This window comes from Anabrus simplex, chromosome 5, assembly GCF_040414725.1.
Source record: "Anabrus simplex isolate iqAnaSimp1 chromosome 5, ASM4041472v1, whole genome shotgun sequence".
Lineage (NCBI taxonomy): Eukaryota > Metazoa > Arthropoda > Insecta > Orthoptera > Tettigoniidae > Anabrus > Anabrus simplex.
This window is the reverse complement of record NC_090269.1, coordinates 372,749,606-372,868,155: the sequence shown is the minus strand read 5'-3', so window position 1 is coordinate 372,868,155 and position 118,550 is coordinate 372,749,606. Positions and strand designations below refer to the sequence as shown.

Below are 118,550 nucleotides of genomic sequence, written 5' to 3'. Positions count from 1 at the left end.
TTTAATTCAAGAAAAGTGTCATAAGTGCTACCATTGTGTTAACTTCTTGCCATTTTTTTTGTGTAGGCTGATGATGACATGGACAGATGTCAAAACCGGTCCCTTAATAAATTAAATATGTTGCTACATTGATTCGTGCAACAGTGTTATTGTATTGAAAAGGTGGAACATTTTTCCTTTTTTAACATTGATACATCAGAATAGGTATATAGTACGCCCAGTATTAACACATTTTGCTTCTCTGAGGGGCATTCCTTGCTCCAAACCATGCTTCTGACACTTTTCAGGAATACTCCTGCTCATCTTCCACGCTCGATTATTTCCTTATCATTTCTTCCACTTTCCTCTATGATACTTCCCAGGTAATGTTCCCCTCCAAGCATTAAGGCAAGACATGAATATAGATAAAATGAAGCATGCATCAAGAAGAAGAAGAATAGGAAAGATTTTAAGAATTATAGGGGAGTCACATTGATATGTCACTGTGCAAATTTGTTTGAGAAGATTCTGAAGAACAGAATCAAAAAGAAGGTGGAAGAAAAGTTAGAAGAAGAACAGTATGGTTTCAGATCAGGAAGGTCCACAGTAGACCTTGTATTTGCAGTAAGACAACTACAAGAGCATCATTATGAGTGGGGTAAAAAAAGATCTACTGATGGCCTTCTTGGACTTCGAGAAAGCATATGATCGTGTGTGCAGGAACAAGGTATGAGAAGCCTTACAGAAGCAGACAATAGAAGGAGAGGGAACAGACTGGTTTAAACAAAAAAGTGGATTAAGACAAGGAAGTAATGACACCTTTATTTTTCATTGCAGTAATGGATGAGCCAATGACAAAAGTGGCAAGGAAAATTGGGGAAGAAAAATTGAAAGTGATGATGTTTGTAGATGACTTGTTAGTCTGGGGAGAAAAGAAACAGTTAGATGCATAGAAAGATGAAGTGGAACAATATGAAATGAAATTTTTTGCCAAAAAGTGTGAGATAATGATCACAACTAGAAAGAAGGAGAGACCTATGAAAGGGTTAACTTTGATTTTGAATGATGTGGTAAGAATGATACTAGTTTCAACAAATATATTATGTAACTAAGGTTACAACAAACGGTACTGAATAGATGGAAACCTTTAGCTTTTGTTTTAGACTCGTGGAAATACTGCAGTCCAAAATAAAAAAAAATAAAAAAGTTGTCACTTCTATGTTGATCTCTGATAAATGAAAATAAATGAGACACAGATTGTTCTGTATACAACATTGTTTTACATTCCACATTTTTAAAAATATAAATATTACTGAGTAAGGCTGATTTCCACAAGGTACCATTTATTATTTGCTATTTTTAAGCTTTATTTTCCTATAAATGTTGCTTTGTATAAAATCATTGTTTAGTAACATTATATATACAGTAAAACCTCATTTATCCAGACTAACTGGGGCCAAAGGCAATCCAGAAAATCGAAAATCTGAATAATCTGGGTTATGCAGGTAATAAGCAAAACAAAAATCTTCAATATCTTTTCTTTGCTTCTTCCAGTAGGACAATTTTGAAGTGCCAACTCCCAATTTACCAGCTATTTTCTTCAATGTTTCTCCTTTATCAATTCGATTAATAGCATCCAACTTTTTATCCATTGAAACCACAACCTTCTTTCACTTTGATATAATTTTAATCTTTTACACCGAGCTCAATAGCTGCAATACCAACATAAATGGTCCGTTATTGGACATTATAAATTTTCCAGCTAACTCATTCTTGGTTGCCAGCGTTTCGCCCTCGTGTGCTAGGGTGGGCTCATCAGTTGGTACCTTGCACACCTACCAATACGCTGGCTAGTGCATACCGTGGAGGCCACTGCGTAGGCTAACTGGAGCCACCGGCAGTGCCAATGCACCAAGAGACTGTCTCATCACTAAAAATTGATGCCTGCTTGGCCATCAGATGATATAGATGTTGATTCCCATAGGTAATCTGAAATATTTGTCCTGAATGAGTAAATTTATAATACCAACATAAATGGTCCGTTATTGGACATTATAAATTTTCCAGCTAACTCATTCTTGGTTGCCAGCGTTTCGCCCTCGTGTGCTAGGGTGGGCTCATCAGTTGGTACCTAGCACACCTACCAATACGCTGGCTCCTGCTAGGTACCAACTGATGAGCCCACCCTAGCACACGAGGGCGAAACGCTGGCAACCAAGAATGAGTTAGCTGGAAAATTTATAATATCCAATAACGGACCATTTATGTTGGTATTCTAAATTTACTCATTCAGGACAAAGATTTCAGATTACCTATGGGAATCAACATCTATATCACTCGATAGCTGCAGTCGCTTAAGTGCGGCCAGTATCCAGTATTCGGGAGATAGTAGGTTCGAACCCCACTGTCGGCAGCCCTGAAGATGGTTTTCCGTGGTTTCCCATTTTCACACCAGGCAAATGCTGGGGCTGTACCTTAATTACGGCCACGGCCGATTCCTTCCCACTCCCAGCCCTTCCCTGTCCCATCGTCGCCATAAGACCTATCTGTGTCGGTGCGACGTAAAGCAACTAGCAAAAAAAAAAAAAATCTTTTACAGTACACTGAATTACACTCCCAAACACTTTGATAAAAAACAATACGGTTGAAACACACATGATAAACTTAATGACCCATTTGAAAATTGTAGGAAAACTGAGGAGATAGAGGGAGATGTAGTGACACGTAGGGATCAAGGTCAATGCTCTCCCCGGCGCTATTTATAACTGGTGAGGCATACCGCGTCAGCACCGTGTGACACCCTACTAAATCTTTCTTAAACTCAACATGTAGCATTTTACAGTAGGCCTACATATTACAATACCATAATTAATTGTACAATTTACGCAGGAACCGCACATTGAATACAACTAAAAAGCGAATATTTGACATATAGTTATGTTCTTGTTATCATAGTTAAATTTATTATCTAATGTGACAATAAATTTTAAAAAGATATCTACAAATCTGATCCAGATAATCCGGAGATCCGGATAAACGAAGGTGGGACAAATGAGGTTTTACTGTAAGTGTACGTCATAAAAATGATCACAAAATTTTCATGAAATTATGCCATATTCTTAACCATAAAATATTTTATATATTTTCCACAAAATGTTAGAAAAGATACCAAACATACCCAACCCTGTTCACAACTCTTCACACTTCTGCCCTGGGGATGCTATTGTATGCACATTCTAAATAGAGGAATGTCATCAACATTCCTGCTCCACAATCCCATGGCTTTTCCATCAGCAATCTCACAGTGAAGATGGGGATTTAGCATTGATCTTGCACATAAAAGCCACACTGTACTTCTTCTAATAACTGTTCTCCAACTGATGTCGGTTTATAAATTCTCCGAAACCCCAAGGGACAACAGCCCGAAAGGGCCTTGTTCTACCACACGACCACTGCTCAGCTTCAAGACCTGCAGATTACGAGGTGTCATGTGGTCAACACGACGAATCCTCTTGGTCATTATTCTTGGCTTTCTAGGCCGGGGCCACCATTTCATCATCACACAACTTCTCTAAAATCTGGCCATTTCTTTTTTGACTATCTGTGTATGTCTTACATTCGCCAGACACCATGATAGAATGTTTGTTTCCCTGTTCCTTACAGCACATTTGATGTACTAGGTACATGTTTCATTATCATATGTGGTCGCAATGAACTGCTACGATGAGTATAGAAAGAACACAGGTGACACCTATACTCGGGAAATTCACGGTCTGGTTTATGGGTCAACAGGTGTTTTTCCAAAGAGGCCTTCTGGGTTAACTTCTTTTGACATATTTCACACTTAAATTTATAATTTCCTGTATGTGTTACATTGTGTCTCATGAGGGACTGTGCGTTACAAAAGCCTTTGCCACATATATCACAATTAAATAGGTAGTTACCTGTGTGACCCAGAAGATGGCTCTTTAAAGTTTTTCTGCTTGCAACTACAACACCACAAACATCACATTTAAATGGCTTAATCCCTGTGTGTGTTCTTTCATGAGTGGTAAGATGGTTCTTATCGGAAAATCTTTCCAGACAAATGTCACATTTATATTTCTTCTCCTCGGCTGAATTAGACTTGAAGTCCTTCTCAGACCTGAAAACAAATTCAAAGAACAGTGTTATAAAAGGGAACAAAGAGTGCATATCACTGATAATTTTAAAATTATTATGTTTGCAGAAGGGAAACTGTTAGTAGTAAATTTAGTAGTTTGTTTAATTCTACAAATTACTGGTATTAATACCTAAACCTGAGATGTTTTTAAATCTTCATGTTTTCAATAAGCAGTTTTATGACAGGGTCTTTCATCTGTGTCTAACAATGCACACAGAGTATCACTGTATTTTAAAAGAAAGAAAAATGTCTCATGCCACCATATTTACAAATAATAATATTAAATGAATGTTAACACTGAATACTTTTTATTAAACATTTCTTCATCTCATATTAAGGGCTTCTTTAGTATGTTAACAATTTTTGAATAAATATTAATGGTATACCATAATTCAATAATAACACAAAAACATATACAATGACAAAGTTGAATCTTCTTTCTTCTTCCTGTTCTACAGCTTTTCCTACATCATGGTGGGGCCAAGGGTGCAAACTGTGCTACACATTTGGATTTGGCCTTGTTTTACAGCCGGAGATCCTTTCCGATGCCACTCCCATATGGAGGAATGTATTTATTGTTGTGTGTTCCTGCACTGGTTAGTAGTGTGATGTGGATATGAAGAGGACCATGTTGGGACAAAAACGAACACCTAGCCCCAAGTCAAGGAAAATAACCAGATGTAATTAAAATCCCCGGTCCGACCAGGAGTCATATCCCCGTGGGTGGGGACAGTAGAATAACACCCACGGTATCCCCTGCCTGTCGTAAGTGGCAACTAATAGGGACTTCCGGGGCTCAGAACTTTGGAGCATGGGTTGGCAACCACGGGGCCTTTAGCTGAGTCCTTCCACTTGTGCCAGGATCTTCACTTTCATATACCCTATTCAACTTCCCTTGGTAAACTCTTGATCTTTTCTGACCCAACAGTATTAGGTACCGCGGCCTAGGGAGTCTTTAATTTTCACGCCCTTTGTGGCCGTTGTCTTTCTTTGGCAAATATCTTCAGTTTTTGAAGTTTCCGATCCATTCCATTTTCTTTCTTTAATTAGTGTTATGTACCGGAAAGTTGCACTTCCTCTTAAAACAATAATCATCACCACCAGGAGTAATATCAGAACCCCTTTGACCGAAGAACTCAATGCTTACAATTTAGCCAAGGCACTAGATTCAATCATCTATGTAAATAAAATTACAATTTTATCTGTACACTTCAAACTTTTGCATCATACTTAGGTTTTATTTCAGATTAAGCACACGAAAGTTGAAAGTGTGTTCAATATCACTTTTTATCTGCCAGTCTCTCTGTTTTTGTGTGTGAACATAACAGGAAAATGGATAGACAGAATTTCTTGAAACTAGGCAGGGATATCCGGAGAGTGCACTACGTTAAATACCGTGAAATCTACCTAAACTCTTTCCAACTAGAGAATAAAGTAAGTGTAAACAAAACCACGTGACTTCGACTGCTTCACACTCCTTTCCTTCTTTGTCCACCCAGGAAATAGTCTATTTCCAAATTTAAAAATACGAGTTGTTTCTGAAAGTTTGAAGTTTAAAGTATGAAGTATTGAATGCAAAAGTGTTTACTGATTGAAAATTATATTATTGTTCTAAGCTTCTGGTCAATAACGTAAATATCCGATACCTGCTTGTGGAAATCCTGATTTATCTTGTATTGGTAGCTGTCAGCCGCAAAGAAAGTCACGTCAGTTCATTGAAATCATGCGTCAAATGGCTGGTGTTGTAAAACATAAGCGAGGAAAACGTCCAAAATGTGGAGAGAAGACTAGGGTCTTAAACGTATTTAGTAAGTTTATGGAAACATATCCTGACAGTTCAACTGACAATATTGTGAAATTAACATCCGCGTTCACTGGTGTGTCTGTTTCGAGTGTGTACAGTGTGCGGAAATAATTTTCTACTACTGGCTGTGTTACCACACCGGGTAATACGAGGCCACATGTTATAAGTGTTATGGACGTGGAGTGCGATGAATTTGTTTGTTCTGCCATCCAGAGGAAAGTGCACATTTTTGTTTTAAACAATGAACCCTCTATGATCAGCAAAGTGTTATCGGCTGTAAATTCTGATTCTGAACTCCCACACGCTACTGAAAGAAATAGGTTTAATGTTCATCAGTAGAAATCGAAAAAGCGTCTTAGTGGACAGAGATGATATTATATTGTGGTGTAGGCGTTATCTCTGCAAAATAAGACAATTTAGACAACAGGGGCGAAAATTATACTATTTGGACAAGACGTGGATTAATGTAAGAGAGGTAACTTACAGGGTCCACCTTTTCAATACAAATAAATGTTATAATGGTTAAGTTACAACATGTTTACTTGGGACTAGTTTCAACGCTACTTGGCGTCATCTTCAGCCAAAATGCAAGAAATAAGTACAGGTACATATATATCCAAACATACACACTGCGCAAAATATTAAACATTATGCTTAAATAAGAGTAAAATGGGGAATAAAATAGTGAATAGACTTTCAATCACAAGTTCAGAACTTGACAGTCATTATCGGAACAACCCATGGAGGGTGAATTAAAATAGGAATCTGATCGTACAAACACGAGTTAGGAACTCAACAAACATAATTTTTAAAATATATATAACACATTAAAACTTTGCTTAAGTCTGAGATGAACTTGGTGGTCAAAGTTTCGAATTTTTAGTCACTTTTTTCATTAAATGCATTCCAGCAGAAAAGCATGGTATCTCATCCGCAAACTCAATCCAACTTCCACACCATCAAGAAATTACTCCTCAATGAATGTGGAAACCATAGCTAAGCACCTCGTCTCAACATTGTGGATTTCAGGGGTTAAGAAATTCACCAAGCAATTCACTAAGGCAGAGAAAACAAGACACCCAGCTAAATGACCAGTATGCAAGTCCATTTTCTCCAGAAGAGGCGCAAAAAAGGTTTGGACACACTCAGAAATGGTAAAGCTCCAGGACTTGATGGCATATACCCTGAACTTATAAAGAACTGTGTTCCAGCTACCAAACATTGGCTTGCTTCTTTCTTCAGTGATGCTCTGCAATCAGGCCGCCTGCCTGCTCTATTCAAAACAGCTAAAATTATTGCTATCTTGAAACCAGCCAAGGATCCCAAATCAACTCAAAGCTATAGACCCACATCTATATTAAGTGTTACATACAAGCTTTTAGAAAGACTGATCCTCAACAGAATATCTCCTGCAATTGAACACCTTATTCCTCTTGAGCAAGCTGGTTTCCGGCATGGTCGAGACTGCGGTGATCAGGTTCTCGCTTTGACTTCCTTCCTTGAAGCAGGATTCAAGAGGAAAATGAAAAATCTATCTGTGTTTCTGGATCTCACAGCAGCTTATGACACCGTTTGGAAAGAAGGCCTTCTCCTGAAACTCATCAGGACTATACCATGTCTTAAAATTTTCACCCTGATAAAAAATATGCTCAGTAACAGATTTTTCCAAATGCATACAGAACATGTCCATAGCAGATTCCATAAACTTAACAATGGCTTGCCACAGAGATCAGTCTTGTCTCCCATTCTCTTCAACTTATACATCCATGATCTCCCAGAAACCATATCTTGTAAGTTCATCTATGCAGATGATATCAACCTCACCATACAAACAACAGACTTCAATGAGGCAGAAGACATTCTATCCCAAGACCTTGACAAGATGGGTGATTATTTCAACTTGCTGGGCAGACTAGCTGGTACTTCATGGGGCGCAGATGCATGCACACTATGAACAACTGCTCTAGCAATAGTATACTCACCAGCTGAGTATTGCTCCTCTGTATGGCTCAATAGCTCCCACACTAGTCTTGTTGATGTCCAACTGCACCACATAATGAGAATTACATCTGGTACATTCCGCTCTACTCCTATTCAATGCTTACCATTACTAAGCAACATTCAGCCTCCTCACATCAGACGGCAAAGCACCCTTGTTAGACTGTGGACCAGGATAGCGAATTTTATGAAGTTGTTATTGGAGCAGATGGATGAATTAATGGGAAGATTAGAAAATCAGTGATCAAAGAAAAGAAATAAAAGAGGATTTGAGTACTCAAGGGCAGGAATTAAGTGATAAGATTGAAAGTCAACAGAAGGAGTTGCAGAGTATGGGTAAAATGCTCACTGAGAAAATGGAAGAGAAATGTATTATTGGTGAAAGTTGTTTAATGGAAGAGGAGTCTTTGAGGAAGGTACAGGATGTTAGTGTAAGTGAGGAGGTTAATGTGAAGTCAGTGAGGTGTCAAAAGTGATGATTCTGAGATTAATGAAACTTATGTTAAGACAGTTGAGAGCAACAGTGTAAATGACGTGAATGATGTGCAAGTGGGAGGTGATATGAAAGTTGTGGAAGATGAAGTAATTGTGGGGGAATTTAGTACAGTGAAACCTCGATTCTCCGTTTTTCGAGGGACCATGAAAATAAAACATACAGTACGGGAAAACGGAAAATCCGGGAATGAATGAAAACCATCAACAATTTGGCTAAACATCACAAAAATGAAATATGTATAATTATAATCTTACAAAACTCCTAAACCAAACCAAACCAAACTACAGCCCCAGTGGGACTTTGCCTGCCAAGCGACCGCTGCTCAGCCCGAAGGACTCCAGATTACGAGGTGCGCATGGTCAGTGCGACGAATCCTCTCGGCCGATATTCCTGGCTCTGTAGATCGGGGCCGCCATCTCACCATTAGATAGCTCCACAATTAAAGGTAATCACGTAGGCTGAGTGGATCTGGAACCAGACTTATATCCAGGTAAAATTGTCTGACCTGGTCGCAATCGAACCCGGGCCTCTGGATGTGAGGCGGACATGTTAGACCACGAAACCGCATTAATTACCGGTACGCGAGTTCAAAATCTCGATACTTTATATTCAGTTTTATAGGGGAATCTTCGTCAGTTTCCCGTGAAAACTTCTTTCAGTTCAGCGACTTTGATTAGGCTAGCCAAACTCTTCGAAAAATCTAATAACGCCAAGCCCAACGACAATCGACCACACGTAGTTTTTAATTCTCTCATCTAATAAAATAAAGCACATTAGATACGAAAGCACCCAAAATGAATGCGAAATCAGTTCATTTCTTAATCTTTCATTGTAATTTGGTCTCCGGTATACTGTTCGTAGTCAGTTTCTGGAAATCTCGTACCGCGCAAATTAGGCCTACGTCGACTTTTAGAGGTTATGTTAAACTCGAAAACATGGTTTCGAATGTAAGTATCGATTCTTAAAAGTTCTCGAATGCATTATATTCAATTCTGCGCGTCACAAATCCAATCAAATTGAAAAGATAACAGAAATATCAAAACTTCAGAAATTACGGTTATTCGTGACCTTGAGGTCATCTGGAAAGCGCGCTCGCTGCACATGTCGGTGCGAGTTTGAAATTATACCAACCATTTAAAATGTAACGTGCGCAGATAAAACGACTGCGGTTTTTGGTATTTTAACACGAAAACGTAAAATTCCCAGTCTTACATTACCTGTAGGACCTAAACAGTAATAGGCAATTCCAAGACCTCCCATGGCTTTCTTTTTTTTAAATTACTGGTCTCGCTAACATAATCATGAACGATAATATCAAAAATACTGAATTTGTGTTAAGAAGCAGTTTCGATTCCTGCCTGAAAGCCCAGTTACTCTGCAGTGCCCTGAGCAAAGGGCCAAAAACCTCTTCGGCAGTACGATCGAAAAAAGTAAAAAATATAAACATCTAACCCTGGACATAATATGGACGTTTTATAAGTGCGAACATTTGACGAAACTCGTTCCGTCTTCAGGCAGAGCTGTCGAAATGCGCCGTGTCTCCTTGCAATTGTTGTCGCCATTTTCTGCTTTATGATTTTCCGAGATTTTCTAAACAATACCACCCCACCGCCGATCGCTTTTCCAGTACCGGTACAGTACTTGCTTTAATTATCGCAGTGACGGGGCGTTAACGCCAAGATCCATAAATATGCCATAGCCGTCCTTTTGTGAGATACAGTTTATTAAAAAACGATTGATCGAGGATTTAGCGTTGATGGGACTGGAATTTCTGGACGGTTGATCCAGGAAATCGATTCTTCGAGGAACGGATAATGCGGGACTTTTACAACGTGATTTAATTACGATGCTCGCGGGACCACGTAATTTGAACGCATATTCCGGGAAAACGTATTTTCCGGGAACGGATAATCGAGGTTCCACTGTAATGGTAGAGATCTCAAAGTGAATCATTGTAGTAATTTCCATAAGAGGGCATGTGGGAGTGAGGGGGCATGTGAGAAGAGTGGCATGAAGGAGACTGAGGTGATTAAAGCTGGTATGTTGAATAAAGATGAGTGGTCTTAAACTGTCACTGTTGTGTGTAAAGGGGATCATAGGTCACATTGTGGTATAATGGAATTTGCAGGAAGGGTGGTAAATATTATGGGGATTCAGGATTTGCAAATCTTGTAAGGAGAAAATGTGTGTGTGTGTGTTTGTTGGAGGGGGAGGTTAACCATAGGAAGATTAAGCAGCAGGGGAGGTATCTTGAGGATAACCTTGAATTAGGGGAGGCAGTGTCATTCAAGGTGCCTTACAGCAATTTTAGCATGAGGTTAAGTGTTGGGACATGGGCAGTTGATGAAAGCCAGTTATCTAAATCACCATTACAGATACTAATCCAAGAATCTCAAGCATCAGTCAATACTGAGATGTCAAATCAAGGTAGTGAAGAATCAAAGGCAACGTGTGTAGATGATGCTGGAGATACAAACTGCATCAAACCTGACTCAGAAGAAAAGAGTGTAGAAACTGGATAAGTTGATAAGTAGTGTATTATTGAAAAGGAGGATACAGAGAAGTTATTGGGTCTAATAGATGAAAAGAAAAGGAGTAGAACTGATTTTGAATGTGGTAATTTGAAGAAGAATGAATAGGAAGGGATGATAAATATCACCGAGACAGAGGTGAAAGCAAATGATATAATAGGCATGACGACAAAGATAAATCAGATGGAGAGTGTAAAAGAATTGAAGGTAAAGGAAAAGAAAGTGAACAAGACATTAAGGAGGACATAATAAGAACAGATACAAAGATTGAAAAAGAGAAAATGAAATTGGAAGAAAGAGATGAAATCAGAGAGAGGTTTGAATTTGTACTTCAAAATAAGACAAGTAGTGGGTTATAGGGAATGAAAGAATTGTATAGTAATTATTACCAAAATATTTGACAAGCCTGAGCAATATATTTTCTATAATTGCATGATATTTTGATTTGTGAAAATTAAACTATAATATTTAATCTACAAAAATCAAAGGGGAGGAATGTAATGGTGCAGGAATCCACTGAGGTTTGATTTATGATGATATGGCTCTGGTTGTAAAAGAAAAGATTTTTGTTGTTGTTGGTATATTTGTTTATAAATTATTATAATTGTGTGATTTTATACTGCAGCTGTTACTGCTTCAATGCAGTTGTTTAAAAGAAAGTGAATATTATGTTATATACCGGTAATAGTTCTTTGCAATAACAATGTTAACCCTCTCAGTGCCACGCATATTTGTTAGATACTAGCCAAGAGTGCCATCCACTTTTTGTTCGACTTGCAACTCTCTGGAAAAAATTCATTACTCCCTCCACTTATACCCATTTTCAATTAAATTTGTTTCTATTATATAAAAGGAATGTCATTTTGAATTGTTGTTGTTTGAGTCATCAGTCCATAGACTGGTTTGATGCAGCTCTCCATGCCACTCTATCCTGCGCTAACCTTTTCATTTCTACGTAACTATTGCATCCTACATCTGCTCTAATCTGCTTGTCATATTCATACCTTGGTCTGTCCCTACCGTTCTTACCACCTACACTTCCTTCAAAAACCAACTGAACAAGTCCTGGGTGTCTTAAGATGTGTCCTATCATTCTATCTCTTCTTTTCGTCAAATTTAGCCAAATCGATCTCCTCTCACCAATTCGATTCAGTATCTCTTCATTAGTGATTCGATCTATCCATCTCACCTTCAGCATTCTTCTGTAACACCACATTTCAAAAGCTTCTATTCTCTTTCTTTCTGAGCTAGTTATCGTCCATGTTTCACTTCCATACAATGCCACGCTCCACACGAAAGTCTTCAAAAACATCTTTCTAATTCCGATATCAATGTTTGAAGTGAGCAAATTTCTTTTCTTAAGAAAGCTCTTCCTTGCTTGTGCTAGTCTGCATTTTATGTCCTCCTTACTTCTGCCATCGTTAGTTATTTTACTACCCAAGTAACAATATTCATCTACTTCCTTTAAGACTTCATTTCCTAATCTAATATTTCCTACATCACTTGCCTTCGTTCGACTGCACTCCATTACTTTTGTTTTGGACTTATTTATTTTCATCTTGTACTCTTTACCCAAGAATTCATCCATACCATTCAGCAACTTCTCGAGATCTTCTGCAGTCTCAGATAAAATAACAATATCATCGGCAAATCTCAAGGTTTTGATTTCCTCTCCTTGGACTGTGATTCCATTTCCAAATCTCTCTTTGATTTCCTTTACTGCCTGTTCTATGTAAACATTGAAAAGGAGAGCGGACAAACTGCAGCCTTGCCTCACTCTTTTCTGGATTGCTGCTTCTTTTTCAAAGCCCTCGATTCTTATCACTGCAGACTGATTTTTATACAGATTTTTATACAGATTTTGAATTAATGACACCTTATATCAAAAAACCTCGCTGGTGTACTTCCTGCACTGGGCCGGCCTCTGGTTCGATAATCAGGCAGAACAACACCCTCCAAAATTTGCTCCACAACATCAACCCTGAAACTGGAAAAGCTGGGCCTCCTTTTTCCAAGATTCAGCATGTGATGAACAACGCTAGCATTTTGCATTGCCATGTCAAGCACATAGAAGTATATTTTCTTATACCCTTTGGCATATCGTCTCATTAGGGGGTATGATGCAAGCCGTTGGTCATGTGAATCAACACCACCCATTCCAGAATTGTCGTCCACAACCATATTTGGTTTCAGAACAAGTTTGCCCCTTTTGTTTTTAGTTTCCACAAAATCTGGTCTTTGATGCACTGTTGATAGAAGATGTACATTCTTTTTATCCACCCATTTTGTGGCAAGGATGCCATTTGTTGAGGCAAAAGTCAGTTCTCCTTTCTTGAGATTCATTGCTGCAAAATGGGGTGGCATGAATTTCCGGTTTGGATGTACAGTTCCAATGGCATTGGTATTTTTCATTATCAGTTCCCTGAAAAGAGTAGGTGAGCTATACCAATTGTCCATATAAATAGTCCTGCATGATCCTAGCAATTCGTCACACAATTCAAGAACAATTGCCTCACTACACAGTAGTCGTCTGGCATCACCTGTTCCATCTACATGCTGAGGTTCTTTACCAACATATATACGAAACTTCCAGCAATAGCTAGTGTCAGAGCAGCAGACTTTATACACTTTGGTACATTGTCTGTTTGTGTCCACTTCCAGTCTTCTAGGTTATGCACACGTTCACCTGCGTCCCCGTCTTCATTTTCTCCAATACAGTAATGTCATCTAATTCTTCGGAACTACTAATGCTAACGTCACTGGAAGGTAATTCAGTATCACTTTCATCGGAAAAACCATCACTGACGTCGCTTTCCTCCAAAAAACGTAATATTCGAGCTTCATCTGACTCGGCCATGACGTTGACTTTACCTTCACTAAAGCTTTACGCGGCAATTTACTCGATCGTATTTAGACTCTTTGGCGGCGAAATACGTAGCTGAAGGGCAAAGATAGCTGAAATACGATTACCAACATCTCATAGACATGTTGGGATTGCAAAGAAATATCGATATGAATCCATGGAAACCTCAACAAAAGCAATAAGGAGAGTGGACGGAAATTTCCATCATTGCATTTATGGGAACCCGCGGACAATGACGGAATTACCGTCATTGCAAGGCAATGGGTTAACACGTTTGGTGGTGACGCGGCCTCAGGCACAGGCACCTCTGACAGTGAACTAGCAGGTAAACGTTTTGAACATGAAATCAAATTTTGGATTTGCTATACTGTCTTCAATTGCAGATGTTCTGCAGAGTGAGAAATTTTCTCTTGGAGATCTACCAGGACACTGCTTCCTATGTTTCATGGGTTATTTACACCTGCATAACACTTGGACAGGTGAATAAGTTTAAGTATCTTGGAAGTATTGTGACTGAAGGCCTTCACTTTATAACAGACATAAAAGCTTGAATTCCCTTAGCCAAGGAAAGCTTCAACAAGAAGAAAAAGCTGTTTTGTGGCCCGTTAGAAAAAGATCTGAGGAAGAGGCTTGCAAGGTGTTACATATGGAGTATGGGAAGATAAAATATCAAATGAGGAGGTTCTGAAGAGAGTGGGGGAAGTGAGGAGCATGCTGACCGTAATCCAAAATAGGAAGAAAAATTGGATAGGGCATAATCGAAGACACGACACTTTACTACAAGTAGCAATTGAAGAGATGATAAAAGGAAAACGAGGAAGAGGAAGGAGACAATATCAGTTATTAGACAGCATTAGGAAAAGAAAGGAAGATTATGCAGAAGTGAAGAAAAGGGCACAAGATCGAGAGATATGGAGGTCACAGCCATGATTGGACCTGCTGCATGGCAGAACAACCTATGATGATGATGAACACTTGGAAGAAGGAAGCTAACATGAGTGGCCTCAAGGAGGAACACACCAGAGTAAAAATTAACTAGGCTATGCTTGGCCATCCACCTATTTGACAAATTTCATTGAAAAACCTACTGCGCTTAAGTACGCTATGGATGGGAAGTGCTAAGCGCAATGGGGAGGGGTGGATGGCTTTTCCGGCGTTTGCTCTATTAACCAGCGTTTCGTCTTAGGTCTGACACTAGACTCTTCAGAGTGGGATGTGTCAGACCCTACCCACTGACGCTGGGGTGTATGCAGGTGAACTTATCAGAAGCTTATTTATTGAAAATAAGCTTCTGATAAGTTCACCTGCATACACCCCAGCGTCAGTGGGTAGGGTCTGACACATCCCACTCTGAAGAGTCTAGTGTCAGACCTAAGACGAAACGCTGGTTAATAGAGCAAACGCCGGAAAAGCCATCCATCTAATTTTTGATCTGATTTTTGATATGCTCTATTGGTGGAAAAGAATCTAATTCCCTCTATGGGAACTTAGAATTTCCATGGGGAGGGGATCAAAAACCACCTAACAGACATGAAATTTAAACCGAGGAAAATTAGGACAGTGGTTCAAAGTAATACAGAGATTGGACAAGGCTGTAATCCTTCACCTTTGATGTTCATAGTTTACATCAAACTTGCACAGGAACCTCCTGACAGTAGATCTGCAGGTAAACTTTTGTACATAAAATCAAATTATGGATTCCTACCGGGTGGCATAACTTGAGGGTTTGTTATACAGTAAAACCTCGACGCATCGTTCCCGGAACTGACGTTTTCTTGTTACAAGCCGGACCTAACCAAGCAAGACCTATAGTTTTTTCACTAGCCCGGTCTTGTAACTTGTTCCTAAATTGACAGGCTCACATAGCCCACTGTGACATCGTCCGAGACATGCCGTGCTGTATTTCTAACATCTCTGACATAGTCCGAGCCGCACCATGTTGGATCTCTAATCTAAACCCTATCATCCACAAAGGGTCTCCAGAATCTTTACCAAAATGCAGGATATCACCATAATATCCTTGTATATCATAATTTTGTAATAAAAGAACTGACCTTAAAGGTTTCAGTTATTACGAGATGTAAAGAAAAGTGAAACGAAACAGCGTAAAAGTCACACCTTTTATTTTCATCGCGTATATCATGGTTGGAATATTTTGATGCCGTTACGTATATTATGAGCATGTCCGGCTCCATGGCTAAATTGTTAGCACATACTGGCCTTTGGTCCAAGAGGTCCCAATCGGGCCGGGGATTTTCACTTTCCTTGGTTAATTCCGGCGGTTCGGGGGCTCTGTGTGTGTGTGTGTGAGAGAGAGAGAGAGAGAGAGAGAGAGAGAGAGAGAGAGAGAGAGTGTGTGTGTGTGCCATCTTCAACATTAGAATTTATCATAGGTAGGGCTGCATTTTTATGGACGAGCTGGTCGCCTATCATGCATCACTCAGTATTATTATTAGATTTACATAAAGAAAACTGTTCAAATACAGTACCTGTATTTTATTATTTCACTTTCCCATATTTTTTATGGTTCCCACATTTATTGTTTTCCGCCATCCTTCGTCATTTTCCCCCTCTCCCTTGAAAAACGATGCATCAAGGTTTTACTATACTGTTTTCAATTGCAGATGTTCTGCAAGGAAGAAATTTTCTCGTGGAGAACTACCAGGAGACTGCCTCCTTTCTTTCATGGGTTATTACACCTGCATAACACTTGGAAGAATTACTTCGGATTTGTGTTCTCCCAGGATGGTATTATAATAAGTGAGATTGAAACAAGGTGCAGCAAGGCTAATGTAGTGAGTTCGCAGTTGCAATCAACAGTATTCATCTCCCGGTCAAAACTATATTATTGTGCTTCTCTAAATATTACCATATGGTGCGGCTTTAATGTTCCTTGCATTGTGCCGCACCAATGACATCTTCAGTAGCCCAAGAGGAAATATTCCTTGACTCAAGCTGCACCAGTGAGAGCCCTGCAGTATCCAATGAAAACCTGAGAATGCTGGATGACAGTTTCTTGTTAATTCTGCTTGGAGCTGCAAAATTATTCATAGCCCAATTAAAGGTTATCAAGTTGTATCATTACATATTAATTTCACAGGTTCAATATTAGTGACTTGGGTAGTAAGAACTCACAACTGACTACGTGCAACACAATTGATCAAACCATAAAATAAATATGAAGCAAACAGCAAACTTGAAACAAAAAAATAATCTCACTCACTTCTGGGCAGCCCTTTGAGGTGCCAGTTAATAACCTACATGAAGCACAATAATACACTGGTCAGTTTTCAGGGCAACTTTGCTGTATGAGAGCAGAGACTGGGTGAACTCAAGATATATTATTTGTAAGTTAGAAGTAACAGACATGAAGGTAACAAGAACAATCGCTGGTACAAACAGGTGGGAACAACACCAGGAGGGTACTCAGAGTGAGGAGGTAAAGGCTAAGTTAGCAATAAACTCGATGGATGAAGCAGTACACATACACCGGCTTTGAGGGTGGCATCATGTAAGGTGAATGGAGGAGGATAGGGTATCTAGGAGAATAGTGGACTTGGTCATGGAGAGCAAGAAACATAGAGGGGACCAAGACAACAATGGTCAGACTCAGTTTCTAATGGTTCAAAGATAAAAGATAAAGGAATAAACTAATTCATACAGTTAGTTACAAACTGAGGATTGTGGAGGCATTGGTAACTCACCGAATCTTGCAGACTGAACGCTGAAAGGCATAACAGTCTTTAATGAAGGTATATGTAAGTAAAAAGAAAAATATTTTATTATTAAGGAAAAATGGATTCAATCACATTAAAAGTAATGCAAGTAACAGAACACTTGAAATTTAGAAGCACTTGATTAAAGTACTCTCACAAATAAAGTGAATGACCAGATTAACAGTATTCTCAACATTGGCTAGTATGAGTCTGAATGTTTCCTGCAGGCCAATGTTCCATCTTAGGCCAGAGAGATCGGTGCACTCTAAGAGAATGTGGGCCATCATGAATTCAGCACCACATTACACAATGGTATTCTACACTCTTGAAGTTGACCTATGCTCAGCCTCTCTCCATGAAGGTTAGAAAAAATTGCCACATGCCAGTTGTCTTATTAATTGTTCTCAGCTTGCTGGAAATTTGAACAGCTAGCCACTCGGACTCCCAGGAAGCTACGAAGCTGTGATGTAGCTAGAAGAAATATCCCTAGTAAGTACATTCATACGTGTAAAAATACGGCTTCCTTCGCAGATGGGTCTGTCAGTTTGTCGCCCACAATCCCCTTATAGCTTGAAGGCACATGAAGGCGATTCTGGAAACAACCTCACAGAATTTAGCTGGAAGGTAATGAATTTGCTGAACCAGGTGTTGCAGAAAACATGAGTCAATGGACAGTAGAAAATCCAAGAAGGGGGTACACATGAGAAAGTGGCCTTGTTCGTACTTCAGGCAGCTGAAACTATTTCAAAGATTCTGCTGCTGGGGCCTAACATCTAAGGTCATCGGCCCATTTTGAAGGTACATTCTTCTGCAATAACACATAAATAAAAACACAATTATTCCTAATAAATCCCTAATCTTACACGGTTTTCTTAAACCATGTCAAAGTCACATAAAAGAAAAAATAAACAAAGGATTAATGTTTGTAAAATTGTATCATTTCACTTATTAACACTATGGATTGAATTTATAGTAAGTTATATTTTACACCATTATTACATGGAATCATATTTTCTTCGTGTGACAAGATTTTGAAGCACCGATCCATACACAGCGCATCACTGCACTGCTCACATTGACAACGTGTCTCCCTTAGAGAAGCTTTCGCACTCAATTTCTTACCTCTCATGCTGCAAACGTGGGATATCCTAGCAGTATACTTCAAGTTGTAGAAGGAATGTCTTGTAAAAAAATGCCGTTCTGTTAGCCTTCCTACAGTTCCAGTTGATGTAACTGTTAGGAACAGCATCTTCAATAAGCTGTGTTGCAATCTGGGTGGTGGTAGTAATCTTCTTCCTGTGCACTGAACTGTACAGCCAAAATGCACTAGACATAGCAAGAAACATCAAACAAATTTGGGGAACATGTAACAAGGACCGGCAAGAAAGTAATCAAACCACTAACTTGTTACCATTGATGCTTTCACGGCCCGCACTTATAGACATGATACAGGCTTTTTGGGCTTATGCTGTGTCAAGAAAATAAGGTGAAATTCTTTACGTTTCGCAGACAATTTTGCTCTGCATGCTTGTGTCAGTGTCATATTTTCATAATGTGAGCACACCTGTTATGTGACCCCTCTGAGACTGATTCTGATGGTGTCATCACCTTCTGCTTCGAATGCTAGTGCTGTACTGTCTATGGTGAGCCATCTGGTGACGGATGAACGTACCGCTTACACTTCTATTAGTAATCTCTAAATTCAAACTTTCATTCTTGGAGAAGTCTTCCTCGTGAACAGTTGAGATTTTATTCTGAAGATGCAGAGCAAAGTTCTCTGTGAAACATAAAGAATTTTGCCTTATTTTCTTGACACGGCATAAACCCAAAAAGCCTATATCATGTCTATAAGTACGGGCCGTGAAAGCATCAAAGGTAACATTAAAAACCTCTATGGGGAAGATACTTTTAAGAAGGCTTCAAAATTCGACAAATTAAGGGGAAAGAAATCTATTCTACTTTTTTCTTTATGCTTTCTGCTGAGATACCGGGACCATAATATCATTCCCAACTGTGTGAAGCTGAAGCAAACATTAAATACTTCTAAGGCCAGGAGAATATATCAGCACGCTAGCAAGGCTCTTGTGATCGAGAGGGAGCATTACACTCATAAGGAACTGGACTTAGTCTCCCGAGAGTTGTTTCACTTACACCTGCTGTTAAGCAACACACTCTCGCTGGAATTGTGATTGTCTTTCAATCGCATTACTGCTACACAGGCTGAACGTAAATTCAACCAGGTGTCATTCAGACAGAAATCTAAGTTCCTTCGGTTGGCTCAGAAACAGGCAGTCTCTCATACGAACCCGGATGCTGGCAAAACTGTCATCAATCTTTCCCAGAAATCCTTGGACGAGAACCAAACAGCAGTTCCAGCTAGGAGTCTTAATTTCAATGTCGCTCCCTCTAAAATTCCCCCTGAGAAATTAATTACTTCCATTGAGGCAGCCATCCACAGACTACCTATGGATGAGGCTGAGGAGTTAAGACAGAAATATGCGAGACTCATAAGGTCCACTACTGTACCCGCACCCAATTTAACAAGAGGCGAGAGGAGAGCTCTGAAGGAACTTAGAGACGATTCTGAACTGGTCATTCTCTCAGCTGATAAGGGTAATGTGATGGTGGTTATGGACACTGGCGAATATAAGAATAAGATCTTGGCTATATTGTCAGAGCCTGTTTACAGACTGAGCTGACATGACCCTACCACTCGTGTGTCAAAGTCCACTGTAAAGCTCTTAAGGCTATCCTCAAATCCAAAAGAGGAGGCTAAACATCTGACCCCAGGGGACATAGTGCCACCTAGATATATGGACTTCCAAAGATCCATAAAGACAACATTCCCCTCAGACCTATTGTTAGTGCAATAGGTTCTCTACGTATGCTTTGGTACCTAGCACACCTACCAAGACGCTGGCTAGTGCATACTCTGGAGGCCACTGCGTAGGCTACTTGGAGCCACCGGCAGTGTAAATGCACTATGAGAGACTTTATGTCTCTTTACCAAAAATTGATGCCTGCTTGGCCATCAGATGATACAGATGTTGATTCCCATAGGGAATCTGAAATATTTGTCCCAAATGAGTAAATTTATAATACCAATATAAATGGTCCGTTATTGGACATTATAAATTTTAGGTACCAACTGATGAGCCCAACCTAGCACACGTGGGCGAAACACTGGCAACCAGGAATGAGTTAGCTGGAAAATTTATAATGTCCAATAACGGACCATTTATATTGGTATTATAAATTTACTCATTCGGGACAAATATTTCAGATTGGGAATTAACATTTATATCATCTGATGGCCAAGCAGGCATCAATTTTTGGTAAAGAGACAAAGTCTCTCATAGTGCATTTACACTGCCAGTGGCTCCAAGTAGCCTACGCAGTGGCCTCCACGGTATGCACTAGCCAGCGTCTTGGTAGGTGTGCTAGGTCCCAACTGATGAACCCAACCTAACACACGAGGGCGAAACGCTGGCAACCAGGAATGAGTTAGCTGGAAAATTTATAATGTCCAATAACGGACCATTTATATTGGTATTAGTTTATTGTGAGACGATCATCCTATCGTGTTGCATGATGACGTCACGGAATACCCTCCATACTTACCAGACTCGAGTTCTTGTGACTTCGACCTGTTTCCAAAGTTGAAGCAACCTCTCTGAGGCCGCCGATTTCCAGATGTGGCATCTGTACTCCATGCAGTACGGTACTACGTCACCGTCATCAACAGAGAACGCCTCGCCAACGGTCCCAATGGCTTCCCTATATTTGAATAGTGACGACTATTGCCGATTTCGTGTTGGGAGTCAGGAACCCATTTCTGCCAGGACTGTAAAGAGGTAACGGCACCGCATAGGCTTCACCAGCCAACGACCAACTCGTGTCCCTTTGCTGACACCTTGACACAGAGCTCAACAACGTGCATGGGCCCGCTAGCATTGGCAATGGACCATGGAAAGTGGCGGCGTGTGGTATGGTCCGATGAATCCCGGTTCCAGTTGTATTGAGCTGATGGGTGGGTGAGAGTGTGGCATATGCCCCATGAAGCTATGGATCCTGTGTGTCAACAAGGTTGTGTCCAGGTGGGAGGTGGCTCAGTTCTGGTCTGGGTGGCGCTCTCACGGTCATAATTAGACCCCAATGTCCAGCTGCAGGGAACGCTGACAGGTGCATGTTATGTGGACATTCCTTCAGACAATCTACATCCCTTTCTGGCCCTAGAGTACCCTCATGGAGATGCCATATTTCAACAGGACAATGTTCCTTGTCACCGCTCTGTGGTGGCACGCAGCCGGTTGGAAGAGCACTCCAGTGAAGTTACGACCATGGATTGGCTCTCCAGATCCCCCAATCTTAATCCAATCAAGCATTTATGGGATGCTGTCAATGCTGGTGTATGCTCCATGACCCCTGCACCAACAACACAAGACCTATTGTGGGTAGCAATGCAAGATGCGTGGGTCCAGATCCCTCCACAACGATTCCAACACCTTGTAGAGTCTGTGTCTCGCCGTACTGCTGCCGTTTTGAGGGGTCACGATGGAGCAACTCATTATTAACATCACATTCAGTGTCTTCCCATGACTTTTGGCTACTCAATGTATGTATATACTGACACATCGAGTGAACTATCTAGTAATCAGGCGAGCATGAATTTGTAGAGAGAATAAATGGGGACAATGAAGGACAGGGAAGAGAACACTACAATCCCAAGAATGTTATCAAGGACACTAATTATCAATAAAGCAATACTGTATCTGGTTGCCAGCAATTAGAGAGCTGTTTAGGTAGTTTTCTTCCCCTGCTATTATATTCCTATGTACAAACCACAAGATTTCTACCAACTAAAAATTACAGTGCCAACTCTTCTTTATCTTGAAGAATCAAGTATTCCTTAGGGCCTGTACTATGACTGTCAGGTAAACAGCCAGATACGTAGGCTGCAGTTTTGCAAACTAGAAGTTAAATATTTTCTTGCGTATTACCAACAGTTTTTTACGACGGTATTGTAATGCGGAAGATGTAGTGACATTTTTATTGGGAAGGTAATAAGGTTACTGAAAATACAGTGAAATTTAGCACGGTGGTATACGTGTTCCCTGGTGAATTCGTTTGTTTAGCTCTATTCCTTTTGAAATTGTATTACTAGAATCCAATATCAGACTCTTATTAAGCTATAATGTGGAAGTTCAGGTCAAAAACAGAATTAGGACAAATATTCACATACGAAGAAATGTTAAAATTAATTAACTGTATAACGAAACTGAAACTGTTATAGAAAATAAAGAGACTGAAAATGTAACCTGAACGCGAAAGTTAAGATTCAGGTCATGTATAAATTTTTGTCTAGTACTATTTACGAGGATGCGCGTTACGGCGAAAATAAAGTTTATATTCGTAATTAATGCCACTGATGCAGCATAGGATCATTAATTTTATTAATTCAATTTATTGTTGCTCGTTGAATAAGTAGTTAGTTTCTTTCTTTTCAATACAATGTGAGAATAGTAATTGGCAAGCATTTATCCCACTTTAGCGTAAATACTTTAGTAGCAAGTTGTTTTGAAGTAAAAGCTCCTTAACATCCTCATTTGAGGACGAATCGCCATGAACAACGTCGTAAACCTTTACTCCATATGTGCGTCTGTGCATCGTGGATGGATTTGGAATAGAACCCACGCTTTTGACACGCATTTTAATGATTAGGAAATGTGCACTATCACCTCTAATACCCTACCAAATAACATTTAGAAGGTAAAAAAATGTTCGACTCATGGGACTCGAACCCACGAAAAATTGCATAGCAGCAAAAGATGATACCCTAACGACCACGGCTACCCATGAAGCTTGCTGATAAGTGCTTGTGTGCAACTGGTATAGTCAGTAGCAACAACTTGCTAGCTCGGGAAATCTTTAAAGAATTCTGTGATAGCTGGACAGGAAGCATGACATACTTTATAAATATATACATGGATTACATTGTAACAACTTAATTTCGTACAGCATCATGCAGATGTAGATTCATCTTGATTCTTTACAGTAGTGTCCCCGATAGGAGCGAAGTCCCAGATAAGAGCGTTAACTGCCTCTACAACTTCGGCATAGCTAACCTCAAGAATATTCTCCCAGATTGCACATAAATGGAAGTCGTAGTATGCGTTTCCATCCAAACTTCCAGATAAATGTGCAAACTGCAACATAAATTTAAACCGCACTTTTATCTGGCTGTCGTAGTACAGGCCCTTAGAGATTTTGTGAACTGGATTCTAGTTATGATGTACTCTGCTACTCAAAATCAAATCCCATGGTGCTACAGGCCTGTTAAGCCTTGGCCTACTAAATGACTGCTATTCAGCCAAAGCCAAATATTATTAGGTTCTACACTAAATCAATCAATCAATCAATCAATACTGATCTGCATTTAGGGTTGTTGTCCAGATGACAGATTCCCTATCAGATCTTCACTTAGTCTGTTCTTAAATGATTTTAAAGTAGTTGGAAATGTATCAAACATCTCCCTTGAGAAATTACTCCAATCCCTAAACCTCTGCCTATAAATAAAAATTTGCTCCACTTTGTCCTCTTGAATTTCAATTCATTTTATGATCTTTCCTACTTTTAAAAACTCCCCTGAAGCTTTTTCTCATCTACTAACATCATTCCAAGTCATCTCTCCACTGAAAGCTTGAAACATTTTGAAATATTCCAATCCTGGCATTGTATCTGCTAATAATTAAAAACAACTTTCTCAGTTACTTGTCATAACCAAACTCAAAATCAAATCCCATGGCACTACAGACCTGATAAGCCTTGGCCTACTAAATGACTGATACTCAGCCAAAGGCCTCAGATTACAAGGTAAAGTGTGGCCAGCACAATGAATCCTCTCTGATATTACTCTTAGCTTCCTAGAACAGGGCCACCTTCTTGCCATAAGATAGCTCTTTCATTGTTCCCATGTAGATTGAGTGGACCTTGAACGAGCCCTCAAATCTACGTTAACATCCCCAACCTATCCTGGAACTGAAATCGGAGCCTCCCGGTAAAAAGCAGGATCGCTACCCCTAAAATATCAGGGCCGACACTGCCTTATCCAGTGCCTCATGGAACCTGCCAATCTCATTTCACTAGCAACTTCTCATGGCAACTGCACGAGACAATTCAAGCTCTACATAGTAATAACATATACAGTAGAAGTCCGATATAGCGAGTACGGCATATAACGAGAACTCCGTTCTAGCGACGACTTATTTCTGTCCCTTCAAAATTCCTATATTAAACTGTGTATCGTCCTTCGGTTACAGCGAGAACCCTATCACTAGCGCATCCGTTATTACGAGTGATTAAGCGCGCGCGATTTTTTCCGTTACCGATATTTATGCACCCCAGCGTTGATACTGCATGTGATTGATTACCTTCGGCATCGTTTTCTTGCTATGTGCACTAGCAATTTCTCTTGTCGACATTCGAAGGCGATGTCGGAGTCGATTAGTAATACCCGTCGACAGCTGTTCCGTAAAGAAAATTCGAAATGAAGGAGAACATAATTATTTTCGTAATAAATGCGTAAATAACGTGTCCGATAACGGTTGTTAACTCGTTAAAAATTAAGGCCGACCAAACGACCGCTTAATTTTCAGGCGAAATACTGCAATTAAGAATGGGATACACCTCGAGATATGGCAGAGTGTTTAATTGATTTCAGAGGTTAGTTTATATTTTGTCGCGTCTGGTTAAATTACGGAAAGGCTATTATGAAAATTTATAGCGAGAAAGATATACTTTCTCTATTGGCGCTTGATTTTCATCATACGTATAGTACGGTTAAGTTAGGATACGTGCCGCTATTTGAATAAGAAAACTGAAACGTTTGCAACAAAATGCGATTGATCATCTTCGGTACAGTACAGTTTTCTCACTTTGTGCATTTGCGAGCTCTCTCGTTGACATTCAAAGACGATGTTGGAGTTGATTAGTAATACCTAGAGCCCGGATTTCCATGCAAATGCATGTTTTTCAATAACCTAGCTACACTTCTCAAACTTTGCAAATATTCGTTTTACGACTTAACAATTCCAAATAACCGTCATTTTTCCGTGCATGTTTGCATGTTTTGGCCATTTTAGGAGAAAATTCATGCATAATGTGCGCCCTGGTGGCGGTGTGATAAGCGTCATGCAATTATGATGAATTATTGAGGAATATATATTTCATTTTCAGAATAAGAATATCTTACTGTACATACAGTAAGAGCAGGCCAGGCCGAGATGGTATGGTGAAACATGCACAGACTATTGTCTCTACTGAGATTAACAAACACAATGAACGGCAGAATTAGAATTCTCAGAAATTGTGACGAAGGGGGAAAGAGAAAGGCACGAGTTGTTGACAAGGTGCGGAAAGTTTTCATAGCCTCGGGCAGAATAGGTAGTGGCAACAGCGCAAAGAGCCGGGTGCAAATTTCTGAGAAATGATGGCAGGGTATCTCCATGTACTAGCGGGAGTTGAACGCGGGGTTGGCACTGGAAGAAAAAAATATGAGCCTTCCCGGTCCCGTGGTTTAGGTGGACCAATAGTAAAATTCATCGACCAGTCGCAGGTACGCCAACTTCGTATTGTAAAAAGCACAAGCGAGGCTAACTCCGCGAATTAAATTGATAGTAGGAAGTGAGTTATCAATTCAGAATAAGGTGGAATTTAGGAGCCTTACTATATTATAAAACTTATAAAAAGTTAATAATTGCGGGAGATTGCATGGTGTAATTCTGAGAATTCATGGACGCTATTCATTGATTGGCTGGAGGCAAAGGATGCCACAATAGAGCGCGAAATCCTGAGCCGGGATACGGCAGCTAAATTCGCAAATATATCACTTACCAGCGAACGGTAATAGTTGAAAATTGGTACAGAGCCTTTGAGAACATAATTACATCACTGAATCCCATATTTAAGCCACTGGCAAAGGCGCAAATAGTCATATGAGGATATCGGGACTGCGCGTCCTAAGGTGACCTCCGCTGAACTCGGAAGGGAGGGGATACAAGTATAAATATGAGATCGTGGACAAGGACTAACAACTACTTCTGACAAAGTGCTCGGGCTGATACCACGCCTGGGGTGCGTGACAACTTCTGGTATTTTGTTCGAGCCGTGATTACGCCAGGGGTGCGTGTGTGTACTTACTCGTGGAGTAGAGTTCGAAGTATTATATTGTTACATAGTACAGTGATTCATGACATGATGTAGCTCATATTACAGTCTTGAGCAGTATACTAGTATGAAGTGTTTCAAATAGACAGGACTCAGTAAAGCATAACTTACGGAGTGTGAGATTCTACCAACAGATTAGGAAGTGCGTTACGTGAGAACGGTCACGAGTGTTTATGTCACCTAGTAAACAGTCGATTCTAAACTGATACCTGGTCAGCTACACGAACGTGAGACGGGAAATTCAAGTGCGCGCACGGGCCGTTGTAAAGGGGATCCCGAGGTATCCCATGTTCCTAGTGTCCGGGAAAGGAATGAAGAATGTATATCTACATTAAGTGGGCTAGATACAAGGCCGAGAGTGTAGAATTTAGGGTGGAAATTATTCCAGAGTGCAACAGTTATTTTATTTGTTTTTATTCAAAATGTGTAAATCTGAAAAGTGCACTGGATTACTTCTTCAAGCTGGTATGAAAACCAGTAGGATGCAGGGCTAAGACTGGACGGGGCCTGTGCTTCTCGTCCGGTTTTAGCAGACTACAAGGGCAGAGATGAGTAACCTTTTAAAATATTTGTAGATTGCTATCGTTAGGGGGAGGAAATCATATTAATTTATCATGTAACTTAATTGTGAAACGAGCCGTTTCCGGCTCGTATAAATTCAAAGATAGATAGACAAAGGGACAAATTAATATGTACATAATTAGATCAAGCACTCATCATAATTTTGATTATTAAATAGAGTAGAGTAGTGTTGATTTGTTCATTCAAGTGCTTGAGTTGTTTGATATGATATGGAGCACGTTTCACGTAATGTCAATATTCATTTAGAAGTGCTTCCAAAGTGTTTTTCTGTTTTCGGAACTTTTATAGATATTAAGGCCTGTTGTTAAGATAATCCAGAGGTAGGGTTGCTAAGTGATTTAAATTATTGTGGGACGGAATGCAGTCCATTGATTTGTTTGTAAATATCGCGAAGTTCGCCAGTGAACAAAATAATAATAATAATAATCTGTACAAGTGTTGAAGTATTACATTAATATTGGGTAATGTATATAGGCGTGTTTAATAATAATCTTTGAGAATAAAGGCATGGGCCTAGTTGGATAGAATGACTGCAAATTAAAGTAATTTAAACGTGGAGATCACATGTGCCGTGAATATTTAATTTGGGCATTGAATCCGATTTTAACACTAATTGTTGATTTAACGTTTTTGGACTCCATAATAATCATAAATAATTTTGGTAGAAACGAGATAGGCATTTTGATAATATGGTCATGCTATGTTTGAGGCCCAGAGTGATTTGAGCCAAAAGTTGAGATTTGGAGTTTTGTGGGACAGAAATCCGGCCCGAAATAAAAGTGAATTGTACTGATGTTGATGAAGAAATAGATGGATCTTAAGGCCTACATAGAAGTTGTATTTCTATACCGGTGTATTGAGTGGCAGAATAGAGTCCACACACCGAGGGTTAATTAATGAAAATGTTTTGAAGAGTTCCGATGGATAAATGGACTTCAAAATTGAAAAGGAAGGAATAATTTAACACTTGCAGAGATTGGAGGTATTTGCCCAACTGCGAGGTGTTATGGGATTTGAGAATTGTCTTAGGAGCATATGGTCTCCATGAATTAACGACAGTACGAAAATAAGGTTGCGGGTTCGAACACTATTATGTCCCGACCAATGTGAATTCGGATCTTGGTGATTTCTGTTTGGGAGAGAACGTATGTGACTAAATTATAAAGATGGGGAATAAAAATAAAGATTCTTGAAAGCATAAGAATATTAATAATAATAATATTCCAAGTAAATCATGTCTGGATTGATTAGTGCCAAAATAAATCGGAATTGTAAAAGGGGTTATGCGTTAAACATATTAAGAGTGGACTACTATGTAACAAGTGAAATTAATTGTTTTTAAATTAATAATAATAATAATAATAATAATAATAATAATAATAATAATAATAATAATAATAAAAAATACAAGAAGAAGAAGAAGAAGAAGAAGAAGAAGAAGAAGAAGAAGAAGAAGAAGAAGAAGAAGAAGAAGAAGAAGAAGAAGAAGAAGAAGAAGAAGAAGAAGAAGAATTTACTTGTTTTTAATATTTTGGACATAATAATGATGTTGGGAGTTGAAATGAAAAATTTGAGATTTTTAACTAATAATAATAATGAGAATATTTGAAGAAGGAGAAGAAGAATAAAAAAGGAAGCTACTTTTTTTTTATGAGAATAATAAGAGCGAGAAGTTGAAGTATTATAGCGAGGATGATTACGGGTTACGATAATCATGATTTCCACTATCTATATATATAAAATAAGAGTTTTGTCTGTACATTGCTCAGAATTTGAAAAGAATGGTATTTCTGTATCGGTTATGTCCACAGTAACAAGAAAATGCATTTTTTACTTTTCCGTAATTTCTGTCTGTCTGTCTGTCTGTCTGTCTGTATGTATGTACACGCATCACGAGAAAACGGCTGAAGAGAATTTAATTAAAATCGGAATGTAAAGTCGGGTGATGAACCGCTACAATCTAGGCTATAAATTATTTTAATCGCGCTGAGTGAAATGGTAGTTTAGGGGAAGACCTGAAATTTAATTCTCAAATATTTATGTTATTAGTGGTCGTGTCTTGATGAAAACCGCCAGACAAAGATGGAAAATAAGTCGCTACAATATAGGCTATACATGCTGAGAAAAATGGTAGTTTTGGGGAAGGCCTAAAATTTAATTGTCAAATATTTATTTTATTAGTGGTCGTTATAATCTAAACTATCAATAATGTTATTCGCACTGAGTGAAATGGTAGTTTAGGGGAAGGCGTGAAATGTAATCTATATATACAATAAGTGTTTTGCCTGTCCAATGCTCAGAATTTGAAATTAATGATATTTCTGTATCGGTCATGTCGACAGTAACAAGGAAATGCATTTTTTAATTTTCCGTAATTTCTGTCTGTCTGTCTGTCTGTCTGTCTGTCTGTCTGTACTCGCATCAATAGAAAATGGCTGAAGAGAATTTAATGAAAATCGGTATGTGATGTCGGGTGATGAACCACTGCAATCTAGGCTACAAATTATTTTCTTCACGTTGAGTGAAATGGTAATTTAGAGGAAGGCCTGAAATGTAATTCTCAAATAAGTTATTTATATTATTTGTGGTCATATCGATAAATACTACATAACTAACATAACTTTAGTTATGTCGTAAGTTAGTAGTAGTTACGTAAGAAGTTATTAAATTTCCGATCACTTATGTCTTATACATTGTTACCGTACCGCATATAATCAGAATTTGGATTTTTGTTACTAAGTCCATATCAGCGCCGAGTCACGAGAAAATGGGTAAACAGAATTTAGTGAAAATCGGTATGTAAAGTCTGAGAATAAGGAACTACAGTCTACGATATCAATATAATTTTGTAAGACACCCTAATATCACAGAGTCAAAAGAAAACTAATGTGAAGGCCTGCAATATAGAAAGCTCATAAACTTTATCAACAATAACATTACATTGACCATTGTTTGTTGTGATGTGCTTTTTGTCTTCTGTTTTCTCTCATCCCCGATAGATAGGATTACTGCTGCGTACCGAGTTTTTCTTAATTTGCTTGACGTCGCACCGACACAGGTAGGTCTTATGGCGACGATGGGATAGGAAATGAATAGTGGTGTGAAGGAAGCGGTCTTGGCTTTAAGGTGCAGCCTGGTGTGACTGGTGTGAAAATGGGAAACCACGGAATACCATCTTCATGGTTGCCGGCAGTGGGGTTCGAATCCACTATCTCCCGGATGCAAGCTCACAGCTGCGTGCCCCTAACCACACGGGCAACTCGCCTGGTCGTACCGACTGTAACAGCCTGCCTGTATATTGGCAGGAAGTAGCTGGGGAGTAAGACAACTTTCTTCTTTAGCATGCCATTCCTCTGGTTCATACATTTTCTGATATATCTGGTACATAACACACTGGTTCATCATAGTATTCGAGCTATTCAATCCCTACTCTGAGGCACCGATTGGAATGAGTAGTGTGCATATTTAACGGAATAATGACAGAGGAGTGTTCACGGCAGTCTGCGACCTGGTTATTCCAGCTAAGGAAAGATCTTCATTGGGGTAATCACATAAATATGATTATAAATGAAGGGTACAGATCTCTGCACATGGTTATGAGGGTATTTAGGGGTTGTAGTAAGGATGTAAAGGAGAGAGCATATACAGTAAGTCTCTGGTACGACCCCAACTAGAGTATGGTTCCAGTGTATGGGACCCTCACCAGGATTACCTGATTCAAGAACTGGAAAAAATTCAAAGAAAAGCAGCTCGATTTGTTCTGGGTGATTTCCGACAAAAGAGTAGCGTTACAAAAATGTTGCAAAGTTTGGGTTGGGAAGAATTGAGAAAAAGAAGAAGAGCTGCTCGACTAAGTGGTATGTGATGTAGATGTTGATTCCCATAGGGAACCTAAAATATTTGTCCTGAATGAGTAAATTTATAATACCAATATAATGGTCCGTTATTGGACATTATAAATTATCCAGCTAACTCATTCTTGGTTGCCTGCGTTTCGCCCTCGTGTGCTAAGTCAGGCTCGTCAGTTGGGACTCAGCACACCACCCAAGACGCAAGGCTAGTGCATACCGTGGAGGCCACTGCATAGGCTATTTGAAGCCACCAGCAGTGCCAATGCACTATGAGAGCTATGTCTCAATTTCCAAAAATAGATGCCTGCCTGGCCATCAAATGATGTAGATGTTGATTCCCATAGGGAACCTAAAATTATAAATTTACTCATTCAGGACAAATATTTTAGGTTCCCTATGGGAATCAACATCTACATCATTTGATGGCCAGGCAGGCATCTATTTTTGGAAATTGAGACATAGCTCTCATAGTGCATTGGCACTGCTGGTGGCTTCAAATAGCCTATGCAGTGGCCTCCACGGTATGCACTAGCCTTGCGTCTTGGGTGGTGTGCTGAGTCCCAACTGACGAGCCTGACTTAGCACACGAGGGCGAAACGCAGGCAACCAAGAATGAGTTAGCTGGATAATTTATAATGTCCAATAACGGACCATTATATTGGTATTATAAGTGGTATGTTCCGAGCTGTCAGCAGAGAGGTGGCGTGGAATGACATTAGTAGACGAATAAGTTTGAATGGCGTCTGTAAAAGTAGGAAAGATCACAATATGAAGATAAAGTTGGAATTCAAGAGGACAAACTGGGGCAAATATTCATTTATAGGAAGGGGAGTTAGGGATTGGAATAACTTACCAAGGGAGACGTTCAATAAATTTCCAATTTCTTTGAAATCATTTAGGAAAAGGCTAGGAAAGCAACAGATAGGGAATCTCCCACCTGGGCGACTGCCCTAAATGCAGATCAGTATTGATTGATTGATTGACTGATTGATTGATTGATTGTATTTCAATCGCTACATTCCTACTGACGTTTTTGTAATGACCTATGTTGAATTCGGTTAGGAAAACAACCAAGTCAGTCTTTCTGAGAATCCCGTAGCGAAGCACGGGTACATCAGCTAGTTAATAATAATGTTGATAATAATAATAATAATAATAATAATAATAATAATAATAATTATTATTATTATTATTATTATTATAATTATTATTATTATTATTATAATTATTATTATTATTATTATTATTATTATTATTATTATTATTATTATTATTTTATTATTTTTATTTTATTTTATTATTTCGGATGCTGATGATGAATGATACTAGGGAAGTCGGCTGGCGAATTAACGTAATAATGTCAAGTTGTTGAGAATAATAAGTTAAGTTAGGAGTTGTAAAATGAAGGTGAATCCCTACATCTGGACCATTAGGTTAGAGTCGCTTTGTCATTTCCTTCAACTAACGATTAGCATATCTTGGTTAGGAACCCGGGGAGAGTTTGTAGTTTCCCGGGTTGGTCTCATCTCAATCAAAGTGGAGGCGATAACATAGTTCATGTGATCGCGCCCACTTAGCCAACAGGTAATTGATCCACGACTAAATATGGTCACGGTGTTAAAGAAGGTAAATCTGATACCTTCAGATATCAACGGTTCCACCACTCAAATGGAAGGGTGGTCAAAAGTGATAAATATTATGTAATCATTTTTCAGGAATAATTTGCCAAATTACTGGCAAATCAAGGGTCAACAGATTTTGATTGTGTGTAAAAATTATTTTGTTTACTTAAATAAAATGCTCCTTTAGCATTTGCAAGGAAACAGTTCCAGGTTCTTGTTCTTGTAGAATAGTAAACCCTTGGTGACCATTTAAATATCCGTCCCCATTCCTAGGACGGAGCCTTCATAAGTTCCCTTTGATCTGAATATATATATAATTTGTGTGTTTTATGATGAACCTTAAAGTTAAAGATTAGAGTGTCCCGTTCAACCCTGTAGTACTGATTGGATGGCGCCCTTACATTTAGTTTGAGATCTTACATCTCAAAATATTTTTTATTGTGTATTAGTTGCGATAGATTCGGACCGTAACACTCCCTGAGATAAATGCTGGTTGGGACTCAGGCTTTGAGCGGGTACAAATGCATATTTGGAAGATTTTGGATTTAATAATGAATATTTGGACGTTTAATATTGCATAATATGACTTTTATTCTGATTTTGACGCACATAAATTGTTAACATGCATGATAGTGCCATTTCTGAATGTTAGTGTGCAGAATTTGGGACAATTTTTCCACGTTAAAGGCTATATAGTATGTCTATTACTGAGAAACAGAGAGAATGTATTCCTGGCATCCTATGTGGCAATCAAAGTTAGTAGCCTACATACGGTACAAGTGCTATAATCCAATTAACCAAAAACTTTCTTATCTGTTGCTTGAGTAAATAATGACGTATTTTGGAAGTCCCCACGTCGATATCTAATTCTTAGAAATGAGGTGTCCCAGTTTTACAATTGTACATTACTATAAATTGAACCGTAAATTGTGCATTAATCATTGATGGCTCATTTTTCGTCTGTTAGACGAACAAAAGAAAACTTGTATCGCACTTCTGTGGCACCGCGTTACTGGGATAGCAGCTTACAAACTCTGGTTGTTCATTGAAGCCTCCACCGTTGTTATCCTGGAATGTCCTACCCGGAACTCTCGCTCGTCACACGTCTTTGATATCGCAGCAGGCAATCGTTACCAGTTACTGAGGACATTCAAATGTGTCTGCAATCATCGCACGGAGAAGTAGCTGCCACAGCTAGAGATAAGTTGAACAAATTAATTAATTCAAATCGTGATTTTGAATTCGTCAAGCTTATAGAAGACGTATTGTGGTGAAAATGCAAAATATACAATTTGACCTAATTTTGTTCAAATGTCTTCATTGAAGTATGCAGCTATCACTCCCTGTGATGGAAAAAGATCATTTTCTGTGTTTAAGAATGTGCTGACAGACAAACGGATGGGCTTAAATCAAGACAATATGGAGAAATTAGGGTAGTTTCTGTACAATGTTTCAAAAGGAACTCAATTTTGATGGTGCATATTTTCCAGTTTATTGCGCATGTTTTGCCATATGATAGTGCATGAATGCATGCATTTTTTGAGATTTGATAGTGCATGGAAATCCGGGCTTTGGTAATACCCATCGACTGCTGTTCTCTAAAGAAAATTCGAAATGAAAGAGGATAACACGTTTTCATAATAAATGCGTAAATAACTTGGCCGATAGCAGTTGTTAATTCGCTAAAATTAAAGACTGAAATAGACAATATCTTAATTTTAATGTTATATACGGGAATTAAGTAAGAATGTGATACACCTCAAGATATGGCAGAGTACATCACTGATTTCAGAGGATATTTCATATCTTCTGGCATCTAGTTACGGCTATTTACATGTAAATTTTTCGCGAGGTTATTTCTCTACATTCGTTTCAAATATGTTTTCATGATAGGCTACATATTAGGTGATGCTGTTTGAAGAAGAAAGCTGAGGTGTTTGCCACAGAAATCTCTGGAGTGATACCGTATTTCTCCGAATCCAAGACTTTTTTTTTCTTTTCTCAGAATCTCATGCGAAAACTCAAGGGTTGTTGCAATCGCGGCCTAACAGTAAGTTAATGGATACCACTGGCAACTACCGCGGTAACTACGCTGCTTCTTTTCACACGCGCACAGAGCTCATTGACAATAAACGACCGCCTCTTTACCACACATCGCTAGCCGCGACAACCGGTTGTACAGTGCCTGTGTATTTTTCGAAACTGCAGAATGGCATTAAAACATGAGACCTTTCGAATTCTTAGAAAAGCCATGGCTACTCAGTGACAGTGTCATAACGCGTCCATTGTACATGACACTTAGTAAAATTAAGGTTTATAGACAGCAGGAATATTTTCGTAATAGATAGTCGTATTGTAAAGATACGTGGAAAAGGTATTGCCGGCAATTTTTCAACGGGTTCTAGTCGATATTATGATGCCAATTTTAAGTTAATGTTTATTAAACACTCGGAAATGTAGAATAACTGTGCAGCCGCAAGAAAATACGGTATAGGCCTAACTAAAGCCAATATTTGGCGTTAGCGTGAAGACAAAGAGCTAAATAAATGCGTGCTGTACAAAAAATGCATTCAGTGGTCAGCAACAAGGATGCTTTAAAAAAGTAGAAGATGAAATTGTGAGGTATGTGCACGAAAATCGCAAGGGCGGAATGGCCATACCGTGGCACAATAAACTCGTTCGTTGACTTTCAACGTTCGCGATTAGGCCTATACATCGCTAGCCGCTGAATTTGGCTGAACCCGATAAGCGAGACGTGCATGTAGCGGTAGCCAGTTATATCTGATGCTGCGTAATAGAAGTAGCAGTTTTATAGACAGCAGGAATAATTTCCTGATGGATCGTTGTATTGTAGAGACGCATGGAATAGGTATTACCGTAACATTTTCAACGAGTTCTTTTCGGTATTATGATGCCAATGTTATGTTAATGGTCCTCAAACCTATGGAAATAAAGAATAATTGTGCAGCCGCAAAAAAAAAAAAAAAAAAAAAAAAAACACAGAAGAAATACGGCGTGACGAAAGTCAATGTTCGGCATCTAAAAATGTGTAGGCCTACTGTACAAAAAGGCATTCATATGATTTTACAAACTTCTTTTTGAGCCTGATATCAATTTTTTGAAGGATTCGGAGAAATACGGTAATATATTTTTTTCAGAATGAAATAAAACATACACTTTCACGTAGTATCGGATTACAAAAAAATAACAAACAAGTAAGCCGTAGTGTGGATATCACCTGCGGAAACGCAAGTTTTGAACAAACTGATTGCCGTTTCATACCGATTTTAATGTGCATGAAGGGTTTTCCGACTTTTATACAAAAATCGGATATAACGACAATCCGTTATAGCGAGTGAATTTTTCGCCGTTACGAATTCTCGCTATAACGGACTTCTACTGTATTTCAAGTGAATTCTGATCTAAAAGTGGTTATTTCTTCAATCATTTGCTAGGAGAAAATACAGTGATGGTACCTTACTTACAATCTCAACACATCATTCTGAACTCTGGGCCAAGAACACACAAAATTATAAACAAAATTTAGGTTGTGATAATGATGATTTTCCTTTGAATGAGATCATCAAGCTAACAGACTAACCTAAAGCTTTACACAGCTATAACACAAGCAGGTGAGGCTGATGGTCATGTAATTCCTTGCCTCCATAAAATATAAAAGCAACAATAATCAACCTAAAAATCAATTTCATTATTACTTCCTTTACTTACTTATTTGCACGATCTTCTCTGGTATTGCTTACATCACTGCTAGCTTCCTCCTATAGACAGTGGAGAAAATTTTGTTTACAGATACTGTTATCCATGAGTTGAACATTGATGGCATCCTTGTGAAATTATATTTAGCCAATATACATACATACATACATACATACATACATACATACATACATAGGACTACATCTTCATTATAAACTGTTATGCCTTTCAGCATTCAGTCTGCAAACCCCTGTGAATGTATTAACCGCCGCCACAATCCCCCATTTGTGACTAGTTCTGTGACCTCATTTAGTTCTATACTCCTTATCTTTAAATCATTAGTACTGTAACCAAGTCTTACCTCTATTTCTCTTACCCTCCATAATACAGGCTCAACAAACTTAAAACTTGGAAACATCCTGATTGGAGAAAAGGGGAATCGTAGCTGGATCACGTATTTATGGACAAAACCTTCCACAGAGAAATCTACAATGTTAAAGTATTAAGAGGAGTAGATATTGGTTCAGATCATTACATAGTCAAAATCAAAATTAAGTTCACACCACTAAAAAAGAAACCAAAACGCAATAAACAAAAGAGGAACTTTGATCCACACCAGTTAATTAGGAATGATAAATATAGAGAAGTCACACAGAACATAAAACTGACAGATAACTTAGAAGAACTGGTTCCAATTCTCAGGCAACAAGCTGAAAATTTAGCCCCATTGAACACACATAAAAGACATGCCTGGTGGACCTCAGAATGTGACAAAATTCATGAAGACATCAGGCATGGTTAAAATTTCAAACACACAAAACAGAAGAAAGTGCAACCAACCTCAAAAATATCAGGGAAAAGTTCACACAAATTATCAGGCAAACCAAGAGACAATCACAGAAGGATCTAATCAACTCAATAGAAGAAAACTACCACAAAACCAATTCCAGAGACTTTTACAAAATGTTTGGAAGACAAGTACAAAAATTTGCCCCTTCCACATTAATGCTGAAAAGTGAGGATGGAAAAACGACACACAATGACAAGGAAAAATGCCGAAATCATGGCAAAAGCATTCATTAAACTTTTGAATTATGAAGAACCCCAGGAACTTTTAGCAATTAATACAGACACGCCCATCAAAACCAAGCGTGAACTCATAAATCCCCCAACAATCCAAGAGGTGGAAACAGCATTCAAGGAGTTGAAAAATTATAAGGCATGCGGAGAAGACCAAGTTTTTGCATAAATGTGGAAATATGCCAGTTATACAGTTCGAACATCCTTATACATGGCCCTAACAAAAATCTGGATAACAGAAAAGTTCCCCGTACATTGGACCACAGCCATAATCCACCTACTCCACAAAAAAGGAGATAAAAGCAATCCAGATAATTACAGAGGTATCTCTCTCTTAGACTGCACATACAAGATTTTCTCCAGAATCCTATAAAGGAGGATCAGAGAGCAACTAGAGGAAGAATTAGGTGAATACCAAGGAGGCTTCAGACCTTGGAGAAGCTGTGCAGAACAAATCATTACTTTAAAATTAGCCATAGCATATTACAAGAAGCAAAACAAACCTCTTGCAATAACCTTTGTGGACTTTAAAAAAGCTTATGATTGTATCCATAGACCTTCAATGTTGAAAATATTAAGAAATTTCGGGCTCCATCCAAAATTAATCAAATTGATTGAACTCGCCTTAACCAACACTAAATCAAAAATCAAGTTCAGAGGGGAATTCTCTGAGCCATTCATCATAAAAACAGGCTTGAGACAAGGAGATTGCTTGTCACCACTGCTATTCAACTGTGCCTTGGAATATATAATGAGGGAATGGTACAAGAGTAACCCAAAGAACATCCGAATTGGAAGACCCAAAGACAACATAAGTTTAAATTGCCTAGGTTTTGCCGATGACCTTGCTCTCTTGTCCAACAATATTCAGGAAACCAGACAACAAGTTATATCACTACAGGAAATAGCACAGAAAATTGGTCTTGGAATATCTTTTGAAAAGACAGTAATCATGTTTACTGACCCACCACTCATAAACAAAATTGCTATAGGAAACCAACAAATCAAAATTGTAGATAAATTTAAATATCTGGGAGAAATCATAACATATAACCTCAACGAAAAGCCAGCATGGCATAACAGAATAAATAAACTGACCAGAGCATAATATGTCACCAAGAATACCTACAACAAAAAAAGGCCTGTCAATAGCAACAAAATTAAAACATTACAAAACAGTCATTCAACCAGAAATAACATACGCAAGTGAAACCATCTTCAAAACAACTAACACTGCACAAATAGACAAAATACTCAAGATAGAGAGAAGAATCATTAGAACATGCATCAACAAATCATACCAAAAAGATGGGACACTAGAGAGTAGCTTTTAATGAAACAGTCTACAAGGAAATAGAACCAGTAATGAGTTCAATCAGGAAGAAACGCATTTCATTTTTTGGACATCTAATCAGGACACCAGAGAACAGGATCATCAGGAGAATAATAGAAAAATTATGGAATAGTAAGTGCAACATTAAGTGGATTACAGAAATCAAGGAAGATATGGATGAACTACAAATTACAGTGGAAGACGTAAGAAACAAAACCGACAAAATCAAGAAACTCACAGACAAACAAACCAGACTGCAAATCAGAATCAACAGACAATAGGAAGGGTGATTTCCAATGAAGAAAGAAGGATAAGATCAGAGAGAATAAAGAAGTACTGGGCTGACAGGAAACTAAAAAAATCTTTATATAAAGTTGGCTAGAGTGGTCCAATGAAGGCCATAAAATGTAAATAAATAAACAGTCCATTATCTCCTATGTAATCTATCCTCCTCCATTCCTCCCACATGACCCCCAGACCTGCCAATCTTTGGAATGGGGAATCAGTAATCGGTTAATCGCAGTATAAAGGGAAGCATAGACACGAACGCCTCAAACTTTCTCTTTTAAAATATACCTAACCTAAAATAAATGTAAATATTTAAACACCTGTTTAGTTATTCTGGTGTAAATATAGTGTTGTAGCATGCCACCTCTTGTAACTGTTTCCGAGTGAATATTTTCTTGAAACATACAGAACCATTCTTTAGTTTCTCAATGAGGAGCAATGACAATGTATTTGTACATGAGTACCGGTACCTATATATTCAGTTTTATTTTTTCTTACTATGCTAAAAATTCTTTCTGTTTGTGCATTACTATGTGGCACTGAAAAAACAACATACATAACATGAGAGTGTTATACTTCATTTGACCACTTTCATTCTTTAAATTTGCAACTGTACTCCAAGCAACATTAAGCCTAGAAATGATGAGTGAAGAGCAAGGAGAAAGGTTCCCCAGGATCGAAGAGAAATGGAGCAAGAATACGCTGGCCGATTACTGCTGGTTACTGAAGAGAGAAAATCCAACTATGGTTCACAAGCAAAAAGCAGCACAAATAGGTTTCTTAAAATATATCAGGATTAAAATTAAAACTGTTAACTGTCATTCTAGAACATGTTACCAATAAAACAGTGAGTGCAATGTAGTGTTTACAGATATACAATAACGTAATACAGGAGTGTTCTGATGAATACATATAACGAGGAAAAAAGCATTCCTTACATGTGACAATATATAGTAAATTAACCTGTTCGGTGGGTGATGCAGCGAGATCTGTGGCTACAGATCGCTTGCTCGGCGGGGAACACTGATATTAATTATATTTTTTTCTCAGTCGCATGCCTGCAGAGGTTTATTTCATTTTCAGTAGCGTATTCTGGATGAGTTTGCCCTCTGATGTGAATTTTTTCGACTACTTTCTCCTAATACCAATGTGTTATCCACGAGTTGCATCATAGCGAACGCAGCTTACGTCCGGGCAAGAATGACCTAAAGCCTAATAGCCTTGCGCTGAAGCTTTAGCTCATTGCCTAATAATCCCTTGGATGCAATGATATTCCTGTAGAAGGGATTTCTAGAGAATATGATAATGAACAGACCTCTCTGATGACACATTAGAACTGTGACCTGATTTATTATCTCCAGTCTTGAGTTATTTCTTCATGAATGGAATGTGTGTTCAATGCGAGTTACACAATATTTATTATTGTACGCATCTGTAATACAGACACAATTCATTATTTCCTTCCAAATGGCAGAGACCAGGGTTCTATTCAATTCTATTCCTTACATTTTTCCTACTAAAATGTCTAAAATGAATTACCAGCCCCCACCGTTAGAGAAAGATGATTTACGGGTTATGATAAACGAAATGTTGGAATTTAGTGGGGAGAATAGTTATCTCAGTGAAGTAAGTTCTGCCAAAGGGGAATTCGTAAGTGATAGGAATTTACCTGGAATAAGTACTGCAGGCTGGAATGTGCATGGTTCGGGCCCAGCTGATGCGAATGTTCAGTATTCGCGAAAGAGACAACACATTTGATTCCAGTTCAAGTAGCGATCATGACAGTGACAGTGGTGACGGTAATACTGATAATATTCCAAACAGTGGAAGTTCTTCGTCAATTTAGACTGAAAATGGATAAAGAGGGTCCCGCTTTGATCCAAAATTCCTTCATGACATAAAGGGAGAGTTTTTAGGGAAAATAAAACCAAACGAAATATTTTAAGTATTCCTTGATGTCAGAATATAGTTGAACAGACAAAAGATGTCCAGCAGAAAATCGCACATAAAACCCAGTTTAGCAAGATGAAACGAAGGAGTCGAGATCAAGACCGGGTCCGGACAAATAAGGACGAAATAAAGCTTCTTATGGCCATACTGTTGCCACAGGGGATTGTACAGAAACCTAAATTAGGACTCTATATTTCTCGAAAACGCTTGTTGACTACGCTTATTTTCTATGAGCTGATGGCACAGAGGAGATTTTTCCTCGCTGGGCTGAGTGGCTCAGACAGTTGAGGTGCTGGCTGGCCTTCTAACCCGGTGGTTTTTGAAGGTGTTCAAATAGTTCAGCCTAGTGTCGGTAGATTTAATGTCGTGCAAAAAACTCCTGCGGGACTACATTCCGGCACCTTGACATCTCCGAAAACCGTAAAAGTAGTTAGTGGGACACAAAGCCACATTATTATTATTATTATTATTATTATTATTATTATTATTATTAATATGTTTACCCTCCAGTGTAGGTTTTTTACTCAGACTCAGTGAGGGAAATTATTATTATTATTATTATCGCACATAAAACCCAGTTTAGCAAGATGAAACGATTATTATTATTATCATCATCATCATCATCATCATCATCATCATCATTAGATTTTTGTCCACAGCTTTTTACATTTCTCTGACAATCAGGGATATAAATGACAAGTTCCTCCCAAAATATACAAGATAAAACCAGTACTTGACTACCTGTTAGAGAAATTTTCGGAAGCTTATACCCCTGATGCAAAGTGTCGATTGATGAGAACCCCTTGTTATGAAAAGGGTGGCTAGGATGGAAAGTTTACATACGAAGAAAACGATCGCATTTCGAAATGGAATCATACAAATTGTGCGAAGCCGGGATTTCCGTGTGTATCATAATGAACAGCTGTAAAAGGCATAACACTGTGAAGACTGTAAATATTATCTGTAGTGTAATGTAATATAGTCTGTGTGTGTCCCTTATAAACCACAGGTATTTAAACTGGATCCCTCAAAAGCGCTAACCAACATAACAGAAAATTTCGTGGGTATTATATTTTATTCCATTATAAATCTTTTAAGTAGCCTACATGTAAACTTTGTAAATCTACAATTTACGTATACAGAAACATTTACTTCCAGGCAGAGATTGTTAGTAAACTGCCTAAAATATTCAGGTAAAAGTTGCTGTAAAAATGAAAACCAGAACAAGAAACAAGCTCGGTATCACAGTGTGAAATCACTTAGTACGTTCTTGCACAAAGTAGAGAAAAATTAAAATAATATGATTTTTCAACAATTAAATACACTGTATTCAAGTAAATGTTTCTCTTAGGGCCTTCTATAGTCCATTTTAGTCCAACATTGATTTAAGCAAGTAATTAAATATTTTCTTCAATCAGGGAAATTGGTCCCCATCTGGGAGTGAGTCAGTGTGTATCAAGCTCCCCACTTAAGGATTTAATCCTGTATGTATGCGAGAGTCTCATACATGAATTTTGATTTTGCAAAGACACCCAATGTGATGGAGAAAAGAAGACTTTAGATCCAGATTCAGCATGCCTGAAATATGAAAAATCACTATTTGAAGATTATGCAATGATCAGAAAGTTTAAATTTGCAGGTCAGTGTTATGTTCTTTTTTTTTTTTTCCTAATGGCTTTACGTCACACCAACACAGATAGGTCTTATGGCGATGATGGGATAAGAAAGGGATAGGAGTTGGAAGTGACCGTGGCCTTAATTAAGGTACAGCCTGGTGTGAAAATGGGAAACCACGGAAAACCATCTTCAGGGCTGCTGACAGTGGGATTCGAACCCACTATCTCCCGGATGCAAGCTCACAGCTGCGCGCCCCTAACCGCACAGCTAACTCGCCCGGTGGTGTTATGTTCAACAACGAATGATGTACATACGAACTCTGCATTTGTAATACTATTTTCCCCACTACTGACAAATAGATTTGTTACTGATTTATTAGACTTATTTTTCCCATGTGACTTGTGTTTCACAGATTCAATATGCCTTATACGAGGGCTATACCGAAAGTTTTTAGCAGAGTGTGAGAAAAGAGTGTTTATTTGCAAAACAGCAATTAAACTTTTCAAAATACTCTCCATTAGGACATAAACATCTTTCTATTCTCTGAAACCACTTAGAAAACGTCTCAGTCCAAGCTTCTTTCGGAATGTCACCTGGTGCAGCCTCGTACACTGCAATGGCCTCATCTGATGAAAAATGCCGCCCACGAATTTTTTCCTTGGTCTTAGGGAACAGAAAGAAGTCACTTTTCCTTTTCCAAAAAGTCTATTGTTCTGGCAGCCCTGTGCGCAGATGAACTGTCGTGATGCAGCAGATGATGCCCACTCCTGGACTTTGGATGCTGTGACCTTCATGTAGAGAGGACTTTGGGAAGAATCATTCACATACCATTCAGCATTGACTGTACAATGTGTGTCCAAGGTCACAGAGGTGAGATGCCCCATTTTCATTACAGAAAGTTGCCACCATCTTCTTTCCAGAGCTCTGACTTCATCAAACTTTTGTGGGTGGTTCCTCCACTGGAAAGCTCCACACAGAAGACTGTCTCTTCGCTTCAGGGTCATAATGGTAGACCCATGTTTCATCACCTGTGATGACATTGTAGGTGTCTTGAAACTGCCCTCCACTGAATTTTTCTAGCATGAAACGACACCAGTTCACTCTCGCCTCCTTTCGTCTTTCCGTCACGGAATGTGGCACCCAGCGGGCACATCTCTTGGTAAGACCTAAATAATTGTGAACGATGGTCTGCACTGTTGTTGACCCAATATTTACGGTCCCTTCAATGTCACAAAATGTAAGATGTGGATATTCTTTGATCATTTTCCTCACAGCATATATGTTTTCCTGAAACACAGCTGTCGCTGGGCGACCGGGACACGGTTCATCTTGAATTGACTGCCGACCCCTTGAAAACTCGCAAAACCAATTTCCAACTGTGGCCCTAGAAGGGGAAGTCTTACCAAAAATATGCAGCAAAGAAGAATGGTATTCTTCAGCACTTGATTCTTTTTATAATCATAAAATATCATTGCGAAAAAATCACAGTGCGACAGATCTATCTTGCACCATGTCTGACTCAGCACTGCCTGTGCTTTCTTCCCGCGCTGTGGAGGAACCACCGCTGGGAGGGGTTGCGCATGCACGTTCCAAGATCAAGAAACACTGTCATTTAAACGAAAAGAATTTCATTGTTCTAAGAATTACGGTTTACGGGCTGCTAAAATCTACAGTAGTACAATTTACGAACTTCATCATATAGACCCGTATTGATACAGTTAAAACTAAGAAACGATGTTAGGTTTTGGTCCACCCAATCAATACACATCACTTTACAAGTGAAAAACTATTTTATTAAAAAAACATTAAATATATTACAGACATGTTTCGTCTCTATTTGAGGCTTCATCAGCCATAAAATCACGTGGTAGATTACAAAACACACTGTTCAGAAATTGAAAAAAATGGAAGAACCCAATGCCTTTTTAAGGACTATTTGAGTAACGCAAAAGATATAAATATATACACATTATTTACACAAACTGACCTCACTTTTTGCAAAAACTTTTGTTGTCTTCAATGTTAAAATTGAAATATAACTTGAAATATGACATGCCTGCCATAACGTCTCGTACAGAATACAATGTCCATGTTGCTGTCCGTATTTGAAATGGAAGTTCCTTTATGAACTGTTGAGAAAACACTGGAGAACAAACATACACATATTTAATGAGGTAGTTTAACATTTTTTGCAAACAATCTTTCTAAAATGTTAAATATGAACAACATTACTTAAAAATGTTGCAAGCATTGCTGGAATGTGATAGTTTCAGTGTGTTGACTGGGGAGATCGAAATTCTGGCCTCGGAAAGGGATTGGTACTAAATCCAAATCAGAACATTTAAAACCTTTAACTTGTAAGGAATTTTCTTTCAAACTGAGCTATTCTGGTAGAAGAAATCTGAAGCCTTATGAGATCGCCTGTCGTATGGCAAAGACCAGTGCTGCATAACCACCATATTCAAGGCTTAAATCTTAAGAATATTCCTTTTTTTTAAGACACATACATTTGTGACGAAATCTCTTTTCTTAGATATCCGAGGGTTTTAAACCCATTAATTTTTCTCTCTCTTTCTTTCCAGATCTTGTCTTTTTTTTTTAAAGGTATATTCTTAAGATTGTGAGTTTCACAAATAGGAAAAGTCCTCTCAGTTTTAATTGCAACTTTGATGGGGTGAAAGGTGAAAGTAAAGGAAACGGCATATATCTCTCTGGTAAGACCCCGAATTGAGACCGGATTACTTGATTCAAGAACTGGAAGAAATCCAAAGAAAGCAGTTCGATTTGTTCTGGGTGATTTTCGACAAAAGAGTAGCGTTACAAAAAGTTGCAAAGTTTGGGCTGGGAAGACTTGGGAGAAAATCCACCTATTCAATACACAATTAACTTAGTTAGGATTACATCCTTACTATATTGTTATGTGTGGTACATGTTTCGCTCTTTTTCTGAGCATCATCAGCCACTACAGCATCTCTAAGGTTGATTAGGATCTTGACCCCGAACTTTTAAATTAATTTATAGTACTTTACAAACATATGCTATTTTACCAAATTCTTTGACTATCTTAATTAATTACAATGTTCATGTATGTATCTTATTTATGGATTTAAAAACTTTACTGTTACATACATATTCAATTTAATCTATTATATTCTTAAAAAGTTTGTTCTTTAAGCTAAAAACATTAATTGTCTAAAATTTTGAAGATAACACTGTCTCTTAAATATAGAAAATGAATGAGACTCTGTTAATGAACCAATTAAAATTTTACTTGAGGTCTGGCTAAAATATTTTATTTGTGTTCTTAGAACATTTAAACGTCATTAAATCTTCATGTTTCTTCATCTTATGAATTAAAGCTAATTGGGTTTAGCATGTCTATCAAAATAATATTGTAGTTTCTCCCTATTGTTGACTTAATGCTGGAATGACTTGTTATATGTCAGAAGTCTGATTGTTGTTTTATTCCTAAAGCGTTGTGTGCTTGTATGGGGCATTAGTCTAAAGGGACGCTCTAACTTAAAGTTGAAATTTGATGTGAACACTCCAAATTTAGACTTGAGCATGTTGATATATCTGTAACAAGGAAAAATTGCGTGTAAATATCTTCTAATAGTCTGTGTGAGCCTCGCCTTAAAAAGAATCTTCACTTACCCCTCCGACTGTTGCCTATATGTCTGGTAGTGTTTACAGCTTCGTGACAAATGCTTGTCGCTCTGTTAGCAGTCCTTGTATTGTACGAGTGAGTGTGCTTTGGCAGGGAGTAGGAAGGGGAGATGGAAGTGGGCGGCACATTGAAGGCTGGTGTGGTTTGTGGAGCGGAACGCCTAAAGGAAGCATAAGATATGTAACTTAAAAGGCTTCACCTTTTCAATACAAAAGGTGGACCCTTTTAAGTTACCTATCTTACGTTCTCATTTCAATATGGACCAAAAATGAAATTCTTAGATCTAAATAAAGGAAGCATAGCGAGGGGATGAGCTTGTTTGTATAGTGGGATTGTTGATATTTTTAGAAACGAAAATGTTAGAAAATTTATTTATATCTGACTTACGTGTTTGTATTAATTTTAGTGACGAACAATGACAACAACTCTGCAAGATATACCACTTCACAGGTGCCTATTTTTTCGGTACTGGAAGCACACACTGCATTCGGGGCGTGAAAACTCGAAATATTCTTAAACGAGGGACAGGAAAGGTGTATGAATGATTACTGAGAAATCCGAAAATCATATTCTGAGAATTCAAGCTGTAATGGCATTCCTTGTGTATCCTTTTGATCACTTCATACACTTAGATTTAAAATCAACAAAAAAAATCATAATTTGTGGTGTGTGATTCGTAAAGGCTAATTATGATGGGCAATTCATAATTATTACGATTTAATCGTAATAGTTGGCATCTCTGCAAGTGCAATCTTGTAATTATTTTGAAGAAGTTTGAAATGAAATACTATAAAAAGAATATTTAAAAAAATTATTAATAGTAGGAAATGAGTCCGGCTCCTTGGGTGAACGACGAGAGTAATGGCCTTCGGTTTACAGAGCCCCAGGTTCTATTCCCAGCGAGGTTGGGGATTTTAACAACACATGGTTAATTCTAATCAATGGGGGACTGGGTGTTTGCATTAGTCTAAGTAAACCACTTCTCTTCATCTACACACAACACACACTACCACATACCACAGAAATGTGCAATATTGAATACAACCACCCTCTACACATGTTAGCATCAGCAAGGGCATCCAGCTGTAAAACTGCACCAAATCCACATAAGTTCAGACTACAGTATACTGAGAAAAGGTCAGGAAAAAGAAGAAGATAATAGGAAATAAATTTACTGATGTTGAAATGGGAGCAATCACCATGGCTACATCAGCAATCCTTGGTACATAATGCTGTGTGTATTTCCACTGAAGATGATTAGTTTGAAGTGAGGAACAAAATACAGAGTACCAGTATTATCAGTTCAGGTATACTTGCCTTGAAATAGAGTAATATATAATAATAATTTCGTGTGGCTATTACTAGCCGAGTGCAGCCCTTGTAAGGCAGACCCTCCGACGAGGGTGGGCGGCATCTGCCATGTGTAGGTAACTGCGTGTTATTGTGGTGGAGGATAGTGTTATGTGCGGTGAAATAGAGTAATAACAATATGAGACAGAGAATATAACTGCAAAAACCAAACCCCATGGTGCAACAGCCCTGAAGGGCCATGGTCTACCAAGCGACTACTGCTCAGCCCGAAGGCCTGCACATGAGGTGTCATGTGGTCAGCACGATGAATCCTCTCGGCCATTATTCATGGCTTCCTAGACCGGAGACACTATCTCACTGTCAGATAGCTCCTCAATTGTAATCACCAGGGCTCGGATGTTTAGGAAAAGTCATATTTTTTCTTTGTCTCTGTTTTCTTGCCGGATGGGATTTTGGTGCAAATCAAGTGATTATCGTCGCAATAAAATAATTTTTATTGGTCATATAAATGCATATTTTGGCTATTTTTGTCACAATGTTACATTTTGAGCTATTTTCGTAGAAACGTCATATTTTGGTCATATTTCGGCGGTTTGACGACAGCTGTAGCTGTACAAAATCATCTTCAACTTACCTAATACAAACTAGTATTCACAAAACTGGTTCTCGGTATCATATCTGTAGTTAATACAAGTGGAATACTCTGCCTCTTGGATCAAAATTGCGCAGGAATTTTTTTCCAACAGTTTGTCAGAAAGTCTGGTATTTATATTAAGTTCAACTTTGGAATTATATTGAGTGCAATTACTCATTTAGAAGCTGCTAGCTTAGAAATTCATGCAAGTTTTGAAATTGTGAGAAGTGTTGAACTTTCAGTACAACAATCACATGGGATAGTTGAGGACAGTGTAAAACGGAAACTTCAAAACGTGCTTAATCGAAAAAACTGTTTTCGTTGTGTGTGCAAGGTAAATGATGTTCTTAAACGAGAGGGTACCAGTACATTTCAAGATGAGAAGAATGAAAATGAAAAAGGTATGGGAGTTTGCACTGCTGCTCTACCATAACGTATTGAAAGACGTCTACTTAATTTGTTTCATGGTGCTCAATTTCAACTTTAACGCTTTTCGGTAATCTTAGTGAAATCTGGGCTTAAACTTTCCAAAATATTTTAAAAATATATTGATTTCTAATTTTCTTGTATTTCAAACCACCAATTCAGGGAACAAACAGGTTTTGACTTTTAAAATGTTGTATGATCTGATAATCTTAGCGAACTTAGTACTTTATAGGTATGTATTCACAAATGTTTCATAAATGAATCAAGGACTGTGAATAACTGCTAAACATGTATATTCAGAAAATTAATGTGAAAGTAAGAATAAAGTTAACAAATGTGTATCAAAGTAATATTGCCGTTTTGATTTATAACTTATTTTAAAATTGCCATATTTATATTAATCATTTTCGGGTCATATTTCATAATTTTTACGTCATATTTCATCACTTTTGAGGTCATATTTGCTTGTTTATTTGGGCTATTTTTAGGTCTTAAACATCCGAGCCCTAGTAATCATGTAGGCCGGGTAGACCTCGAACCAGACCTCAGGTCCAGGTAAAAATCGCTGACCTGGCCGGGAATCGAATCGGGGCCTCCGGGTAAGAGGCAGGCCTGCTACCCCTATACTGCAGGGCCGGCAAGAACATAACTAGGTTTTCACAAATATAATTCTACATTGTTCCCATTGGTTGGCTAACATAATATGATTTCTTTCCAGTTATTATTTTCACAGTTCAGCTTTGCAATCAACGTCACTTATTTGGTTTGCTGCAATCTATTAGAAAATTTGCCTGCCAGCCTGTATAATATACAAAAGCAAATGAATTACAAGCAAAAAACATTAAAAACTGAAGATTACCTCCAATTCATGTTCCTCCATTGAGATTTCTGTCCCTCCTTCCTCATCATACCAGCCAAGATGATCAGGTTCCACCTTTATTTCCACAGTGTTTTCATCAGCCAACTGTTCATTTAGCTCCTGAAATTTGGAACAATATAACTAAATGCTGTTTATTAAAACAAATTATTTACAGCAGCAGCTGCTGAGGGGAACTGGCGGAGGGGCACACTACTTTTTCACAAATTTACGTTCTTACTAAGCACACATGAGTAAAGAAATGCATACCCGGATACACACCACACAATGTTAAATACTTGATCATTTCTCACCTACTTCACTGCCATCTTCATTTTAAGAGAAACTGTGGAATGAAATGTTGGTGTCCATTCGAAGAAGGCAGCGATCCAGACTCTTCATCACCCTAAGTACACTGACTGACAGAGCAAATGCAACACCAAGAAGGAGTGGTCAGAACTTTATGCCAATTGCAGGGTAGACTGACGTCACTGAGGTATGCTCATGATGTGAAATGCGCCGCTGTGCTGCGCACGTAGCGAACGATAAATGGGACACGGCGTTGGCGAATGGCCCACTTCGTACCGTGATTTCTCAGCCGACAGTCATTGTAGAACGTGTTGTCGTGTGCCACAGGACACGTATATAGCTAAGAATGCCAGGCCGCCGTCAACGGAGGCATTTCCAGCAGACAGACGACTTTACGAGGGGTATGGTGATCGGGCTGAGAAGGGCAGGTTGGTCGCTTCGTCAAATCGCAGCCGATACCCATAGGGATGTGTCCACGGTGCAGCGCCTGTGGCGAAGATGGTTGGCGCAGGGACATGTGGCACGTGCGAGGGGTCCAGGCGCAGCCCGAGTGACGTCAGCACGCGAGGATCGGCGCATCCGCCGCCAAGCGGTGGCAGCCCCGCACGCCACGTCAACCGCCATTCTTCAGCATGTGCAAGATACCCTGGCTGTTCCAATATCGACCAGAACAATTTCCCGTCGATTGGTTGAAGGAGGCCTGCACTCCCGGCGTCCGCTCAGAAGACTACCATTGACTCCACAGCATAGACGTGCACGCCTGGCATGGTGCCGGGCTAGAGCGACTTGGATGAGGGAATGGCGGAACGTCGTGTTCTCCGATGAGTCACGCTTCTGTTCTGTCAGTGATAGTCACCGCAGACGAGTGTGGCGTCGGCGTGGAGAAAGGTCAAATCCGGCAGTAACTGTGGAGCGCCCTACCGCTAGACAACGCGGCATCATGGTTTGGGGCGCTATTGCGTATGATTCCATGTCACCTCTAGTGCGTATTCAAGGCACGTTAAATGCCCACCGCTACGTGCAGCATGTGCTGCGGCCAGTGGCACTCCCGTACCTTCAGGGGCTGCCCAATGCTCTGTTTCAGCAGGATAATGCCCGCCCACACACTGCTCGCATCTCCCAACAGGCTCTACGAGGTGTACAGATGCTTCCGTGGCCAGCGTACTCTCCGGATCTCTCACCAATCGAACACGTGTGGGATCTCATTGGACGCCGTTTGCAAACTCTGCCCCAGCCTCGTACGGACGACCAACTGTGGCAAATGGTTGACAGAGAATGGAGAACCATCCCTCAGGACACCATCCGCACTCTTATTGACTCTGTACCTCGACGTGTTTCTGCGTGCATCGCCGCTCGCGGTGGTGTCGTATCCCGGCCAACAGGTGAAACGCCGAGCGGTGAGTGGAATCACCTGATGGCTAACAACAGTACTAAAAACGAAAGGGATATAAGATGGTAATTTATAGGCGTTAGGTAAGTTGGTTGTTAAGAGTTGAAACTCATATGATTTCCTATATATGTGCGTATATTGACAGATGATGTACAAAGAATATACACGTACAATTGAAGTCGGTCACGTATTGTGACGTACTGGAACTAGCCTTCCTCAGAACGGCTACTCCAAGTAAATGCAAGTGGACTCTAAAGCATTAGAGTACCACTGAAATGCTAAGCGATGTTAAAAACAGAGTATCGTGAAATCTCACAGAGATTCCTCAAGCTTTAAGTTGCCAACTACGATAAAACCCAGAAGAACTCGGGCTTAAGTCGAGAATCAAAGTATGAATGGTGAATACCAAGTGTTAGCACCACCGTTCAACCTGATCTACTAAGAAATATTCTAAGTAGCGAGACCGCTTGGAGAATTGATCGCAACCCTCTAACGTGAGCGGAAGGCAAGGCTCCCAAAGCGAAGACTAATGCAATAAGACGCTTGTTCCTTCAATTACATACGTATTTAAAGGGACTAGCAATATGATATGAGGGTCTCCCCTCCTCTCAGATAAAGCCTTACTGGCTTACTATTGGTGCTACCACCTCCCCCATGTATCTCAAATCCCACACTATGCACGTGGCAATATTTATTAACATGAACTTGACTTCTCGCCCTTAAACCTATGCTCATAAAATAACTTCCCCATTTCTAATACTTGTCATCATAAACATGACACTGCGTCCCGTTTCACTTAATTGGGTCGCCCATTAATTTTAAGTATCGTATCCTTCAAACTACCCCCATTTTCTTGCCATCTCCAGACGACAGGACGTGACTTTTTAGATTTGTCCGTATCGACTTCCTCGTGAGGCCTCTTGACCTCACACAACTCTGTTTTTAACTGTCATTCTATATCACCCCCAACACATGGCTGCTTCGACAGCAAGGCCAGTGGATTGAGTTACCAAAATAATCACTATGTATTACTTATGTGCTGCTACTTGATGAAGGTTCGTGTCCCTGGACATGACACCTCCCCCCTTAGGAAAGAAACTAGTTGCCACACATGCAACTGGTTTCCACCTGAGTACACGTACATACAGGGTTAATTACCGCATGTACCTTACATAGCACATTACATTTTAGCAATATTACATTACATTTCATAGATACACTTCAACTTATTACATTTTGACATTAATACAATTCTCTTTACCCTTCATACAATTAATGTTCATAATACATTTCACATTACAATTAACATATTTTTTCACAGTAAACCATATTGCATTAATACATTTCAATTCATATATTCCACAGTACATGTAGTACTTAATATAACACAGTTTAGATTTAACATCTAATACATATCAATTTATATGTTTCACAGTACATATAACATTTCATTTTTTATTTCACTGTACTAATATAACTCATTTACATTTTACATTTCACATTTTACAGTGATTAATACATATCAATTTATATATGTCACAGTACATATAACACTTCATTTTTTCATTTTACAGTACTTAATATCACTCATTTACATTTCACATTTTCTTATTTCACATTTCACAGTAATTAACACATATCAATTTATATGCTTCACAGTACATACAACTTTACCTTCCAGCCTTCTCTGGTCGGTTTTTACTTCCGTACCAAACTCTTGGAATGGCCGGCTTCGAGAATGCAATAGCAACTCGGTTCCCCTGACTATACTTCTTGAGTAAGTCTTACAAACTTGTGCAGTCACTGCTGACACATTATCCGTACCAAACTCATAGGAATGGACGCTTGGACCGTGCCTCTCTCGACACGTCCGAACTGTGCCTCCTTAGGCCAGTCTCACAAATTTTTGTGCAGTCATTACTGACACATTAACCGAACCAAACTCATAGGAATGGACGCTTGGGTCTTGCCACCCTCGACAAGCCCGAACTGTGCCTCCTTAGGCCAGTCTCACAAATTTTTGTTCAGTTATTACTGATACATTACCCGTACCAAACTCATAGGAATGGACGCTTGGGTCTTGCCTCGCTCGACAAGCCCGAACTGTACCTGTTAGGCCAGTCTCATGAAATTTTACCTTAACATAAGGTTGCCTGTTCGACTCTGCCCCTTGGCAAGTCTTTTTTTCTTACTTTAATAATTTTAAAGTTACATTTGTTACATTACAGCCTTAACACTGTCTTACTAGTGATTCATTACTTATACAATGGTCATTGAAATTTTTACTTTACTAATGTGGTTACGCTCCCTCTTTATTGCCTCCTTGGCTCTCTGATGAGAGACCTTTCATTAAGCTCTATACTGGAAGTAGTAAGATCTGTCATACTTCTACCCCTGCGCTCATTTACGCGCTTACCTCTTACATACTCCTGTCTATCAAAGTGCACTGTGACGTCCTTGTCTGAACAATGTGAGTTAGGACTATTAATTATAGTTTGGCGGATACATACCTTTCCGCAACACTCATCTCCTAGCTCTGACAGTTTATGAGCAAGTCTAAATCTTTTGCAACATCCTTTTGCAACAACAGCAGGAACATAATAATAACAAAATAACAGCAATTGTTCCTCCACCTATATAAGACAGAAAATTCAACTTATCCAATTTATGATTTTGCTTTAATTCATCCTCCTGTTCAAGTATTAATTTTTCAACTGCCTCTACTTTATGACTTGCTAATTTTAATTCCTCTGCATGGTGAAGCACATTTACCAACGGTATCTTTCCTTCATCCTGCAATTGACTCAATTTAGTGTTAATTCCTAAATGATCGCAACAGTCATACTGTAACAATAGATCAGGTACAAACCCTTGATCTTTGGTACTATTTGTTTTAAGTACATTTGAAGATTGAATTTTTGATTTTGGCCCAAAGGCCGTACATTTATTAAACATTGTTATTATTCCTGTACCTGTTAACTTAACATCACTTGTGTGCAACTCTTGACATACTACTGTTATTTTTACCTCCTGTGGAGCGATATAAATCCATTTATTTTCTCTTAAGGGAAACCACATCACTTCTTGTACTCTAATTACATTTTTTTGACAATCTTGTGGCATAACCTGTGCCCCTGTCAACAATTTTACTACGCATTCCTCATGTGAATGAGCTAGTTTGATAGCAAACTCTTGTTTGCATACCTTAAGTTTATCATTCAACCTCTTACAATTATTAATTTGATTTTCAGTTAACATTACATAATTTTGCCTGTTCTGGTCCAAAAGAATAAATTCATTTTCACTATTAATAAAAACAAAGTTGTCTACCTCACCATTCACTCTTGTTGGGAATGGTATAACCTTAATAAGATCATATTTTACCTTATCTACCAAAGGTACCTTTACAATGTAACCAAGTATCTCTTTAGTAATGAACACTTCAATCTCTGCTATTCTAGTTATTAAATAGCCATAAGCCAGTCTCAACTCAACAGGTAATGTCATTCCTGGTGGGAAATTATTCTGTGCCTTTGAAAACGACTTTATTATATCACTAGGACTTATAATCTGAGGTTGTAAGACTCCCTTTTGAGCCAACATTATTCCATTTAACAGAATCTCATAATGATCTTTTAATTGCGCTAAGAATCCTTGCGTGTCAATTAAATGCCTATTGACCGCGATTTCAATCTCCGTTCTCCTAAATGCGCTTTCTATTTGCTCAGTCTCATCCTTCAGATATCCCCGTATTGTTGCTATATTATCGCTTAATTCTTTTTCGTTCTTAGCGACGTCATACAATGAGCTATTCATTGATTGTAACGTACTTTTTACTACAATCATCTGTTCTTTCGCGACTTTTAACATCGACAAATTCTCTGATTCAAGATCCTTAATGTGACTTTGATAATAGGCTGCATCTCGCGAGTCTAAGGTTCCAAATAAAATTTTAGCAATACTTCCTACAAAATTAAGAACTCCTCGCTTCATTCTATTCTGATCTGAATTTTCCTTCTCCTCAGTCTTAGTTGTTTGTCTTATTAATTCACGCAAATTTTGAGTTTTATTTAATTGCATAATTAAAAGCTTTACCTCATTCTCACACGTATATGTTAAATTTACTTCCAGTTCTGAACACAATCTCATGGTTCTCTGAATGTATTTCTTACCAACATTATACGCATCATTTAACGCTTCTAAATTTACATAAGTTACTACCTTCCATTCAGTGTTATAGAGTTGAACTTCACCTAGCTTGTCGAAATAAACCCCTGGGGTGGACTCATATGGTTGGAGCTGGAAATCAATTGCCTTTCCTCCTTTCGTAAATATCGCCATCACTGCGATCGCCGCTGCTATCAGCGCCATTGACCTGCAAGTAACAGATTTGTGTTACCTTGTGTTGCCTATAATTTATTACTGGTTGTTCACAATGTATTTACATACAATTTTCCTTCTCATTTAAATATATAACTTTAATCGGTTACTGTGTACTGTAACGCGCTTCCCTCGCTTATTCATATTCAAAACGCAGTTCACTCCTGAAACTTCCTGTACTGTGTACGGGCCAACAAAGTTTGGACTTAATTTTTTGCTACGACCTCGCCTTACTGAATCATTTCTTAAAAGAACTTGGTCTCCTATTTTAAACGTTACTTCGTTTATTCTTGTATCATACTGGACTTTAATTTTCAACTTGGTTTCTATTAGAGTTTTACGTGCTACCTCGTGACTTTCTCTAAGCCTTCGAGCTAATTCCTCCACATAGCTTTCGTGTTCATTATAATTCTTCTCGTTTGGTTTTCTCTGCAATGTCCCTGGTATATTCGCCTTTCTTCCAAATACTAATTCAAATGGTGTGAAATTAGTTGACGTACTTTTCGTTGTATTGTATACAAAAGTTGCCATTGAAATGAACTTATCCCAATCGTCTTGGGTTCCACATACATAGTGTCTCAGAAATTCAGCTAATACTGCATGAGACCTCTCTAAACTTCCGTTTGACTGTGGCCTAAATGCGGCAGTATGAATCTTCCTAATATTTAATAATCTACATAATTTCTTCATTACTTCGCTCAAAAAGTTGCTACCTTGGTCAGTTAATATTACACTTGGTATTCCAAATGTTCGTACTACATTGTCCATCAATGCCCTTGCAATTGTCTCTGCTTCTTGATTTTTCATTGGCACTGCTACTAAGTACTTCGATAACTGATCTTGACACGTTAAAATAAATTTGTTTCCGTCGAGTGTAAGTGGAAGTGGTCCAACCACATCTAACGCTATTTTCTCAAACACAATCTGCGGTGTGTCTGTGATAACCATACTCGCCTTCGTATCTGGCTTCGTAAACTTATTAGTTTGACATGAATGACATGATCGAATGTATTGCTCTACATCCTTCTTCATTCCTGGCCACTCAATATAATCTTTTAACCTAGCATACGTGCGTGTAATGCCTTGGTGTCCTCCAACTAAAGATGCATGAAATTCTTTCATAATCTCTTTCTTTTCATCCTCTGTTAATTTCTCTGTGAATTTCTCATCTGTTTCCATTTCTGAAACTTCTTCTTGTTCAACCTCATCTAATTTGTGTATTCTGCTCAGTGCGTCTGCATTTGTATTTAACTTTCCTTGTTTATAAACAACATCGAAATCGTATTCTGCTAACTTCAATCTAAATTTTAGCAATCTTGAGGTTGGATCTTGCACATTAAATACCCATTTAAGTGGTTTATGATCCGTCACTACAGTGAACCTTCGTCCTAAGACATACGGTCTAAAATACTTTACTGCAAATACAATTCCTAACATTTCCTTTTCTGTTGTTGAATAATTTCTTTCTGCCTTATTCAATACTCTAGATATGTATGCTACTGGCAAATCGCTTCCTACCTTCCCTTGCGACAATACTGCGCCTAACGCTTCGTTGCTTGCATCGGTTGTTACAATAAACGGCTTCTCGAAATCTGGATATTGTAAAATCGGATACGTTATCAACTTATTCTTTAAAGTCTGAAATGCTTCCTCTTGTTTAGTTTCCCATTTATAGTCTACTTCTTTCTTTAAAAGTTCATACAGTGGTTTAGCAATTTTGCTATAATCTGGTATAAAACGTCTGTAATATCCCGATAATCCCCAAAAATCCCTTAAGTTGTTTCGTGGTCGTGGGTTGAGAAAATCTCTCTTAACTTCCAAAAAACGTCGATCATTTTACTATTATTATTATTATTATTATTATTATTATTATTATTATTATTATTATTATTATTATTATTATTATTATTATTATTATTATTATTTTACTGAATCTCAAAATAATCATATAATTTAATTTCATTTAATAAACATTTAATTCACTTTACTTCCGCTAATACATTTGTCATTAATCTCATGAACGTCACTGACATACGTTTATTTTCAAAATTCCGATCTAATGCTGAAAATACTGTGTTTCTTGTAATATAATTAGCATAAACACTTAGTTCCATTTACTCCGCTAATTAATCTCATGAACGTCATTTGCATAAATTTATATCAAATGCCTATCTAATACCGAAAATGTGTTCTTTTCAATATCTTTTTCTCTGCTTCAGCTTGATAATAGCTATTGGCTAAATCAATCGTTGAGAAATATTTCGCCTTCCCTAGCGAGTCAATTAATTCTGTAGTACCTGGTATAGGGTACATGCTACCGATCGTAATCTCGTTTAATTTTCTATCTAAATAAAATCTATCATTACATTCTGAACATATTTCAAATATCCTTTCTCTATCACTCTTTAACATATGATCTGCCGTAATTAGTTCGATTACTCTTCGAGTTCTCGATTGTGAACATTTCTGTGCGTCACTTTTTTCTACTTTCATTACGTGCGCATACATAGTTTCCGTTCTCGGACGTACTGTTATTACTTTAGCTTCTCTAATTTCTATTTTATGTTTATCACCATTTACTTCTATGAATTCCTCCGTGAAATTAATTACAGAATCTTTCAATAAATCTCTACCTATCAATCCGTCTTGTGACAGCTGAAATTCATCATCTACTACATGCAATTTGCATTGAGATGTTCCCAAAGTTACCTTCGCGGTTCCACACGTGAATAGTGTTCCTTTGCTAACTCCTAGCAATTTTAATCTATCACTTGTATCTATCTTTATTTCCTTCGGTACGCATTGTTTCTTTATTACACTTATTTCTGAGCCTGTATCGATTAAAAATCGAAAAGGTCCGTGTACATCATTTATAGATAGTAAAACTGTCCCTTCATTGTTATTACACTTATTGTGTACTTGGCCTATGTGAACACTTTTAGGACCTATAACCGGCCTTGCGTCATGATCCTGTTCTAGTTTTCCGCCTGCTTGTTCTCGTAACCTTTACCCTTGTAATACTTTTACAATTTTTCTCTACATGCCCTGTTCTCTTACAACGTTTACAAACTATTACTCTGCACTCTCGTGAATAGTGCCCTTCCTTATTACAATTGTAACACGTTATTGCCTTAACTTCTTTTGGTCGCATTTTAAGAAAACATGAGGATGCCGAATGTCCTTTCTTATTGCATTTACTACAATATTTATCTCTCCTAACTGATTCACCGTGCTTTTCCTTACTTGAGAGTACGGCCGACTCTTCTTGGGCCGCTACCTCAACTGCTAAACCGAAATCATCCGTAATGTTCCTACTACGGACAATCGTTTGAATGCTTTTATCAATTAATCCTTGTACAAAACATGATATCCCTAACTCTCCTATTAAATTCGCTCTATGAACTTTTGCCTCCGGTTCGACTCTCGCCGTGGCAACTTCTTTAAGTTCGCTTACCATTGCATCCATTCTCGAACCCCAAGCTATTACAGATTCATCTTTATTTTGCTGTGCTTTAAACATTTTACATGCGTAATGATCAATAGTCCTACGCTCTCCATAATTTTCAAACAAAGCTGCCTTCGCTTTTGGCCAGCTCGTAACATCCTGTCTTACTAATAACTTGCTTCTAGCTTCACCCGTTATTCTGGTAAGAACATATTTAAAAAACAGCGGATGTTCATCTGGTTGAACAAATTCTATTGCTGAATCTACATTTGCACAGAACTCTTTCAACCTACTCCGATTTCTCCCGTCAAAAGGATCTCCGATTAACTTGAACGCTTGATTGATATTAATATAATTGTTATCTGAATTATCACTGGCACTTCCCACTTCAGAATTAGACATACTGATTTTGAGTTTGGCTTACCTTACAATATTTGGTCTTCTACTGCGTGCTGATGGTGAGCTGACGACGTGCAGGTACGCCGGGTCGATTGCGTCTTCCTTCCTTGGACTCCTATGAATCCCTCTGCTACTCCGTGGGCCAGCCCTTGCGCCTTCTTGGTTCTGCTCTCTGTCTGCTTACGGACTTCTTCTTCCTCCTGCCGACCGCCCCTCAGTCTACTAGGATAGACAGCCGCTGGACTTCTTCTTTCTCCTTCGGACCGCCCCTCAGTCTACTAGGATAGACAGCCTCCGGACTTCTTCTTCTTTCTTCCGACCGCCCCTCAGTCTACTAGGATAGACAGCCGCTTAGGAAACCACCAACGCCTGGTTAAGAGTTAAACAACCCTGGATGGACGTCGAACTCAGGACCAACCCCACATCTGACACCAGTTTTTCTTCTCCTGTCGTATCCCGGCCAACAGGTGAAACGCCGAGCGGTGAGTGGAATCACCTGATGGCTAACAACAGTACTAAAAACGAAAGGGATATAAGATGGTAATTTATAGGCGTTAGGTAAGTTGGTTGTTAAGAGTTGAAACTCATATGATTTCCTATATATGTGCGTATATTGACAGATGATGTACAAAGAATATACACGTACAATTGAAGTCGGTCACGTATTGTGACGTACTGGAACTAGCCTTCCTCAGAACGGCTACTCCAAGTAAATGCAAGTGGACTCTAAAGCATTAGAGTACCACTGAAATGCTAAGCGATGTTAAAAACAGAGTATCGTGAAATCTCACAGAGATTCCTCAAGCTTTAAGTTGCCAACTACGATAAAACCCAGAAGAACTCGGGCTTAAGTCGAGAATCAAAGTATGAATGGTGAATACCAAGTGTTAGCACCACCGTTCAACCTGATCTACTAAGAAATATTCTAAGTAGCGAGACCGCTTGGAGAATTGATCGCAACCCTCTAACGTGAGCGGAAGGCAAGGCTCCCAAAGCGAAGACTAATGCAATAAGACGCTTGTTCCTTCAATTACATACGTATTTAAAGGGACTAGCAATATGATATGAGGGTCTCCCCTCCTCTCAGATAAAGCCTTACTGGCTTACTATTGGTGCTACCACCTCCCCCATGTATCTCAAATCCCACACTATGCACGTGGCAATATTTATTAACATGAACTTGACTTCTCGCCCTTAAACCTATGCTCATAAAATAACTTCCCCATTTCTAATACTTGTCATCATAAACATGACACTGCGTCCCGTTTCACTTAATTGGGTCGCCCATTAATTTTAAGTATCGTATCCTTCAAACTACCCCCATTTTCTTGCCATCTCCAGACGACAGGACGTGACTTTTTAGATTTGTCCGTATCGACTTCCTCGTGAGGCCTCTTGACCTCACACAACTCTGTTTTTAACTGTCATTCTATATCACCCCCAACACATGGCTGCTTCGACAGCAAGGCCAGTGGATTGAGTTACCAAAATAATCACTATGTATTACTTATGTGCTGCTACTTGATGAAGGTTCGTGTCCCTGGACATGACAGTGGTCCTACATCCTCCTGAGTCGATGCCGTGCGCATTGTGTAATCTGCATATCGGTTTGAAATAAACATCAATTATTCGTCCGTGCCGTCTCTGTTTTTTCCCCAACTTTCATCCCTTTCGAACCACTCCTTCTTGGTGTTGCATTTGCTCTGTCAGTCAGTGTATTTTGAACTATTTAAATGTACAGTACCTGCTGTCACTAAAGTATCTTAAACTATTTAAATGTAAAGCACCTACTGTCATTAAAGTATCTTGAACTATTTAAATGTACAGCACCTACTGTCACTAAAGTATCTTGAACTATTTAAATGTACAGCACCTACTGTCACTAATGTATCTTGAACTATTTCAGTGTGCCTACTGCCACTGAAGTCTATCTGAAATACGTTCACAGCGCTATATACATTATGGAACTACCGTTGGATGGCCTTGTAATAAAGAAGTTCATTCAAATTACTGTACCGACTGATAGGCCTTCTAGTGAGTCTACAGGACGAATGAAGTACAGTCTACTCGCTCTGGCCACACAAATGAATACGGTAGAACCTTGTTCAACGACCGCAGTGTTATCGCTTTATTTAAACACGAATTCCATTCTTCTATGCCTTAAATTCACAAACTTAGAAATGACTTTATCGTCAAAGTCAGGCATATCGTAAATAAGGTCTTTCGCAATAGAAATCATTGCCAGAGCAGATACCGTAGTCGTTCTTCGGTCATTGTGTTGCGTAAAAATGTCTTAATACGAGCCAGTGTCGAAAAACAGCGCTCTGCTTCGGCTGTGGACATGGGTGTTGTCACAATTATCCTGAGATGCTTTAGCGTTTCTTTGAACGTTGATTTCAGATTATTTTCTAAAATAAAAGCAAGAAGTGGTAGAGCTCCTTTGACTTGCCTGAAATCTGTCCGTTTATAAATCACTTCTAATTCCGTCTTTAGCCTTTCTTTCTGCAACATTGGATAATGTAACGTAGTAGAATTTAATACATTTTGTGGAAAGTTTATAGAAAATTTGTCAAATGAATCGGAGTACAGTAGTGTTGCAGCTTCAATGTACCCAGTAAATGCAAACCTATCATGCACCTGATTCATTACTACGTCACATACTTCTTTCGCTGCAATGGTCCTTGTGTCACTTACTCTACGTCTTTTATCGGAATTATTGTAGTCCGTGAGATCACATGAAATTGTATCTATTTCTTCACGTTGTTGTGCTACGCACTTTGCGAAGTCAGAAATAGCCTTTTTTATTTGGACTGAATCTGTTTCGCGTTTTTGTAGCTGATTGTACAAAATGTCAACATGCGGCATTAATTTGTGAAAAATAGACAACCAGAACATGAATATGGTATCCTCAAGAGCACGTCGCAGTCCACTGGCTTCATTTACGCTAACAGACGTTTTACCTTCTTCTTCTATTCTACGAAAGCACTCGATCAGTTTATCTCTATTCTCATAAACTATATTCACCGTACGAATGTTGTAGTTCCAGCGAGTAGTGATTGTCCGAGGGAGTCTAGTCTTCATTATTTCATTCAAGAGGTCACTTCTGTGAGACGAGTTGGAAAAAAAGTTGGAATTGCGGACAGGTTACAGAAAAATAATTTGACTTGGGGATTGTACGAACAAGCCTTCTGCATTGTCAAATTTAGCTGGTGTCCATAACAATGAATGAAATGTGCATTAGGGTAGTGTACTTTCAATTTCGCCTGCACACCCCCTGTCCTTCCGCTCATTACGCTGGCTCCGTCATAACTCTGACAAATAAGTTTATGTGGTGTGTCCCTTAATATGGGATTAATTTGCTCTAACAGACATTGACTCAATCCATCCGCTGTCCTGTCGGTTGGATTCATGAACCCCCAGAATCTTTCATGGACGTGACCCTCTAATGCATATCGAAAAACAAGTACCAATTGGCATTTGTTTGAAACATCCGTTTGTTTCATCTGCTTCTATTGTAACGAATTGGGATTCCCCAATTTCTGAAGAAATTTGTTCCCTGCACACATTCAACATACAATCAAGAAGCTCGTTCTGAATGGTGTTTGAAGTGCCTTTAAATACAGAAGCTTTGGCCAGGTGTTCTTTCATAGCAACGTCTATTTCAGCCGTAAAATTAATGAGACCTTTGAAAATTCCAGGATTTAGAGAATTTTCTGTCTCATCATGGCCACGGAGTGCCACTTCACATACGCCACAGAATTTTATGCACTGAATAATTCTGCGTAATATGTGCCTATTTTTCCTAACCTGATCATTGTGTTTGTTAACGGATTGGCGATAAGCAGAATCCAGTTGAGTCACTATATTAACTTTCCCTAGCACAGCTAATTCCATGCATGAATTGATATGTTGGGAGGAACTTTCGTGTTTTTTAATTTTTTCTTTCAAGTGTTTGAGATCTGTTACTCCGGTTTTCGTCCTCGTCTGGTCATGTCCGAATAACATGCACGGAAAACAGAAAAACGCATTCCTTGAATCACAGCCACACAACCACTCGTATCCTGTATACACCCCTGGCTGGAATCTACGTCGATATTCACGCCCTTTATATTGTCCTACTTGCTCTAGTTGTAAATGAGGCGTTGGTCGACCGAGTGTCTTTATCTCAGTCTTTTCCGTTAGGGACAGTTGAGAAAAAGGTCTATTTAAAATATTACTCACAGAATTCATTGTACGTAGCCTAGATATTAATCATACCTGTGTGATATACCTTAAGAGACTCTTCATAGGGATTCTCTATGTCCGCACACAAAACACGACAGATTTACTTTTAATGACACCACACTAAATATTACAAGATAGGATACTGACTAATTTCATTAGCCAGTACAGCATGTTTATCAGATTGCAGATGACAGACTTGGAACACGATGTTCTGCTCGGCGCGATAAGCCTTCGCGTATTTTCGTAATCGTAGCGGGCTGGCTTCGGTAATGACCCAATCTCCCATTCAGTGCATGTTAAAAATTAGTTAGTTCCACGCATGCGTGAACGAAAACTACGTAAGAAAGAGTCAGCAGCTAAGGGCACAGGGCCCAGCATGACCGGCCAGCGTAGAGCCCGCCGGAGGAAGCAAAGTACGTGTATGATGAAAACATTGACGCTCTAGCTGCATGCGGCGCCTAATATCAAAACTGAATGTATCACCATTCAAATTGCCAGTATTTATAAAACCATGCATTAACAGTTACTTAGCTGGAGGGGCACGTGCCCCTCTGCCCTTTAGAACGAGCCGCTACTGATTATTTATAAATATCTCTAATTTATAGCTTAATTATTTAAAAAGATACTCATTTATTTATTTTATTTATTTATTTATTTATTCACGAAGCACAAGATACAGCTACACTGAGCAAATTTCACTTGCACTGTCAACAGTCAAACCATGAGGTCTTTGATGGTAGAAAAATGACATCTGCCAGTGTCATTTAACTATTATCTAATAAACCCTTTTCAATATCGACAACAGAAACACAAAATTTGATGATTCTTTTGGACCCGTTCTACTAAGCAGCATTCTTTATAAATAGATCAAATAACTAGTCTTGATATGCCTGATAAACATTTTAAATTATATTAAGTAGGCTTTAATGTAGTATACTTGTCATTTATGGATATATTATAAATGACCCTTGTAATTATTAATCAAATTTTTATGTAAGCTTTGTCTTTTTGGCAATCTTCAAATGGGGGAAGCAGAAATAAATGCATTTCTCTCTCTCTGTTTCACCTGCCCTTTTGATAGATTTATGAGCATTTAATACTGTTACATAATAACTGATATAATACAGTTTGAACTAGTGCATTTGTTTCCAATAGATTGAAACAAGACCAAGAAGTCTATTCCATGTTCCACGAACACAGGACAGTTTCTTAAACCAGAATCAAGAACTTTTTAAGTGCCAAGTAGTTTAAGTCTTTGTGTGCATTTCATTTCAATGTGTATATATTTAATCTAGTTTAATTAGATTGAAACAAGACCACAAGTCCAAGAACATTCTTAAAGCGCCATGTGTTTCATATCATTAAATGTGTTTCATGTCGATTTGTATATTTTCAACCTGTGCATATGTTTCCAGAGTTCCATGTTTTATGAACACACGACAGTTTAAACCAGAACTAAGAACTACACTTAAGAAAATGGAAATTGCAGCACTGGTCGTTTGTGTTGATTTTCAAGATATGGAACGATGCCATGTAGGTATGTAAATGATCAAAGTTTCAGACCCATTGGATTGTTGCTACAGGTCTCCCCATGTGATTGGTCGCGGAGGAATCAACTCCAGTATACGGACTCTGGTGTAGCGTAGTTGACTTGCAGTCTGTGCAGTGAAGTGTTCCCCATCAAACATGCCTCGATGACAGAGAAGAGCACGCTATCAACAACTATAGCCGTTTGAGAGTGCTCGGATAATTGGGCTGTGTGAGGCTGGATTATCGCTAAGGACTGTCGCTGCACGAGTTGGTTGACAGGCATCTACGGTACAACGTGTATGGCAGCAGTGGTCAAATGAAGGTACCCGCACTCGTAGACCTGGCACAGGCCCAGCACCACAGACAACTGTGAGAGAGGATCACCGCATCATTCGGATGGCCCGGATGGAACCCCATGCAACAACAGCGCAAATTCGAGCAGCTGTCGCACCCCACGTTACACAACAAACAGTTGGCAATCACTTGCATGCAGCTGGCTTACGAGCCTGTGTCCCTGCAGAAGGTGTTCCATTGACCCCACAACAGCGACGTGTAAGGCTGGCCTGGTGTCGAGAAAGATCGATGTGGGTCGACGAATGGCATAGGGTCGTCTTTAGCGATAAATCACGCTTCTGTCTTGCCCGCAGTGCTCGCCGGAATCGTGTGCGCCGACATACCGGGGAGAGGGGTCGCCCAGATCTTACTGTCGAGAGGCACACAGGGCCAACACCAAGCATTATGGTCTGAGAGCTATTGGCTTTAATGTGAAATCACAATTAGTGCTTGTTGAGGGCACTATGACTGCTCGAGAGTACGTTGATAGGGTACTCAATCCAGTGGTTGTCCCTACGATGGCGAACATTGCTAATGGGATGTTTCAGCTGGACAATGCCTGGGTTCACACTGCACGCATCTCCAGAGAAGCTCTCCACGACATCACAACCTTAGAATGGCCCGCCAGATCCCCGGACCTCAGTCCTATTGAGCATGTGTGGGACATGATGGTTCGACAACTGGCCAACCGTCCTCAGCCACCCACAACTCTGGAACAACTGACCCGTGCAGTGCAGCAAGCATGGCCCATAATTCCTCAGGAAGCGATCCAGGGCCTTATTAACTCCATGCCTTGATGAATTCATCAATGAATTGCAGCTCATGGTGGGCACATCCTGTACTGATTGTTGTCCAAACTTGCGGTCAGAGGGACCTGAAAGTGTAATCATCGAATCACAACCGAACACTCGTCCTGCAAGTTCAATTGCAGCAATGTAGCACCACTCTTCCTGGGTGTTGCAATTTCCATTTTCTTCAGTGTATTTTAAGCTCCAAGTATTGCATACCACGTATACGTTACAATTCAAGGTGTATGTTTTGCAACCCATTGATGTGTTTTTAGGCAATCGCCATTATGTGTATAATTTATTATGAAGTCTTATGTCAACCAATCGAGATGTATGTAGGCAACCCTAGTGATGATTGTTGTCAGACTCCCCTTGATTTGATATTCAACAAGAACTGATGATGACTCCAAGGGAGTCAAAACTGGTCTTCGCTCAATAAATTTATCTGGTTTTTGACATTTTCAAACAATCTTGCCCGAGATAGCGCAACATGCAATTGGCCGTAACTGAATACTAAGACTACCCACTTTTTCAAGAGTTTGTCCCTGCACTTTATGAAGGGTCATGCAGAAGGCTAGTCGACTTGGTTCCTTCCCGTCTGTACGCACGTACAGTAGAACCCCTTTTTATAATCTCAAGGGGATTTCATATTTCTTCCTTAAAAAGGAGTTCAAAGAAAATAGGCTATATAACACAAGAAATAATAATACATTTATGTCTTTAACTAATGTAATGTCAAGAAATAATAAATGAACATATTAATTCTAGAAACTCAAATTAACACAAAAATAACAGAAAATATTTACAAAACAGCAGACGTAACAAATTCCTTAGTGGACCATTGAGAGCACAACCTGCAGCAAGGAAAAGAGAAATAAGTATTATGGACTGGCAGTTTTAAATTGAAGGAACAGAGACCTAACATGATTTTAAAGATATTTGTGAAAAATAGAGCATGAGAACCATGAGAATAACCATATTAAGCTTCACTTTCTGAAATAGTCCAGTACAGTAGTTTGCTTCCTCTTGCCCAGATGTCTCACGGAAAGAAGTTTTCTCTCAATTTGGTCAAGACTGTTGACGAGATCTTCATCAATGTTGAAGGAGGAGAAGTACCGGCGGACAATATCCAATCCCTCCACTGCTGCTCCAAAAGTTGGTTTGCAGGATCATAATCATAATCATCATAATCATCATCATCATCATCATCATCATCATATTATTATTATTATTATTATTATTATTATTATTATTATTATTATTATTATTATTATTATTCTGTACTTCATCTTTTTGCATCGTCACAAAGGTCTCCAACATCCATCTTTGGCGCTAAGGTTAGGATATCATCATCACAAGTAACAAATTATTTGCATGTTGTGGCACTCAAGTCCTTTCATACAATCCCCAATCTTCCATAATGTCATCAGTAGTGTTATCTTCCTTAAAAACTCCTGAAATAGCACCAAAACCTGCATGGCTAAAGCAGTTTTGAATAGTGTCTGTTGTGACTTGGAGTATTTTCAATTTCAATTCCTCATTTCTTTCAAGAAAGAAAATAGCTCTTTGAACTAGGGCCTTCCTGTACTTCACTTTCACAGAATGAATAATGCCCAAGTCCAAAGGCTGCAGGTGTCTAGTGCAGTTAGGAGGAAAGAAAACCACTGTGATATTCTGCAGGAAAGGGGTATCTGAAGGATGATCTGGACAACTGTTCTACCGCACCATATCATTTTATGGTACGTTTACTTTTTCTGATATCTTCACGTTCCTAGCGAACTCTAGTATCTATCAACTATTACTCTTTCCCATCATGTGTCGTTACCACTATGTAATCCTTCTCTATTCCGACAGATGGCGTCTTATACGACAGGATAGGTCAAGCATTTCTTTTTGCCCCGTCTTGTGGGATTATCTTTCTGATGGACTTTTTTGAGATCTTTCGAATTGAGAAGATGGAAGGATTCGATTTTCAAGTTGCCTTTATGGCTTATAAAAGATATTTTAAGAAATTCAAGATGTCCTTGTATACATCTCAGCCTTTTGTGTATGCTGTTTTCTTATGTAATCGAGGTATTCAATTTTCTTTAATCTTCATTTAGTTAGGTTAGAAAGGCTTCCCTCATTACGTGTTTTTCTGTTTTTGAAAATCTTTTACTGATCCACTATGTTTATTTTGAGAATAGAAGGTAACACGGATTCATGTGTGTGTATGTGATTGTTTGCTGTGTGCGGCCGAGACCTTTTACCCATGTCGCTTCATTAACATTCCGCTTGAGCTCATGTCGTATTATTTTATCACGTACTCTGTATAATTCATGTCCATTTCATAAATCTGGTATGAATTCAAGCTAACTATGCGATTTGCCTGCTTCTGTGTGTTTTGGTGTTGAAGACACTCCGTCTCTTTTGATGGACCACTTTCTGATTCATATTGTCTGAGCTCGAGAGCGGTTGTTTATTTATTATGTGCTGTATCGTCGACGCTCTTGTACGTCCCTTCATTTGCAACAACCTAACCTCTTGGTCTCTGGGTGTGCGTGGGTGGTTCTGACTTTTTATTCGTGATACCTTTTGTGCTTAATTTACCTGTTTATTGCTCGTTTCACATCGCCGCCATTGGCTTTCTTTACTTATTTTCTAATTTAATATGCTTTATTCCTTGAGGGTTCCCTTTCCATATTTTCTTGTTGTGTTGCGTGAAACTATGGTAACCGCCCCTTTTGCTTTTTCTCTCTGGTTGAATTTTAAGACCTCGGTGCTCCCTCCCCTCTTCTCCATTTATGCTCTTTTTACTGAATGTTATTGTATTCTCGGGGGATGTAAGGATTATTGTTGAGAGTCTTGATGCCTTGACGGTGGAATCGAATGAGAGTACGTTATTATGTGAGGCTATTACGCTCTAATCTTATGATTGTCTTGACCTGACGTGCTATAAAGAAATGTTTTGTACCATCTAAACTCATATGCTTCAGCTAATTGATATAGATGCCATATCTTTATGTTAAACTTTTCTTCACGTCCTTTACGAAGGTAAGCGTTTGCGAAGGTATTATTACCATTGTGTCTGGTATATTTTAATCACGGGCCACATATTATTAATATTACCCATTTGATTTTCGGCCCCCTGTTTTTCTTATACTATTTTCTTTTGATTTTCTTTTCATAATAAATTTAAGTTCTTACCCTTATCACTGTTATGTTTTATTTTCTTTGCGTCTCTTATATGTTTCTTTTATATATAAAAGGCCCGATTCCACTTCCTGGCAGTTTTCTTTTCGCTAGTTTTGACCAAAACCACTGCACTGGGTCTTCATCGTATCCTTAGTGACAGTTCACTGTCTATCATCAGCACTATCTTCCTTCCTGCTGATCCCATCTTAGCATACAAGCTTCGTAAAACTTTTAGAAATATCTCCGATGTCATCGACACGCTTTTGTTAAAATAATATTTACATGGGAGTGTACGGATGTTCTTAGAGCATCTTGGATTCTAAAATTTTCCACATATTAGTGGAGGTAATTTTCCACTCCTGTCGCTGTTAACATATAACAACGCTGTCAGTTTTTCTTTACTTTTTTTGCCTCCGTGGCATTTTTGTCCGCAAACAGTATATGTCTTGGATGGGAGCAAATTGTAAAACACTCCCGTTTCATCGGCATTAAAAGAGTTCCTTCATGTTCTCTTTAGATTTAAAATTTGTTACATCTTAAGACTGGTTAAGTTATTTTAATGACAGATCCTTTCCAATCAATAGTAAAGCAAAATGTTTTTGATTGAAGTTCTTAACATTTGCACCATTTATTTCAAGACTCAGTGAATGTTCATCAAGAAGACTTTCATACAAATATTTTCATGAAAAAGGAAATATGGTGTTAGACTTTTAAGATAGTGTTATTAGTTATTGTCCTCAGCTCAATGTTAATCAAGTCACAAACCATTCAAAGATTGCAAGATTCAGGGAACTCTTGTTAAGAGGACGTTTACACAAAACTTTAAGATAACTGGTGCTAAATTTTTAGAAAAGAGGATTTTTAGGTTAATTTTACAAGTTAATGTTCACGGCTCATGTTTTTAATCAAGTCATTCCTCCTATCATTTATAAGATTAGTGTACACTTTTATGCATTGTTTTTGTAACCTGAAGTTGTCATTGTGTTTTTCTAATTTTGTGGCTGAAGATGATGCACACCAGCATCGAAACCGGTCCCTTTAATAATAAAATGTTTATTATTCATCTTATAATATTTTATTGTATTGAATAGGTGGACCCCACTATTTTGTTCCCACTAGATTAAAAATATCCTTAGCATCATACCCTTCAAGAAGTAACATATTCTTTTTCCAGTCCACAACTGTATCGTTGTTAACTTCCGCATTCTCGCCGCACGTTTTGGAACAAAAGATTGTGCCGGTTTTTAAAAACGATCAAACAAGCCATTAAAACCATTGAAATCGACCAAACCCAGCTAAGTGTGACTTCTGGATTTTTTCGTTTAAGTATGTTCCCTTTAACTGGAGCGTTTTCGCTTCTTTTTCCCATCAACCATTTCATTAAAATGTTTTTCCTAGTTCCTTGTACTACCAATATAATGTCCGTTATTGGACATTATAAATTTTCCAGCTAACTCATTCTTGGTTGCCTGTACAGCGAAGAACGAATATTCTTCCGTATTTTTCCCCAAAACCGCACTCCACTTCCGCGGTCAGAATTGCTTCCTTCTGCTTCATGATGCCAAACAGCATAGAGGGTACCAAGTCATTTATTTTTAATTTTTTTATCTGTGACAATGGTACCTGGATAGCCCTTTCAACATCACTATATTCATATATATTCTGATATATGTGATTTTCGTCCTAAATAATGTGATTGCATGCAGTCACCTGCGACGCCACAGAGTATACAGTTCCTCTGATGATGGAAGAATACTATTCTGTGCTAGATACTCTGATTCCCTGACCTTCCCAAGCTTCTAAATATACTCAACAGATGGCAGAGCGTTCCTAATCTTACATGCTGCTAAGAGAAAACAGTCTACAGTAGAACAATGTTTTAAAGTGCCCGCTTTTAACGAAGATTTTCGTAATGCCCAGCTAAATCGCCATAAGCAGAATCTTATTTAAACCCCCTTCTAATGAACCCCGACATACGGAAAAGTCAGTTTTTAAGGAATATATTTCACATAAATTACCATCGCACATCCCGTTGTAATGAAAATTTGCGACAAGATATTTTTTTCTAAACTTGCTTGAAATGTTAATTAACATACGTTTTCACGTAATCTAAATCTGAAGTTAATGTGTTAAATTAAAGCGCTCCTTTAGTTATGTGTGGAACCATGATAAATTGGCGCAGCCTTTGGAAATCACTGTTATCGACAAGCAGTAGTCACTGTCATGCTAGATGCTGTTGGTTAGTCATGTCCACTGAACTGTAGGCAGTACCAGAATGACGGCTGTCTGGGAACAAGTGCGATTTCCGGCGAGACTAGCTGTATGGCCTAGAGGCATGACTGACATGTGCATACATGCTGCGAGACAGAAGTAACTTCATGAAATATACACATTTAGGTGGAATTTTACGTGATTTACAGTGAAAGATATATATATAAATAAATAAATAAATAAACAAACAGATTTTCCCCAAATTTTACATCCAAATAAAGTGTCTAACCACCTCTAGGACTCAGTAAGGATTAAAATAATCTTTAAAGTATGGAGGCAAAAAAAGGAAAGAAAAAATGACAGCGTTGTTATGTGTTAACAGCACTAATAATTGGAAAATTTTAGAATCCAAGATGCTTCAACACCACCCGTACACTCCCATGTAAATATTATTTTAACAAAAGTGCGTGGATGACATCGGAGATATTTCTAAAAGTTTTACAAAGCTTGGATGCTAAGATGGAATCAGCAGGAAGGAAGATAGTGCTCATGATAGACAGTTGTCCAGCTCATCCTTCAGATACCTCTTTCCTGCAAAATATCACAGTGGTTTTCTTTCCTCCTAACTGAACTAGACACCTGCAGCCTTGGACCTTGACATTATTCATTCTGTGAAAGTGAAGTACAGGAAGGCCCTCGTTCAAAGAGCTATTTCCTTCCTCGAAAGAAATGGGGAAATGAAATTTAATATACTCCAAGCCATGCATTTGTTTGTAGCAGCATGGCAACTAGTCACAATTGACATTATTCAAAACTACTTTGGCCAGGCAGGTTTGGTCCCATTTCAGAAATTTTTTATGAAGTTGACACTCCTGATCACATTATGGAAGATTGGGGATTGTATGAAAGGACTTGAGTGCCACAACATGCAAAGAATTTGTTAATTGTGATGATATCCTAACCTTAGCGCCAAAGATGGATGTTGGAGACCTTCGTGACGATGCAAAAAGACAAAATACTGAAGAGGAAGAAGAAGATCCAGCAAACCAACTTTTGGGACAGCGGTGGGGGGACTGGATATTATCCGCCAGTACTTCTCCTCCTTCAACCTTGATGAAGATCTCTTCAACAGTCTCAACCAAATTGAGAGATAACTTCTTTCCGTGAGACATCTGGGCAAGAGGAAGCAAACTACTGTACTGGACTATTTCAGAAAGTGAAGCTTAATATGCTTATTCTCATGGTTCTCATGCTCTAATTTTCACAAATACCTTTAAAATCATGTTAGGTCTCTGTTCCTTCAATTTAAAACTGCAACTCAGTAATACCTATTTCTCTTTTCCTTGCTGCAGGTTGTGCTCCCAATGGACCACTAAGGAATTTCTTACGTCTGCTCTTTTGTAAATATGTTTTGTTATTCTTGGGTTAATTTGAGTTTTTAGTATTAATATGCTCATTTATTATTTCTTGATGTTGCATTAGTTAAAGACATACATGTATTATTATTTCTTGTGATATATAGCCTATTTTTTTGAACCCCCTTTTAAGGAAAAGCCCTTTTTAAGGAAGAAATATGAAATCCCCCTGAGATTCATTAAAAAGGGGTTCTACTGTATTAATGAAAGTATTAGTTGCTTAGCAACCTGCTAGGTACAGAAGTATTGCGGGTTAGGGTAATCATTCGCCGGCAATTATTGGAGTGATCACTGAATGATTTTATTTTATGATTACTCAAAGCTGGCCGAACTTAGAGACCCATCAATGCCTCATGATTCACCGCCAGGTAATTCCAGAGAGAATAAAACAGAAATTAAGAAAATAAATATGGCCAACATATCTTATTTGATTTATTACAGTTGCAGTTGATTAGAAAATTTGCTTGCAACCTGTATAATATACCAAAGCAAATGAATTACAAGCATTAAACAATGAAAACTGAAGATTACCTCAAATTTATGTTCCTCCCTCAGGATTTCCTTCTCTCCTTCCTTATCAGTCCAGCCGAGAACACAATCAGGTTCAATTTTAATTTCCACAGTGTTTTCGGTAGCCAACTGCTCACTTAGCTCCTGAAATTTGGAACAATATAACTAAGTGATCTCTATTAAAACAAATTATTTATAGCTTAATTATTTAAAAAGTTAAACCGTGAAGTCTTTGAAGGTAGAAAAAAAGTTACATTTGCCAGTATCATTTAACTATTATTTGATAAACTCTTTTGAATATGGACAATAGAAACACTTACAAAATTTGACAATTCTTCTGTGCCTGATGGCCAATCTGGCTCACTCTTGATAAAAAGGGATTCATCCATAACTTTCAAGGAAGAGAGAACCTATAATAACAGAGAATAAAACAATGACAGAAGGGAAACTAACACTCAAAATGTAATGAGTCTGGTCCAGTTCACTTTTGAGCTGTTTTGCTTTCTTCCCACAATGTTCTCTCCCTCTGTCTAATGAAATTGTGGATTGTTTAATGATTATTCTCACAAACTAGTAAAGCAGCTTAGGCTTTCACAGCCAGTGTCAAAATGATAGTGAATATTTCTAGATTTATAAGCTATAATCCAATTGGGTGGTAGCTCCCAACATTTGAATGGATTAAATGTTCGGCATTTTCAAAGGTGCTGTGTATCTGGTGAAATGTTGGGAGCTTTCAGCTCAAATAATCCATGGCCTACAGGTCAGGGAAACATTTACTATCATTTCATGAACTACTAGGCAATTTGGAACTTTTACACTTGGAAACTGACGCACCGTACAAAAATGATTTTAACCGCATCGACATGACTCTTATTTTGCTTTTATAATAAAATCTGTTTAACTTTAAAAAGGAACTTTAAGTTCCTACAAATGTTGATGGGGTTAAGGGGTTAAAATACTTGTACATTTTAAGCAGGTTTGTACAAGGAGAGCAAATAACACAGGTATAGTGAAAATCCACAGCCTGTTTCCAGTCAATCGACCGAGTCAGGGATGAAATGAATGAAACGCCCATCTAGCAGCGAGGATAGAAAACGTGCCGGCTGCCGAAGCCTGTCGCACTCCTCTGGGCCAATGATTATTGACTGAAAGATGAAATGAAATAGGAGAGTGTTGCTGGAATGAATGAAAACAGGAAAAAACAAGAGTACCCGAAGAAAAACCTGTCCCGCCTCCACTTTGTCGAGCACAAATCTAACATGAAATGGGAACCCAGCAGTAAGAAGATGATGCGCTGCCATCTGAGCCACTAAGGCTCTAACACAGGCATAGTATTAACATTAAAATTTACAAGTACACTATTTTATGAACTAAGTATCTTTTAAATTTATTTTATATTTTACAATAAATCCTGTTCAACTATTAAACATACATACATACATACATACATACATACATACATACATACATACATACATACATACATACATACATACATACATACATACATACATACATACATACATACATACATACAATATCATTATAGACTGTTATGCCTTTCAGCGTTCAGTCTGCAAGCCTCTGTGAATTTACTAAACGTCACCACAATCCTCGATTTGCAACTAGTGTTGTGGCCTCGTTTAGTTCTGTACCTCTTATCTTTAAATTGTTAGAAACCGAGTCTAATCATCGTCGTCTTGGTCTCCCTCTACTTCTCTTATCCTCCATAGCAGGGTCCATTATTCTCCTAGGTAACCTAACCTCCTCCATTCGCCTCACATGACCCCACCACCGAAGCCAGTTTATGCGTACAGCTTCATCCATCGAGTTCATTCCAAAATTAGCCTTTATCTCCTCATTCCGAGTACCTCCTGACACTGTTCCCACCTGTTTGTACCAGCAATCATTCTTGCTACTTTCATGTCTGTTATTTCTAACTTATGAATAAGATATCCTGAGTCCACCCAGCAAAGTTGGTCTGGAAACAGACCGATGTAAAGATAGTTTCGTCTGGGAGCTGACTTCCTTCTTACAGAATACTGCTGATCATAACTGCGAGCTCACTGTATTAGCTTTACTACACCTTGATTCAATCTCACTTACTATATTACCATCCTGGGAGAACACACAACCTAAATACTTGAAATTATCGACCTGTTCTAGCTTTGTATCACCAATCTGACATTCAATTCTGTTGAATTTCTTACCTACTGACATCAGTTTAGTCTTCGAGAGGATAATTTTCATACCATACTCATTGCACCTATTTTCAAGTTCCAAGATATTACACTGCAGGCTTTCGGCATAGTCTGCGATTAAGACCAAGTCGTCAGCATAGGCCAAACTGCTTACACATTTCCACCTAATTGAACCCCTCCCTGCCATTTTATACCTTTCAGCAGATGATCCATGTAAACTACGAACAGCAAAGGTAAAAGATTACAGCCTTGTCTAACCCCTGTAAGTACCCTGAAGCAAGAACTCATTCTACCATCAATTCTCACTGAAGCCCAATTGTCAACATAAATGCCTTTGATTGATTTTAATAATCTACCTTTAATTCCATAGTCCCCCAGTATAGTGAACATCTTTTCCCTCGGTACCCTGTCATATGCTTTCTCTAGATCTACGAAACATAAACACAACTACCTATTCCTCTCGTAGCATTTTTCAATTACCTGGCGCATACTGAAAATCTGATCCTGACAGCCTCTCTGTGGTCTGAAACCACACTGGTTTTCATCCAACTTCCTCTCAACCTCTGATCGCACCCTCCCTTCCAAGATGCCAGTGAATACTTTGCCTGGTATACTAATCAATGAGATACCTCGATAGTTGTTGCACTCCTTCCTGTTCCCTTGCTTATAGATAGGTGCAATTACTGCTTTTGTCCAATATGAAGGTACCTTACCAACACTCCACGCTAATTTTACTACTCTATGAAGCCCTTGTTTGGAGCCATTTCTTATAAGCCTTCTTTTTACGTTTACAGGCTGCTCTCACTTCATCATTACACCAAGATGTTTGCCTTTTCCCATCTTTACACACAGTTGTTCCTAGGCATTCCCTTGCTGTTTCTACTACAGCATCCTTGTATGCCACCCATTCACTTTCTATATCCTGAACCTGCTTACTGTCTACTGTTCGAAACTTCTCACTAATCATATCCATGTACTTCTGTCTAATTTCCTCGTCCTGGAGATTTTCTACCCTTATTCGTCTGCAGACAGATTTCACTTTCTCTACCCTAGGCCTAGAGATACTTAGTTCACTACAGATCAGATAGTGGTCTGTATCATCGAAAAATCCGCAAAAAACTCGTACATTCCTAACAGATTTCCTGAATTCGAAGTCTGTTAAGATATAGTCTATTATGGATCTGGTACCCCTAGTCTCCCAGGTGTAGCGGTGAGTAGCCTTATGCTTGAAGAACGTATTCATAACAGTTAAACCCATACTAGCACAGAAGTCCAGCAAACGCTTCCCATTCCCATTAGCTTCCATATCTTCCCCACATTTACCAATCACCCTTTCGTATCCTTCAGTTCTATTCCAAACTCTCGCATTGAAATAGCCCATTAGCACTATCCTATCCTTGCTGTTGACCCTGACCACGATGTCACTCAATGCTTCATAAAACTTGTCAACTTCATCCTCATCTGCACCCTCACATGGTGAATACACAGACACAATTCTTGTCCTAATTCCTCCAATTGACAAATCTACCCATATCATTCGCTCATTTACGTGCCTAACAGAAACTATGTTGCATGCAATGGTATTCCTGATAAAGAGCCCTACCCCAGACTCTGCCCTTCCCTTTCTAACAACCGTCAAGTACACTTTATAATCTCCTATCTCTTCCTCGTTATCTCTCCTTACCCGAATATCACTTACTCCTACACATCCAGATGCATCCCCTTTGCTGACTCGGCCAGTTCTACCTTCTTTCTTCCATAAGCCCCATTAATATTGATAGCTCCCCATCGAATTCCATTTTGTTCGCCAAGTTGTTTCCAACGAGTCCCTCGCCTGTCAAATGGGAGGCTTGCTTAAAATGTTCTGAGCTTGGTAAATTCATGAAGCAGGATGCTACCCTACTTGCACATAGTCCAAGTGAGGATCTCTCCTCTAATGGGTTATGGACCACCGGTGGATTGTATAGTCCCAGCCGCCTGAGCACAAGGAGGGCCATGACTCAGAATATGTTCGAGATGCCCACTCCCATTCCATAGCAACTGGTATCCCGACTCTCAGGACCACTTACTAGGCCACTCAGCCGTTGCCCATGGTTCACGAAGTAAGACGTGACTACAGTAACCCACAAACATGAAAGAGCTTTCAATTCCTATGGATACTGATGAGGTCAAGAATAATTTTAAACAATGTTCATAACATGATATTGCACTGTTTCTATTCTTCCTTGGCTTAGTATACAACTCATATATATTATTTGAGTGACCCCTTTTTTAACAATAATATGTAATTTTATTTTGTCATAGACCTGTAAAATGTGAACTCAATGTAGATCCCAGAAATCACCTGACAAATGGAAGGAATATTTTGGATAAAAGGAAAAACTTCTATTTTAATCCTGAATAATGGAGTTAATGGGGAGGAGAACAACAATGGCAGTGAAGGTAAGGATGGTAAATAAACCATAGTCACAAAGCAGCAGGAATAGAGGAAATTTGACCAGAAGAGGTCAAATATATTGGGTATGCAGGGAAGAAATGGCTTCATAGATTAATAGGATTAGCATGGAACGTGAGTATGGAACCTTCTGATTGGACGAAAGCAGTAGTAGCACCCTTCCATAAACAAGTGAACAGGAAAGATTGCAACGAATATAAAGGAATTTCATTGATCAATATACTAGGCAAGGTGTTTATAGGTGTTTTGGAAACCAGAGTGCAATTGTTGGTGGAGAATAAACTGGATGAAAACTACCACAGATGCTGTCATAGACCATATTTTCAGCATATGTCAAGTAATTGAAAGGATAGACAGTTATGTTTACATTTCGTAGATCTAGAGAAGGTATATGGCAGAGTACCAAGACAAATGATGATAGTCATACCGAGGAATTATGAGATTAGGGGTAGGTTATTACCGTACAGGCAATCAAAGGCATTTATGTTCACAATTGGGCCATGTTTAGAATTGATTTTAGAATGAGTTCTTGGTTCAAAGTACATACAGGGCTTGTAGTTCAAATTATATGTATCATTTACTGAAAGGTATAAATTGGCAGGGAGAGATTTAATTACATGGAAATATAGTTAGCAGTTTGGCCTATGCCAATAACTGTGCTGAAAGTCTGAAATCTAATATGTTGAGGCTAAAAAGTGGTGCAGTGAGTATGGTATGGAAATTGGCATTTCCAAGATTAAAGAAATGTCATTAAGGAAGAAATCTAAGAGGACTCAACAGTGGCAAAGCATGCTATGAGACACTAAGACAGTGTCTTCCCCAGAAATCAGAATAATAATGTGTTTTTCATTTTTAAATTGAAGACATGCTCGCAAAATTGGTCTAACTCTCAAAATTAAAAACAGTGAGATAGGTGCTGCTATCTGTTGAGCAACAAGTATAGTAACTATTTCCCTGTTTGCTGTTATCAGCAGAAATCATTTAGAGGAAATGTGGTTCAAATCCCAGTCATTCCATGTGAGATTTGTGCTGGACAAAGCAGAGGTGGGACAGGTTTTTCTCCGGATACTCCAGTTTTCCCTGTCATCTTTCATTCCAGCAACACTCTCCTTTATCATTTCATAACATTTATCAGTCATTAATAAATCACTTTGGGAGTGGCGCTAACCCCTATAGAGCGGAAATTAAATAAGTGTACGAAACACTGCAGGCATAGCACCAACAATGTGGTGTGTGGCGATGAACTGATGATTGAAACAACACATTTGCTGAGAGCGGCTAACATTATGAACATTACATACAAATTTTAATGTAACTTATCATTGTTAAAAATCATTCCTGAGAATACTATGTCTCTGATGATATGTGAATATATACCTACTCCCGAATGTTCATTGCATCAATGTTGGTGACCCTGGTTATTGCTTGTAAACAACGAACATGGATGACACAAAGAGTAATTTTGCTGAGCGAGCTGAAATGAAAAACAGAGTTGGCCTATGAGCAGTTAAAAGCAGATATACAATTAGCTAAGGAAGACAGCACTGTTCATGTGATTGCTTTTGACATGCAGCAATGTCTCCCTACTCCCCACCTGACTGTAGGGATAACATTTTATAAACGTCAGCTTTGGACTTTGAATTTTGGTATTCACAATGTTGAAAATAATGCTGGAACAATGTTTATGTGGTCTGAGGATGTAGCAGGAAGGGGGACCGATGATATAATCTCATGCCTTCAGCATTATGTAATGACTTTCATTCCTGATAATGTTAACCACCTGACAGTGCTTTGGTCACAACAAGAAATTTTCTTTAGTTAGTTCTTGGATGTTTTTAGTACAAACTAGAAGATTTAATATAATAGAAAAATATTTAATGCAGGTCACAAATATTTGCCATGTGACAGAGACTTTGGCCTTATACAGAAGAAAAAGAGGCAAGAATCATCAATTTTCATTCCAGATCAATGGATGGAACTTGTTAGGAAGACTAGGGTTAGGAACCCCTTTGCAGTGGAAAATATGACGTGACATGTTTCGTCTTTACTGGATATGATAACTAAAAAACGGTCTCTGATTCAAAACAAAAGGTATTATTAAGTAAGATTATATGTTGTAAAATCAATAAAGAGGATCCATTAGGTTACTTTTCAAGTACTGTATGATTCTGTAGATCTCAGAAAGAAACTACCTGGTAGACCAACATTCAGTAATGTAAGTACGGCAGACCTAGGCCTGTACTTCCAGACAAAGTCAAGGATATTTTAGACTTATTAGATTATATACCCCCTGTGTATCACGCATACTATGGAAATCTTGCTTCCAATGCATGTAGTCCCCTGCAAGAAGAAGAAGATCCACTTTTTGATATTCCTGATTATGATTAGGTTATGGTACAAGATTAAGTACCTGTAAGCCAACCTGATTATTGCACTTGTTAATAAAGTATGTCTTACTTGTTTGTAACAACACTTTCCTTATGTATATTATATAATGTGTTGCCAGAATTATGAGTATTTCCTTTCCATTTATCACAAATTCAGGTAGGTAAGTTATAAAACTAATGCATGGAGACTGAAGATACAATTTCCCTTAATTTCACTGAGCTATTGCATCGCTAGTCTGAAATAAAATAATTTAAAATTACTATAAAAAGATTCTCCTGGATGTATACTTTGATTTGATGTGCAACACACCAGGTAAAATTACTGCAGTATATTTTTTTATTCCATTTACAAAATTTAAATTTTCTCCTTTCAACCAAAATGAGGGTTAAACCGTTTTTGTGAGCATGTCTTCAATTACACTTAAGAATAATTCTGTATCATATACTATTGTTTTGCGTATATTACTATGTGTCTTTGGTTCACTAAAGCAGCAATCAATGTTTTAAAATTACTCCTCGCTGCAGTATTGCCTCTAGGGAGCTGCCACATTGTGCTGTTGAGACATTTGCTTTAATGACTCAGCCACTGGGTTACAGCACTGTGCTTCTCAAAGAGAACTAGTAGCAGGCACATGCACAAAAGCAGAAGCAATTTGAGGAAAACACCAACGCATGAGACATTCCCTTCGATGTCCCTCACTGCACAGTCAACCTCCAGTTAGTTTGCTGTTCTGTGTAGCACGGCGTGTTTTTTTTTTTTATGATTGCATTACTTAATATTTTATTTGTTAGTATTATGCCATTAGGCTTTCTTCCAGTTGCAGTATTCAGACTTAGAAATGTGTTATTTAGGCACACCTGACCTTGTATCTATGTTTAGTCTTCAGCCCTAAGGCTGGTTGGATCCTCAACAGCTCCGCTATCAGCTGTCATAGATGGCCTAGGCATCACTGAAGAGGCGTACTAGGGAAATGAGGAGTGAGGTAGTTTCCCGTTGCTTTCCTCACCGAGCCAGATGTTGCTTTTACATATCAGTCTGCCAAGCCCACTGAAATGCATGCACCATCCGACCCTATGAGCAACATTTTCACACCATTCATAGCAGGGACTGGCTGCAGAAGGAATGGCATTCCTAGTGTCACTCATACCTCAGTCACTTTCATATTGTCAAAGCCAAGTATAAGACAGAGACAGATCAATGAAAGTAACAAAATTACTCTAGCACATACCAGAATACATAGTGCACTCTAAACACTAGGTCTTGCCAGCAAATACAGACAATTTATTCATTCCAAGTTTTCCAAATTAACATATGAAGAGAAATGTGAACCAAAAAATAAGAGACCTACTCCTAACCTAATTTTAAGTCAGCAAGATGGTAAAATTGTTAGAAAATTCAAATCTCAGTGGTATTCGAAATATGAATGGTTAATACCAGTATAAATGGTCCGTTATTGGACATTATAAATTTTCCAGCCAACTCATTCCTGGTTGCCAGCGTTTCGCCCTCGTGTGCTAGGCTGGGCTAATCAGTTGGTACCTAGCACACCTACCAAGACCATTTATATTGGTATTATAAATTTACTCATTCGGAACAAATATTTCAGATTCCCTATGGGAATCAACATCTATATCATATGAATGGTTGACGAGAAGCATCATGCAAAACAAACTCTACTGCTATGTTTGTCTTCTTTAAGGTGGCGAAGCTGAATGGAGTAAAGAGAGTATTGAGGGGTATTGTGAATGTAAAAAATCTTGATTTTTATAGGAAAGCCTGTAAACGTCAGGCTTCACAAAAACACCTAAAGAACAGGGAAACTTTTCACATGCTAGGTCGAGGTCGAAAAGGGCATGAAATTTCTGAAAGCTCGTACCTTGCTCCTGTTAAGCACAAAAGTGGCTGCAAACAGAAAATTTCTAGGTCATCTTGTCCATGTTATAACTTTTTTGGTAAACCGGAACTACCCTTTCATGGTCATTGTGAGGATGGGAATGCAGTAAACAAAAGAAATTATACCAAGAGTTATTAGATTTACTCATCCAAGAAGAACATGAACTCAGGGTACATTTAGAAAGCAATAGTGCGTTCATAGGGAGATCTAGTACTATTCAGAATGACACGTGTTACAGGAAAGGAAGGAAATTGCAAAGGCTCAGTTTATTTCAGTCATGACAACTGATGCTTTATGCAGGGCTCAAATGTGCATCATATTTTTATATACAATCGATGATCAAATTGAAGAAAGATTTATCAGCCTTTTTGATATTTCCAGAAACAACAGTGCAGCAGATACACTACCGCTCATTAATTTTAATACACCCTGGTATTTCAGATTTACAACACAAATCAAACGTTATTTCACACAAAAGATCATTATATTAACTTACGCATATATATTACAATCACAATCATTATATTTTACTTTCATCAAAGTATCCTCCTCTGGATTTAATGACTGCCTCACAAACTCGAGGCATTCGGTCAGTCAAGATTTTGTAGGTATCGTGAATCTATATGATTCCACACATCCTTAACAATATTCCAGATATGTTCCTTGCTAGATATATTAACTTCCCTGATACGTCTGTCCACTTCATCCCAGACCATTTCAATGGGATTACAATCGGGGCTTTGGGACGGCCATGCCATATCTTTCAGTAGCCTACTTTCTGTTTTTCCTTTGATGCAGTGTACTGTAGTTCGTACAGTATGCCGACCGATATTTTGGGCCATTATCCTGTTGTAAGGTGAACCATTTCCTTATTAGCGCAATCCACTTGGTTTTGCATGATATTGAAGTATGCGGTGGTACTGTTTCTGATACATACATCCTTCTATTTTCACAATGTCGCCAACTCTATCTCCGGCAAAACATCCCCAAACCTTAATACAATCTCCACCATGTTTAACTGTAGGTGGAACACACTGCTGTGCTACCCTTTCCCCTAGAAACTGACAAACAAATATTCTCCTCCTGGTTCCAAAAATCTCGAACTTCGATTCAACGGTGAATAACACCTTCGTCCGCTCTTCCGATGTCCATTCACGATGTTTTCTAGCCCATTCAAGTCTCTTCTGTTTATTTATGCACCTTAAAAGGGGTTTTCTTGCTGTGATACATATTTTCAAGCTGGCTCCAATCAGTTCCTTTTTTACTGTTACAACATATATTGTTGTCGTGTTCATTTCTACTAATTCTGCAGGACTTTGGGGCGCTGTTTTGAATCTATTTCTCTTACTGGTAATTCTGATATATTTATCATCACTTTTAGTTGTTTTACGAGGTCGTCCTGGTCGTGCTATGTCCTTATTGCTACCTGTTGTCTTCTGGTGGTAAATGGTGTATTGCACTCCTCTTATAGGCACACTACACTGTTTCGCAATTTGGTGAATAGATAAACCTGCTTGGCTAAGTGCTACAATTGCACCACATTTTTCTATAGATATCTCCGCTCATGGAGCCATACTAGCGATGCGCACACTTCAACTGTCACAAAGGAACTGACATGTAGGAACCACAAGTTATGTATCGTAGCAATGCTTGCCGTCCGTCGGCAAATAGGTAAACAAACATATCCCATAGGTACATAACGTTTATATACACAACATTGTTTGTTGGATACTATTTTATCTCGATGACCACAAACAAAAATCATGACATGTGTACAACTGTTGTACCATTCCTTTGCTTCCTCAACCATACCCATGGTACTAGACTTTATCTACAGAGAACTAGATGTCAATTATTGGATGTATTGAAATTAATGAGCGGTAGTGTATATCACAAGTTACATTAGAAAACTTATAAAACTGGGAGGTTGGGAGCAAGTTAATCTGCCAGACGTACGATGGTTCTTCGGCGCTTGCAGGTGACCATAACAATGTACAGGTTATCATAAAGAAAATACATCAGCAAGCACTGTTTATTCATTCCTATGCACACAGAATGAATCTAGTTCTTCTTTATGGATCGGAAGCACATAAAGTGAGTTAAGCTTTTCATTAGTGACCTCACTAAGTTACACTAATTTTTTAGAAGGTCTACTAAAAGAAGCGAACTTCTCCAAGGGCAACGTTTCAGGCTTCCTCACCAGAGAGATACTACGTGGAATTAACACTCTCGAGCAGCATCATCAATAAAAATGCATTTTCAAGAACTTAAGAAAGGAGTACATAGCGTTACCGAAGATGAAGAGGACAACTGGGATCCAGTTTCTATCAGCTCTGCATATGGTCTAGCAAACAAATTAGGAGATCACAAATTTATTTTCTTGCTTTGCCTTTTCAGCAGTCTTCCTGTTCACAGATAGTCTGTTCAACATTCTGGTAGAGCTTTGATAGGGCAAATTTATTCGATGGACACACTCCTCAGGGACGCCATGTGATCTAAGTGCATGCCAAATCAGTTCATGAGGAACGCGGTCGAAGGCCTTTTCCACATCCAGGAAGGCAATGTGGAATGGCCTGTTCTTTTCCCGGTGTCTTTCCATAAACAACCACATAATAATAATAATAATAATAATAATAATAATAATAATAATAATAATAATAATAATAATAATAATAATAATAACCATTTTCTTTCAGATGCTGACGATTTATTTCTTTATTAATTTTTCCAGGAAAATTTGCAAACTAGCCATGATATCAGGATGAGACCTTCAAAACAGAACTGCCCCAGTAAGACCAGAACATATGGTCGGCCTAAAGATATGGAATGTATAAGTTTAGGAAATTTTAGTCTACCAAGTATAGAAAATTAACAAAAAATTGTAGCTGCAAGGGTCAAAGAATTAAATCTGTTAATAAGAAAATTTTGAGTAGTTTACTGATAAATCTGAAACTTTAAAAATGAAGTAAGCAGCAATATAATTCAACACTTTGCAGTTACATTAACATTGGCTTTCTTATGGATGATAGAATTACTGAAACATTTTAAATCTAGTAGAATCTTCGAGCCCAAGTAAAACTATCTACTTGAGTAAGGATGAGTAAGACGGCCTTAGATAAGAATTTAGTCAACAGATGTAATTAGGAAACTGTTCTATAAGGGGTCAATGCTGGTGTCAGTAATCATTATGCCCAACCACTGAACATATAACATACTATATAGTAACAATTCTCTCATCAGAATGACATAAATTACACTAATAATGTCCTAAGTACAGAAAAGTCTCGAGTCATCTCTGTACAGGCTATGAAAGCCCCTGAAGGAGTAAAAGGTAGAGGATTCTACTAGCAGTAACCTCAGCACTAAGTGAGATAATGTGATTTAATACTAACAATGTTATTTGCTTTACATCCCACTAACTATTTTTACGGTTTCCAGAGACGCTAAGGTGCAGGAAATTAGTCCCGAAGGAGTTCTTTTACATGCCAGTAAACCTACTGACATGAGACTGATGTATTTGAGCACCTTCAAATACCAACGGACTGAGCCAGGATCGAACCTGCCAAGTTGAAGTCAGAAGGCCAGTGCCTTAACCATCTGAGCCACTCAGCCCGGCAATAATGTGATAAGCTCTAGGCCCATTTCCAGCTACCTTTGCCCACATAGGAATTACTTGGTACTCTTGTATGTGTATGTCTACCCCTTAGTCTCGTTTTTGTGATTACGGGACGGGGATGAGATGAGATGAATTTTTATGGAATGTTTTTTATGGCCTGCCACCAACCTCTGTTGAGGAGCTAATGAAAATTAATAAAATGTTGTTGAATGAATCTGGGGATGGAGGTGGAAAGATTCAGCTGTGGCCTATGAATAGGAACTGTCCCAGCATTTGCCTACAAGTGAAAATGGGAAACCACAGAGAACCATTCTCAGGACTGCCGATGGTGGAGTTTGAACCCACGCGTCTCCCAAATGCAGGGTTTGGCTCCATAGCCGCAGCACATTAACATGCGCGTCCACTCTGCTGGGTTAACTTGGTACTCATGATGTGTATATACCTATTACGTGTTCAAGACGTGATTGCACACATCCATACCACGAACCACTCTTGTTTGTGTCTGGTGCTCTGTCATCCAGCTCAATCATCACGTACAGGAGCCTGCTAGATATATGACTGCTCAGCTAGTCAGTGGGTCAGTCCTCAGTGATAAAGTGGTTCCTTCGCTCTAACATAATTAGCTCCTGAACGATCAAAGCACATTCCATTTTGAATTCGTCCTATTGTTTTATGAACTTAAAGCACTCACAAATTATATCCTAAAATTAATATTATCCTGTCGATAATGGGAGACTCGTCTGATGACTGCACTAGGCCCACAAGCATAACCACTGCTGGCCCCACCATATTCAACCAAATGCAATAAACAATCACTAGCACTGCGAAGCCCAAGAGTAATGTATCTTGAATTCACAATAGCAGGTGTTAAGTTTCAGATCACCGGACAAGTTGGCTGCGTGGTTAGGAGAGGGCAGCTGTGAGCTTGCATCCAGGAGATAGTGGGTTTGAACCCCACTGTCGGCAGCCCTGAAGATGGTTTCCAGTGGTTTTCCATTTTCATATCAGGCAAATGCTGGGGCTGTACCTTAATTAAGGCCACAGCTGCTTCCTTCCCATTCCTAGGCCTTTCCTGTCCCATAGTCACCATAAGACCTATCTGTGTCGGTGCGACATTAAGCAAAATAGCAAAAACGTTTCAGATCAAGTCACAGGAGAATAATTGGAAACAGAATTTGTTTGGTGATTGTACTTTGTATAGTATTTCAAGGCATAAATCAATTTTCAGAAACTTAAAAAGGCAATTTAAAAAATCTAAATTATGATGCCTTACATCTCTCCTGTAACAAGCCCTGACTTGTTCCAATGACTAGGGATATGTACAAGTAATTTTTATTTTTGAGCCAACACATTTTGTTTGTTTTCTTTACAATTTGCTTGACATCACACCGACACAGATAGGTCTTATGGTGACAAATTGATAGAAAATGGCTGGGAGTGGAAAGGGAGTGATCATAGCCTTAATTAAAGTACAGCCCCAGCATTTGCCTGGTATGAAAAGGGAAACCATGGAAAACCATCTTCAGGGCTGCTGACAGTGGGCTCCGAATCCACTATCTCCTGAATGAAAGCTGATAGCTACGTGACCCAAACTTCATAGCCACTTGCTTAGTACACATTTTCTTAATGTAAGTCCAAGACTTTAAATGAATTTTACTGTGTCTTAAATATCACTGCTTTTATGTATTTCTCAAGCTTTTGAAATATTTCAAGAGGATTTTAGAGAATGGTTTTGTGGTAAATAGCTTTTACTCTTTCCTACAGCAGGAAGCAAGTATTGTAATTTGTAATTTAAGCTGCATGTTGTTGAAACATAATACACATATATCTTCATTATAGACTATTATGTCTTTCAACATTCAGTCTGCAAGCCTCTGTGAATTTACTAATTGCCTCCATAATCCTCTATTTTTAAGTAGCTTCGCGGCCTCGTTTAGATCCATACCTCTTAAATTATTAGAAACCAAATCTAATAATCGTCGTCCTGACCATGACCATGATCAAGTCCATTATTCTCCCATGTATCCTATCCCCCTCCATTCGCCTTACATGACCCCACCGTTGAGGCCGGTTTATGCATGCAGCTTCATCAACAGAGTTCATTACAAAATCAGCCTTTATCGCCTCATTCCGAGTATATTCCTGCCATTGTTCCCACTGTGTGCATCAGCGATATTCTCATTAGTTTCATGTCTGTTACTTCTAAATAACTTATAAATAAGGTATCCCGAGTCCACCCAGCTTTCACTACCATATGGCAAAGTTGGTCTGAAAACAGTCCTATGTAAAGTTAGTTTCTGACAGAAACCTGTTGATCGCAACTGCAAACTCACTGCATTAGCTTTTCTGCACCTTCATTCAATCTAACTACTGACCTACCTGTTCCAGTTTTGTATTCCTAGTCTAACAGTCAGGTCTCTTAGGTTTCTTCCCTACTGACATCACTGTGGTCTTTGAAAGGCTAATTTTTGTATCATACTCCTTGCACCTATTTTCAAGTTCCATGATATTAGATTGCAGGTTTTCAGCACAGTCTGACGTTAACACCAAATCACCAACACATGCTTAACTGTTTAATACATTTCCACCTAACTTAATCCCTGCCTGCCACTTTATACATTTCAGTAGATGATCCATGTAAACTATGAAAAACATGAACAACATAGCCACTTGCTCGGTACACATTTTCTTAATGTAAGTCCAAGACTTGAAATGAATTTTACTGTGTCTTAAATATCACTGCTTTTATGTATTTCTCAAGCTTGTTTAACCCCTGTAATTACCTTGAACCAAGAACTCATTTTGCTGCTGCACAATTGTCAACATAAATGCCGTTGACAGCTTTTAATAATCTACCTTTAATTCCATAATCCCCCCAGTACGACTAACATTTTCCCTCGGTACTCTGTTATAAGCCTTCTCTAGATCTAAGAAACATAAACCTAATCGTCTATTCCTCTTTTGGCATTTTTCAATTACCTGATGCATACTGAAAATCTCATCTTGGCAGCCCCTCTGTACTTGGGAAATATGGCAATGTAATTTCTGTGGATTTCGACTGTAAAGTAGAGATAACATCACGTAGGCTTAACATTCTATAGTTCATGCCCATAGATTCTACGGATTTCCATTCTTTTGAAATTGTTCAAGCCTATCATTTCTACAGGTTCGAGAATAATAATTATGATTGGATTGGTTATAGCTACATGTTTGCGGGAGTATGTAGCAACAAGTTCTGTTGCTCGATGGCATTTGATAGCAGTTTTTGTTATGAATCAAGAATGCAGTGCAGAATGTAGGGTAACATCTGTGATTGTAGTTGTGAAAAATGCTAAGAGAAGACAAAATAAATCAAATAGTGCAGAAGGCAATATCAACAACTTTGGCATTTGGGGTACATTGGATATGTTAATACGAGGGCTATGCCGAAAGTTTTTAGCACAGGGTGAGAAAAAAAAATTGATTTGCAAAACAACAATTACAACTTTTCAAAATACTCTCCATTAGCACGTATACATTTTTCCATTCTCTGAAACCACTTAGAAAACGTTTCAGTCCGAGCTTCTTTCGGGATGTCACTTAGTGCACTCTCGTACGCTGCAATGGCCTCTTCATCTGACGAAAACCGCTGCCCACGTATTTTTTCCTTGGTCTTAGGGAACAGAAAGAAGTCACATGGGGCCAGGTCAGGTGAATACGGGAGATGAGGTAACACTCACACTTTTTCCTTTTCCAAAAAGTCCATTGTTCTGGCAGCCCTGTGTGCAGATACATTGTCGTGATGCAGCAGAAGGTGCCCACTCTTGAACTTTGGGTGCTGTGACCTCCAAGTGGTGAGGTCTTTGGGAAGACAGTCATTCACATACCATTCAGCATTGACTGTACGTGTGTCCAAGGTCACAGAGGTGAGATGCCCCATTTTCGTAGAAAAAAGTTGCCACCATCTTTTTTCCGGAGCTCCGACTTCGTCGAACTTTTGTGGGTGGTTCCTCCCCTGGAGAGCACCACACAGAAGACTGTCTCTTCATTTCAGGGTCATAATGGTAGACCCATATTTCATCACCTGTGACGATATTGTAGGTGTCTTCGGACTGCCCTCAACTTGATTTTTCTAGCATGAAATGACACCAGTCCACTCTCTCCTCCTTTTGGCTTTCTGTCAGGTAATGTGGCACCCAATAGGCACATCTCTTGGTAAGGCCTAAATAATCGTGAACGATGGTCGGCGCTGCTCTTGACCCAATATTTAAGGTCCCTTCAATGTCACAAAATGTAAGATGTGGATCTGCTTTGATTATTTCCCTCACACCATCAATGTTTTCTTGAGTCACAGCTGTCGCTGGGCGACCGGGACGAGGTTCATCTTCAATTGACTGCCAACCCCTTGAAAACTCACGAAACCAATTTCCAACTGTGGCTCTAGAAGGGGCAGCCTCACAAAAAACGCACAGCAAAGAAGAATGGCATCCTTCGGCACTTAATTTCTTTTTATAATCATAAAAAATCATTGCTCGAAAATCGTGGTGCAACAGATCCATCTTGCACCATGTCTGACTCAGCACTGGCCCGTGCTTTCTTCTCTCACTGTGGAGGAACTACCACTAGGAGGGGTTGCGCGCGCATGTTCCAAGGTCAAAAAACATCACTCTTTCAAATTAAAATAATCCCACTGTCCTCAGAATTACAGTTTACGCGCTGCTAAAAACTTTCGGCATAACTTTCGTATTTTCTGTGTGACAATTCGTATGTCCCAAGTGATAGAATAATCACAACACGAGCGAAAATAAGTAAAGTTGTTCACAACACTTTGGTTGTGAAACAGTATTATCGACCATTATCTGAGCAACTTAGTGCCTGAGCAACAGGGTACCATATGACTGGAGGGAATATGACACACCGCAGAAAGACATATATCGAATACCGAACCCTCAATCTTGTTAGTTACCGACAATACGGAAACTAATACATTAGGAATAACAAATATAATAAGCAGGGTCAGTGGAGCGTTGCCAGACGGACCAAGAAAGTAGTCCGTGGTAGGAACAGGATAAGAAATAACAGAGGGAAAATGGCAAACATCAAGCAAAACTTTCAAAAAAAGAGGAATCAATTAAGAAAATTACATTTTACCATAGATTTCCAAAAAGATCATGCGACATATAATGAGCGAGATTTTAAAATGCAATTTCCACAAGTTCAGAACAGGCAAATCCAAACATTATTAAATGAGATCAGATAGATCTTGACTAGATATTTTGCAAGTGACACCAATGAGTCTCACCAAACCTATAATCCATGATCCATTCACAATCACAATCTTTGATAAGTAAATCACAAAGCTTAAGATAAAAAGGAGTGATAATACAACTTATAAGACTCAATAAAGACCACACTTAAAGTTTTTATCAAACCCACCAGGGGTAAAAAAAAGAATTTTAGTAAGTTACAAATAGTAGATAGAAATTAAGACCATAAAAAAGGGGGGTAGATACAGGGGAAAATAGACAGACAGAGGAGGGAGGGAGAAGGATGGATTTCAGGTTGTTTTAATCATATAAAGTTAACAGTGAGGGCGTACACTGCGCTGCCAAGTAAAGAGTTCTTGATGCCATAACACTTCTAACATATGTCCATGATAAGTCCACCACATGAATCTGAAAACAACTAGAAACATCGGTCTGCAAGATTATGTTGGAATCAAGGCCTGAAGGGAATGCTGTAGTAAATCATAAGTCTTTAAGAGAAAGCACCAAACGCGTTGAAAATAAAATTTTTGCTCACCCAGCTGTACGATGAATTTCAAAGTAGCATTTCAAAATGATTGATTAAAATACCACAACGGACTAGCCGCTTGTGAATAAAGCTGCTCTCTCCACTCCAAAATATTCACACTCGATGTCTGACCGCCAATCAGAGGCTTGAGCACGCTTATACAGTCGCAGAAGGGCGAGTCCAGAAGTTACTAGAACGGAGAGTACGTAAATGTGACATAGCGGCGGAGAAGAAGGAGCGGAGGGGAGCAGCATAGTCAGTGATGAGCAGGGCAAGCATGTAGACAATGAAAGTGTAGCACCAGTAAAGCGGCGAGCTTGGCGGACGGTAAGAAAAAAATATAAAGGCCATTGATGTTGTAGAGAGAGTCCGTAACACAACTCTGATAGTGAAATAGATGAATTGGGAGGGTACTGCTTATGTGTTTGAAGGTTATGCATCATAAATAATTTCTGAGTAGGCCAAAATAGTAGCATTCTGAATACAACTTTTCAAAGTTTAGGCCTAAGCTTTGTAATGAAAATGCCAATAAATTACCATATATAAACTTACATGCAGTTATTAATAAGACCACTGTCTGGATAGGATAGACCATTGGTCTATAGACAAGCAAAGTGGGTCTGGCGGCATAAGCCCCCAGATTTATTATCCCCCGAGTTGGCTAGTGATAAGGTCTGTAGCTTTCACGTTTAAAGTATTGATAACATAATGTAGGCAAAACACCCTGCCCATAGATTCAACAGGTTTTCATTCCTTTGAAATTGTCCAAGCCTATCATTTCTACAAGTTGAAGAATAATATTTAATATAAAATCCCCACCTGCAATTATGATGAGACTGTTTCATGTCATTTCATATTTCATATTGTTTCATTATATTTTATAATATGTTATTTATTTATTAGAATATAAGTTGTAAGTACATTTGATTGTATATTCTGTGATCGTTATATGCAAATACTGCTAAAAATATTTTTTTTTAAATACTGTCGCTGCGCCTTGAAATACCACTATGTGACAATGTTGTCAGGGGAAATACTGACCTGCAGCATATATATCACTTGTATCATTGGTATAGTTCAAGAAATACTGAACCTTAGATGACAGACCCTTTCTGGTCAGGGTTCTAAGCTGAAATATAATCACATAACAGTCTTTCTAGGAGCAACGACGATATGCAAGTTTTAAGAATACCTATCATTTGTAAATTAAAAAAAAAAAAAAAAAAAAAAAAAAAAAAAAAAAAAAAAAAACATAATAAGCGCCCATGTAACACACTTCATCATTAAATATTATTAAATATAAAATTACTCATATCGCTAATGGACTTAAAGCTAAATATCGTTCTCACATTTAGTGTAAAACTTGGTGTTGAATCTTAGCAGCCATGTCATTTATGTTAGCTTCATAACTTCTTGTCTTCAATAATACACAAGATGCACTTAGGTCTGAACCAAGACAGTTTCTACCTGTTTACTTCACAAAGTTCACTATAGAACAGGGCCTCTCAGAGTGCATGCACCGGTGCATTATGCTATGCAAAGTGCAAAAGACGACTTGGCTGGGTTGACTAGAGTGCAGCCCCCTCCTTCATTTTGAGCAATAGTGTTGTCTTTCTCTTTCCCTACGCCTGTCTCGCTCGCTCCATCCCTCTCCGCCTTCCTCACTTGCTCTGCAGCGCTCCACCACCAGAGGAGAGGTGAGCCGAGCTTAGCCGAGTCGCCCCGAGACAAAACGGTGGCTGAAAAGAGCCGAGTTGGACCGATGCACAGTGCACAGAACCTCTGTGCCTCGGTTTTCATGTGTGAGATTTTCAGCGTTTGAGAGACCCTGCTGTAGAAAATAGCTGCTTCCAGCTGTATGATGACCCAAACAAAGTAAGTAGCGCTGTAGCAAATTTCTTCATGGCCAAAAAATGTTGTGAGAGGCTGATCCACTATTCAAGTATTAACCCCCTTAACTGGTTACTAAATTCTCCACATGCGAACCTGCCCTGGGTACCTTTATTCCTTTTTGGGATAGTTAAATATTTCCTGCATAAATGTGTACATAATTAGTTTGATGATGATGATGTTTGTTGTTTAAAGGGGCCTAGCAGCTACGTCATCGGCCCCTAATGGTACGAGTTGCAACAAAATGAAAATAAAACTTCAAAATGTATCCAATGACTAGAATCTAAAACGAATGATGAAAAAATTATAGTGAAACAAAAACAATCAGTGGATCCAATTCACAACGCCTTAACCCGTTTACTGGAGAGCACGACTTAAGTCGCTCGAGGAAATAACCAGCCAAGTGGGGAGAGGGACTTCAGTCGTACGCTGCTGTTTTTTTTTTTCCCCTTGACTCTGAGCCTAGCTGGAGTTACGAAATTCAGTCCTTGCTACCTGCATGCCCCTGTCATCAAGTGGTATTTTTAGTAAGTAACATTCACTTGATAGATACAGAGCAGACAGAGCTGTATGTCATTCAACAAAATTTGCTTCCGTGCAAAAGTGCTCTATGTGTTCACCTTGGACAGGAAGTAATCAGGTGCATTCTTGCTACGTGCTTATTCGAATGATTTAGTGCTTTATGAGACTGGGAATATAGTATATCAGTGTGAAAATATAGTTGTGTTGCACTTCTGTTGTTTTATGAGAGTACTTTTCAGTCATAATAATGTCCTCTAAACAACACTGAGTTGAAGAATTACGTGATAATGGCTTGCGCTCAATTGTACATGAAATGTTGGAGTTTAGTGATGAGGATGATGACTTCAGTGACTTCTATTCAGATAATTCGTTCTCTGGAGAAGGAGGCACAAGTGGTATAGGACAGCATTCTGTTGCTATCACAGCGAATGGTCGTGGGTTCGAAAGTGACACCTCGGGTGACGACAGTGACGATGGAGAGACACAGGCAGACTCAAACGGCAGTGATATGTCAGGGCCTGTTACGTGGGTAGAGGATGGACAGAAAAAGTGTAGATTTCCGGCAAAATTCATTCCTGGAGTAAAAGGACAGTTCTTGGATGTAAAGACTCCAGAGGATATTTACAAACTGTTCGTGGACGATACTATCTGGTAGGATATTGCTGAGCAAACAAATATTTATGCTCAACAGAAAATTCATGGGAAAACACTGATGAGATTAGTGAAACGGAGGAGTATGGAAAAAGACTGGATTCCTACAAATAAGGAAAAAATAAAACTTTTATTCGGACTTTTGCTTCAAGTGATTATTCACAAATCTACGACGGGGCATTATTCTACTCATAACAAGTTACTGGCCACACCCATATTTCATGAGATCATGACGGAAAGGACGTTTTTCCTTCTACTGAAATTTCTCCATTTTTCTGACGATGAGGCATGTGATGGGCAGATGCCTCCCAAACTGTACAAGGTAAAGCCAGTCTTCGAACACTTTGTGAAAATGTTTCAAGAGGCTTACATCCCGGATGACCAGCTATCAATAGACGAAAGCCTTCTTCATGCAAAGATCGCCTTGGTTGGAAGGTATTCATTCCAAAGAAACGGTCCCAGTTCAGAATGGAATCTTACAAAATTTGTGAAGCGAAAATGGGTTACGTGTAGAATATGTTGTGGTACACTGGAGAATCAACAGAACTCAACAATGAAGTCCATGGCATTGATGTATCACAGCCTTCCAAGCCAACGACAACTGTGTGTATTCTGGCAGATAATCTACTGAAACAAGGATACCTGATAGGATGAACAACTATTATAGCAGCCCTAAATTATACAACCTGCTAAATGACCTCGATACTGACACAGCGGGTACATTAAGAACAAACCGGAAAAATCTCCCTAAGAAACTTACGAGTAAAAAGCTGAAAAAATGAGAGGTATCAGCTGCTTATAGAAGGAAACTCATGGTTTTAAAATGGAAGGACAAAAGAGACGTTTGCATGCTCAGTAGTATCCTCGATACATAAATGCGAACTGTCCCTAGCAGAGGAAAGGATGAAACTAAAGAGAAACTTGTATTTTGCATTGACTACAATGATTCTATAGGGGGAGTTGATCTTTCTGATCAGTACGTCATTACGTACTCCACAGCAAAGAAATGGATGAAGAAATATTATCAGAAAATTTTCCATCATCTTCTGTACCTCATGATATTCAATTTATTCATCATTTTCCGAAAACATGGAGGAAAATTCAATCACCTGCACCTCCTCCCAGAATTCACCTTATTGACAAAATCCTTGAAAAGTACACAGGATCAACCCCCGCTGAAGCTATGCCTGTCCTTTCACTTAGACCGCTTCCTGATGCTCCCACAGAAAGATTCAGCGGTAAGCATTTTGCTGATGTGAATCCACCATCAGGAAAAGGTGTGTCTGGTGAAAAGAGAGGGATGTGAAACAATCTACAACCGCAGCGACTGCGAAGTTGCTCTCTGTGCAGCTCCGTGTTTCCGTACTTATCACATGCAAGAAATGTAAAAACAGTGCATGAGATGCAAACTGTGTGAATAATGTAAATAATATAATTAGTGAAATCAGTCCTGATATGTAAATTCATTGTGAGAAAAAAGTCATTATTGTGAGAAGATGATTAGAACCAGGCTACAATTGTAAGTACTTACTCTCAACATTTTACTGAGATTGTGAATCCTGCATGAAATGTATTTTTCTCAACTATGGTATTTATTTCACAAATTTGTAGATTAGTTTATGATAAAGTGTATTTCCAGTGTACATGTTTCATAACTTTCCTAAAATTAACATGAAAATAAAGATATTCATTTGTAATATTCAGAAGCTAGTACGAGACTTCGATCAACCGGGCGAGTTGGCAGTGCGGTTAAGGGTCGCGCAACTGTGAGCTTGCATCTGGGAGATAGTGGGTTCGAACCCCACTGTCGGCAGCCCTGAAGATAGTTTTCCGTGGTTTTCCATTTTCACACAAGGCAAATGCTGGGGCTGTACCTCAATTAAGGCCACGTACGCTTCCTTCCCACTCCTAGGCCTTCCTTGTCCCATCGTTGCCATAAGACCTATCTGTGCCGGTGCAACGTAAGGCAAAATAGAAAAAAAAATTAATAAAATAGATCGTTTTTGCTACAAAACTAAAACAATTAGGATATATGTAGCATTTTATTATCAAGTATTTTAAAATTTGGAGGGTTTCCTGAATTTATTTATTTGATCATTTTTCGAGCTACAAAAATTCGTCCCCACCAGAATGGAGTTACTACTTCACGTGCTCCCCAGTTAATGGGTTAATTACTGGAATGATGCAAAAGGGGTCAAAAATCCAGGTCACTGCCCCTCATAATGGTACAAATCACTGGTAAAACAGAACGACTGTGTTCCTCCTATAGTGGTACTAATCACAGGTAACGTAGACTCATGGTGGTATTAATCACAGGTAATGTAGACCCAAGGTAGGTCACACACAATGGCACCACTGACAGGCAACAGAAACCTATGGTGTTTCGCACATAAGGGTACTACTCACAAGCAATGCAGACCCATGGTCTTTCTCACATAGTGGGACTAATCATGGGCACCGGTATTCCTGTGGTGTTCCTCACTTAATGGAAAGAAGAACAGCTCTCATCAGCCATGAGCTAAAGAGAGACAACATGGTGATATCAAAATCTGGGGGGTGGGTTCCAGGAGTAGGCTGAGTAAGCACTTTGGTCTTGTGATTAGAAATTCTTCTGAGATATCATTCGGATACAGTACCTGACCAACCACACCATCATGGAGAGCTTGGAACAGATCAACAAAATGCTCGCGGCATCCAAAGCGCCTCAAAACCATCCACATAGCATGGGAGCAATAGAATATGCTGACAAAACTCCAGTATTTTTTGAAATGCCTGGGGTAGCTACGGTCAACACATTTGGTAATAACGTTGCCATGTCCGCTGCAGCAACGCCCTCAAATGGAAACTTTCTGATCATGCCTTATAGTAAAGTGTTCTAAACTAAAGGAGGATTTACTTTATTTAATTTCAAAATTCTGAGTACAAGCTGCACCCCATTTTTACCTACCTATTTTTATCAATAGAAGTGCAGCATATACACGCATAAATACGGTATACCAGTTATCAAGGAAAAAACAATATCCCTTGTTTAGTAACACATCACCGAGCTCAAGAACTACTGTATTTAAAGTCCACTTATTTATTAGGACTGTTTATTTTAGATTAATACATATGGCAATGTCACATATGACAAAATTCAACTAGTGAACTTCAAATTCACTAATTATAGGTAGTATTATGGAATGAGAGATCTTTTGTCTCTTTTGCAAAATAATTTGTAATATGTACATAATATTTTTGAAGCATTAATTGGATTGTAATTGCACTATACATTGTAAATTTCAGGCCATGGCTGAAGATGACCCATAATGGGATCGTCTCTGAAAATCGTAAAAGTAGTTAGTGGGACATTAAGCAAATAACATTATTATAGTGGAGTTGAAACTGATCGCATTGTATAAGTGATTTGACATAATATTAAATGTGATTGAACAGGTGGACCTTCATTTTAATTTCTTATTAAAGTGAACGTTGTCAATACAAATCATGAGGAAGTTTATATTGCAAGAAACTTCTGGTGTACCTGCCTATGACTCAGCCAGCAAACATTATCGTACAGTCCCTGGCCATATTATTAGATGTGCCTGATTTTTTTTTTTTTTTTTTACAATTCATTTGTTTCTGGGGTCTGGTTTTGTAAACCGGCTCACTTATCATTGTTTAATGGGTTAGATATTGTAAAATAGCTATTACTGAATTAAATGAGCTCATCTGTTGTGCAGTATCAGACTTGTGAGAGCTGATTATTGATGAATAAGTACCAGTTCCAGTCTTGAGAACAGCAAGAGCTGACGTGTTTGAAGTGCAAGTCCATTAATAACAGTATTGTTGGTTTCCTAGTTTATTTACAATCTGTAGCCTCTAATGGAAAAGTTTTCTGATTATTGAGAGACTTTAAGATACAATACGATACGAAAAACAACGGGTAAAGCGACTGATTTGATGCCTCAAAAGATTGCAGAAGTAAAAGCACTGATTGGCACCAATTTGTAGTCCATGGCAGATTTCTTGAAGATTGGGTACATCTGAAACATCCGTGAGGCGTGTAAAGAAGAGGAGGTGAGGAATTAGTCCCTCAAAGGAAGAACAAGTGTGGCAGAACAATATTTTCACCAAAGTCCGAGCACTCCTAAAAAAAGATATGCCGTGCCATGTGATACCCGGCAATGGTTTTGGATTATCACCTTCTGTTGTCTCTAAGTTAAGGTTTTTACAAATGGACAAATGATTTGCCATATCATCATTAACATCAAACTTATACATAAAGAATACCATGCACAGATTGAAGGTCTTATCTTCTGTTAAGTTTTCATATAATCCGTGTAGTTCGAGTCAAACATCTCCGTCATATTCGTAGTTAGTATTAACAATGCTTTAGAACTGCCATATGTGAATAAATCTAACTATTTATTATATACCTCCACGAAGCCCAGTTTGTCCTGCCTCCTAAGTTTCCAATAGCTGCCTCTGTGGATCAGTGGTAGTGTCGGCCTCCAGATCCCAAGATAGCGGGTTCAAACCCAGCAGAGGTAGTCGGATTTTTGAAGGGCGGAAGAAAGTCCATTCGACACTCCATGTCATATGATGTTGGCATGTAAAGGATCTCTGGTGACATATTTGGTGTTTATTCGACAAAATTCATTAAATCTCAGCCCTAGACGACCAAGAGAGTTTCAGTTTACTCGGTCTGCCATTTAGTGGGCCTAGAGTAAAATGGAACGTCAAAATTGACGGCGGACAGCCAGATTACAAGAAAGACAGCCAGATGGCGTCAAATTGAAATGTCTGCATATGGTAGCTGAGGCCATACGATTATTATTATTATTATTATTATTATTATTATTATTATTATTATTATTATTATTATTATTTAGTTTCCAATGTTGAACTTTGAATCCGTTTCTTCTACGAAAATCTCTGACAGTAAAGAAAGGAAGTAAGCCGCAATTAGAGGTTAAATTGTTATTTACAAACATTAATTAGCAGTCTAGCGTTACTTGACCCATAACCTATTGAATTATTGGAAGTATTTTAACTTATTTTAAATAAAGCTCAGGTACAACAAATAAACAACAAAACTATCTACATACATCAGTCAGCCATGACATCAATAATACAATAACAGATATCAAAGAATTAAAACATATTTCAGTGAATAATTAAATAACATTAAAATGTACATTTTACTTTAACAGTTCATATTCTCACTATGTAATAAATACACTGCCTGACAAAAAAAGTTAAGCACCCAGAAGGAGTGGTCCAATATTATCGCATTTCGGTATACATGCATACCATTGATGTGTGAGTAAATGATTAGATTTACAAGGATCTGTAATGTGTAGAACGCCCACCACAGTACATTCGTGCTGACACCGTCTTGTTGTTGATACGTGGTTACCAGTCGACTGCTGTGGACAGTTAAGCAAGACGTGCAGAGATGACTACGTATAGTACGAAGGACACGTTAGACAGCCTTTCCACCAATTGACAGCGTTTGACAGAGGCCACATTGTGGGACTGCATGAGGCTGGTTGGCCGTGTCGTGCAATTGCCAGGCATGTGGGCCATTCAGATGTTGCAGTGGTCCAATGTTGGATTCAATGGGTACGAGGGCACCCAATCACATCATGAAGGTTCAGGTCGATCAAGAAACACCACCGCGAGGGAGCACCGTCGTATGATGCGTCACGCATTGCGGGATCCTATAACTTCAGCACCCGCCGTCCGAGAATATGTACTGGAGACTCTACAACATCCTGTGAATTCCCGCACAGTGTCTCAATGACCTGCATCCACCAGCATACTTGCCAACCCTTCTGATTTACCTGGAAACTTCCCGTTTTATAACTCGTCTTCCAAATTTCCAATTTATTTTTAATTTTCCTATTTTTGACCAATATAACCTCCAGTACGGTCAATAATCTTCCCCTAGGATAAAGGATAAATTCTTATGAGCTTGTGTAATTTACCCAACCTCATTTTCAAGCATATTTTATGCTTAATTTCGAGAGTATATCGTCCGTCGCCTTCGTGTATCGTGTTTCCTGCTCGCTACAGCAGCATGTGTGCTTTGCAGCTGGGGATTCGGGACAGCAATTTCCTAGAAGCAAGAGAGGCTAGCGTGCGCTAGCGAATAAGTTAATCGGGACGAAATAATGAGTTTCGTAATGTGTAGTTCGCGCACTATTAACATCGTTTCTGTGCGTAATTACATTGGAGCTGTAGGCCACGTGTTTTTCTAGCGTTTTTTGTGCTTTTCCCCATGTCAAAGTCGTATGTATGAGACGTACCGATCTGTTTGGTATTTTACGGTTTTGCATATAACAGTGCATTTTTGTTCATTCTTACTTCATAATTTTAATGAGTTGAATGAATTTCATGGAGTTGTGTCGTGGTAGTTTCTGCTATTTTCTCTTCACGTTATGGCCAAAAGACATAACAAACGTTATTTCCAAGTGTTCAGAGATAGGTACCTATAAAATTAAATTTCCGTTCATTTTACAGTGTAATAAAGGAAACTATTATGCGTTTTTTTTTTTTTGTTTGTTTTTTTTTTTTTTTTTGTTTTTTTTTTTGCATGAGTCAGTGTGGTATAAATACATCAGAACCTCGATATCTCGAATCACCTCGGGAGATAAATTTTACTTCGAGTTATCGAAATTTTGAGATATAGAGAGTACCGTTTTGAGCATGTACAGCACATAATTTAATATGTATCTACGGCCCTTTACTGAATACAGTATTTTTAACAGTACTTAAAAATATACAAAGAAACTATTTTACGGCATCACTTTAATTATAACACTTATTTTTATAGTAAATTTTTAGAAGACAGGATACAGTGCATACAGTATTGAAATGAGAAATATAGCTCCGTTGACACCTTTGGAAAAAAATCCGTTAGTCTCCTCTGTTTGCTGCGGTTAACCTTTCCTCCCTTCACGCTGAAACTTCTCGTCAATACCATGCAGCCGAGTTTCGTTACAGAGTATTTTTTGCTTCAAGGGAGGAAATGTTTGCTTCGAGAAATCGATAAATTCGTGTAACCGAATTTCGAGTAATAGAGAAATATACACGTGAAGAACAGGAAAAACGGCCAGAAGATTGAAGTTACTTTAAGATACTAAAAATTCGAGTAATGGAGGTTCAAGATATCGATGTTCGACTGTATTATTATTCGTATGTGTCATAAATGAGAGTGATTAGATACACTTTCTTGTAACCATTTTGTTTTTTAGTTTAAGATTTTGAATTTAATGGTCAATTCACACTGTAACTGTAGATATGCATGCCTTTTATCCTGTCCTTTGTTTCACTTAGACAATGGCACAATATATGCGATGAAATCCAAGAATTAAAAAAAATCTTCCTATTCCTATTTATGCACCAGATTGGGGTCCTACCGCCCCATGCGCCGGTTGCCATTGACAACAGAACACCAACGCCTGCGTTTGGAGTGGAGCCTTGCCTGGGAGGCATGGATAGAGGACGACTGGCGTCGCATCATGTTCAGCGATGAGTCCCACTTCTCCAAAACCTCCGATGACCATCGCGTGCGGGTTTGGCAGCATCGAGGGCAGAGGGCAGATCCTGCTCATATTGTGGACAGTCACACAGGTGTAATCCCTGGCATCATGGTGTGGGGAGCCATACGATATGCGTTCAGGTCACCTCTAATAGCGCTTCGGCAGACTTCAACGGCACAGCGATACATCACAGACATTCTGCATCCACACGTCCTACCCCTTATGACACAACACCCTGGGACAGTGTTCCAACAAGATAATACATGTCCACACAGAGCACGTGTGTCTATGGACTGCCTAGAGCATGTTGAGAACCTCCCGTGGCAAGTAAGATCCACAGACCTATCCATCATTGAACATGTGTGGGATGACATTGGAAGGAGGCTCCGTCCCAGTACCGACCCGCGGGATCTGGAGGGATAACTGCAACAACTGTGGATGAACTTGCCTCAGGAGAGGATCCAAAGGCAGTCTGACACCATTCCAAACCACATAAGCGCATGCATTTTGGCCGGTGGGGCTGTGACACCCTACTGACTTAGCGCCAACATTCCACCTGCAGCTGCCAATGGCCTTGTCCTTTACATCCAATATTGTAATCAGTTCAATAAAGGCACATGGTCTTTCAGCATATGTAGTTTCATTCACTTTCAGCTACTCCTGGGTGCTTAACTTTTTTGTCTGGCAGTGTATATATGAATAATATTTACAAGAATGTTAAAATATTATTAAATTATTATGTACAGAAATGTACACAATGTTAACCAAACCTTAAAATTTAAGTGATAAGTATATGTAACAAAATGTCATAATACTTACAACAGTGGTCATCTTTAACATCTGCCACAAGACATCTCCTTTTTTTTTTTTTTTTTGCTAGGGGCTTTACGTCGCACTGACACAGATAGGTCTTATGGCGACGACAAGACATCCCTGATTTTATTCACGATTAATTGTGTTTGCAATTTGTTGCTGCTTAGAATTATTCACGTTTGACTCCACACGGCTGTCTCGCAGAAATCACTGACTTGTAAGACCTTTCTAAGGCATTTGATGATCTATGGGAGAATACTGGCAAAAATGAGTGTGACTGGACTAGACAAAGGGGTGATTGAATGGGTTGCTATATTTCTAGAAAATAGAACTCAGAGAATTAGAGTAGGCAAAGCTATTCTTTTTCTTCTTCTTTACAATTTGTCATGGGGGATTCCATCGTTACATATGTCGGGAAAGTGTGTGGAGGAAAGGGTACCAGGGTAGAGTGTTATCCAGGAATTAGGTTAAGGCAGATGTTGAGAAAAGTAGGAGGAGGAGGGAAAGGAGAAGGTGGTAGTGTTTCATGTTGGAACTAACAATGTAAAACAAGCAGGTATAAGTACCAACATAGTTGGAAATATGAGTGACCTGGTAAATGCAGCACGGGTGAAGTTTAAGAAAGCGGAGATTGTTATCAGTGGAATACTGTGTAGCAGGGATACTGACTGGAAGGTGATTGGGGATTTAAATGAGACTATGGAGTGGGTATGTGGGAAACTGGGAGTGAGATTTCTAGATCCTAATGGGTGGGTAGGAGATAGGGATCTGTGCTCAGATGGCCTATACTTAAACCGCAGTGGTTCATGTAAGTTAGGAAATTTGTTTAAAAGGGTTACAGGGAGATACATTCAGGGAAACAGGGAGGCCTAGGGAGCGGTGTTAAGGGAACAGGGAACTGGAAATCAAGTAGCGATGACATAAAAATGTTAGTGCTCAACTGTAGAAGTATTGAAAAGAAAGGAATAGAATTAAGTAATTTAATAGATATATACTTACCAGATATTGTATTATCTGTGCACTTTTTATCGATATATTTCCGTCCGGGGTGAGGAGTAAGGAGGGAGCTCTCGCGGTACCAGTAGCACTGCCAACTGAATTAAAATGAAATCGGAATTGAATCAATATGATTGGTCGATATGTATTTGCTACAACTTTATTCAGTTGAATTCTCAGATACATCACTCTCACAATCGTCACTGCTCTCTGCCGTACTATTAATTATAATATCGTCCAGGGCTATTTCCATGACACCGCCGTGCCTCCAGTAGTCTTCTTCCAGTTCGTGCACCTTTCTGCAGTACCCTTTCCAATCTTCGGCAGATATTGAGTTGAATGCCTGGATGGTCAGTTGTCGTAGGTTTCCTGCTGACATGTCTCCCGTTATACTGTGTCCTCTAAACTCGCGTTTTATTTTTGACCATGCCAATTCCATGGCGTTCAGATCACAGTTGTATGGGGGGGAAGACGAAGGACAACGTGACCGTGTTCAGCAGCCATGACGTCAACAGCATAACTTGTTTCAGGAGGCTTGTTTTCCTGAACTAATCTATACAGGGCCTCTTTCCTTTGATTTGTGTCGCAGACAATGCCTTTCTCCTGCAGCCACTGGACCATTGTCACTCGTGTATCATACCTCGATGGTATTTTATCCACCTGTCGAGAATGGTATGGTGCATTATCCATCACTATCACAGATGCAGGAGGCAAATTAGGGAGCACAGATGTTTTGAACCATTTCTCAAAATTATGGGCACTCATTTGGCCTTGGTAATCGCCTTGGGTACTTCTGGCTTCAAATATTAATTGTGCTTCGCTAATGAACCCTTTCTCAGATCCAACACATGCAATGATTAGCCGTTTCGAAGAGGATCCCCATGCTGCAACACCCACAAAATTGTTTCCTCTCTGCCAGCATTTTCCAGATGTTATATTATTGTCAATCCAGGACTCATCCAAGTAAAACACTTCCTTGCCTTCTTCCCTAGCATGTTTAATTTGGACGAGGAATCGTGCTCGCCAATCAACGAAGTCTGCCCGCTCCAGCAATAACACACGTTTGTTTTGGACCTTCTTCCACACAAAACCCATACCTTTCAACACTTTTCGGAGAGATGTTGGGCTCCACTTCCACTTAATTTTGTTCTGCAGCACAGGGATCAGTTTCTTCAGAGTAGGCACCACTTTTTGGACGGTATAGAAGTATTCAATGGTGTCCCTTATCACTCGTTTTTCACGATCGTCCAGTTCCATCTTCCTGTGCGTTCTCTTCTTACGAGAAAGAGGAGAACATCATATAACACTTGCACATGACAACCTACTAGTATCCATAATGATATTAGTTTGAACAGATTAGGTAGACTGGTTAGACAGACCTACCTCCTTTTACCAGGTGTGGGTGGTGAACCACCAGGGTGAGAGGCAGTAAATGCCTTAATCCTATTAATAGTGGCCACGGATTTTCCCGTATACGCAGCAGCACGTTGGATAGACTTCTTTAGGGGTACGAGCAAAAGTTTTTTTTTTTTTTTTCCATCGCACAGCACTTTGTGACGCGTGCTATTATTTTATGTCCCTCGTATAAGCCTTGATGGCCTTTTCCGTTTAGGAGTACCAGGTGGGTCCCGTGATGTACTAGGATTACCTTCCGCACTCATGTTCCGTTCTAACCTGTATGGTGGCTTTGTTATGTAAACAACACCAGTACGTAACATGTACGCCAGATGTCACACGGCGATGCATACTCGATTCATAGTTTGTGTTCAAAGGTTGCCAATACGAATCTCGAAGATTGCCGAGGTCGACCTATTCAGCACTAGGGTGTAAATATATCCAGAAAAGGTGCGCAGATAATAATAGGAGTTGAATCATGGCTGAGAAATGATATAGTGGATGCAGAAATTTTCTCACAGAACTCGAGGGTGTATCGTAGAGATAGTACTCATTATGGTGAAAGAAGCTACGAAAAAAAATAAAGATGACAAACACGAAATTCTAGGTGTAAGGCTCATCTCTAAAGATAAAAGGCAACTTAATTTGGAGTGTATGCACCAGGAAAGGGTAGTGCGAATGCTGATTCAGAATTATTTGATAAGATAATCAGCTACGAGGGAAACGATAAAGAAAGGAACGTCATTGTAGCGGGAGATCTAAATTTACCAAATGTCAATTGGGAAGGTAATGCGAACGAGAGGAAGCATGACCAACAAATGGCAAATAAGTAAATATGGGAAGAACATCTGATTCAGAAAGTGATGGAACCAACTAGAGGGAAGAATATTCCGGATTTGGTGCTGGTAAAACCAGATGAGCCCTATAGAGAAACAAAAGTAATAGATGATATTAGTGATCATGAAGCTGTTTTTGTGATAATTAAAAATAAATGTGAAAGAAAGGAAGAAATTAAAATTAGGACTATTAGGCAGTACCATATGGCTGATAAAACAGGAATGAGGGACTTTTTAATAAGTAACTTTGATCGGTGGAAAACGGTACATAAAAATGTAAACAGAGTCTGGGATGGGTTTAAAGCAATTGTTGAGGAATGTGAAAATAGAATTGTACCTGGGGACTTACTAAAGACAATGGGTTGGGATATAGTACCATATCTGAAGTACTTGTTCGATTATTGTTTGCACGAAGGAGCTATACCAAACAAATGGAGAGTTGTTATAGTAGCCCCTGTATATAAAGGAAAGGGTGATAGACATAAAGCTGAAAATTAAAGACCAGTCAGTTTGACATGCATTGCATGTAAGCTTTGGGAAAACATTCTTTCTGATTACATAAGACATGTTTGCAAAATTAATATCTGGTTTGATAGAGGGCAGTTTGGGTTTAGGAAAGGTTATTCCACTGAAGCCCAACTTGTAGGATTTCAGCAAGATATAGCAGATATCCTGGATTCAGAAGGTCAATTGGACTGTATCGCGACTGACCTGTCTAAGGCATTTGATAGGGTAGATCATGGGAGACTACTGACAAAAATGAGTGCAATTGGACTTGACAAAAGAGTGACTGAATGGGTGGCTCTGTTTCTAAAAAATAGAACTCAGAGAATTAGAGTAGGTGAAGCTTTATCTGTCCCTGTAATAATTAAGAGGGGAATTCCTCACAGCAGCATTATTTGGACCTTTATGTTTTATATATATAAGGTATATATATATATATATCAATATCAATGATATGTGTAAAGAAGTGGAATCAGAGATAAGGCTTTTTGCAGATGATGTTATTCTGTACAGAGTAATAAATAAGTTACAAGATTGTGAGCAACTGCAAAAATGACCTCGATAATATAGTGAGATGGATAGCAGGGAATGGTATGATGATAAACAGGGATAAAAGTCAGGTTGCGAGTTTCAAAAATAGGAAAAGTCCTCTCAGTTTTAATTACTGCATTGATGGGGTGAAAGTTCCCATTGGGGATCAGTGTAAATACCTAGGTATTAATATAAGGAAAGATCTTCATTGAGGTAATCACATAAATATGACTGTAAATAAAGGGTACTGATCTCTGCACATGGTTATGAGGGTATTTAAGGGTTGTAGTGGTATGGTATGATGATAAACAGAGATAAAATCAGGTTGCGAGTTTCGAAAATAGGAAAAGTCCTCTCAGTTTTAATTACTGCATTGATGGGGTGAAAGTTCCCATTGGGGATCAGTGTAAATACCTAGGTATTAATATAAGGAAAGATCTTCATTGAGGTAATCACATAAATATGACTGTAAATAAAGGGTACTGATCTCTGCACATGGTTATGAGGGTATTTAAGGGTTGTAGTAAGGATGTAAAGGAGAGAGCATATTTGTCTCTGGTGAGACCCCAACTAGAGTATGGTTCCAGTGTATGGGATCCTCACCAGGATTACTCCATTCAGGAACTGGAAAAAATCCAAAAAATAGCAGCTCGAGTTGTTCTGGGCGATTTCCAACAAAAGAGTAGCGTTACAAAAATGTTGCAAAGTTTGGGCTGGGAAGACTTGAGAGAAAGGAGACAATCTGCTCGACTAAGTGGTATGTTCCGAGCTATCAGTGGAGAGATGGTGTGGGAGGACATCAGTAGACGAATAAGTTTGAATGGTGTCTTTAAAAGTAGGAAAGATCACAATATGAAGATAAAGTTGGAATTCAAGAGGACAAATTGGGGCAAATATTTGTTTATAGGAAGGGGAGTTAGGAATTGGAATAACTTATCAAGGGAGATGTTCAAATAAATTTCCAATTTCTTTGCAATCATTTAAGAAAAGGCTCTGAAAACAACAGATAGGGAATCTGCCACCTGGGCGACTGCCCTAAATGCAGATCAGTGGTGACTGATTGATTGATTGATTGATTGTTTTACGTTGTACCAACACAAATAGGTCTTATGGTGACAATGGGATAGGAAACGCCTAGGAGTGGGAAGGAAGTTGCTGTGGCCTTATTTAAGGTACAGCCCGACCCCGCTATCTCCCGGATGCAATCTGCTCACAGCTGCGCACCCCTAACTGCACGGCGAACTCGCCCGGTGAAGCTTTATCTGATCCTGTACTCATTAAGAGGGGAATTCCTCAAGGCAGTATTATTAGACCTTTACGTTTTCTTATATATATAAATGATATGAGTAAAGAACTGGAATCAGAGATAAGGCTCTTTGCAGATGATGTTATTCTGTAGAGTAATAAATAAGTTAGAAGATTGTGAGCAACTGCAAAATGACCCTGATAATGTTGTTTCCAATTTCTTTGCAATCATTTATGAAAATGCTAGGAAAACAGCAGATAGGGAATCTGCCACTAGTGCAACTGTCCTAAATGCAGATCAATAGAGAGTGATTGTGATTGTAGTGAAATGTACCAACCTTACAATTGTAGAAATTTTGTTTATAAAACAATTTCCTAGAATTGTAGCCTGTAGACTTGTAGCTATATGAAATACTGTACGCCCCTGTAGGCAGTAGCGTAGCCTGAATCGGCCGATGGGGATGATTTTAGTTACAAAATGACGATGGAACACAATGAAGGTGCTTATGCGTGTGTGGTGCACACATGCAAGACTTGTCATTATAAGGACACTGATACAAGTGAATTATGTTGATATTCAGGCTGCGGTACACTAGAAAATCTTACATTAAAATACAGAAAAAGAACAATATGATCAAAGTCAACTTTTACAGTGAATGGTATGTTCAGTTTACAATCTAAAATCCAACTTTCGAGGCTCTTTATAAAATATATTCAACAGATCTGTTGGTTCTACAATTATGTCTCTGAATGTATCAGAATTATACCGTTATGAGTGAGAATCCTTGGAGCTCTAAGTGATGATAATGTCATTTTTGTAGGAGCGAACTCAGGATAATAAATATAAGATGCCTAGTTAGAATGTGAATTCGTTTTACTCAAATTACGGTAATGAAATAAAGAAACATAACTTGACAAATGTCAAAATTAAGAAAAGGGGTTGATAAAATCTCAATATCAGGTCGTTTTGATTATTTATTATATACTTATTTATTATACATATACCTTCTTCGATAAATCGGTCAACATCATGGTTTCCGTCTTCACAGCAAAGCACCAAACTTATAACCTACAACCTGTTTTCCAGTCAGTGACCGGAATGAATGAAGCCCCCATCAAGGGGCGAGGATAGGAATTGTGCTGGCTGCCGAAGCCTGTCGCACTCCTCTGGGACAATGATTAATGACTGAGAGATAAAATGAAATGATAGTGGAGAGTGTTGCTGGAATGAAAGATGACAGGGAAACTCGGAATACCCGCGGAACAACCTGTCCCGCATCCGCTTTGTCCAGCACAAATCTCATATGGAGTGACCTGGATTTGAACCACGGAACCCAGCGGTGAGAGGCCAACCCGCAGCCGTCTGAGCAACGGAGGCTGCATAACAAATAATAATCTTGGTATAAGTTAACGAAGGCCAGTTCTGATTTTATGAAGAACATGTCTACGTTAGTATATGAACGCGCATTTTCTTACTTACTGTCTTATTTATCCAGAAAGTCAAAGGACAAATGTCACCTGTTTTCAATACCGGTCTTCTCCTTCTAGGTTAGTTTTTAAATTTCGTTCTGACGCTGTGTCCTTCGTTTTCTTCTTCTACTTCACTTCTGGGTGCTTCTGGGTGATGTTTATGGGCTCTTAAAATTTTTGCCCAGTCCAAAATCCCTTATATGAGGAATAACAGATGTTTATGGGCTCTTAAAAATTTTTCCCAGTCTAAAATTCCTTATTTGAGGAATAACACTCTTAAAACAGTACACTCCAATCTATGAAACACTTGTTAGCCTAGCAATTCACACACCTATAGGCTAAAATCATAGCCGATTACAGTTACAAGTAGAGGTGGGGCAAAAAGGGAGTAATATCGATCAGTAATCCGGTTGTAGCGGTAGAGCGCACCACCGATCCCCTCCGCTTACAACTGTAAGTACTCGCGAGGACCAGAGGACAGTGTAGCGCATGACAAGTGTTTAACAAGGGCAGACAACGACGTTGAGATCACGGATCATCTTCAAATTTTGTAAACTTTTAGTAGTCTATTAGGACAAGATAATGTGCAAATAGTAAGCCGTACAATTAAGGCGTGTTCAAGAAAATCGCAAGAGAATTTTCGCGTCGAATGTGTACCGGTGCGTTGCGGTCACGAGCAAAGGTGGCGATGGTCGAGTGGTTAGCGTTCAAGCTCCGTAATCGCTGGATCACTGGATCGAGTCTCGCTTTTTACATTTGGTTTTTCAACACTGGTCATATTCTTTCATATATATTGCAGGTCAGAGCGTCCAGGTGCAAAGCAGTACCGGGTACCATACTCGATTTCACTGTCAGGTATGAGGGATTTCACAAATCACGACAGGCATACATTTTCAGGAATACTTTATGCATTGGGCCGTTTACTTGTTGATAATTATAAATGATGTATTTGTTTTGTAGTCCACCTCTGTCGTGGAGTGGTTCGTGTGATTGGCTGCCACCCCTAGCCATCCTCGAAGTGGTTTTCCGTAGATTCCCATTTATTTCTCCTCTGAGTAAATGCCGGGATGTAGGCCCCTAACTAATGTAGGGCCACGGCCACTTCCTTCCCTCTTCCTTGCCTATCCTTTCCAATCTTCCAATCTCTCCACAAGGCTCCTGTTCAGCATTGCAGGTGAGGTCACCTGGGCGAGGTACTGGCCATCCTACCCCGTTGTATACTCGACCCAAACTTTCGCGCTCCAGGACACCGCCCTTGAGGGGGTAGAGGTGGGATTCCTCGCTGAGTCTGAGGGAAAAACCGACCCTGGAGGGTAAACAGATAAAGAAAGAAAGATATTTTTGTAATGATAAACATTAGTAAAGAGCCTAATAACATTGGAAATCCAATAAAAGTTCATGCAAATATACCTTTTTTCAGTATATTACCTATGAATTGTGATGTATATGAAAGAATTTGACCAATGTTGAAAAACAAAACGACACACGGGACACGAGCCAGCGATTACAGAGCTTGAACGCTAACCACTCGACCACCACCGTTTCACGCAATGATCGCAACGCACCGGTACATATTCGATGCGAAAACTTCTCTTGAGATTTTCTCGAAAACGTCTTAGTAGTACACCTTACAACTTGCACATTATCTTGTCCTAATGGACTACTAAATGTGTACAAAGTTTGAAGATACTCCGTGATCCGAACGTCGTGGCCACCCCTTGTAAGAGTATTATGCCTGTATTCAGTCTGTGTTTCTTAATTTGCGTCTATATTTCCTCCGCTTGTTGTGTTTTGTAGATAATGCAAAGCATAGTAGATAATAATTGTGGCATTAGTTTGATATTTAATCCCATTTTGAGATGGTATTCATGTTTTAGAAAATTTAAGGAATTGCATAAACTTTTACAGAAATTTGTACCACAAATGCTACGAAAACCGTCTGATGCATGGCAGTTCTTTGAAATTACTGGTGGTAAAAATAAGCAAAATGCAAATTTGCGGCCGCATTTACTTGTGGGATTATATCAAGACGCATCACAAGGATGAAATGAGCAGGTCGGCTTCTCCAGCGGAAAGCAACATTGCTGTACTCAGCGAAATGGTTATGTTGTGAGAAAAGGGCATTGAATTTACGTTGCCATACCAATAACGTATTTAAACGTGCCGCCACATTACATTAACTCAGTAGTTTACTCGGTACTACCGGGTGATGACGTCACAACAACTGCTCCGCTCCGCTCCGTCCCCAGCCCTAGTTACAAGCCGGAGTCATGTTAGTTTGCCTACGTCCAGTTGAGGCCAAGTTGAAAGCGCGGGATCTATCCGTGAATGTTGATGTCTACAGTTGGGCCACCAAGAGTTCTTCTTCTCCTTTCGTAATACTTACGGGCTCTTTTACTGTCGTCCAGCCACTATCCGAATAATAAAACGAATCACACGCAAGACAGAGTCTCAAAAGCAAAGGAAAAGTGAAGTTTTCACATATTAATGGAGGGGTTTAAAACTGATGTCCCTGAAATCAGTCTAGGTATTCACAGTTCACCACGAAAAATCTTGCACTTAGTTCAAAATGGAAACCGGAAACATAGCGACCGAAGGTGGATAAGAGAAGTAAGAAGAGGACAAAAACACCAATCACCTGTAAATATGATCGAGCTGTGGACATGTCACACAAATTCACGTATGGAACGAAAAGATTTTAAAGTTAGGGTCACAGGTGTAGAGGGGATCACTCACGAAACTTGAAGGAGTGCAACTATGTGGTAATGAGGGTGGAGGAAGCAAATACGCAAGAGACATAAGAAAAAGCACAGGGACACAAAGGTGCTTCTTCACGCCGAAGTGACGCATCTTGGCGTCTTTTTACTATTCAAACACGGCCGGGTCTACAACTGGGATAGACAAACATGTAGGAAAGATTTATGAGGGGATAAAAATAAAACTAATAGGAGGGTAAACACTGAAGGATTGAGGAAGAAAATGAGATAAATGCCGGAGAGAGTACTGTATAGATAAAAGTACTAACCGAAAACAATAACACGCGATGTTTGATCTAGATGACAAAAGAGAAACGCACCGGAAATACGTATGATAATGTTTGAAGCACGAGTATTGGGAGTGACAAAAGACAGTAGCTATGTTCAGTAGCGAGAAGGACAGTAGCAGCAGGAGTAAAGTCTAACGAAAAACAGAAGAAAACTAAGATCAAAACAAAATTAGTGAATACACTTACACGCCAATGAAATAGGTCAGTAAAACAGTCTTGAACGAGGAATAGTTATAGAACCAATTGAGTATCATCAAGAAGTTGATTCATATCTGTAATGATGTCAGGTGATAGATCAGATAATAGACAAGAAAGACTAGTAGGAAAGGGAATTTTCATTCGTGTCAGACTAGTGAGTAATTTACGACGGGAGGCAACGTAGGCAGGACATTGAAAAAATAGATGGTTACTATCCCCTTCTAAAACACCACACACACAGGTAGGCTGGTTAACTAAATAACGAAACCTGTATTGCGGGGTAAGGGAATGATTGAAGCGTAAGCGAATTATGTTAGTAATATGTCGGCGTGTATATGTGCCCTTGGAAAACCAAGGCTTTGTTGGAATGTATGGTTGAAGCTGATAATGATAAGTGCATTTATAACGCGCAGATTGATTCCACTCATCTTGCCAGGACCGGTAGGCATTGTCTGTAAGACTAGGATAGAAGTCAAGAGGGGGAATAGCTACTGCGAGGGGTGGAGTTGGAAGAGGGCTAGCTTCTTTGGCGGCAGTCAGCTTGAACATTACCAAGAATGTTGGAATGTCTAGATATCCATACAACTGTTATATATACGCCATTTCTTTCAAGGTGATATAGAAGAGATTTGACAATATATATAAGTTTAAGGAGGGAGTAAATGATGATAAGCCCTGTAAAACAGTTTTAGCATCTGTATAAATGGTAGCTTTTGGAAAGGAATGTTGTTGTATGTAAATTAAAGCCTGTTGAATGGCAAATAGCTCGGCAGAAAATATAGAGAAAGTAGTCGGAAGATGAAATCGTTCTACCGTGCTGGAGTCGCTAATAACGAAAGCAGCACCAACTCGTTGAGAATGTTTTGCTCCGTCGGTGTAGATGTCGACAAGTGGGGCAAGTTAGCAATGTGAAACCTATATTTATATTGGGGTGTAAGAGCATGATTGAAGCGCAAACGATAGATATGAATGATATAATGGCGGGAATAAGATCCCTTCATGAACCATTATTTCTGCGGGATGCCAGTTTGTAAATAAATAACATCGTCCTTTAGTTTAGGCTGTATTTTGTCACTCCCCTTGCCAATCATGATATGCCACATCTTTTACGATTGGAATATAATCCATTGGGGGAGTTGCAACTATAATGGGAGATGTAGAAGTCCTAGCAGAATTGGTTGCTGAACAGTCTGCCTTTTCATTGCCGGGTATTCCAGCATGCCCTGGCGCCCAAATTAAGGTGAGATAAACCCCCCCAATTTTTCCAACCTATAAATAATTTGTTTAACATTATAGCTGTAGCAATTTGGTGATAGGGCCAGGGAGGATATGAATTGTAAGTCAGTTCATCTGTATAAATGGTGACCTTAGGGAATGAGTGGTCTTTAGCAAATAAGAGGGCCTGCCATATGGCAAATAATCCTGCATTGAAAATGGAAAACCTATTCAGTAACCTGTATTGATCAGTTACTTGTAGGTTTGACACAAAAATGCTGCTCCAACACAATTCTTGGTCTTGGAGCAGTCCGTATAGATGTCTATACTGAAACGGTAATGCCCTGTCAGCATTTGCCGTTCATGTATTTCTTGAGAAGAACACGCTAACACCCGATTGTGTGGATTTAAAACGAGCGCCAAGCGCGCAGGTATCATGGGTGGCAGCGTGCAAGTGATCACTCGCTGCAGAGTACCAGCCAAGGCCAAATGACGTCACGATCTAATGTTCCATTCGCTTCGATGTCGTATCACGAACGGGATGTCCGATCGTGTTTTGAAGAACGTAATCTTGTAGGCCTGGATAACAAATACTTCTACCCGAAATTTCATGAAAATCGGCGGAAGGATGGCCGAGTTATAACATTTTAAAGAGGCTCATATTTTCTAATTTGTCGTCTGACCTAGGGAAAAATAGAGAGCTCGCCAGCCCATTAGTAGACAGTGAGTGTGTGATTTCGTCGTGTACCAGCTGCCACGCTGTGCGGGCCAGCTGCAATGGTACAGTCTTTTTCTCTGTCCGGCTAAGGACCGGTGATAGAAAATACGCGATGCAAGTGTCGAACATATTCTCATCGTGCAAACAGGAAACTTGTTCATTTGTAATGTCGATCTGCCGAGCTGTTTAACATTATTTTAGTCTTGAAAACTTCGTATTGCAGAGACTATATAGTAATCGCTAGATAATGAAACTGTGCTGTTATAAGAGTGTGAAGGACTTAGTGCGTAAAGACTGTACCTTAGGGAAACATTGTTTCCTTTTCGAGAGACTGTGTTAAGTTATTTCGTTAAAACTGTGCCCTAGTGAAAATACATTTCTTTTCAAAAACTGTGTTAATTCACTTCGTGAAAGACTGTGCTAACATTTCCTTTCATAAGACTGTGCCAACCTTTCTTTTCAAAGATTGTGTTAATTCACTCGTTAAAACTGTGCTACCATTCCTTTTCATAAGACTGTGCTGGCATTTCTTTTCAAAGACTGTGTTAATTCGCTTCGTGTAATACTGTGAATTCATTTCTTTTCAAAGGACTATGTTAACTCACTTCGTGAAAAACTGTGTCTTCATTTATTGTCGAGAGATTGTGTTAAGCTGCTTGTACAAACCGTGCCTCAGTGGAGAATTTATTTCTGAGAGACTGTGTGATTTTTTCGCGAGACTGCGTGTTAAGTGTCATATACTGCTTCTTTACTGCCTTCATAGAAACTTTAATATATTTCCACGTGTGTGTGTGCGTGTGTGCTAGATCATTGCATTTACTTCTCCGTACTCATTACAAACAGTATGAAAGACTGTGTCCGTAGGACTCACTTTATTTCTCTTCTTCACACTGAGATTAAGTGAAGTTGTATACAGTTCCAGATTATTTCTTTTGTTGCCTATCACTTCGAGTTCGCCAATGATTTTTTCATGAACAGTGTTAATTTCTATTATTTTCAAAGAACTGTGATTTTGGATCCATTTTTAAAGTAATGTGCGTCCAACACCATTTACAGTGGAACTTGTTCAGTTAATAAACAGTGTTTCGCCACAACTTGCTGTGTAGTGCGGTAGAGAAGTGTCGTATCAGATTCTATTGATATTCTGTGCGAACCTCTTACATTTCTATACTCCCTTCATGGGACTTTAGTGGAGAACAAATCTAATCAACTATTCCACGCTGCACTATCACCAGACGACCGACCCCAGGTTCGAGTCTACTTTAACATCGAGGGTCGACAACCGCCGTGGGATGACGTGGTACCTTGGTCGGAAGTGAGGAGTTCAGCGACGTGCGACGACACCGAGGGACGACGCCTTACCCACATTTTTCAGGACAGTCAAACCATTCATCTGCAAAGGTGATAATTTCTATGTTTTCTTGAATAAATTGCAAGTTCCACTTTAAAATGAACTTATTGCACTACCCTTCTCTCTTATACTCTCTGAGCATGGACCGTACACGGCCTGGCGTCAATCCATGCTCCCCACTAAACTAAATTACGGGCGTTCCTGTTTCAATGCCTCGCTCCGAATTTGTAATCCTCATTTTTGTAACCATCTATGTATGTTCCTTAGCACATCTAGCTCTGCTGTAATTGATAGCGGAAGGAATAATGATGTGGGCAGTGTAGAATAGTATGAGGAAAGAAAAGGTACAAGAAAGTAATGTGAGACTTCGCAGTATGGAGTCCAGATACGAATGTAGCGAATCAAACGCGAAGAATAATGCTGGCGTTCGGCTTGATCTATGTTGGTATGCGGAATGATATTCATGAAGTACCTCCAACTTGGACACAAGCATATTACAAGTAAGGTAAAGTTGTATTCTGCCAGAATGCAGGTCCGATCCTCCGCAGAGGTGTGCCTGAGCCTGAGTTTACGTACGGCAGGGTGGCCAGTTCCTTTCCGCTCCTCCTTTCCCTTCACTCCACCAACGGCGCGTGGCAACCCGTCCAATCTTACCACGCCCAATGTTCGGAGATCTCAGGGGATCCAGTGATTCAACACGCCTACGGTCGTTGGCATATTAGAAGTAAGGGCTAATCATTTATGAAGATAGTTTTTGGCCAGCATTTGCGTCTTATAGCTAACGGAGGTTCGCCCGATCTCACCAATAGGTCATTTGAGGGGGTGGATTGCAGCACCCCCGAACAGATACGCAGGGCTTGGTACTGTACAGTATTGAGTTGAGCTAGACTGGATACCGAAGCTGTGTCAAAAATATGCACCCCGAAATCTAGGTACGCACGAATTGTCACTTTATACAGTGATGTGGACACAACTGGGTGCGCGCCCCAGTATAAGTTTTTAATACATTGTTTTATACTTCGGCTTTTTGACGAATGTCTTGGAAATGTTTTTCCACTTCAGTTTATTATCCAGGATGAAACCGAGATATTTGTGTTGGGTACAAATCGGTATTTCGAAGTCATCAAATTGAATTGGAGAATGAATATAATGATGATGGGTAAAATTAATTGCAGAACATTTATGGCTTGAGAGTTGTAGTCTATGTGCATCTAACCACGCATATGCCTCGCTAATTATTTTGGAAAGAGATTGCCGATAGGCATATAGGCAAGTATGAGAATAATAAATAACGAACTCATCTCCGTAAGCAAGTAGACTGGCTGATTGATGAATTAATGTTCGAAATCATGCAGATAGGGGGCAAATAAAATTCCACAGAGAATATCACCCTGTGATAGACCTTGAGATGTTTGTCTATTTGATATACGATATCCTGTCGATTTCAATATTAAAGTGCAATGCGAGAGTAATTGACTTAAAATATTTAGAAATTCTT

The 118,550-nt window shown here is 39.0% G+C and overlaps 1 protein-coding gene and 1 pseudogene across 6 annotated transcripts; both read right to left on the bottom strand.

Moving 5' to 3' along the window:
• Positions 1 to 2,216: 2,216 nt before the first annotated feature.
• On the bottom strand, positions 2,217 to 110,648 carry LOC136874940 (zinc finger protein 723). 6 transcript variants are annotated; one of them, XM_067148655.2, is made up of 7 exons: positions 110,535 to 110,648; positions 74,137 to 74,226; positions 73,838 to 73,960; positions 49,712 to 49,831; positions 36,559 to 36,608; positions 18,672 to 18,875; positions 4,002 to 4,123 (listed from the first exon to the last, which is right to left on the bottom strand). In XM_067148655.2, exons 2-6 carry the CDS (start codon positions 74,203 to 74,205, stop codon positions 18,698 to 18,700), a joined length of 540 nt encoding a protein of 179 aa, XP_067004756.1. In that variant the 5' UTR covers positions 74,206 to 74,226; positions 110,535 to 110,648; the 3' UTR covers positions 4,002 to 4,123; positions 18,672 to 18,697. The 6 variants fall into 6 exon arrangements, with proteins under 6 accessions (XP_067004753.1, XP_067004754.1, XP_067004756.1 ...); XM_067148654.2 differs by lacking the exon at positions 4,002 to 4,123 and adding an exon at positions 17,648 to 18,357; XM_067148656.2 differs by lacking the exon at positions 4,002 to 4,123 and adding an exon at positions 17,648 to 18,020.
• Positions 104,704 to 105,800, bottom strand: LOC137501007 (uncharacterized; annotated as a pseudogene).
• Positions 110,649 to 118,550: the final 7,902 nt, after the last annotated feature.

Coding starts and splice junctions, on each gene's coding strand:
- LOC136874940 (XM_067148652.2), bottom strand. CDS start 74,205: ATGGATGAATCCCTTTTTATCAAGAGTGAGCCAGATTGGCCATCAGGC. Junction 36,609..49,711: donor TGGAGGAACATGAATTGGAG/GTAATCTTCAGT, acceptor CACTGTCTATAG/GAGGAAGCTAGCAGTGATGT. Junction 4,124..36,558: donor AGAGAAGATCGTGCAAATAA/GTAAGTAAAGGA, acceptor ATTTGTTTTCAG/GTCTGAGAAGGACTTCAAGT.